Source organism: Felis catus, chromosome C1, assembly GCF_018350175.1.
Source record: "Felis catus isolate Fca126 chromosome C1, F.catus_Fca126_mat1.0, whole genome shotgun sequence".
NCBI classification, from domain to species: domain Eukaryota; kingdom Metazoa; phylum Chordata; class Mammalia; order Carnivora; family Felidae; genus Felis; species Felis catus.
The window spans coordinates 115,115,620-115,259,798 of record NC_058375.1 but is presented as its reverse complement, the minus strand read 5'-3'; positions in this window follow the sequence as shown (position 1 = coordinate 115,259,798).

Sequence of the window (144,179 nt, the reverse complement as noted above, 5' to 3'; positions counted from 1 at the left end):
ACCATCCAGAATCAATTAATATTGGATATCATGTTCAATTTTATGGAAATCCAGAACTCAGTAAAACATGTATTCAAGCTACCCAGAGGATAAAGCTAGTTGTAGTAACAGGCAATATTTTCTTCCTTGCTTATATTTATGGTTAAAGGGTAGAAAGTCTGTAAAGATTTGAAGATTGCTCATAGAATATTGGTAGCATAGAATTTAAATATAACTGCCTGTGTGTGTGTGTGTGTGTGTGTATGTGTGTGTCATAGTAATGGCTACACAAGGCATGTGTACTTTGAGAGATCCAAACAGAAACACTGACAAAACAAGAAAGAACTTTTCCTTGGTAACATACACACAAATACCCTGTAAAAATTTTACATTATTTTAACAATATCAAATAAAAGATATGGCATAACATTTCTCCAACGAGAAAGTAGTAACAGTCCCAAAGGCCAATTTCAAACGTATATACCGTGTGTGTGCATGTGTGTGAGAATTAATTAAGGTACAGAAGAGCCTAAACTTTATTCTAGGGCTTCCAGTTTACTCATTAGCAAATTTAGGCAAAGTTTCCAATATTCTAATTCTTTGCTACTTATTGTAACTTGGCAATAACTTGTTCCTATTCATATTTTGAATAGTTACACCTACACTATAAACTCTAATCCTCTGTGTCCAATCTTCTGCATCTTAAACTACATCTGTTTCTACACATTTGAAAGTTATATATTCTGAACGTAAATAGTAAACTGTTAAAATCTGATTAACAAGTGTGGTTTCTATTTTATGCTCTCAGATTCTCTAAACGGAATTTTAGAATGTTGAGATTTGTTTTGTTCAGTTCTTTGGGTTTCTTTCTCACAAGATTTCTTATAACATTATTATAGGTATAATATTATTTAACTGGGTATATTCAAGAGAACAAAACATGATATGCATATAATACATAAATCTCCACTCCCTTTTTCTGAGTTTTAAAAGTCACAGAGGATCCACTATTATAATTCTATTTCCACTGCCTTTTACTTATCACATATTCCTGTCTCCAGTCTCCTACAATTTCTGGTCATATTATACAAAGTCACAGGAATCATCTTCCTTAAACCCTGTCTTCATATTGACAGTTTCATGCCCAAGGGCCTCTAGTATTTTCACAGCCTCAGACGTAGACATCAGTGTTATTCTTGTGCGATTCAATTAGCTAATGTGGAGGAAATTTTGATTAACCCATAGATTCATATTGTTTTGTTGAATATTCTTAATGCTGAAATTGAAAGTAGATAATTTTTCTTATATTTCTGCTGATCTGTCCTGTTTGAAGAGGAATTCAAATTTAGTTGAAATGAGAAATCGTCCTCGAGTTTTGTCTCAGTTTTAGATAACCTTTGCCATACCATACCCATTCTGTTATTTCTCTTTCTGTCTTTACTGTAATTGTTGTTAAAACCCACCTCAGGGTATATTTATCATATATACCATTGTCTTCCTCTTTTATGGTATTAGAGTCTGGCAAGCAGCGGTTATGTACGAGCTATTGAAATAACCTTTTTGAATGTCAGATAGACAAGGGCTAATAGCGTATTTGTTTCTGGCTCACCCGGTTCAGCCCCAAAGCCTGAAGTGTAACAAGGAGAGATTCCAGATCATTTGTGCGTGCTCCTTTGCAAAGAGAGTGAAGAAATTCTTATTTGGAAGAGAGTTTATTATGTTAGCTGTAGTGATAGAAAACAAATCTCAGAAGTAGGTTGAAAAGAGAGTAAGAAAAGTCAGCTGCGATAACTTGTGGCTGATAGGACAACACTGACTTGAAGGGCAGGCATGAGGATATGTATAAAAAGTGGTGGCCAAATGCATTGTCCTCTCTTGTACTTGGTCAAGCAGCTTAGGCTGACTGAAGACCCCATGGCACTTGGAATCAAAGAAAGCCAGCCATTCGTGACTGGCACACATTCAACAGCAATCACCCGATGATTAATTTTCTGTAATCTTTATCGATCATTTGAAATAGTGGTTTGGCTATTACTGTATTGAATAAGGACATGGTCAAGATCTCATGTGTACAGAAGATCTACCTTACAACATCTCACTGAGTAAGGAGTCACAGTCTTTCCAGACAATAGGTTCTCAAAAATATGAAATATAATTAACGTTTGGATTTCCAATATTGCATATCAGCTGTCTCTTTCTATCCCAATTTGCCATTTAGAGAATCTTTGAAAATATAGGCAATTCTACACAAATTTTGTACACAGTAAGACTTTTTCATCTGTTAATTATATGTGCTGAATATTATGTTATCTTTTGCTTTCAAAAGTGTTTTTTATCTCTTTATAATGCACATAGACATTTGAAGCTAATTATTTTGGGAATGTAAGCCATTATTACTTTTTTTTTTTAAATGAAAAAACTGGCCCAGTGTCACGGACTTTGTCTGTTGCTAATAACAAAAATGAGTAGAACTATTTTCTCCTTCTGAGTTCTATTTTCTTTCATATTTGGCTATTTGAAAACAGGGTTTCATTTTTTTTATATAGAAGTGCTTTATATATTTTTTTAAAGTTTACTTATTTATTGAGAGAGAAAGAGAGAGAGAGAGTGAGAGAGAGAGAACAAGCAGGGGAAGAGCAAAGAGAGAGGGAGAGAGAGCGAATCCCAAGCGGGCTCCATGCTGCCAGTGCAGAGCATGACAAAAGGCTTGAACTCACAAGCCCCTTGACTCATGACCTGGTCAAAACCAAGTGTCAGATGCTTAACCTACTGAGCCATCCAGGCACCCCTAAAAAGGGTTTTAGAAGAAACTTTAATAACATTCTTAATATTATACTATCACCTTAAGAATTTGTATTTATTTGAATTTTCTTCTACATGAAAAATTAGAACCAAATGTTATATGAGGATAATGAGCCACTTTTTATTATACTATAATGTAATAATCAGTATTTCTAAGTTTTCAAATAAAAAAATGCCCTGAAAATTCAAATGAAAAACAAGCTAGGAGAAAATGTGCTTGTTTCTAATACATATTACCTCCAACAAAGCCAAATATGTTTACAAGCACCTTGGGAAATGGTGAAGCTTTTATCAAGCAAAGGATAGGAAATAAGAAGTAATCTACACTATTGCTTATTACTAATCCAAGATGTATAATTGTGCTTGAAATTCTCTATATGGTGTTGTCTTCATTGATTTACTACACATTAAACAGAAATGGAATATTCATAATTTCATTACTTACCAGTGACCACCCCCCTCTTATTTAGCTTGTAGCAGTTTAAGTTTCTCATTTGTTGTAGAAACATAATAAATACACCTCAAGCAAGAATAGCTTACTTCCAAAATGGTAGACGTGCCTTTGAGTAAACAAGGAAACCTGCACTCACAATTTGGCCACATATTTGAATTGTCTCGGTCAATAACTATGTAATTCACTAACATCCTCCTGCCAATACGTGCTTGGGAAAAAATGTCAGCTAGTAGTGACCTGCCTTTGAAGTGGTAGATGTGTTGTTTGACCTTGTTATTTTTCTGTATTTTTATCCATGTTTAAAAATAATAAATACAAATTAAGAAAATAATTCCAACAAAGTTATCATAATGTTGATAATGTTCCAATAAACATTATTCCAATTAATGAAAATATACAAACATCGTTCTACTTACCCTTTCTACCCATTTAGCAACTTTTATGATAGTATTTGTTCGGCATTTCTGAATTTATCCTGGCAGCTCAGCATATATGACTTTTTTTCTGAGTAAAGGATCTGATTGTTATGGCCGAGGGCTGAGTATTGGAGCGGCTGACACGAGACAGTTGGAATTGGCTGTGAAAGGTAAATGACTCATGAAAAGAACGAAATAACAAGAGCAATAAACTCTGCCAAAGTTACTTTGACCGCCCATCAGATACAAAATTAGTCTGAGTATACTCATCTTAATTATGTAAAAAGCCTGTTTTTCTCAGTTCATGCCAGCCTGGAGGCAAAAGTAGTGTCACAAGAAGTTTTGTTTTTTTTTAATGTTTTCATAACAAAAATACGTGTTATATAATATTAAAAAAAAAGTCTTATGAAGTAACAGGAAAAAGAATACCTCTAAAACCTGGGCAGAGGATATAAGCAATTCATTCATAGAAGAGTAAGGCAAGTGTCTAATAAATATACTTTATTTTCAATCTGATTGATAATCATACAAATAAAATGAGGCGCACTCATAATGTGACGGTGATATCAGAATGTCGCCGGGAGTTCTGGATACTATCACCATACGTGACTGGTGGCATTCGGAAAACACAAATCAAAAGGCTGACGTTTGCACACCCTGACTTTGTAATTATATTTTTTTATATTTATTATAATCAAGTAATCATAGCTGTACCCAAAGACTTATTTAAATTTATACATATACTTTCTTTTTTTTTTTTAATGTTTATTTATTTTTGAGATAGAGACAGAGCATGAACGGGGGAGGGTTAGAGAGAGGGACACACAGAATCTGAAATAGGCTCCAGGCTCTGAGCTGTCAGCACAGAGCCCGACGCAGGACTCAAACTCACCGACGGCGAGATCACGACCTGAGCTGAAGTCGGACGCTTAACCGACTGAGCCACCCAGGCGCCCCTATACATATACTTTCTTGAGATAATGAGGACATCTCTAAATGTCTGGCAGCAGATAATGGGTTACATAAATTATGGCATATACTTATTAGTAAATTGTTAAACTCCTATGCAAAGAACTATTTACTGGCATGTTGAAATGCTTTCAGTAAATATAGCTAATCTTTTAGAAAGGTCACAGATGTCATATACAATATGGCCTATTAAGTCAGTAGACTTAATTGAGGTTTAAAGAAGTGACTGCAGCAAAAGTCAGTTCTAGATTTGACAAAGGAAAACATATATTATATGTCATATGTCAACAAACATAAGCCGGGGCGCCTGGGTGGCGCAGTCGGTTAAGCGTCCGACTTCAGCCAGGTCACGATCTCGCGGTCTGTGAGTTCGAGCCCCTCGTCTGGCTCTGGGCTGATGGCTCAGAGCCTGGAGCCTGTTTCCGATTCTGTGTCTCCCTCTCTCTCTGCCCCTCCCCCGTTCATGCTCTGTCTCTCTCTGTCCCAAAAATAAATGTTGAAAAAAAAATTAAAAAAAAAACATAAGTCATAAAACACAAACATCATAAAAATTCCAGCAATTTTATTGAAAATTAAATTTTTTTCAGGGACTTTTAAGAAATTCACTTTAGAAAAATTTTAGAATAATTTTAAATTTACACTAAAATTACAAGGACAGTATAGAGAGTCCGAATATCCCCCAAGCCCAGTTTCTCCTATTAACAACTTCCCATAGTAAGATTCATTAGCTACAATTAATGACTCAATAGAGATACATAATTATTGACTCGGGCCCAGAGTTTGTTCAGATTTTGTTATTTTTTACCTGTCTTTTTTTTTTTTCCTTCTGTTCTAAGATCCCATCCTGGATACCAAATTACACTTGGTTGTCATTTCTCTTTAGGCTCCTGTCTGCTCTAATAGTTTCTGAGATTTTCCCTGTTTTTGATGACCGTGACAGTTTTAAGGTGTGCTTATCAGGTATTTTATAGAATGTTTTGAATTGGGATTTGTCTCAGTTTTTTCTCATGATTAGACTGGGGTTATAGGTTTTGAGAGGAAGATCACAGAGGTAAAGGGCCAATTGCATCATATCATATCAAGGGTACACACAATCAGCATGATTAATGACTTGATGCTGACCTTCATCACCTGAGGTGGTGTTTGTCAGGTTCTAAAAAGCACCTACATTTTCTCCCTTTCCATGCTGTGCACTTTGGAATGAAGTCAGTAAGTCCAGCCTTATGCTTGAAGAGGGAGGGTTCTGTCTCTTCCACCTCATTTATTCAATCATTTATATCAGAATGAACTCACGGGTATTTATTTTACACTTTGGATTATAATAAAACAAAACATCGCATATATCACTCAAATTCTTCCAGCTTTGGCCTTGGTTGTCTCCTATGTACTTCAGACACACCCTTCATCAACATCTGCTTTTTTTTTTTTTTTTTTTTTTCCCTTCCCTTTCCTCCCAGCATTTCTTTACTTTCTGGAAGGCACTTTAAGATGCTCCAGGGTCGGGGTGCCTGGGTGGCGCAGTCGGTTAAGCGTCCGACTTCAGCCAGGTCACGATCTTGTGGTCCGTGAGTTCGAGCCCCGCGTCGGGCTCTGGGCTGATGACTCAGAGCCTGGAGCCTGTTTCCGATTCTGTGTCTCCCTCTCTCTCTGCCCCTCGCCCATTCATGCTCTGTCTCTCTCTGTCCCAAAAATAAATAAACGTTGAAAAAAAAATTAAAAAAAAAAAGATGCTCCAGGGTCATCTTACATATTTCCCATCCCAGTCCTAGAATCAGCAATTTCTCTAAGGAGGCTTGGTTCTTGTTATTAGAGAATGAGAAACCACAATCCGGGTACTAGGAGTGCCTGTTGTATTTGAGGCATCATTGTTTCTAGATCCTCCAGCTGGCAGAATAAAGAAATGTGTGTGTGACCTAACTCATCTATATAATCAAATCTAGAAATATCTTTATATTTATATATCTCTATATAATGGAAAATGAGTTCATAATGGTATTTCTAACACTAATCCATTACGATAGATATTCTAGGTAAACTTCTATGTAAACAGTGAGAAACCTGTCTGTCTCCTCCGGCATCCATTTACTTAATTGTTCAATTCCAACATGCAGTGGTATCAGAATTATTAACTTGTAATTTCATGACAAATGTCTTTATTGACTCTATACAATTTTGTTTGTCTTTAGGCTTGCAGACTCTACTCATTTCCAGTTACTTAGGTCTCCATCAATGAGACCTAAGTACGAGAACCCCTTCAATGAGATTGGTTTATACATCTATAATACTATTAGATTCTTTTGTAATACTCTGCTTTCCATCCTGGAATGCTCTGACCTCCTAGGTATATATGATTTAAATTTTCTTACATTAAGATTCATTGTCTTAGCTGTAAAAAGTTCTGTGGATTAAAAAAAAAAAAAACAACATAGTGTCATGGACCTACCATCACAATATTAAATAGACTACTTTCATCCCCCTATAAAATCCCCTGTATTTCAACTATTCGGTCCTCTCTCTTCCACCCAAAGACCTAGAAACTGCTGATGTAGATGATCGATATAGATATATAGATAGGTAGGTAGATAGATAGATAGATAGATTACCATGCCTATAGTTTTTCTTTCCAGAATGTCATAACTCGGTGAGATTTCTGGACGTAAAATCCATGAAATTTTGCCACCCAAATCTGCAGACCTCAGAAGCTTCTTCATCCCAAGGTAGTGCAAGTGGAACCTCCAAAAATTTGCCAAAATTGCCATTAAAGTATTAATATCAGTTTATGGTTCCGGCACCTTGTCTCCAGGTAAGTGGAACGCCACTGTGACTCTCTGGCTTTGCCTAACAGTCCAGATTTGGGGGGCAGAAATTTGCCTTGAAACTTCAGTTTTCTCAAGATTCTAAGAATAGTTATTAATTTCATGTTTGATTGACTTTTTCTTGTTATAAACAGGGGGGTGAAGAGTTCCAAACTCTTTACATGTTGGAATTTAAGCCATAAGTATTAAGGAGTGTTTCAAACATTAAAGGAAAAATATAGGCTTATTAAGATATGTGGATTTGGAACTTTTGGAGAGGTCTGAATTATTGATACATTCGTGTGTCCCTGGTACGTGGGTGGTGATTAAAGATAATGGCGTGGGTAGGATTGTCTTAGGGAGAACTGTAAGAATTGGAACCAGATTCAAGCCTGACCAGTGTCAACATTTAATAGCCAAGTAGAAAATGAACCAGCAGTGGTGCTGGGGTAGGAAGTGTGTTAGAAGGAAATATAGGACATTGTGATAATACAAAGGGCAGTGTTTCTGTACAAATCAAGTGAGGACTAAAAAATTAGCCATTTGATTGGTAACATAGTGATTATTGGTGATATTAGAATTATTCAATAATGTGCAGTGCTGGTTAATTTTTCAGGGTTAATCAATGCACAATAATAAATGACAAAATTGTTGAACTAGACCACATTTTAAAGACTGAAGACCATTTATATATTTGAATTTGTGGGAAAAAGATATAGTTGAGAAATAAAGATTTGATGGAAGAGACACAGAAGAAAAAAAATGTCAATAATTTAGGCAGGTACTGATAAAAGTATTTGTAAAATTAGGCCTATAAAATCACAGATAATAAGGGAGAAATGTATAAATGGGATATAATCCTGTTGGTGAGGTTATACTATTTTTTTCTAGAGTTACCCTCCCCCCAAGATTATCTGGCATTGATCATATTTTATAGAGGGAAAAATTGATAAAACAAGAATAAGGAAAACAAAATATATAACAACAAACAAAAAATCATCTGTAGTTTTCTCTGACTTGAAATTACCTGAATCATAGTTCCAATTCCTACTTTTATGTTGCCTACTTCCTAGAAGAGGAAATAATGACATATATAGAAAATCTTAATATAGGGTGATACAAACAAAGGTTTGCATTGGAGACTATGAAAACAGCCTGATTATTCAAATAAGAGTTTTGGGCATAACTTAAGTGTCCAATCCATGACCAAAGTAGACTGACTTACTTTTGGTAGCTGACATTTTGGTGAAACTTCTGATTTTTATGGATGTCCAGGGAATGAGGCTCTTCTCAATCATTTTGTCTAGTGGTTTGTTCCCAGTCATCTCAAGGTTGGTACTGACTGATAAGAGGGCCAAGGAGTATCCGAATGCTGTGAAGGAACCATTATGTTTATTCCTTATGAATTGAATCAATGGATGCAGAAATGCAGATCTTATTCAAAATGCTTTATTCACATAGTTGTTTGTTCACAAGGTCTGCTTGCAGATGTAAACAATATCCAGTGTTTAGAGCTCACTGAGAGACACAGTTAGTAGGCCACAAGATTAGATTTTCCTTCTACTGACAGAAGAAAAGACAAATAAACACATTTTTTGTCATATATGATGCTTTTAATAAACATGATTTTTGACAACAGAAAACATTGGCTGTCTTTCTTTGATACTTAGTTTGTTTAATTTGTATACTTAGCCAAACAACTGATAGCATCCAGAAATATTATGCTTTCCTTATTTTTTAACTTAGTTATGTCTACATGTATGGCAGTTTTAACTTTCAAATTATTTTCTAACATATTTTTATATGTGTTCCAGCCATACTTTAACTGGTAGTAGTGAGTATTGGAACGTAGACAAATATTTTTCAAACATGAGTATCTTCCATTGGCAACTAAAAACTGGTACATCCAACATGGTGTTGTTCACAGATTTTTATTATGAATATTTGAAAAGACAGATGATTTGATAAAAATCTTGTGAATATGACCTCTCCTTTCCAAACTAAGCCAATTCCTTGGCCTGTAACTAGAGATATGTTGTAATTTGGAGAGAAATTTCCACCCCAGCGTTGTTTATCCGTTTCCCTTCATGTGGTAGTTACACCAAATAGAACTCAGTCCCAGTCCCTATGGGAGTTATCACACATAGTGCGATAATAAGTTACAGTTGATGCAATTTTACTGCATGGTCAAAGAAGACTTGAATCTCAAGATTCAAACCATGGCAGTATCATAGAAATGAATCACATGTAAATAGAATGACAGTGCAGTGCGAAGCTCAAACAACTTTATCGATCAGTAGCGTCTCTGTTTAAGTCACTGTTAAGTGTCCCTGTTAACTAACATTGCTTCTCTGGTGCTGCTCATTATCTTAGATGATTAAAAAGCCTTTGGGTAATATCTGTACTAAAATTAAGCTCACCGGGCAATGTATACCTCTGAGTTCTGGGGACCAAAGGAGACAAAGTTTCCGACTGTCAAATTAAGTAGAGTTAAGTTATAGGAAATTAGGAATGTGCTTCCCCAGGGATACAATAGATACATTCTATTGTCACTGGCTTTTTCTTATTTCCTTTCTGAAGACAGATACTGTCAGCTGTCTGTGAACAAGCACTGAAAGGGGTCTTTGGAGTAGAAGAGTAGAAAACAAATACAGATAGAATATGTATTCCTTTTTGTCTTATATATTTCATTAAATATCAATTGCCAACCCACTAAGCTAGAGTTAACAATATATTTCTTTGTGTATTTTTCTTGGCTTCAGAAAAGGGAATTTTACCATGTGAGCATTCACATTATTGAAATAAAAGTGTTGAACAATGTTTGATATGTTATATCCTGTTTTTCAAAAGGGTAGGCATTAATTTCACTGGACTGTGCCCAGAAAGCAACAAGCTTATTTAGACTCAAAATTTACAAAATTTGTCCTCTGGGACTTCATTGGTGGGGCCAGACTTTAAACCAATCAAGTATTTTGTTTCTTTTTAGTGATGCAAGAATAAAATGCCATCTAAATTATAAATATGTAATAATAATAATAATAATATCACGTATTTAAAGAGATCCCACTTTTTTTATTACTTTGTAATGCCCTACTGTCCTAGAAGCTGGAAGTTTGGCAAAAGCAACCCTGAAGCCAAAGATCTCAAGGTTCATGAAGAGATTTCATGGTAGAATCATTTGCTTAGAGACTGGTCATGTGGGTCTGTCATATAGGAAACACACCTAATGTCATCAGAAGAGCACAGTCCTTAAGTCAGACCTGTGCCTGTGTCTAATGCATTACATATTAATTTTGAAGGCATTTAAAGGGATATCCAAATCCCAACATGACCATAGACTATCTTTCTGCATGTGACACTAGACAAGATGCCTAAACTCTCAAAGCTTCCTATTTTTCCTTTATTAAAAATAAGTGGGGAAACAATCCTGCCCCATGGAGTTATTGTGAGGAGTAATGAGCTAATGATCTTAACACATCTAGCATAATACCTGATTAGGCTCCCAATAGATACCATTTTCTCTTTCTGTCCTCTTCAGTTTTTTCTTTCATTCTTTGCAATCTTTCCCACGATCGGGTGCCTGGCTAGCTCAGGGGGTAGAACATGCAACGGTTGATCACAGGGCTATGAGTTCAAGCCCCATGTTGAGGGTGGAGACTAATTAATAAAAAATAAAATTTAAATAAATAAATAAAACTCTTCCCATGATGGTTCAAATCGAGATGAAATCATTGTTGTCACAAAACTGCTATAATTATCAAAGCATGTCAAAGGTTATATGTGATACTGTTTAATAGTGTAATAGGGTTACGTTATCCAGAATTGTGAAGAAACTCTATTACTCAACAGTCAGTGCAGGTAGAGAAAAGATCTAAATCAACTCCAATATATTTCCAGCTTTGGTACATATTTGTTTAGGGCGCATAATGATTGCGTGTTTGGTAAATATCTGCCTATTTCATTGTTTTTTATCTGCACTCAATCTCCTGTCACCAAATCCACAGCCCATCTGCCCCCAACTGTTGTGGCGCCTAAAGCAACAGCTTTTTGAAATTACCTCCGGCCTCATTATTGTCTTCTACAACTTGGCTTGGGAGACAGATTTCAGTTTGGCATTAGCAAAATAGACATTTGCTTACCAGGGATTCCCCAAATATCTTCCCCGATGGCATTCCTAAGTATCAATGTTTTCATTTTTGTCATTTTTAAAAGTTCCAGTATTTCTGGGGAAAATAGGAAGAAGCAAAGTGATTATATTTTTTTCTTGGCATTAATTCAGTTGTTCAAAATAAGCACGTTCATTTGAAATAGATGGTTTTAGTGTAGAGAAGAGAGATTTGAAACATGAGCTCTGACATATGCATTTATATATATATATATATACACATATATATGCACAATTCATATTTATATGTATGATGTATGTGTCTATATACATATCTATGTAGGTCTATATATATTATGTAATATCTACCTATATAATCTCTCTATGTCTCAATGAATATGTAGGGAGATAACTTGTCCATAGTCACATAAGTGATTAGCAAACAGAGGATAAACTCCCTCTCAATGCTATTTGGCCACAAAACCTGAACTTGGTATGGAAACTTCTTTTTTTTTTTTAAAGAAAGTCTCTGCACACTTTTGATACCTGATCTGTTTTTATAAAAGAGAAAGAAAAAGATCAGGCATTTTAAAACCCCCAGATGTGGGAATTCCCTTCAAGCTTTAAAAGACAAGTCAGAAGAAGGAAGCAGGCTGCAGGAATTTACTATTTCCAGATACTGTTTGTAAACTCACCACTCCAAAAGATTTTTGCTTCAGAATGCTTTGGCACAGCATGGCAGGCTCCATAAGACCAGCTAAATAATTTCTATTGACTGTTTCCTTTAAATGAAATTTTAGGTCTATATATCCAAGCTGTCTCTATCTGTGGGTCTTCACAGAGCTGCAGAACATCATTAAAAAATATTTGTTTTCATTAAAAAAGAGAAAAAATTGAAGCAGCACTTAGTGTAATGCACCACTGGACAGATACAACCAAACAGTTTGCAATTACTCCCCAAAAGATACACAATCATTATGTGCACTAAACAAATATGTACCAAAGCTGGAAATATACTGGAGTTGATTTAGATCTTTTTTTCCACCTGCACTGACTGTTAAGTAATAGGGTTTCTTCATAATTCTGTATAACGTAAGCCTATTACACTATTAAACAGTATCACATATAACGTTTGACATGCTTTGATAATTACTAGGTAATACGTGTTGTCCATTCCTCCACCCAGACCTCATTGTCCTGTCCTGAGGCATGTGAGTTCACACCTGGAACCACTCGACATTCCAGGTGCCTTGGAAGGAGATCATTGTCTTAGTTTTCTTTCATAGGGGCATCTTCGAAAGTTAACATGACCGAAAAGTTCAATGACTTGATTATTGTTGTGTGCCTGTACATTTTAGGGCTTGTCTGTATTTACATGCCAGCAGCAATTAGTAAATCAGGGAGTTTAAACCGTTACCATTCTTATCCAAGTATTCATCATGGGAATATATATTTTACTTAATTCTATTGGTACGGTTTCCATCCATTTCAACTTTGAAGAACTGTATTTTTACTTAGTATCTTGAAGTTAAAAGTACGTGTGCTCCTTGAATGATTAAGTTTCTTTTTCATAATGGATTGAGAACGATTGAGTTAACCATCTGCCCACAGTACTTCTCATATTATGTTCAGGATTTTATGTCCATTTTGGCTCTGGGAACTGCACAAATCTTGGCACATGACTCTACCCAAACATCTGCATTAAGAGATGACCAAAATCTAAGCTGTGTTCTAGAAGCATAAAGCTGTTCCCTAGGAAGACCTCAGGTCTGCCTTAACTGTCTGCTTGCGGAAGCTTAGCAAATGGAGGGGAATTGTTTGTTGTAGCCAACGCTAAATGATAGACCCCCCCCCCGGGATGCCTTGTATAGAGCAATTACTGAAAAGAACTTACAACTGTGAATATGTATCTCTGACAATTCAGGAATGTCTTTCCCAAGGACCTAGAACCCACTCCGATGAGCAGACACAGCCGACTTAACTGCATTTACACTGACTAACCTTTTATGATTTTTCACTTCCCTGACTCTTCCTGAGCCCTGCTCACCTCCTCCCAACTCTTGCATTCCTTCAGAGTATCCAGTCACCCTCATGTGATTCAGAATGGAGATCAGTAGTATCCCTTAAGGTTGGTAGTTACCGAATGAAATCTTTTTACAATTTTAATTAATGTCTGTCTGGCATTGTTTATCTGGGACCACTCTTAATACTCAAAAGAATTTCTGATAGAAAGTATCCCCATTTTACAGGTGAAAAAACAGAGGGTTAAAACATTCATTATCTCAAGACCACCACATCTAGACTTTGGAAGAGCCATGGTTTTAACCTAGATTTGTGTTCATCCCAAATTTTGTCTTTTTTTTTTTTTTTAATTCTCCTGTGGCAAACAGCCATTAAGATGCATTTTATTTTTTTTCAATGTTTTTATTTATTTTTGAGATATAGAGAGACAGAGCATAAGCAGGGGAGGGGCAGAGAGAAAGAGAGGGAGACACAGAACCCTAAGCAGGCTCTAGGCTCCAAGCTGTCAGCACAGAGCCCGACGTGGGGTTCGAACTCACGGACTGTGAGATCATGACCTGAGCTGAAGTCAGACTCTTAACCGACTGAGCCACCCAGGCGCCCCTAAGATTCATTTTAAAGTGATAGTAGAAAAGACACACTTCCACTCCATCCATGCATTTAACAACTAGATGGAATACTTCATATAGGTAAGGCCTCATCCCGGACATGATAAATAGAAAACTAAAATAAACAGTCATTGACTTTAAAGAGCTTGTTTCCCATCTAGGATTCAATAAGCCAAAAACTACAAGGAGGCACTTTTAATTATTGCAACAGGGGCAATTGATTTATTAAAATTGACACAACTTTGGACTTGGGAAATGAGAAAAATCCAAAAATAACCCTGAAAAGATTGGATTTGCTTGCTCTAATTAACAAAATATTGTAAGGGTTTACAGTACTCACCATTTCTAGCCCAACTATGACTAGACTGGCTCAAGTCGGACTCTGAGTTTGACCACCTTGAACCAATTTTCACTCCTCTGATCTTGTATCTGTTTAAATACACTTAGCACATTTTCCATCCCTTAAAACTAATCTTAGAAAAAATGTCACTCACTCCTTAAGGTAAAAAAAAATCCCTGAGCTGCTTTTTCCTGTGGAATTATTACCTCAAATGTTTTCTGAAATGTGTAAGGAAAGGTGTGTAACTCCAAGCCACAAAAGAATTTAAGGTATCAGTGAGTGGAGGTCAGAGACAGGAAGTAGGTGTGGAATAAGACAGTGGAGGGAGAGAACAAGCCACAGTCTAGAAATTCTGGAATCATTACGTATGTTACTATGTTACATCCCTTGGAATGAAATCTAGGCCTAGCCTTTCTCTTAAATAAATTATACCTCCTTATCCTATATACCTCTCACTGGTGCAATGTAAGCTAAAATTATAGGGGTAGTTTTATTGGCCATTTCAAAGCAATCTCAAGTCAGAACACCCAGAACACTTCTTAAAGACCTTGCTATTGCTGTCCTGTGATACCAATAAAGTAATCACCCAAATATTAAATAATACAATAAGGACAGTCAACTCTGATGGTTTAACATTCATCACAAATCTGTCACCATGAACTGCCTCAGAGTTAGGAATAAATGGCTCAGTCCCATCTGGCTCTGTTTTCCTCTACTGCAGAAAAAATACAATTAACCTCATTCTTATTGTTTTACCTGTAATGATAAAAGCACTCTACATATTATGATTCCAAAACATGTGTTTAATTACTTAATTAGAGCATGGAGAACTGCAGTAGTTAGTTAACAGCAAGGCAAAGAGAGAAAAAAAGCCGAGGAGCTTGTTCAGTGAAATAGCCCCGCATTTGTGTGAAATCGATTACTGTGAGATCATTTAGTGTCAAGTAATTTACTTCCACGAAGGAAAACCAAAATTTTGATTCTAGCTTAAAAAGTGGATCAAAAGGAGTCCTGGAATTTTAAGCATGGGTTAATGACATACGGATTTTCTGAATTATCAGGGAAAATGTCCGGCCCTCCCACCTCTTAGTAAGGAAGTCTCAAACGTAAATGCAGAGTAAGACTTAAGAAGGCAGTAATAATCCAACACAGAAATACAAGACAATGTTTGCAATTTAGTGAAGAATCAATTTACAGTAATTGCTTTGCATCATTTGTAAAGCTTGTAGATAAAGAAGACTCCCTCCAGAGGTGAGGATACACTTGCTACTCTGAGCATGCCCGGGGCAACAAAAATCATTAGTACTTGGAGTGTGAAGGAGATGTAGGCTTTTAAGCTCCACCTAGAAGTACTCAATCAAGTCTGCATTTTAATAAGACTATTTGGATACATAATTACATTTAGGGAGCACTTGTGTGGACTCCTCCCTTTCCCACTTCTTTTATTTGGGTGAAGTTGCAATACATATTGCAAAATGGTTAAATGATGAACACTTCTGCACTGTGAGGTGAACATATATGTCACATGGCATGACATTCGTGACATTTATTATTCTTCCCAGTGGGAATCTACCATCACCATCAAAACAAAACAAGTTCCTTGTATTTCACGGTAGCAGAGCAGCCAATGCCTTTGCATAAAACCACTAAATTGAACATTCATAAGGAAACTACTGCAGAATGGAAGAAAAGGTGCAACACCAGAAAAAGAAAAAAAAAACATTCATTTAAAGTAACTCATTTTAGGGGCGCCTGGGTGGCTCAGTGGGTTAAGCATCGGACTTCAGCCCGGGTCATGATCTCGCGGTGAGTTCGAGCCCCGCGTCGGACTCTGTGCTTACAGCTCAGAGCCTGGAGCCTGCTTCTGATTCTGTGTCTCCCTCTCTTTCTGCCCCTCCCCTACTCATGCTCTGTCTCTCTCTGTCTCAGAAATAAACGTTAAAAAAATTAAAAAAAAAATAAAGTAACTCATTTTATTTCACATTTTGCCCATAATATTTCTTGGATTTGTCATCATCCCTTTGGATTTATTTTTTTTTCCACTTCATATGGGCCTTTCACTAAATGTTTCACATATAGGTGTGAGTGACAGGGTCTCATACTTTGTTTTTCTGCAGAATCATTCTCATCCTTGAATGATAATTTAGTTGTAATATATTTTCCCATTGTCTATGGAGTACTTTGCAGCTGTTTAAAAAGTAGCTTCTTTATCGCGCATTTTAGGGAAAACATTTTTCCTTTTTTCAAAGATTCTTTTCTTTTTTACTTTCTTTGACATTCTTTATTTGTGTAACAGCATATTTAATTTCAGATTGTGTCTTTAACCAATCCTGAAAAATCTTTAGTCATTATGTTATCAAATATCTATTTAGTGATAGAATATGTTAGGCTTTTTTTTTTCTTCTGGAATTTAGTTTAGACTAAAGTTGAAAATCTCATATTGTCTTCTATACCTCTGAACTTCTTTCCTTTAGTTTGTGAGTTTGTAAGTCTTAGAGTTTCATTTTGGGCTAATTTCTTCATATTTACGTTAAAGTTTACTAATCCTTTTATAGTTACATATATACGCTGTTTATTACATTATTTTTAAAAATATGCCCATTTGGGGGGTATTTTCTTGTGTAAACTCATTGCATACACACTAGTTTAATTCATTTTTTTCAGTTTCTTATATTAGCTTCTATTTCTTACATTCCAATCATCCGCTCTGATATGGTTCTTTGCTCATTCATGATGAATCATTTTTTTCATATTTTTGCTGATTTGAGGCTGAGCGTATCTTCAATTAGGATTCAACCCTTGATACATCAACCACTGGAAAATCACATCCTTGGGTAATGAACATGTGTTTTGCAGCATTTTTAAAGCTTTGTTTTTGCCAAATGAGTCATACAATACCTAGCCTAGAACGATTTTTATGTTAATATGTAATTTTATGATTTTATACTATGTAAGTAAGGTAAATTTGAACTTAAAATTTCTTCAAGTATTGGGGAGCCGGGGTGACTCAGTCGGTTAAACACCCAACTCTTGATCTCGGCACAGGTCATGACTTATGGTTTGTGAGTTGAAGCTCTGTGTTGGGTTATATGCTGACAGCACAGTTCCTGCTTGAGATTTGGTCTCTCCCTGTCTGCCCTGCTCACTCTCTTTCTGTCTCTCTAAAAATAAATAAACTTAAAAAAAAAAAGAAACTTCTTCAAGTATAATTTTCTTGGCCATGAGAAAACATACTCTTTCCTGAAGACAAGGTAAATGGTACACTTCTTTTAGTCTCCATATCAACCATAGCCCTGGCAGAGAATATATGGTGCATTTGTATTGGGATTTTCGAGAAGAATTAATAAAGGATTGTTAGAAGATGTACACAAGCTCTAGGGAAATCAAAACTATAACACCTCAGGGATGGTAATAAGAAGGCTGACTGACTGAGGCTAAGTCTGAAGGAGAAGACAGAGCCCTTTTGTAGAACCTGTAGGAAGATGATAAAACTGCATTTGTTGGCCTCCTGACCTTACATCAAGAAGGGCCTGCATGTGGCAAATGGAAAGTGAGAAGCTAGGCGATAACTAGAATTCAAATGAAATTTTGAATAAAGAAGCTAAGTAAATAAATATCCACACCTCACCTCCATTCCTTCGTTTTCTTGCTGCACTCTCCATTGGCAAACTCTAAGCAAAATCCAGAAGGCAAGTGAGTCAGGTGATATCATTCCCACAGTTCAGGATTACACAGCCCAGCAGGGTAGGGAAGGATGAGGGGCTGGAAACAGTAGGATTCCATAACAGTTACCCTGCTGCTCTTTTAGAGAGATCCTCTCATTATGCAGGTGCATATAAAGGTGCATAACCCTTTAGAGTATCATGATTTTATGGTGTCTTCCAACGATGCTATTAATATTTCTTCTCGAATCATTGTATGCACATTAACATCTGATCCACAGCATGTTGCTACAGAATTGAAAATGTAAGTGTATTTCCCCCCAATATGCACATTTACAAAAATGTAAACAACATAGAGTCCCTATATTTATTTACGTTTGTTTCTGGCATTTCGAGATTTCTCTTTGTCTCTTAGTTGCTTGGCCATACATAAAAGTTACATTTTTATCCAACACGTTTAAGAGGGGTTCTGTTTTCGTTCAGACTGCCTGTTTCTGGAAATTTGAAGTCCAGAAAAACTTGGTTCAGACTTGTATCCTAACTGTTTTACATCCTAAAAGGTACAAGGGATCGACAGCCATGCCATTTAACATTGTGTGTATTAGTGCAGGTTTATTTTCAAATCGGTTGCGTAAGGGCAATGAAGACAGATGATGGGCTCTGTGGTTTTCCAGCTCTGCCTTCATGAATTGTGTAAGAAATTATCCCGATAGAATGTATTTAAAATTTCTTCTCCATGCTGTTCCCCTCCTCCTCAATCCTGAAATGGAAATGGAGCCATCAACATAGGCAAACGCTCAGATCAAAAAGTGGCCCCAGGGATAAAGCCACACATAAATGCTATTTCAGAACAATAACAACAAAACAAAGCTAGGTAACATAATATTAAATTTATTATTGGAAGAAACAAATCTCTCTCAATGTTATGATGAACATGTAGTTCTTATGTTGAGGTTTAATCACTTAAAGATGTAAATCCTTAAAAAAAATAGCAGATAATAATGGAGATCCTAAGAAAACAGAAGTAGTCGATAAATTTGAGGAGGCAATGTACTAAATCTGAACCATAAGAAAAGAATAATAACCTGGAATGGTTCAGAAAACAGAGAACGTTAGGTGGAAGAAAAGATTAATGTAAATTATAAATAGCATATATTACAGATTGAAGTATTATAGATTCCTATATTATTATTTATTGACCAAAAGTTTATAAAAATATACTACATGTCACTTAAACTATTTCCAGAGTTTATCAGTTCTGAAGCTGAATAAATGTCCTCATAATGGTATAGATATAATTGTGGTCTGTCATCCATACGTATTTTAGCACAGACTATGATGATTACAGTGGACAAAAACCAGTTATTATAAAATATTTCAGCAAGTATCTTAGTAGGGTTCATTACTTCTCCTGCAAAGGTATGTGATGTTATGTAGTCGTAATGTTTTTTTTTTAACTCCCATTAGCAATATTTAGCAAATAAGTGTATGCCACAATAATGGAATTCAGAGGACCTATGGGTATCAGATGGTAGGGTGAGGTGTAAAAAGTGGAGAAGATAATTGATTATTCAGATTTAGTTAGAGGAATTTTGAGACACTGGTGAAAATATTAACTGAAAATACATTCTGATTTCCAAAATATTGTCTGGAAAACCTAGCCCCCAGAATGTTGCCCCTTTAAGAACACAGTAAACCCATACGGAGTCTCTCCCTTTCCCTCATAGTAAAATTAAACTTAACTCGGGCTTCTTTACATAAGAAAGAATATTGCTTTAGATCAGAAACTTTATGAGTGTGACTCAAGTAGCGGGTTTTTAGGGGCAGGTCTCTCTGGGCACTGCTCAGGGGTGACCTAACTACGGGAACTCCTTAATTCATAAGATCCGTGGCTCTTTCCTTGCACTTCTAAATCCTTGCTTAGTCGACTTGCTTTGCCCAACCGGACCTTATCCTGGTCCTCCTGTTCCGGCTGCTGCGGCATGACTCACTTCTAGATGAAACTTTTCTCTTCTGGATGTAATAAAATTCAGCAAACACTCATGCTTCACCAGTTATATTATAGACCCTGAGCTAGATGTTGGAGATAAAACAGAGAAAAAAAATAGATTAACACACTTACTTCTGGAACTTATAGTCTAATGGAGACAAAGATTAGGTAGCTAATTAAATTTATGATTCCCAGCATGATAGTTGCAATGAAGGAAACAGTTAACACTCTATAATACAATAACAGGGGATTAGTTGGAGGGAGGCATGGTCATTTAATTAGTCTTACACTGGAACATGTTAGTTAAAATGTTTTCTAGAATGAACTGAAAAATGAAAAAATATGACAAAGAAGAGAGAAAGGAAGGAGGTAAAGATAAATAGGTTATTGCATTTGTGGCTGTAAAGATAAATAGATTATTGCATTTGTGATAATATTAATTAACCTTATGCCCCTGAATGCTTGTGTCTTCTGTATCACACTTGTCTATTTTTTTAATGTTTAAATTTTTACTTCTTTGTAATATATTTTTTTTTATTTTTGATGTATACAATTCTTTCTTAAACGATATATGTTTAATGTTTATTTATTTATTTTGAGAGAGGGAGAGACAGAGAAGGAGGGAGAGAGAGAATCCCAAGCAGGCTCTGCACTGTTAGTGAGATCCCACCGTGTGGCTCAATCTCATGAACTGCCAAACCATGACCTGAGCCGAAATCAAGAGTCGGACACTAACAGACTATAAACATAGGCTATAAAGGCTTGTGCAGTTGCATTACTTGCCTACAAAATAATTCTTCCAGGTGTCACTCTTAAGAGGATTCCATAAAAGTGACTGATTTTTACTACTGCCAGAACACCCTACACTCCAGACTATGAATTGTCACAGACTAAAAAGTTCAGCAGCACCACAAAGAAATAAAAGTGGGATACAGTGGAAGCAATTAAAGAAGGTCCTTCCCTAAGCTTTTGGTACGGCGTATGAAGTTTTTAACTAAGATCCCTGCATGAAGGTTTATACTTAGATTAATGTAAACTGGCAAGTTATTTACCAAAGGAAGGCATAAAACTAAGTGTGATTTACATTTAGAAGTTCCCTTGAGCTGTTAGATGAACATCACCTATGTCATAAGAAGCCTATGGGTTTTCACCTTGATGCTGAAGGAACAAGGAATTTGCAAATATAGGAGGAAAAAAAAAGGTGCAAATTAGAATTGTCAATTTCACTCAACAAAAAACTTACTATTTTTCTAAGCGGCAGCCTTAACTATGTTATTAACTAATGATAGAAAAAGGCCTGGGTATTTTGTTATTGAGGAACTATTGGAAACATGGTTCTTAATTATTCAGCAGCCCTAGGGGCAACCTCCAATGTTAAGATAAAAATAAACTTCTATCAGCTACAAGACTGAAACCGGCAGAATGGGGGAACAAATCATACCTTTATTTCATTTGTCTGTTGCAAAATGTGCCTGGCAAATTATCTAAAGACTATTATAATCAGAACCTTGCTGCAGGGTTACTTTCCACGGAGTGACAAATTATACTTTCATGTTTCACATGACAGTGTGCTAAGGTTTAAAAGTGAGAGATCCACGGAGGACTCGATTCTTTAGTTCTGTCTGTCTTCAGGGGGTTTCTTAGCACAGGTTCTAAATAGGAATCAATGTAAGGAACATATGTGCAGATCCCATCTCCAGAATCCCAAAGATTTTGAACCACATTCCCAATTATTGCTTGCTGTTGTCTTTCATCATGAGGATATGAATTTGTGAAACAATTCAAGGCAGAAAATGATGATTCTACTATAGAAACTCTCAAGACAGAATTTGCAGTCACTTGATTGCCTACAATCTGGTTTCTTCTCAAGCCACAATGTACACACAAAGTTAAAATGGACCAAAACTTAGAGAAATGGAGTTCTAGTCCTCTGTTTTTGAACAGCTACGTGGCTTCAGGCCAGTGTTGTGAAACAGAAATAAAATATGAGTCGGGGCGCCTGGGTGGCGCAGTCGGTTAAGCGTCCGACTTCAGCCAGGTCACGATCTTGCGGTCCGTGAGTTCGAGCCCCGCGTCGGGCTCTGGGCTGATGGCTCAGAGCCTGGAGCTTCTTTCCGATTCTGTGTCTCCCTCTCTCTCTGTCCCTCCCCCGTTCATGCTCTGCCTCTCTGTCCCAAAAATAAATAAACTTTGAAAAAAAAATTAAAAAAAAAAGAAATAAAATATGAGTTGCAAAGGCAAGCGGCATATGTTATATAAAATTGTCTAGTCAATTTATTTAAAAAGTAAATGGTAATAGGTGAAATTAATTTTAATAAAATATTGTATTTAAATCAATATATCTTAGATATTATCATTTTAGCATGGAAGCAATATAAAACTTATTCAGGATAACTGTCACATTTTTTAACTGTTTGAAATTCTGAGTGTATTTTATCATTAACAATACCTCCTGATTCAGATTAGCCACATTTCAAGAGCTGAACAGCCACCTGTGCCTATCAGCTATAGTATTAGACAGTCAGCTTTGAGTAAATCTCCAGTTCTCCAACTTGTCATGTCTTAGTCAGAAATGACATGGAAAGAATTAACATTGTGGATATTTCCCAGAGGTGAATGGTTGAATAATCAAAACAAGAGTAAAAATATAACACTGAGAAAGAGCTATTAATATTTGAATGAACATTGTAACATGAGAGTGGGATAGAAAAATTCAAATTAGTAGTTGGCATAGAAATGTATTAAAAAGAAAATGAAAACAATTGGGACTCAATCAGTAGACAACTGAACTGGGAACACTTAACTTGTAGAGAAAAATACCTCCCAATAATGATTGGAAAGACTGTTGCAGAGGAAGTTTAAGCTTTTCTAAACTAACTGACAAGGCAGATTTACGACCAAAATATGGCCATGTATTTGTGCCTTAACTAATTCAAAAAACATATATTGCAGACCTACTGTATAAACACAATATGCTGACTGCTGAGATGCAAAGATATGAATAATTTTAAAAAGTAGACAGGTTTGGGGCATCTGTGTGAATCAGTTAACACTTAACAGTGTCTGACTCTTGATTTCGGCTCAGGTCATGATCTCATGGTTCTTGAGATCAAACCGCTCATTGGACTCTGCACTGACAGTCAAGATCCTGCTTGGGATTCTCTCTCTCCCTTTCTCTCTGCCCCTCCCCTCCATTCTCTTTCTCTCCTTCTCTCAAAATTGAGTAAGTGAAAGAAAAAATATTTTAATTTTTTAAATATTTATTTATGAGAGAGAGAGAGAGAGAGAGAGAGAGAGAGAGAGAGAGAGATTGCAAGCAGGGGAGGGGCAGAGAGAGAGGGAGACACAGAATTGGAAGCAGGCTCCAGGCGCTGAGCTGTTGGCACAGAGCTGACATGGGGCTTCAACCCACTGACCGAGAGATCATGACCTGAGCCGAAGTTGGAGGTCATGACCTGAGCCACCCAGCTGCCCTGAAAAAAAAAATATATTTGAAAAAAAGTAGGTAGGTTTGAAAAATGGGGAAGTTAACGTAGGTAATTCTTCACTGTAGAATTTGCTCCAAAATGGACTGGAGGGAGACTTGATAAGCATGGGATTGTAGAGTTTTAAGTATCCTATAAAGATATTATACAATATTGCCACGGTTAACAAGGATCAATTGGTGTATTTCAAACCAATTGCATTGCCAAGAAATACATAAAATGCAGGACAATTTCTTTTAAACAATTTTTTTGAAAGTTTGTGACTGAAGCCATCAGAGAAATTCCCAGACTGTAAAGATTTGTGCATCTGGGGCGCCTGGGTGGCGCAGTCGGTTAAGCGTCGGACTTCAGCCAGGTCACGATCTCGCGGTCCGCAAGTTCGAGCCCCGTGTCGGGCTCTGGGCTGATGGCTCAGACCCTGGAGCCTGTTTCCGATTCTGTGTCTCCCTCTCTCTCTGCCCCGCCCCCGTTCATGCTGTCTCTCTCTGTCCCAAAAATAAATAAACGTTGAAAAAAAAAAAAAAAGATTTGTGCATCTGAATCCAGATGAAAGGGGGGTAGTTGAGAATGATAAAGAAGATGTTTGTAGATATTTTTCTCTATGAGGATACTATCAAATGAGAGGCTGAGAAACAAAACAACTTTTTAGACATTTCAGATAATTAATTAGTATCATATAAATATTATTAATTTGTGTAGTTCTGATAACATAAAAATACTACATTCAAAGAAAATTTTTATTATATTTGGTGATAATATTTGATTTAAAAATGTTTTGATTTCATTATTTTATTTTATTTTTTCCAGTTCATTTGAGATATAATTAACATATAGCATTGTATTTAAATGAAAGCATAAAATTTGATAATGTACATATCATAAAAGAATTAACACAATCCTTTTAGTTAACATCAGACACTTCACAGAGTTGCATTTTTTTTTAATTTTAATGAAATAAATATTTACTTTAAGATCTATTCTCTTGCTAAGTTTCAGATATGTAATATAGTATTGTTAAATATGGTCACCATGCTGTACATTACATCCCCAGAACTTACTTTGTGACTTGAGCTTTATATATTTTGATGGCAACCAATTTCCCCCACCATCTACCCCTAACCTTCAACTCTGGCAAGCTCCAACTACTCTCCACTTCTATGAGTTTAATTTTCATTGATTCCACATACAAGCGAGATCATACAGCATCTGTCTTTCTCTTTCTGACTTATTTCACTTCATGTAATGCCCTCAGGTCCCATCCATGTTGTTGCAAATGGAAAGATTACCTTCCCTGTTATGGCTCAATGCTATCCCATTGTATATACAGGCAGGCTTCCTGCATTTTACTGTGCTTTCCCTTAATGAGTTTCAATGATCTTACGTTGCTTACACAATTGAAGGCTTGTGGAAACCCTGGGTCAAGCAGTCCTTGACGTGCATTTATCCAAAAGCACGTGTTTACTTCATGTGTCTCTGTCACATTTTGGCATTTCTTACAATATATTAAATTTTCTCATTTTATTATATTTTTGTGGTGATCAGTGATCTTTGACGTTATTGTCATAATTGTTTTGTGCACCATATTCCTTCCCAGAGAAGATGATGACCTTAATCAGTAAATGTGTGTGTTCTGACTTATCCACCGACCAACCCTCTCCTCAGGCCTCCACGAGGATATGTCCCTGAGACACATCACCATTGAGGCAAGACCCTTCATCAGCAAATATATTACAGCTCACTATAAGCTCAAATGATGATTAGCATTATTTAGCAATAAAGCATTTTTAATTAAGGTACATGCATTGTTTTTAGACATGATATTACGCACTGAATACCCTTCAGTGTCATGTTGACATCACTTGCGTATGCACTGAGAAATCAGAAAAAAAATTATTAATTTGCTTTTTTGAAATATTTGCTTTATTGCAGTGCCTGGAACTTAACCCACAATGTCTCTGAGGTATGCCTGTACACCATGTTTTCTTTGTTCATTCATCCTTTGAAAGTCACTCAACGTGTTTCCATGTCTTAGCTATTATAAAAAATGCCATACATGGGGAGCAGATATCTCTTAGAGATGGTGGTTTCATTTCCTTCAGTATATACTCAGAGGTGGAATTGGTGGATCGCACAGTAATTCTATTTTTAATTTTTAATTTTTAAATGTTTATTTATTTATTTATTTATTTATTTATTTATTAATTATTTTGAGAGAGAGAGAGAGAGAGAGAGAAAGCACAAGCAAGGAAGCAGGGGAAGGTCAGAGACAGAAGGAAAGACAGAATCCCAAGCAGGCTTTGTGCTGTCAGGGCAGAGCCTGATGTGGGGCTTGATCCCATGAATGGTGAGATCATGACCAGAGCTGAAATCAAGAGACGGACACGAAAAAGACTGAGCTACCAAGATGTCCCTATTTTTTAAGAAAATCTCCATACTGTTTCTGACAGTGGCTGCATCAATTTACATTTTCATCAAAGTGCACACAGGCTGCTTTTTCTCCACATCCTCACCCGAACTTATTCTCTCTTCTCTAGTTGATGACAACCATTCTAACAGGTGTGAGTTGATATATCATTGTGCTTTTTATTTGTATTTCCCTGATGATAAGTAATGTTGAATATCTTTACATGTACTTGCTGGCCATTTGCATGTTTTCTTTGGAAAAATGTCTATTTATTTCCTCTACCCTGTTTTTAATCAGGTTTTTGTTGTACGAGTTCTTTATATATATGTGTGTGTATATATATATATATATATATATACACACATACATATATATGTGTGTGTGTATGTGAGTATATATATATGTGTATATATATGTGTATATATATGTGTATGTGTATATATATATTCCTCTTAACTAATTGGAAATATAATTTTCAATTTGTTCTTTTATTTTGTTAGTTATCTTTTCATTTGGTTGAGGCTTTTCTTAACTGTGTGGAAGCTTTTTAGTTTGATGTAGTCCCACTTGCTAATTTTTGCTTTTGTTGCCTTTGCTCTTCATGTCAAATGGAAAAAATTACTGGTGAGACTTTTGTCAAGGATCACACCCTCTATACTTTCTTCTAGTTATTTAAAATTTCCAGTTTTATATTCAAGTCTTTAATCAGTTTTGAGTTGATTTTTTTTATTAATATATTGTGTAAGACAGAGGTCTGGGGTTATTATTTTTGCATGTGGCTATCCAGTCTTCCCAACATTTATTAAAGAGGCTATCCTTTTCCCATTGTATATTCTTGGTTCCATTGTCAGGAATTAATTGGTCATATATGTGTAGGTTTCCCCCCCTCCCGGGCTTTCTATTCAATTTCATTAATCTGTGTCTGTTTTTATGTTTTCATTACTACAGCTTTGTCATATACTTTGAAATCTGGAATTGTGATGCCTCCAACTTTATTCTTGCTTCTTAAGATTAACTACTTGACTATTTGGGGTCTTTTATGGTGCCACACAAATTTTAGGATTGTTTGTTCTATTTCTATGAAAAATACCATTGGAATTTTGATAGGGATTACAGTGAATCTATAGGTTGCTTTGAGTAGCATGGACATTTTAATATGATTAATTCTTCTATTCCATGAGCATTGGATATCTTTCCATTTATTTGTGTCTTCAATTTCTTTCATTAATATATTGCAGTTTTTAGTGTACAGGTCTTTCACTTCCTTTGTTACATTTATTTCTAGGCATTTAATTATTTTCAATGCAATTGTTTTTTGTTTTTGTTTTGTTGTTGTTTGTTGTTGTTTGAGAGAGAGAGAGAGTGAGAGAGAACGAGCACAAGAAGGGCAGAGAGAAAGGGAGAGAGATAATCTTAAGCAAGCTCCATAATCAGCCTGGAGCCGGACATGGGGCTCTATTCCCATGACCCTGGAACCATAATCTGAGCCAAAATGGAGAGACGGACACTTAACCAACTGAGCCACCCAGGCATCCCTTAATGCAATTGTAAATCAGATTGTTTTCTTAATTTCTCTTTCTTCTAGTTTGTTATTAGTGTGTAGAAATGGGTTTTTGTGTATTGATTTTGTATCCTGCAACATTATTGAATTTATTTGAATAGTTTTGAAAGTTTTTTTGATAGAATCTTTATGATTTTCTATATCTATATCATGTCATCTGAAAATAGTTATAGTTTTATTTCTTCCTTTCTAAACTGGATGATTTTTATTTGTTTTTCTTGCTTAATTACTCTGGTTGGAACATCCACTATGATGTTGACTAAAAAGGGCACAACTGGGCATCCTTTCCTTTTTCCCTGGTCTTACTGGAAAAGCTTTCAGCTCTCCACCATTGAGTATAATGTAATCTGTGGGGTTATCATATAGCTTTTATTATGTTAAAGCATATTCCCTCTGTACCCATTTGTTGAGTTTTTATCATAAATGTAAAATCTTTTGACAAATCCGTGGATATTATTAATGCTGTTCTGTATAAATAAGTTTTAATTTTAATTTCTGGTTACATTTAGGATTACTTATTTATTTTTGGTTTTAGAAATTTTACAATCATATGTCTATTTTTTTAAATACTCCAAGAGTATTTACTCATGGAAATGGTTGAGCTTCTTGTTTCTGTGGTTTTCAAATTTTATTACATTTAGGGATAAAAAAAAACCACAACTATTACTGACTTGTGCATATTGTGTCCCAATTTCTGTATCTCCTCTCCTTTTGTTAGTTCATGTACTCTTTTTTTTCAACTGTTTAATATTGACCCAGAGGGCAGTGATTTTTTGTTTATTATTTTTTATCTTTTTTCTCTATGTTTAAAAGTGGATTTCTATCGCTTTGCTCCTCTTTTTCTACAATTTCCATCTGTTATTAATACCATTCAGTGAATTTTTAATTGTAGGCATTTTATTTTTAAATCCATAAATTTTGGTTGCTTATAATTTCCATTTTCTGCTAGAAGCTCCCCATCTATTCATTCATGGTGTACATCCTTTTCTTTATATTCTCAAACATTTACATTCACAATAACTGTTTTCAAGATTTTGTTTGTTAGTTCCAGTTATTGTGCCATTTCCATTTGTTGGTACTGAATTTTTCTTCCTATTGTTATTTTTTAAATTGTCCTTACATGGGGCGCCTGGGTGGCTCAGTCAGTTGAGCGTCCTACTTCAGTTCAGGTCACAATCTCAAAGTTCGTGAATTCGAGCCCCACATTGGCCTCTGTGCTGACAGCTCAGGGCCTGGAGCCTGCTTCCATTTCTGTGTCTCCTGCTCTCTCTGTCCCTCTCGCCCTCATGGTCTACCTCCTTCTCTCAAAATTAAATAAATATTAAAAAAAATTTAAAAAAATGAACATTAGCCTCGTGTCAAGGTTAACAGTGCTAAAATGTCTTTACATATCTAGTTTGTTTTGTTTTGTTTTGTTTTAATTTTTATGGTGGGCATTATTATATCATATATTAAACATTTGAATTTTGTTGCCTCTCTTTATACTTAGCTTGATTTGGCTGGCAATTATTTATTGTATAATGAACCTTAGTATGTCAAGGCTTGTTTTTTGGCTCTATTCAGAGGGATATTCTTAAAGTGAGATTTTTGTGGGATCTCACATTAAATACTTAAGATGACTGGTGAGACCTCTCTACTCTTACAGAATGTAACACCAGTGACTTTCAGCAGTATTCTCCAGAATATCGACACATATCAGAACATTTTACCAGCTCTTCTACACCAGGCCTCAATAAAACTTGACCTTGACATTCACATGTTTGTATTTACGCAAAGGTTAAGGTTACCCAATACAGAATTCTGGACTTCTTTCTCTATCCAATAAATGATACCTGTGTCAATACACCTAAACTTCAATCTTTATTTCTTTTATACTGCAAAGGTATTGATTTTTCTTTGTGTTCTATTTCTCCATGTTATAAAAAGTGTCCCTGGGCATATACTCTGAAGGAATATGGTACTTATCTTGTGTAATTCTTCTGTCTCAGAACACCCTCCTGCATGGTCTTATAATCAATGCCTGAAAACTTATTCATACATTATATAAAATATTAGGGTTGTGTATAACGGGCATAAATCTAATATCTCTTAATTTGTCATGATCATGCAACCATAAATCATATATATATATATATGTACATATATGTATATGTATATATGTATATATATATATACATATCTATCTATCTCATATGCCTTTTTATAATCTCTAGCCTATTCTCTTTCACTCTATAAAATTTTTTCTTCCAATCCATAGGTTCTATTACTTTACAATAAATGCAAAAGATACATAAGACCTTCCCTCCAAGTATATGAAATGAAGAGAACTGGAAACAAGGTCAAAGGAAAGAAAGTCACTTCACAGATAGTAATTTTAAAAATCAGTTATATTTGTCACTAAACAATACAAATTTCCCATATTTGTCAGAAAGATAAAGAAAAATTATGAGTCTTGTGTAGAACTCAACTGACTAGATATTAATTGTATTTCCTGCCCTGTTGTGGTACTATTCTGTTACTTACACAAGTTTATTTAGTTGACATTTCCTAGCTCTGGATATCTACATATTCATATCTACATCCATATCCATACTCTATTATTACTCCTTTTATCATTCATTTTGTAGCCAGAGATGTACTTTATTTCTTGGTAACTCTGATCATGTAATGATCTGCAACAATCTCACTCAATTATTTTCTCTCTTCTCTTCCTCTCTAACCTTATACTTTACTGTGAATTTTCTTTTAATTGGTTTAGAAATCTCATGAGGGATTTACTAAGTTTTACCAGTTTCCTAATGTTAAGAAAATAATTCTTGAGTCTGCATGAGTTATAAGAGGAGCATGGAGAGTCACACTGGGGCTCACTTCACTTTCTGCCCAGATAATTTCTATCAAAAGGAAAAAAAAACAGTAAGAAGAATAAATAAAATGAACTGAAATAAAATTATTAATGCCATCTGTCTATGGATGTTATGATACTAGTTTCATCAAGCAAAATTGTTACGTTGAGTAGACTCAAAATCTTTCTGTAGGCAAAAAGATTGTTATTTCTCCCATTGCTACATTGTTTAACCTTCTGTCATAAAAGAAAATTAAAATTGCTTATGAAATACACTTATCAGAGATCTATGATGACTGTTCTTTAGGATGTTATACTTTACTACAAGGTTGTGCATTGATGTATATTTTCAAGAGGTATTCCCCAAAATATGGATATCAGAGAGATTGAATTGTAAATTTTATTGTTACCTGACATTTCTAGTGTAAGAATCTCACCTTCAAAAGGTTGTAATAAACTGTTATATGAATAGATCCTCAAGAGGGGCTTCATACACTTTGGGCAGTGGAAGAGATATGGTAGACAAAGTTGTAGAATGGATTTTTCTCAGTTTATGGTCTCACATCTGCTAGAAAGTTTTAGAGGTTATTTCATTAAATTGTTCAATTTCAGCAACATAGTATAATATGAAATACACTACACTGGAAGACAAGAAGCTATACTGGACATTCCTTTCCCAATAGTTATGGATTAGTATCATTTTTATCCTTGTAAAGTATGACTAAGTTTACAGCCCATGATATCCCTTCATGATCTTTGTATTCTGGACAATTTATTTACAAAAGATCAAATTTCTAATGCAGTTTTATAAAGCAGACTTTAAAAAATATTTTATTTAAACAGACTTACTCTTTAATTTATCCTGGATAATCTTGTTGCACTAGAATATGCTTTTTCACAGTTCTAATAAAATCTTTCTCAGATTCAATATTCCTGGACAAATGATTTTAAACAATAGTGTTAGTACATATCAACCTGAAAAACCATCCCAACTTGACTACAAACAACATTTTCATTTCACCTACCCATGTCTAGGTAAGTGTATTAGTAGCATTCAATTTTACACTGCAAATTATGTTTTTTTTTATTTGATTGTTTTTTTTTTATTTTTTTGAGAGAGAGAGAGAGATAGAGAGAGAGAGAGAGAGAGTGCAAGCAGGGGAGAGGCAGAGAGAGAGAGAGAATATTAAGCAGTCTTCATGCTCAGGGTTGAGCCCCACACTGGACTTGATCTCATTATGATCTTAAAATCATGATCTAAGATTAAATCAAGATTTGGATGCTCAACTGATTTAGGTGCCCCTAGATTTTTTTCAGTAAGCATTTTTTGAGATACTTGTAGATGCACATGCAATTGTAAGAAACAATACAGAGATCCCAGAATCTATTACTAACTTTCCCTACTATTAATACTCCTAATGTAAAACCATAGCACAACTAGAATATTGGTAATGACAGTGAATATGTACAATAGTTCCGCCACCAAAACAATCTCTTGTGCTGCCCATTTATAGCTATAACTGTCATAATTATCAGGCCCACTTTCAATCTCCATTCCTAAATGGAGACAAGTATATATATATATATATATATATATATATATATATATATATACACACACACACACAAGAATGTTTTAAATATATTCAAGAATATATATATGTGTGTATATATATATATATATATGTTTCAAGAATATTAGGTAAATTAAATGATAAAGTAAGCAATCTTTTGAAATTGTTTTTCATTCAACATGATTCTCAGGATATTTGTTCAAGTCAGGGTGTGCATCAATATTCCATTATTTTTTTTTTAATTACTACATAGGATGTATCAGAGTTTGTTTATCATTCCCTCATTTGAAAGGGATCTGGGTTGTAACCAGTTTCTGGCTATTACAAATAAAGCTGATGTAAACATTCAAGTAGAAATTCTGTGTGAACAGAGGTTTTCATGTCTGTGGAATAAATACCCTAGAGTAAAATTCCTGGGACGTGACATGTTGTAGTTGCACGTTTCATTTTAAAACCACCTGGAAAAAAAAAAAAGAGGAAAAATAAGAGAACCTGGAAAAACATTTCCCAGTGTGACTATACCATTTGTATTCCCACCAGTATTGCATGTATAATCCAGTTTTTCCACATCATCCAATGTTGTCACTACATCTTTATTTTAGTCATTCTGATGGGTATATACTAATATCTCATTGTGGTTTTAATTTGCATTTTCCTAGTGGCTAATAATATTGAACATCTTTTCATGAGCTCATTTGCCATCTGTATATTCTACTTAGCGAAATGTGTCTTCGTGCCTTTTATCCACTTTTTAATTGGATTGTTTGAATTTTTTACTGTGGAATTTTGAGACTAACATATATTCTTTATTCTTTTTTTTTTAATTTTTTTTCAACGTTTATTTAATTTTGGGACAGAGAGAGACAGAGCATGAACGGGGAAGGGGCAGAGAGAGAGGGAGACACAGAATCGGAAACAGGCTCCAGGCTCTGAGCCATCAGCCCAGAGCCTGACGCGGGGCTCAAATTCATGGACCGCGAGATCGTGACCTGGCTGAAGTCTGACGCTTAACCAACTGCGCCACCCAGGCTCCCCCTAACTTATATATTCTACATGAGGCTTCATTACCAGGTATGTGGTTTTGTAACTATTTCCTCCCAGTGTATATTTTGTATTTTCATCTCTTAACAGTGTCTGTGGCAGAGAAAAATATTTTATTTTTCATGAGGGCAAATTTATCAATTTTTCTTTCTTACAGACTATGCTTTTGGTTTCAAGTCTAAGAATTCTTTGCCTAGCCTTAGATACCAAAGATTATATTACTTTTTTCTAAAAGTTTTCTAGTTTTATGTATTACATTTAACTGTGATTTCTTTATATTAATTTTTCCATAAGCTATGAAGTTTAGATTGAGTTTCATTATTTTCCTCATGGATGTTCAATTACTTTAGCACTGTTTTTGAAAAAACGATTTTTCCTCCATTGAATTGCTTTTTCAACCTTGTAAAAATTTATTTGAGCATATTTGTGTGGATTTATTTTGGGACACTCTATTTCGTTTATTTTTATCTATGTGTCTATACCTCTATAAACACTATGCTGTCTTGATTACTGTAGGTGTATAATAAGTGTTAATATTTGGTTCAGTGATTTACTTTATTCTTCTTTTTAAAGATAGTTTTAAGTCTTCTAAGATGTGTGCCTTTTCATATTAATTTTAGAATAAGCCTGTTTATGACTACAAAAAAAACAACAACTCCTTGCTTCTATTTTGATAGAAATATCATTAAACCTGTACGTCAGTTTAAGGAGAACTGATATCTTTACTATATTTTTTCAGTTCATGTATCCCCATTTGCTTAAGTTTTATTTCATTTTTTTCTTAAATCAGCATTTTGTAGTTTTTACCAACGGACTCTATACATATTTTCTAAAGTGCGTATGAAAGTGTTTCATATTCTTTGGTGTGACCGTGCCTTTAATTTTTATTTCCTCAAGGTCATTGTTAGTCTATGGAAATGTAATTAACTTTTGCATCTTGATCGTCTATGCTGTGACTTTACTGAGCTCATTTATTAGGGCTAGATTTTTTAAAAATAAATTCCTTGGAATTTTCTTTAAAGAGTGTGAGGGTTTCCGCAAACAAAAATGCCTTTATTCTGTTCCACGATGCCTTTCTCTTATTTTTCTTGCTTTATTGCATGATTAGAAATTACAGTACTAGATCAAGTGTAAGTGAAGTTGTGAGAGTGGACATCTCCCTTGTTTGTAATCGAGGAGGCCAGCATTCAGTCTTTCACTATTAAGTATAATATAAGCTGGATCCTTTTTGTGTGTATGCACCTTACTAAGCTGTTTTATTTCCCTCTATTTCTATTTTTATGAGAGACTTTTTTTGAGAGAGAGAGTGAAAGTGGGGGAGAGGAAAAGAAACTGTTAAGTAGGCTCCACACTCAGTCGGCAGCCTGATGTGGGACTTGCGCTCACAATGATCAGGACCTGCGACCTGAGCTGAAATCAAGAGTTGGGCACTCAATCAGCTGGGCCACACACGTGCTCTTATGAGAGATGTTATAATGAACTTGCTGGGTTTTGATAAATGTATTTATGGATCAATTGGTATAATCATATGATTTTTCTTTTCTAACATATTGTTGTGCATTATCTTCATTGGCTTTCAATTGTTGAACCAGACTTGCATACCTTGAGTTAATCCCACTTAGTTTTGCTATACAAATTTATTCATTGTTAGGTTAATTTTTAAAATATTTTATTTTTCCATCTAAATTCATGATATTTACAATTTCCTTTGTCTTTTATTTTCTATTTCTTATTGTTTTTGTACTATCTTTATTTGATTTTGTTGTCAGGATAACTATAGCTTCATAACATATTTTGGGAAGAACTCTCTTCTAATTTCTGGAAGAGATTGTGTAAATTGGGTATTAATTCTACTTTAAATCTTTAGTAACAGTCTTTAGTAAAATCATGTCAGGCTGGGGTATTTATGAATTCAATTGTGTTATTACATCTTGGTTGGATTTTGTTAATGTGTTTTTTGAAGAATTTGTCTATTTTTTGCAGTTATCAAGGTCATGAAAATAAACATATTTTTAGTATTCCCTTATTACCTTTTAACAATAACTGTATAATCTACACTGATATTTCTTGTTTCATTCGTGATACTGGTAATTTGTGTCTCTTTTTATTCTTGTCAGTATTATGAAGGGTTTATAGATTTATTGAGTTTTTTTAAGTACCTGGTTTTGTTTTATTGACTTGTTTTCTTTTTTTCCTAATTTTGTTTGTATTGATTTATTCTTCCTTCTATTTGCCTTAAGTGTGTTTTGCTAAAGATTTCTGCTGTTGTTTTATCTATGTAGGTATTTAGATTATTGATTTAAGACATTTCTTGTAGTTTACCTCTAATAACATACATGACCATAAGTTTTCTCTTTATTACTGTTTTAGTTATGTCTCACATAGATTGATACACTGGATTTTCTTTGTGTATATATTTGGCTATATAGATATGCTATGCATTTTATATTTAGTAAGTATGGGTGTAATATTATTATTTTGTATTTTTTATATTTGATACTTTTTTTTGATATCTGATTGGAAAAGATGTCCCAAGCCCTGATTCCTTTTAATGAGATATAGTATTTAGAGCCTGCAAGCTGGATTCAGTCAGTTCTCATTGTAAACAGAATTAGTCATTGTTTTTATGCCATTCAGTAAAGAGAATTGGGAAATATGTATTGTAGGTTTCATTTTTTTTAACGTTTTGAACCCATTCATCCATTTGTTCCACCCCCTAACCCCCACTTCTGGCAGCCACCAATATGTTCTCTGTATCTATGAGTTTGAATTTTTTAAAAAAATTATACATATAAGAGAGATCATACAGTATTCATCTTTGTCTATGTTACTTATTTCACTTAGCTTAATGCTCTCTAACTCCATCCATGTCGTCGCAAATGGCAAGATTTCATTCTTTTTATGGCTGAATAATAGTCTGTTTTATATATATATATATATATATATATATATATATGTATATATATATTCCACTTTGAGTTAAGTTTTGTGTATGATATGATATAAGGGTCTAAAATCACTTTTGCATATGGCAGTCCAATTGTCCCAAAACCATTTACTGAAAAGAATGTACTTTAACCATTTCATATTTCTGGATCCTTCATTGCAAATTAGTTGACATATATGTGTGGGTTTATTCCTAGGCCTTCTATTTTGTTCCAATGACCTATGTGTCTGGTTTTTATGCCAACACCATACTGCTTTGATTACAATTGACTTTTTTTTATTTTTTTAAATTTATATCCAAATTAGTTAGCATATAGTGAAACAATGATTTCAGCGGTAGATTCCTTAGTGCTCCTTACCCATTTAGCCCATCCCCCCTCCCACAAGTCCTCCAGTAACCCTCAGTTTGTTCTCCATTTTTATGAGTCTCTTCTGTTTTGTCCCCCTTCCTGTTTTTATATTATTTTTGTTTCTCTTCACTTATGTTCATCTGTTTTGTCTCTTAAAGTCCTCATATAAGTGAAGTTATATGATTCTTGCCATTTGCAACTAGGTGGATGGAACTGGAGGGTATTATTCTAAGTGAAATTAGTCAGTCAGAGATTACAATAGACTTTTAATGGAGTTTGAAATCAGGGAACATAATTCCTCCACCCTTGTTCTTCTTTCTCAAAATTACTTTGGTTATTACTTTTGTGGTTACATACAAATGTTATGATTGTTCTATTTCTGTGAAAAATATCACTGTGAAAAATATCAAATGCGATTTGATAGAGATCACATTGAATCTAAATATTCCTTTGAGTAATATGGATATTTTAATGATATTAATACTTCTAATCCATGAGCATAGAATATTTTTCCATTTATTTGTATCTCTTTCAATCTATTTCCGTAACTTATACTTTTCAGTATACAGTACTTTCACCTTATTGGTTAAATTTATTCTCAGATATTTTATTCTTCCTTGATACAATATTAAATGGGAGTGTTTTCTTAACTTCTTTCTGACGGTTTATTTTCAGTGTATAAAAACACAACAGATACTTCTCTCTTGATTTTTGTACCCTGAAACTTGACAGATTTTGTATATTACTTCTTTTATATATATATATATATATATATATATATGAAATTTATTGACAAATTGGTTTTCATACAACACCCAGTGCTCATCCCAAAAGGTGCCCTCCTCAATACCCATCACCCACCCTCTCCTCCCTCCCACCCCCCATCAACCCTCAGTTTGTTCTCAGTTTTTAACAGTCTCTTATGCTTTGGCTCTCTCCCACTCTAACCTCTTTTTTTTTTTTTCCTTCCCCTCCCCCATGGGTTCCTGTTAAGTTTCTCAGGATCCACATAAGAGTGAAACCATATGGTATCTGTCTTGCTCTGTATGGCTTATTTCACTTAGCATCACACTCTCCAGTTTCATCCATGTTGCTACAAAGGGCCATATTTCATTCTTTCTCATTGCCACATAGTATTCCATTGTGATATAAACCACAATTTCTTTATCCATTCATCAGTTGATGGACATTTAGGCTCTTTCCATAATTTGGCTATTGTTGAGAGTGCTGCTATTAACATTGGGGTACAAGTGGCCCTATGCATCAGTACTCCTGTATCCCTTGGATAAATTCCTAGCAGTGCTATATTACTTCTAACGATGTTGTGGTAGAGATTTTAGGATTTTTTATGAAATCATGTTGTTTATAAGTAGTGAAATTTTACATCTTCCTACCTGACTTGGATGTCTTTATTTCTTTTTCCTACCTAATTGCTCTGGCTAAGACTTCCAATGCTAAGTGGAATAAAATTGAGAAGAGTGGGGCATCCTTGTTTTGTTTCTGATCTTAAAAAAAAATTATTTCAGCTTTTCACTATTGTGATGTTTACTTTGACTTTCTCAAAAATGGTCTTTATTATTTTGAGGTATGTTTCATCTATACCCATTTTGTTGAAAGTTTCTATCATAATTGGATGTTGAATTTTGTCAAATTTGTTTTTGCTTGTATTCAAATCGTATGATGGTTTACCCTTCATTTATTTAATGTGGTGTATCATGTTGATTTATATGCAAATGTTGGAACCATAATCGCATCATTGGAATAAATTCCAGTTCATCATGGTGTATGATACTTTCAGTGTATTGCTGAATTTTATTTTCTACTATTTGTTGAGGATTTTTGCATCTATGTTCATCAGAGATATTGGCCTATAATTTTCTTTTGACGTGGTGACCTTGTCTGGTTTTGGGTTCAGGGTAATGCTGGTCTTGTAAAATAAATTTGGAGGCATTTTCTGCTCCTCAATTTCTTGAACACATTTGAGAAAGAGAGGTCTTAAATCTTCTTTGAATATTTGGTAGAATTCACTGGTGAAACTACCTGGTCTTGGAATTTATTGTTTTGGGGGAGGTTTTTTCATTACTAATTCAGTCTCTTGCTAGTAATAAATCTATTCAGATTTTCTAGTTTTTCATGATTCATTTTTGGTAGATGGTATATTTCTAAGAATTTGTCCATTTCTTCTAGGTTGTCCAATTTGTTGGCATTAGTCACAGTAATTTCTTCTTTGTATTTCTGTGGTAGCAATTGTAATATTTTCTCATTATGATTTTATTTCTTTGATCCCTCCTCTTAGTACGTCTAGCTAAAAATTTGCCAATTTTATTTATCTTTTCAAGTAACTACATCCTCCTTTCATTGATACTTTCTTTTTTCTTTCTTTTTTTTTTTTTTTTGGTCTGTATTACATTAATGTCTGCTATAATCTTTATTATTTACTTCCTTCTACAAACTGTGGGCTTAATTTGTACTTTCTCTGGTTCCTTGAGTTGTAAAGTTAAATTGTTTATTTGAGACTTTTCTTTGTTTCTTGAGGTAGACATTTGTTTTTTTTTAATGCTTATTTATTTTGAGAGAGAGAGAGAGAGGCAGAGAGGGAGGGAGAGAGAGAGAATTGAAATTAGGCTCCATGCTGTCAGCACAGAGCCCAATCTGGGGTTTGAATTCACAAACCATGAGATCATGATCTGAGCTGAAATCAAGAGTTGGATACAACTGATTGAGATCCCCAGGCACACCTGAGGTAGGCATTTATCAATATTAAATTACCTCATAACTACTTTTGCTGCATTCCATATGTTTTGGTATATTATATTTGCATTTTTGTTTGTCTCAATGTATTTTTTTTATCTCTTTTGATCTCTTCTTTAACCTATTGGTTATTAAGCAGCACGTTTTAAAATCTCCACATATTTGCTAATTTTCCAGTTATCTTCTTATAATTGATTTCTAGTTTAATACCATTGTGGTCATAAAAAAATGGCTCATACAATTTCAATTATTTTAAATTTATTAAGACTTGTTTTGTGTCCTATTATATGATCTACCATGCAGAGTGTTTCATGCACACTTGAGAATAATGTATATTGTGTTGCTGTTGGATTAAATGCTTTGCATATATCTGTTAAGTCCCTCTGATCTAATATGTTATTTAAAGCCCATGTTTTTCTTATTGATTTTTGTTCTGGATAATCTATCCATTGATGTGGGTGGGGTATTAATGTCCCCTACTACTTTTGCATTGTTATCTATTTCTCCCTTTATGCCTGTTAATAGTTACTTTATATAGTTAGGAGCTCTTATGTTGGGTGCATAAATATTTAAAAATGTTAAATCCTGTTGTTGGAATGACCTCTTAATCAATATGTAATATCCATCTTTATATCTTTTTGCAGTATTTGTTTTAAATTAGATTTTGTCTGATATAAGTATAGCTACTCCAGCTTTCTTTTGGTTTCCATTTGCATGGGATATCTTTCTCCATCATCTCACTTTCACTCTATGAGTTTTCTTACATCTAAAATGAGTCTTTTGTAGGCAGCATATAGATATGTCTTATTTTTTTAACCCACTCAGTCATGTGATGCTTTTGATAGGATAATTTAGTCCATTTACATTTAAAGTAATTATTAATAGATATGTATTATTGCCATTTGTTCATTGTTTTATGGATGTTTTTGTAATTCCCTATTGTTCTTTCCTCTTTTCTTGCTTTATTTTTTTGTGGTTTGATGACTTTCTTTAGTACTATGCTTATATTTGTGTATTTATAATAGGTTTTCACTTTGTGGTTACCAAGTGGCTTATGTATAACAACTAATATCTGTAACAGTCTACTTTAAGCTTATAATGACTGAATTTGACCACATTCTAAAGTTCAAAATTTTTACTCACCCCGTATTCTATATTTTCCATCATCTTTTCATCTTGTGTAACCTTTAATTAATCATTATAATCATAGTTATTTTTACTACTTTTGTCTAACCTTCATACTGGATTTATAAGTGATTTATCCACTATTTATGGTATATATTTACAGTTTTTTTCTAATGTTCATTTATTTATTTTGAGTGAGAGATATATATAGAGAGAGAACTGGGGAGGGGCAAAGGGAGAGGGAGATAAAAAGAATCCCAAGCTATCTCTGCACTGTCAGTACAGGGCCTGATGTGGGACTCGGTTTCATAAATCGTGAGATCATGACCTGAGCTGAAATCGAGAGTCAGCAGCTTAACCAACTGAGCCACCCAGGGGCCCCATATATTTACTGTTTTAATTAGATTTGTTTTTTTCATGTGTTTTCTTATTACTAATGAGTGACCTTTTATTTCATGTTAAAGAATTCCTTTTAATATTTCATGTAAGTGGTTAGGCACTCCTTTAGTTTTTGCTTGCCTGGAGAACTTTATTAATTCAATATCTGAATGATAACTTTGCCAGGTAGAATATTCTTAGTTGAAAGCTTTTTCTTTTGGTACTTTGAATATATTGTGCCACTCCTTTCTGGCTTCAACAGTTTCTGCTGAAAAATCTGCTCTTACTTTTATGGGATTATTTTGTACATATGAAGGGTTTTTTTTTTTCCTTTTGGTCTTTTTAATATTTCTTTATCTTTCACTTTTCACATTTTCATTGTAATGAATGTTGGTGTGTGTCTCTTTGGTTTCATCTTCTTTGGAAGCTTCTGGGCTTTTTGAAATTGAGTGTCTATTTTCTTTTTCAGATTAGGGAAGATTTCAGCCATTATTTCACCAAAGAAGTTTTCTGCCCCCTTCTCTCTTTTTCTTTGGAAAGTCCTGTCATGTGAATGTTAGTCCATTTGTTGTTGTCTCATAAGTTACTTAAGTTATCCTCTCTTTTATTCATTCTTTTTTTCTATTTACTGGTGTGATTAAATTCACTGCTTTGTCTTGGGTTCACTAATCCTTTCTTCAGCATCATTCATTGGCTGTTGAATTCCTCTAGCATATGTTTTACTTTAGGTATTTTTCTTTTAGCTCTGTGATTTCTGTTTGGTACTTTCTTATATTTTCCATCCTTTGTTGAAGTTCTCTCTGTACTTATTCATTCTTCTTCCCCTTTCCCTGAGCATCTTTATGGCAATGACATTGAAATTATTATCAGACATATTGCTTATCTCTTTAATTAAGTTTTTTTCTGAGGTTTTCTCTTGTTCTTTCATTTGGAACATAGTCTTCTGATTTTTTTTTCCATTTTGCTTGACTTTTTTGGTTTCTATACCAACTAGATGAATATGAGACAACTACTTCTCCCAGTTTGAAAGAGTGACCCCATGTGAATGAACATTGCCATTCAACCCTTTCCCTAGTTCATGTCTCTCACACTTTTGTGCTTCTCTAAGCAGCCTATTATATTTTAATAGCTCTCAGTAGTTAACTGAGTGCCATGATCTATCAGTGTCTTAAAAGTGAGATTTTAGCACCCTCGTTTAGGCTGATGGAAGTCAGACCTTTAGTCAGCAGCTTTTAGAAATATGCAAATATATACAGTCCTGTAGAACCACAAATGTAATCTCCCTTGGCCATCAGATCCAGGTGATCTGAATATGTCTCCCTGGAAACAGTGGCAAAAGTCCGGGCTGTAGTTATGTATATAAGCACTTTTCTGGGAGATAGCAGTGAGCTGGAGCAAGGCAGAGAGAGAGAGTGCCCAGATGGTATCCATTCCCTACATTACTTGAGAACAGCTCTATGGACTACTAAGTGTATGCCAAACCTGAAGCCTTCTCCTCAGCTTAAGCTCCAAGACAAGTGAAGAGATCTCCTTCACAGAAAAATTGGGTGGTATACCCTAGGCTGATCTCTGTGCAGTACTCAGGGGGTGGTAGCCTGACAAGAGCTATCTCTGTGATCATGATTGTCCCATGGAACCCAGGAATGCAAGTCCCCTGAACTCTGGATCATGAGGCATCCACTGGTCTGCAACTATGGAAACTGGGACACTAGATATAAAAATTTGGGCACCAGCTGCTTGTAGAGCTCTCTACTGGGCAACACTGATCCTCTGGAGCATGGCAGTGGGAAAACACTGGACAACAAAAAATTGTTCCAGCCCTTTGAGATCTGGAAAGGATTAGCTAATCCCTAGGTGCATGTTTAATTAGAAACCTATCCCAAAAGGAAGGAAGGAAAAAGAAAAAAGAAAGAAGGAAATAAAGAAAGAAAGAGAGAGAGAGAGAAAGAGAGAGAGAAAGAAAGAGAGAGGGAGGAAAGAATGAAAGAGGAAGGAAGGATGGAAGGATGGATGGAAGGAAGGAAGGAAGGAACAAAGGAAGGAAGGAAGGAAGGAAGAAACAGATCCCTTTGGCCACAGGCATGGCAATTAGTTAATAGGTTTCCTTCATAAGAAGTCCAAGACCCTTGGTTTGTTTCCTCTAGGGTTTTTTTTTGTTTGTTTGGTTTTGGTTTTTGTTGTTGTTCATTTTTGATTTTGTTTTTGTTTTTGTTTTGTTTTTGTTTCTGTTTTCGTTTTCAGAGGAAAATTTTCCATATGTAGCTGTAGAGTCTTTTCAAGGAGGTGAATTCAGGATCTTTATACATCACTATTTTGAACCTGTATTTTCATTTGATTCAGTTCTAATTACTATGTCTTATTCCCTTTAAGATTTAGTGTCTGAATGATGGATTTCTATGAGTGCATTATTTAATTTCTGAGTATTCAGAGATTTTCTTGTTGTTTTTCTGTCATTTATTCCTAGTTTCATTCCATCCTGAAGAGAAAATGTAGTCTTTATTAGTTCAATTATTTTTAAACATACTGAGGTTTATTTTATGTCCCTGGATATGGTCTACCTTGATAAATGTTCCGTATGTACTTTTGTTGGATGGAGTGTGTGATATATGTTAATTAGATACTATTGTTTGATTTTGTTGTTCAGATCTTTTATAGTTCTTCTGTCTAATAATTTCATCAAGAAGATATTGATGTCTTCAGTTATAATTGTATAGCTTTTTATTTCTCCTTCCACTTTTTACCTTTTTTTTTCTCTACTATATTTTTAGACTATGTTGTTTGGGTCATACACATTTAGAATCATTATATCTTCTGGATGAAATAATGTTTTCATCATCCTATTATTGGTTTTTGGGTCTAGAAATTTCTTGTTGTAACTTTTACATCATTACATGTCAATACAGACATTCCTGAATTTTTGAAAATTAATTGTCATCTGATATAACTTTTCTTATCCTTTTACCTTCAATCTACCTATTTAGTTGAATTTAAAGTGAGTTTCTGGTCATCTGGGTGGCTTGGTCAGTTGAGTGACCAACTCAATTTCCGCTCAGCTCATGATCTCATGGTTTCATGAGTTGGAACCCCACATTGGACTGTGTGCCGAGTGTGTGCAGAGCCTGACTGCAATTGCCCCTCTCTCCCTTTCTCTCTGCTCCTCCCCCCTCATCCTCTCTCAGTCTCTCTCAAAATAAATATCTTTAAAAAAACAAAAAGTAAAGTGAGTTTCTCGTAAACAACATATATTTGAGGCTATTGAAAAAATTACTCTACCAGTCTCTCCCTTTTAAATTCTGTATTTAGATAATTTAATTTTAAGGTAATTATTGGTATTCTTAAGGATTTTTTCTGACTACATTAATTTTCTGTTCTTCCTCTTTTCTCTCTTCCTTGTTTTTTTTAAAATCTTTTTATTGATTACATAACGTTTACAATTTCATCTTGATTTATATATACTATTTATGAATATGTCAATTTTTTATTTCCTGATATCAATATACCTGTGTGACATCCAAGTCCACTTTGTATTGTGGAAATTTTTCTTCTCTCTAGGTCTGTTTACAATTCACAATTTTATTTTTTTTTTATGTTTATTTTTGAAGGAGAGAGACAGAGCATGAGTGGGGGAGGGGCAGAGAGAGGGAGACACAGAATCTGAGGCAGGGTCCAGGCTCTGAGCCATCAGCACAGAGCCCGATGCAGGGCTCAAACCCACGAACTGTGAGATCATGACCTGAGCCTAAGTCCAACATTTAAACGACTAAGCCACCCAGGCACCCTTACAATTCACAATTTTAAATATCGTCTTGGATATCAGATTGTTTTATCAATTTTGTGTCAATCATCACATATGATTTACCAAACTCATTAAGAGAAGGTTGGTCTAATACGATTCTCCATACTTCTGTATCTTGTTCTCACTCTTCCTCCAATATTTCTTCTTTTATCGTTTCTTATGTTTTTGAAGAACTTCTTTTAGTAATTCTCTTTTAGTGACATATTATTTTAGTTATACTTTACTGGGTACAGTCTTTATTTCTTCTTCTTTCCTGAAGGAAAGTCTTGTCAGATGTAGTTAATGTCGTTGCCATTTCTTCACTTTCAGCACCTAAAAGACATGCTGCTGCCTTCTGAGCTCCATGGTTTCAGAGGAGAACACTATAATAAATTGAATTGATGTTCCTTAACAGGTTATACATTATTTATCTCTGGCTGCTTTTGTGACTTCTTTTGTGTGTACAGCTTTCAGAATTTTAATTTTGACATGTCTTGGCATAGACTTTTTGTTTTGATTTCTATTTGACATTGCTCAGTTTGTTGTTCTGTGATTTTTGCATTTTTTTTTACAGAATGTAGTGTTTTTTTATTTATATTTCTTCAAACACTTTTCAATCTTACTGTATTCCTCTTCTTATGAGTCTCCAATCATAAGAATTTTGAAAATTTTATATTTGTACCTTCGGTCCTTAACCCTCTATTGATTTTTAGTTTCAGTGTATTTTCAGTCTGTTGTTCAAATTGAATAAATTATTTTGATTCATCCTTAATTTCACTGCTTCTATTATCCACTCTACTATTGAGCACATCTGGCTTTTAATTATTTTTATTTTATTTTTCAGTTGTATAATTTCCACTGAGTTCTTTTTTTTAAATAGTTTTCATGTTTTGCTAACATTTTCATTTGTTTCAAGAGAATTTGTAATTGTTTTTTGAATCCTCTCTTATAATGTTTCCTTAAAATCCTTGTTAAAACATCTGATCCATCTTGGTTTTTTTATGTATTTTTTCATTTGTGTTGTTAATTTTCAAATTCTTTGTATGGTGGATAGTTGTTTATTTTATACTGGGCATTTTGACTTTTATATTAGTAAGTTCCAGAACCTATTTACATAGTGTATTTTAGGATGTAAACACTCTGTTTAGGTTTAGAACACGAGTTCTGGCTTTTTTTTTTTTTTTTTTTGGTGGGCTGTTTCATGTGACATTCTAATTTTCAGAGAAATTTTCATGTAGTTTGGTGTGCTTAATTTATCTCACGCTGCTAGTGTTCCTACTAGCTTCCACTGATGCTGCTTGAAGAGACACTGCCTGGTGTCCTCTAATGGAAGAGGGGAGTTTCTAGCCCAAAGTGCCAAGGATAGCTTCATGGGTAGTTTTTTTTGTTGTTGTTGTTGTGGTTGTGGTGGTGAAATCTTCATGCTTGGAGCCACCTGGCTGTCTTGTATCTCTTTGTGGGTAGAGGAGTTTTTGTCTACAATGGCAGAGACTCTGTGGACTGGGTGCTTGTAGTGACATCCTCATTGCTCATTATCCTCAAATGTGCAGTTTCCCTAGGTGTGGGAAGAGAGTCTCAGTCCTCTCCATGAAAGACAGCCCTTTCCGCTTGTTTTCAGTTATTGTTAGTGTGGCTTCCAATGGATCATCCTTGCTCTTTTTGTGGGACTCACTTTGTGTTGATGGTACTCCTATTCGAATTGCAGTTAGAATAATTCTATCTGGATTGCCTTGGATGCTCAATTGGGAGGCACCAAACCCCAAGCCTGGGTCAACTTTGTTGGGTGTGCGGGTTGTAAGACACATGAACACTATGTTGTTCCTTCAGTTGAAGGGCCTTCTTTTTTCATCTTTTATATTTCCCCTTTGGTTGTCTCCTGCATTATTTCCAGGGTTTATAATTGGGGAGAAGCAGGAATAGATCAGTCTATTCCATCTTGGCTGTGATGGAAGTCCCTGTGACATATATATTTGAGGTTCCTTTCTCATGGATTTAGTAAAAAGTAATTTAAGAAGTAATCGCTTTTTTCCTCTAGACATTTGACATGCATTTTAACCATGTTCTCAAAGGATCGAATAGCTTTATATTCATAGTCCTGTTTCCCTGTGTGAGGACTGACGGGATATTTAATTTTTCTAAGAAAACGTCATCACTTTTTAAAATTCACCAGTTTATTCATTCTTATCTTGAATTCACACACATTCCAATTACCTGAACACATTCTGATGTATTTTCTAAATCTCAGGATGTGTATTTCTTCCACTTTCATGAAGCTTTTTAGAGATGATAAAAAAAAAGGAAAACATTTCTGTTTTCAAAAGAGATATTGTTTTGATTTTATTATTTGGCTTCCTTTTTCTATCTGAAAGGAATAATTCAGATGTATGGCTGCATACTATGAATCATTCGGTAGTTACCTGCATACATTTTGGCAGTGTAATAATAAATATAATACTAGTATATTTATTTGTTTAATCTAACAGAATACTAAAATAAAAATTGAGCAGAGGAAAATCTCTTTCTTCAGAAATAGAAGAAAAGGAGATATAAATTGGTGATTACATTGAATTAGTAATATTGAGCACTACAGTTATTCTGTCTTTATATTGTTAATTAGTAGGGAGAGGAGAATTAATGATAGGAAGATTAATGAAAATGACAAATTTTAAATAGTCCATATATTATTGACAAGTGAAATCTAGAAAAAGTAGAAAGAAGATTCATGTTATAATGGTAGGAATTGAAGAATTGAAACCAAATAATACTGATTTTTTATCTGAATGTCAAACTCACTGAAGGACTTTAGGCCTATCTCTGATATTTAAAAAGAAAACAAAAGCTGGAATAGTATTTACCCCTCATATCTTTAAGATTGATATATTTAATAAAACGACATTGAAAGACACTATACACAAAGAGAGAGTGAGACAGGGAGAGAGAATTAGTACAAGAAAATAATGTCCCGAGAAGTTGAATAGACCAAATAATATACACCGTGAACAACAACAGCTGTGATAAATCATCAAGATCAAGACAATGACCCAAAATGAGAAAAAAAAAAAAAGAAATAGTATATATATTTAAAAAAATGTTTAGAGACTAATTCATGGCTTATAAAACTTAATTCTACTTAAGGAGTGAAGAATTATGTTCCACCACCTTGAGAAACAAGTATATATATATATATATATATATATATATATATATATATACATTTATATATATATGCATATATATATATATATATATAAATTATTTGAAATTCTTCATTAGGGAAGGCTTGTATATTTTTACCCATTTTATGTATGTATCCAATATTTATGCATCCAGCCTCATGGATATTTATTTTATAATTTGATTTACGTATTTTATTGCTCAAATAGGCCAAGATTTGGTCCTGTTGCACCCTCCCTCTATAGTCTGGGGAGTAACCGTCTCCATATAACACAACTCCCTTTTGGCTTAAGCTGGCTTCATGTTCTGTTGTTAGTGACCAGATGCCCTTCCTGCTTTATTTACCCTGTGTACTAGCTAGCAAGTATTTACCCTCTTGTGCCGTCAATGTTCCCAAATAGCATCAGTGGAGGAACAAGAATCCACCCCAGAGTGGGGCATCCCAACAATGCTGATGTGTAAAAAGTTCCTTAATCATAATTACACTAAGAATTTTAGTTTTGACTATTTCCATTCTGCTCCTAAAATAGTTAGACGACAAATATGTAATATAATTCCTAGTCAGTGGGCTTTTAAGACTTCTTCCTTCTCAATTTGAGCAGACTAGACTAACAACCAAGGGACCTAATTATTCACAGCAAATGTTAGATGTATAATCTATACTCTCCCTCAGGACATAGGTTTTAAAAGAGAAAACACAAATACATCTTTGACCCTTGATATTATTGAAATAGAATACTAAGATCAGCAACATATGATGATGTCAGGAAATTTTCCCAAATTATGTAAGACTTGTTAATTCTGCCATAAATCTCAGGCTGTCAACACCAGTGAGTTTATGAGATCCTTCCAGTTTATAGGGTGTATTCAAATTCTTCTTGCAAAATTAATTTCTTCAAACTCATTTCTTTGTTAGGCAGCCACAGATGGCCTAGTTGTAAAAATGTATATGATACAAAGGTGCCCCCAGTCAGAAACTGTTCTCTGGCATTTTCCCTACAAGATGCTGCTGCCTTCTTCCCCCTAAGATTTTAAGTGTCTTCTCTTCCACCCCTTGAGATACAGTTCCAAAAGATTTCTAGAATGTATGTATCAGAAAGCATAAATTTATTTCAACCTTAAAGAAATGCAATTCTTCCAAGCATTGGTGAATGATTAAAGACTGACTTAGATCTGAATGCTGGGATTTTCTCCCACCTGCCCAACATAGAAATCTACAGTAGCACTTGAGGGAGATAGCCCTTAAGCATGGGAGTGCTTCTTTTTGTATTCTGATTTTTATTTCTGTCTGTATTTATGATGAGGTTTTAAAATCTGTTTCCAAACAAGTAGATTAATGGGGCTTTAAGGGTCTTTATACCTGATAGGAATTTTTGCTTAACATTTCTGCTTGCTTTTCCCCCTAAAATGTAAAGGCTTTTACATCTCACTCAGCCTTAAGCAACTAAGCAAGGAGAATTGCAATCTTACCCTTAGGAAAAGAGGTATCATTGAATAAATGTATTTTCAGGAGTTCTGGGAGAGACATGAAATAAATCTACTCTAATAACTTTCTTTGACACCTGAACTACCTAACTACATATTTATTTTCTTAAGGTCAATAGTTTGAGGCATTCTTTATTCAAATAAAAAATATAGTATCTCCTTAGGCAGACATCATGTAATATCTCAACAGAGATTAGTAGCTAATCACCAAAAGCAAAGTACTTAGGGAGGAAAAAAAGCACAGTATCTGAAGAAAAATCATGCATGACCTAAAGGAAGCTAGCAGAGCACCAAAGGCAAGCTCTTTCCACCCCATATCCTTGCTGGCAATTATTATAGGTGCAAGCCAGCCAAATGATGTAACATATCCATCTATGAAGAGAAGGCTTTTGTCTAAACTCTCCTGATTCTGTGTCTGCATGCTAATCCCTTGGTCATTTCCTTAATTCAACACATAATTGTTTTTTTTAGCTCCAAATATATTGAAGAAATTCAAAGTGTGTCACCCCCAAATATGCCACGTTGGCATATTGATTATCTTGAGTTAAGGGCACTTGAGAAACAGTAGGTGCAAAATGGGCATTCTGCCCCTCTTTTATATTTCCCAAAGTACAAGATAAAATTCTTCTATGAAAGATGTTCCTCCTCTACCAAGAGGGAAGTAACATTTTTATTGATGATGCAAAGTTGAGACATAGAGAATTCTATATAAGATGACCGTGTTAAAATATTCTCATCTTCCTTTAGCTTTCTCATATCATTTCCTTACTTTTCCACAAAAGCTCCCATGGAAGCTCCCATGGAAGGTTAAACTTACACACTTCTGTGTGCTTTTCTCTTGTGAGCTTAATTCTGAATCGCAGACAAAAAACTCTAAGAAGGTAAAGGTAACATTCTCCTACAGGGTGAATGCATTTAATTTGAATAAGTGGAGTCACCTATATTACTTTAAAAAAATGCATTCCAAAATAAATACAACAAATATGGTTATATAACCATTAAATGAAATTTAACATATAAAATAGATCAAAGAAGTTCGTTTTCAAATTCAACTATAATCCGGGGCGCCTGGGTGGCGCAGTTGGTTAAGCGTCCGACTTCAGCCAGGTCACGATCTCGCGGTCCATGAGTTCGAGCCCCGCGTCGGGCTCTGGGCTGATGGCTCAGAGCCTGGAGCCTGTTTCTGATTCTGTGTCTCCCTCTCTCTCTGCCCCTCCCCTGTTCATGCTCTGTCTCTCTCTGTCCCAAAAATAAATAAATGTTGAAAAAAAAATTTAAAAAAAAAAAATAAAAAAAAATAAAAAAAAAAAATTCAACTATAATACCATCATTTAAAATCAGTATAGAACAGTTCCTTCTGTTCTGTTTCTACTCTAATATCATACTGTGTTAATAAGAAGTGTCCTGATTTTTCATATGCTATTATATTTCAAGTGATGTCCAATGATTATATAGTAGTGTGGATAACATTTCTAATACATGCCTCCTGTTCTATTACGTGAAAGTACCACAGTTTTCTTATCAACCTCTTGCTAAAATTTTAGCTTGTTTCCAATCACCCTGTCTTAAAGAACCACAAGACATTGACTTTAAATGAATATTATACTTTTCATGGCAATTTCAGCTTGACATATATATTCCTTCAAATGCAACCATTGTATTAAAACAAACAAACAAACAAACAAACAAACAAACAAAAAACATATATAGAGACACTGGGATGGCTCAGTCAGTTAAGCATCAGACTCTTGATATCAGCTCAGGTCATGATCCCAGGGTCATGAAATTAAGCCCTGTTTGGGATTTGTGCTGAGCACAGAGCCTTCTTAGGATTCTCTCTCTTTCACTGCCCCTCTCCCACTTACCCTCTCTCAAATAAGCAGACAAAAGAAAAACAATGTATTTGCTAAACCCACATAGTGTTTGCTAAGTTTTTTGTAATTCTTTCCAAATTGTTTACAATTTTGTCCTCTACCCTCTGTGAACATATATAACAATTTAATTATGCCTAAGAAAATTTAGTGAAATATAATTGTTTGAGAATCTTTTAAAAGTATGCATGGACAAAATTTAGTTTTATTTTGAATTTTATTTTTTCTCTTATTATATCCTGTATATTTTTGAATCATCTATTCCTCTCCCTGTCTCTGCTTCTTTGGAATATCATCAGCTAGAATTTAGAGGGTTTTTTTTTTTTTTTAGCATCCCAGACATTGATACTAAAGTATCTGCTATGCAAAATGATGAGACCATTACTGAGGAACACGGTCACTGGGACCAAAGAGAATAGAATATACTGGAAAAAACTTACGAATGAAAGAATAATGACATGTATGATGGCCCCCTTGCCCATCACATCCTAGGGCATTGCTGAGAATTCTAGCAGTAATTTGGGGCAGACTGCAAGGGAGAAACTACAATCATGGGACTATGAAGCTTCTAATCTATATAATTATGACAATTCCTGTCCTTTCCATGCTGTGATCAGGGGCTAGTGTGCCATGACAGCATAAGGTGATACTGACAAGACTACTGCCTTTTCTTTTCAGCTCAGCTTTATTATGGTCTTAAGCAATAGGTCATAACTGGTTTCCATGCACTTTTGTTCAAAGCTAACTCCTTTGTGGGGCATATATCTTGCAGTATATAATGAAGAGTTGACAATTATCTCTCCATAGTCCAATTTTAACTGTATTATCAATTGATTGAATTACTCATGTAGGTAGCTATCCTCTGTTCTTTAGTTTCTTTATCTCAGTGATGTTGATATGAAAACTTCCTACATACAGAGCACACAGGAATGATTTTGTGCAGTTTAATTAGAAAATATTTGTGAAGTTTAATCACGGTTTTTTTAATATGGTGTCTCTCTTAAATCATGATGCAATGCATTCTAAAGTTATTGTATTTTGATATTTTAATGAATTTATCACCTCTTACAATGGGCCCAGTATACGAAAATGGGCACCCAGTGATCATGCCATCAGTTAAAGGTTATCACGCTGGATATGGGTGACTGATCCAAGTTAGGCCAATTATATTTTTTCATCCTAGAATTTGGAACTGCATTCTAAATTCCAGTGCAGTGAATGCCGAGGGAATCTGGGAATCACTCTGCTTAATCTAAACAGAGGGCCGCATGCTCACTCCTGCTGCTGATGTCTCCTAGGTTCATTTATGCCTTTTTTTCCTGACTCTTGTTCTTCTCCCCTCTTTAAGAACAGCAATCGAACTCCTTGTTGTCCATTATATTTTCATTTTCTAATGAAGCCAGTATGAGTCTGACCCAGAGTCAGAGTCATTTGCATATAAAAGGAAAATAACTATTGTGGTGCATATGGTCACCCATTATATTAGTAATATTGAGCCCATAAGGGGCATACAGGAGCACACAAGTCAACATTACTCACTTTGTCTTGATGTTTCCTTTTAAAAGTCTGCTTGATTTATTAAACACATACTAATTATAAGACCGTGTGCTAAATACTTTGCGGTATATGCTTTTTTCTATTTTCATTTTTACAACCTTTTTTTTATCTAATAATATATCCTTCACTTTCACTTTTCAGGCTTCAACATAAATAAAAATAAATAATTCATGACTCTGTAAAAAGCTCATGGGTTATGAAAAATTTATTTTGGATTCCCAAGGAACAGACACTGAGATAGAAAATAGTGTGAACAAATTTTCTTAAGAATTGCCCTCAGAAAATACACCTGTGTAAATTAAAGAACATAGAACGGAACATAGGAGTAGAATAGCATAGAAAGAATAAAATGAGCAGTCTGGCACCTGAGTGGCTCAGTCGGTTGAGCACCTGGGTCCTGATTTCCACTCAGAGCCCAGGTCATGATCTTATGGGCATGGAGGCAAAGCCAGATGAAGATTCTCACTCTTTCTCTCTTCCCCTCCGCACACACATGCTCTCTCTCTACCTCAAAAAAAAACAAACCAAAAACGAAACACCACCACAACAAAACCTTAAAACATAATAAACAAACAAACAAATAAATAAACCAGTGGATTCCACTAGGAGTCTAGGATGTGGAATGATTCTCTATATTTGTCTCACTTTGGGGCAAAAGAAGATGTCTTCTAACCCCACGTGAACCAGACATCAGGTGAGGCTGCAAACAGCTAGAAGGAATGATCTTAGGTGAAGTACTTTTTCCTTTCTTTCTTTTATTTATTTATTTATTTTTTGAACTGAGGACAATTCTCTCTCTAAGCGGGATGCCATGGTATCCACTACAAGTTACCACTTGTGCTATTTAGATTTGCTCCTTCGCATAATAAAATTGAAGGACATCTGCAGGATTCTGGCTGCGGCCTTTTCACGGGGGAAGTATAAAAAGACAAAATCAGTGGGACTAGGTGTATACTTTGTCATGGGCTGAATTATGTCCCACAAAAGTCATATGTTGACGTGTCAGCTCCCAGTACTTGGCAATGTAAACTTGTTAGGAGATACAGACTTTAAAGATGTCAATAAGTTAAAATAAGGTCCTTCAGGGGGGGCCTAATACAACATGAGTAGTATCCTTCTGCGAAAAGGAAGAAACGTTAGAAAAGTATGCAATCATAGGGAAACGAAAAATAGTGAGGACACAGAGAGAAGGTTCCCATCTGCAAGTCAAAGAGAAAAGCTCCAGGAGAAACCCAACCTGCTGACTCCTTGATCCTGCACTTCTTGCTTCCATAAGTGTAAGAAAATAACTTTATGTTGTTTAAACCACTTAGTCTGTGATATTTGTTATGGTGGTCCATGCAAACTACTGCAGACCACGTGACTGCAGCTGATGTCAAAGCTGTACTTGATAAATCACTGTGTCTTTACTACAGATCTAGACATCCTTTATCTTTGGCTACCAGCAACATTCATGGAGGTGGCTTACTCCATAGGGTAATTGGCTCACCCTAACTAATCTAGATTCTTCTACCACTAAACCTTGACTTAGAGCAGTGACAAAATTGCAAAAGTTTGGGATATGATGTTAAGGATATAGTTGAAACAATAACTGAGTTTCATCACAGGTATCTTTGATAAGGGTTATCAAAAGCAGAAGTAGAAAACCACAATATAACTATTCATTCACATTAATTAATCCAGAGGAAAAATATGGTTTGTTTTTTTCTTAAAGAAACAACAGAACTAAGAAATGTAATATATTGGCTTCCATTTTGACTAGTGTTTCACCTATTAACCAGTGAGTTGACAGAATTGAATAAGAAGGGTAGAGAGATGTCTGGAACATTTTCTAATTTTATCAAAAGATGACTAATGGATAAGACATAACTATATGATTGTCCTCTCAATACAATATCCTAAAAACAACTTTCTATTTTAAGTTCTGTGACTGTGAATAACTCTGCTTAGCTTTGTTTAACATTAAGGGTTGCATTATTGCATTTTGTTACAAATAGAAGTGTAAATAGTCTGTATCCTTGAAGAAGAAAGAACTTTTATTCATATAAAAGGAATTATCCTTTTGGAGTTAAAATGGCCAGGAGATATTGAAGTGCTTCCTATAAAATTCCAATTAAAATGAGGGGGAAGAAAAAAAGAGTAAACCCTAGAATAGTTTTATTTATTTTTTATTTTTTTTTTAACATTTATTTATTTTTGAGACAGAGAGAGAGAGAGAGCATGAACAGGGGAGGGTCAGAGAAAGAGGGAGACGCAGGATCTGAAACAGGCTCCAGGCTCTGAGATGTCAGCACAGAGCCCGATGCGGGGCTCGAACCCACGGACCGCGAGATCATGACCTGAGCCGAAGTCGGAGGCTTAACTGACTGAGCCACCCAGGCGCCCCCCTAGAATAGTTTTGACAAAGATCCATTACAAGGAATAGTAATGTCCATACACCGAGAGAACGCTCCTCAGGTGCATAGGCATGAGGAACACTTAAGATGGGGTCTTCAGGGAAAATTCAAAATGTGTGGATTAGAGACTTCTCCAGGGCTCAAATGTCTTTATTTTAAATAGTAGCTAAATGCTGGTTAATTCAGACAGATTCATTAAAATTAATGAATACATTTTATTGATGCATTGATTCATTAAATATTTGTTTTATGTATCCAAATGTATTCCAAGAACTAAGCACTTGGAGTGCTGCATGAATAAAGGCAAAATCACTATATTCAGTGCAATTATAATGTAGAGTTGGATTCCGACAAGTACATTTTAAAAGTATAAAAAATTTAAAAAGTATAGTGTTGGATTCCAATGAATACATTTTAAAAGTACGTGCTGTTGGATCCTAGCCAATGCATGGGTGACTTAGGCTAGCCTCTACGAAGAGGACGTATTTGGAATACAGAATAAAGTAACACTTGTCACAGTCTGCTGACGAATATATTTAAGTTTTTTCTTTTTAATTAAATACTAACTCTAATTGGAATATTTAACAGTTTACAAAAGTGAATTTCATTAAACATGCTGCTGTCTAAATAAACCTTTTTATGTGCATATTTGTGAGATTCTGAGACACAAACCTACTTTGTCAGATACTCCTATCTTAAGAAATTTAAACAACTTTCTACACTGTATAAATTAGTCTCTGGAGTCTAGAAATATAGAATGTCTGCTCCATTACCCCCAATATGGGAATAATAATACTCTCCTTGCTCGCCTGATTAAAATATTAAGCATGCGTGGGCAAGCCTTTTCCAGGTTCTTCTTCATTTGCCTGCCCCTTAAAGTTTGGTATTTCTCAGACTTACATTCTTTTTTTTAACTTTATTTGTTTTGAGAGACAGATAAGAAAGGGAGTGCAAGAATGTGTGTGGAGGGGGGCGGGCAGAGAGAGGGAGAGAGAGAGAGAGAAATCTGACAGCGCGGAGCCTGATGCAGGGCTCCATCTCACTAACTGCGAAATCATGACCTGAGCCCAATCAAGAGTCTGGCACTTAACCAAGCCACCCAGACGCCCCTCTCCTAGTTACATTCTTAACCTCATCCTCAATATTTGCTCACTTCCTCAGGTTATACTACCCACTATATGTACATTTCTTGATGGTCAAAAATGTCTGCTCCAGGTCTTTTTTCCGAGCTCCAGGCACATCTCAAGATACATATTCCTGAGTTTCCTCTGTGTGTTCAAAACTGGTAGGTTAAAAAATTTAGCTTTTCATTCTCCACCCCACCTCCCCAAATTTGGTCTTCCTTTTAGAACCCTTAGTGACTCTAAATCTGTGGAAGACGTGTAAGAATCATCCTTGACCCTAGACTTCCATGTGACACATTCACAAGATGTACAATGACTCAAATTGAAAAACAATACGATTTCCTTGTCACAAAATAGAAACCAGTATCCCTGGACAAAATGCAACTTAACTCTCAATCGTTATTTAAGGATTCAGGTTCCATTCAACAATTAGGATGACCCTTTTGCATGATCTGCATCCAGCTAGTAATGGGGAGAAGATTTAGAGGAAGCACAGACTATAGGAGGGGCCCCATATTAATCTGTTCACATGTCACTGTCAAGAATTAGACACATGGAGGCTCCCAGGTGGCTCAGTTGGTTGAATGTTGGACTCTTGATTTCATCTCAGGTCATCATTCCAAGGTCCTGGGATCAAGCCCATGTTGGGCTCTGTACTGCCTGCTTCAGATTCTCTCTCCCTCTCTCTCTGCCCCTCCCCTACTTGACCTCTCACTCTCTTCCTCTCTCTCTCTCTCTAAAATAATTTTAAAAAATAGACACATCTTCTGTTCCATTACAGCTTCAGCTTGAACCACAGGTTTCTCGTAATTGTTTTATGCACTCTCAATCTCCCCATCTGACAGCAAGCTCAGGTTAAAAGCTGTAGTGCATTTTATTGCATGCATATTACTAGTAAAATATCTAAAATATGAAATTAAAGTGCCCTTGTATACAAATATGCAGCTATTTTCCATTCTTTTATTGGTTCTATAACTATAATTTGAGTATTCTATCCAAACAATGCCTCAGAAGCTAGGGACATATTCATGCATAAAGACAAACTGTTCCCTGCTGGAGCTTACTCATTAAAGGATGGGGAGGAGAAATATACAAAGAAGTAAATTTATGTCACAAGATAATGCTATGGATAAGGGTAAAGAAGATAGAGCATGGCAATGCTGTTCTGTATAAGGTTTTCTGGGTAGATCTCATTGAATGGTCGCATTTGAATAAAGATTGCCTAAATGTTGGGAGGCCATGAACAAAGCAGATACCCCAGGTAAGAGGATTGTCTTTAGAGACAACAGCAAGTGCAAACATCCTGAGGAGGAAATGCACATTCTGAATTCATGCTCTAGTTGGGCCGGCCCATTGGTGCAGAACGAAAGAGGAGAAAATTGAGTACAAATGAGATCCAAGAAGTAGCTAGTGTCCTGGTCTCATAGCTTTTGTGGGCCAGAGTAAAAGCATTTCAGTCTGAACGAGTTGAGAAGACATTAGAGAGTTTGAGAGATGAGTATGGTAATCAGACTGGTTTTAAAGTACCAGTACAGTGTTGTGTGGAGAACAGATTATAGATGCATAAAGGCAGAAGGAGGAAGCCCGATTATGAAGCCATTAATAGCCAGTAATAGAGGCTGGAGGTCATGGTGGCTTAAACCAGGGTGGTGGGTGGGAGCACATATGGTCAGATTCTCAATATATTTTGAAAGTAGAGCCAAGGAACTTTACTGGAGGACTGGAAACAAATTGTATCAGTGATATGAAAGAGCGAAAGAACTCAACGACGCCTCTAATACTTTAGGTCTGGTAATATAGTCAGTAATGCTTACCAAATGCTTCTGTTCATCCTTGAACCAGCATTATATCTTTTCTATTCTTAGTATACAAGAAGAATGTCCTCTATGACCTCTTGCATTTGGATATGGCCCGCAGGATTTTTTTGGCCACGAAAATATGCCATGTGACTCTTTTTGGTGGCATCTCTAACTGCCAACATGTTGGTTCACAAATACTTCTCATCTCCTTGCTAGCACTGGCAATGCTATGGCTATTGGCTACTTCACACCAGCTGAGATTCTGGAGTGTGAACAACAAAAGGCAGGGCTCTCAGCCTACCCCAAAGTTGATGTAGCATGAAAAAGGAAAAAAAAAAGTTTTAAGTCATTGAAATTCTGGAAGATACTTGTTACTACAGCATTTCCTAGACCGTTTGTAACTAATAGAAGGATGGGATCTCAATTCACTAAGATTAGTATGAACAGGGTAGGAGGGACAATCAGAAATTTGGCCAGCTTAAGTCCCAGTTAAGTCTCTCAGAAATTCAAGTCTAAATGTCCCATAAATAATCTGATATGAGTGTAGAGCTCTGGGTAGAGATATTTCCTGGGACTAGAAACTTGGAATCTATCAGGACTGAGTATTTAAAGCCACACGATTGTGTGAGATCACTAAATAATTAAGTGCAGGGAGGTTGGAATGGACTTGTAAGGATGAAGCCTGAGACATGTAGACATTTAGAAGTCAGAGAGAGAGATCAGGAGGAAGCAGAAGTGAAGACTGGAAAAAGTTACCAAGAATGAAGAATAGATAAGGTCTTAGAACTTAAATATTAAAAAATATTAAAATGGAGGAAATTATCAACTATGCCAAATTCAGCTGAAACATGAAATGTGATGAAATTTAAAAATTTACCATTGGATTTAGTGAAGTGAATATCATCAAAGACATTAAAAGGACTCTGTCCATGGATGGTCAAGCAAAACCCTGGTGGAAGTGTTTTCCCAGGAGAAGGGGGAAGAGGGATTGAAGGTAGAAAGGTTAGACACTTTTGGGGAACAATTTTGTCCTAAGTGTTACCTTAAAAATGGGAGTGGGTACCTGGGTGACTCAGCTAGTTAAGTGTGGGGCTCCTGATTCAGTTCAGGTCATGATCCCAGGACCATGGGATAGAGCCCCACATTAGGCTCTGCACAGAGCATGGAGCCTGCTTAAGTTTCTCTCTCTCCCTCTGTCCCTCTTCCCTGCTTGCTAAATAAATAAATAAATGAATAGGAACAATATCTGGAATGGAATATAGATAGACTATTTTTTAACATGAAAGATGTTTGTATAGTGTTTGAAGCAGCTGGGAATTATCTAGCATAAAGGCAAATATTGACAGTGGTGCTAGGAGACAGTCGTGTGAACAATGGCATCCAGTACACAAAAATGGCACCAACGCTTGGCTTATTTTAGTCCATGAATTCTTCATTTATAATAAGTCAAGGAAATTCAGAGGAAAAGAGTACAGATGTAGCTATGGGTTCTTAGAGGGGATGTAAAACGTACAGGGACAGATGCAAGAGGGTGGATACATGTAATGGGGAGTGTATGGAGGCATTGTTTTCTGACTGCTTCTCTTCCTTCATTAAAATACGAAGCAGACAATCAGCTTAGCTTGAGGGTGCTGGAAGATTGAGTGAGAAGATGTGAAAGGTATCCAGCAATATGAGACACGAATGCATGAAGGAAACAAAATCAGAATGTCAGGCAGAATTTAACGGAAGTGATCATGAATTAAAGTCGGAATGGTCGTCCTAGTCGTATCCTTTTTTCTAACCCAAACTTAGCTGAATGGTATAGATGCGGAGTAGAGATGGAGAGATAGATGTTGCCAGGGATGGTGTATTAGCATGTATTATGAAGAGCAAAAGGGGACAGCAGGTACGAGACAGTGGTGGATTCCTATGTGGGTAAATAGGAAAGAGACATCCAAGGCTGAAAAAGACAAAGAAAATCAGTGGGATCAATGGGTTGTTAGTTCAAGATGGGTGAATGCATTGTTTACTCCATGTTAGTGGAGGCAGTAAGAAAAACAAATTAGTGGTTAATAGTCTGGAAGTTGGAGGAGGGATAGTAGTCACTGCATTTGACAATTTTTCTTATCATTATTACTACTGATAATGAAAAGGCAGAGGATTTGGGTGCTAGTGCTACTTGGCTGCAGACTTGCTCAGCAATCCCAGACCTTGCTAACGAGGGAAATAGTACAAGTGTTAAATAGGTCATGATGATTCGATCTTTGTGGTTAAATGTGCTTATGGACGATTTCCCTTCATAATTCCTCAATTCAGTTCTCATTTTGTACAAAAGTGATTGCTGTTGGTAACAGAAAAGAAAGCCCTAGAGGAAGAAAATAATCTTTTTCATGCCTATTTAATTCCGAGCTATCTATATTTTAAGGAGGAATAAACCAACACACAAAACAGCTATTTAAATTAATGAGCCCTGCCAACTATGGTCTAAATACTTGTAACTAAATACATATTCTTTTATTCATAAAAACTCAGAAATAATTATCCTAGAAACCTTAAGAATACATTGCTAATTTCCAACATGGATGCGATTTCCTTTTGAATCTTATCATTTAAATTGTAAAATGTTTCCCTATTTATACAAGTGTGTATGCATATTTTTACGGGAAAATATTTCAATAGAAAACACATTCTGATATGGCAAGTGTTTTTTGTATGCAACAAGAACCCCGAACACAAACTGAAATATAAAGCTGCGTGAAATGTAAGGTAATGAATTTATGTCATGTGTGGACAATTAGGCTCACTGTTTTCTGTCTCTCACAAAAAATAATTCAAGTGAACGTAAAAATGGAAGCCATATTAATACAATTGAAAGAATGACATGGACCTGGGATTAAATTGTGTCTTCAACCATTTTTACGTGGCAATTCCATAAGCCTATATTTTATTATTTATAAAATAAGAAAACCTGTCTCTCTTTCTCCCCTCTGAAAGTGCCTGAATTTTATAGAGAATTAATCAATGTCCGTAGGTATAATGTTGCTTCATATTTTTTTAAAAATTTTTAATGTTTATTTATTTTTTGAGAGAGACAGAGACAGAATGCAAGTGGGTTAGGGGGGGAGAGAGAGGGAGACAGAGAATCGGAAGCAGGCTCCAGGCTCTGAGCTGTCAGCACAGAGCCGGATGTGGGGCTCTAACCCACAAGAACTGCGAGATCATGACCTGAACCGAAGTCGGCTGCTCAATCGACTGAGCCACCCAGGCGCCCCAATGTTGCTTCATTTCATATTAATTCAGGTTTCAGTAAGAGTAGTGAAATTGTCCATATTTAATTTAGTCTGGACTGACTGTTTACCTTGGGACAACCCTTATTCTACTAAGCCTGCTTGTTCTACTAATTCTGAAACATTTTGCTGCAGTAAATATTTCAATATTCAAATAATCTCAGGAAAGAGCAAAATCGTATTAGATATATCATTTACATATAAAACTACACTAAGCAGCTACTGCCAGATGCATTTTCTTGTCAGGACTTCGACAGATCTGGTACCCCAAATATTATCCTCATGGGGTTGGGAGTCATTATTTGCCCTACCTCTTTTCAGTCAGCATCTGGTGAACTTATCTGTTTATAGTAATCACTAGGCAAGAAACATCAAGAGATCCATTCCTTGATTTTTATATCTGTTCGTCACTGCTTCTGTTCTATAGCAACCTTACCTCCTTAGGTGACTTACAATCAATGACTCCCTCCATATCTTAATTATTTTATTTGCCTTTTAGTTCATTGGCAAATCATATAGCTCAAATGGCTATGCTCGTCATAACTTCAGGTTCAGTAAAGCTCTTATCTGTGCCCCTATGGAGGATGACCCCCTGTGGAAACAATGACTTACAGTTTGGTACAACCTAATTGCCAGTACAAGATGCATAAGTTCTGCAAGAGTTATGGGAAGGACGTCATAAAGTTTGCACCCTTTGCTCACTAGACCCATGTATGTTTACTATTTTGGACACAGTTCCATAAATAAGTTGTTGGTACAGTGCAAATATTACATCTGTTACATCTCAATTTCAGGGAGTGCATCAAATAAATGCTTTAGGCTATTTTTAATAGAACATTCTATCATCCTATTAGCCTAGCTATTTTCATGACATAGTGTATAAGAGGACAAGTGGTCCTTGTGGCCATGTACCTACCCTTGTACCCCTGTGCTAGTAAATAGTTTCTTGGGCTGGAACTATGTCATTGGGGGTTTTGTGTTGTTGTATTGGACAACCTGTAAGCCTTCGAGTGCTTGTACCGATAGACACACTGCAAACAGGATTGACAAATCCACGTTAAGAGTAGATGTCAATTATGATACATAAAAAATACTAACCCCCCCCCAAAAAAATGTCTGGCTGGATTCCTAAGGGGACGGTGAAATAAGGAGTGCTCAGTTTTGGTCCCTGCTGTTGTCACATTGTGCTATCGGCAAACACAGTTAAGTGTATGAGCCTTGGTGAAAAGGAGATTATCTTTGGGGCCAGTACTCCAGGTTGAGAAAAATGGTGCTAGAGGGCTTGTTGGCTTTATGAATGGAAAAGTATCACCAGGTGAACCGTTCCATCAATAAATAATTCCAAAACATTTAAGAGTTTGTGAGGACTAAGTAATTTATGTGCATTAAATTTTATTGCCACATGTATTAAGTAGGATATTGCCATTTCAAATTGAAGAATCTAATCAAGGTTTCACTGAAATAGCAAAGGAGAAAATCTGTTATGAAGGATATGCTGTTAGAATATGTATGTGTGTGTATATACATATATATGTTTCTTATTTACATGAACGAAAGAAAAAAAGTTCAGTGAGAGTGTTATATGAAACTGTTGAAGGAAATTCGTATTTTTAAAAATAGTTTTCACAGCATCAGGACACAAAATATAATGTTGGAAAAGATTATTCTTTTCCAGACATTTAGAGACCATTAGCCTTTAGGATATGTACAAAATGCTGAGAGGCTGATCAAAGCAAACACAGAGAAGCTATTGAACAAGTATGTCCACGGACGTGATGTAAAGAGGAAGTAGTTGTAAATAGGAAAGAAAATGAAAAATAAAATCTTCTGCACTAAATCATGTCCTTCATGTCAAATAAAATACCTTCATGTGTTGACAAAGGGTGACTTTGACTGATGAATTCTGCCGTGGTTTACATGTCGCTACCTAAGTCTGTCAGTCAGCTAATACTCATCAACTATCAGCAAAATTAGAGTTTCAGCACTCTATTGACCCTTCTTTTTCAAATACAGTGGTTTATTTGTATCATTGATGTCTCCTATTTCTGTGAAGGGCAATTGGCTAAGCCCGAGAAAAAATGATAGATTGTGTTTATCTCTCCTCATCTATCTCGAAGTCAATCCTTAATATCTGTTCTCTTTTATTTTTTATCCCTTTCAAAAAGAGCAACCCCAAAATAGATTGCCAAAGTGTGTGAGCTATAAGCTAATTCATGCAGGGATTCTCAACTAAGTATCTACTATGTGCTAGATACTTTGCTTGACATCGGTGAACCAAAGAAACACTACTTTAGATTTTGTGGCACACAACAAGTACCACAAGTACAAGAAAAAAGTGTTTTGAAAAATACAGAGCAGGGCAAAGGATATCTGGAGTTTTAAGAGAATAAAGAGAGTTGCAATTTGACATAATGAAATCAGGAGAAGTCTTATTTAGAACATGAGACTGAGTGAATGTTTGAAAACTTAGAAGGGTTATCCTCTTACAAGCAGAGAGAATGGCTTATAACAAGATTTGGAGGCGGAATCATGTCTGATGTATTTGAGTAACAAGGAGTGTGGGAGATCAAAGGAGAAAGCAGCAGGAGTGAGTGAAGGGAAAGATATTGGAGTAGCAATGCATTAAGAAAAGGCCAAGTTCAATAGGTGAATATATTGGAAAAGAACTACTGTCTTCTCAGAGATGAAAAGTATCATTAGTGAAAGAAAGTACAGATTTGAGATTACCATAGTGAGAAACGTATTGAACATCTTAAAATCTCATTGCTCACAAACATATCTTACCCTATCCCAAGCACTTTTCTATTCCTGTGCATGTGATAAAAATTATTCATTACCTTAAGAGCTTTCCCCATGCTTCCCTATTCTCCATGGTCCATTCCATGAAGAGCTACACTTTTCAGTGTTTCTTAGACAGTGCAGTATTACTTTGGCTCCCAATTTATGGTGGGTGACAAATAAATGAACATGTAGAGTGAAGTTTCATACAACATGGCAGTGAGACAAATAAGTTAGGTCCCTCCTGCACTGGAAATGTAAAATTGGAAGAGATGTGAGAGGCAGTTAACAAAGTGAATTTACCAAGGATCTCTAGAGTTTGGCAATGTGTTTAGTGAGTGGTCCTTAATTCAGAGAGTATATAAGAATAGTCGTTGTATGAGTAATTAAAATGTCCTGAAACCTTCAGCACACAATAGAAGAAATTTGATAGAATTCTTCTCAAATTTTACTGTAATCAGAAGTTTCTTTTTTTTTAGAGAAGTTTTAGGCTTACAGCAAAATTGAGAGAAAGGTACAGAGATTTCTTTCCCATTTACTACCTACCCCTACACATGCATACCCTGCCCTATTATCAACATCCTCCACCAAAGTGGTACATTGTTTACAACTGATGGATCTACACTGACATATTCGTATCACCCAAAGTTCACCATTGTTTAAAAAATATTTTAAAGTTTATTTATTTATTCTGAGGGAGGGAGAGAGAGAGAGAGAGAGAGAGAGAGAGAGAGAGAGAGAGAGCGCCAGGGAGGGGCAGAGAGAGAGGAAGGGAGAGAGAATCCCAATCAGGGGTTCGAACTCAAGGACCATGAGATCATGACCTGAGGTGAAATCAAGAGTTGAAATTAACCCACTGAGACACCAAGGCACCCCCCAAACTCCACAGTTTATATTAGGAATCACTCTGTTATATTTTATGGGTTTGGAAAAGTATATAAAGACATCTATGGACTATTATAGTATCTTATGGAGTAGTTTTACTAACCTAAAAATCCTCTCTGTTCCACTCATTATTTTAGTATCTTCATCGTTTTGCCTTTCCTAGAATGTCCTATGGTTGGAATAATAAAGCATGTAGCCTTTTCAGATTGATTTATTTCACTTAGTAATATTCACTTAAGGTTTTCCCATGTCTTGGTAGCTCATTTCTTTTGACACTGAATAATATTCTATTGTCTGGATGTTACAAAGTTTATTTATTTATTCACTTACTGAAGGACACCTTGGTTTCTTCTGGGTTTTGCAATTATGAAAAAAAGCTATTATAAACATCTCTATGCAGGTTTTGGTGTGGACATAGGTTTCCAACTCATTTGAATAAAACCAGAATGTGATTGCTGGATCTTATAGTAGGAGTTCACTGTTGTAAAGAATCGCCACACTCTCTTCCAGAGTATTTGTACCATTTTGTACTTCCAACAGCAATGGGAAAGAATTCATGATAATTTATATCCTCATCAGCATTTGTTTTCAGGGTTCTGGATTTGGGCCATTCAATAGGTATATAGTGAGAGTTCATTTTAAAAGGCATTTCCCCGGTTGCATACAGTGAGGACCATCTTTTCATGTGCGTGTTTACCATTTGTATACCTTCTTGAATAAGGTGTCTATTAAGGTCTTTGTCCCACTTCTTAATAAGTTTGGTTGGGGGCACCTGGGTGGCTTAGTCGGTTGGGTGTCTGACTTCAGCTCAGGTCATGATCTCACAGTTCGTTAGTTCGAGCCCCACATTGGGCTCTGTGCTGACAGCTCAGAGCCTGGAGCCTGCTTCAGATTCTGTGTCTCCCTCTTTCTCTGCCCCTTCCCTGCTCACAGTCTGTCTCTTTCTCTGTCTCAAAAATATATAAACATTAAAAAAATAAGGTTGTTTTGATTTCTTTTCAATGAGTTTTAAGGGTTCTTTGTATATTTTGGACAAGTGTTTTAATCAAATATGTCTTTTGCAAATATTTCCTCCTAGTCTGTTTTTGGCTTCCCAGTCTCTTGGCTTTCTTTAACAAAGCATTTTTTTTAAATGCAGTACAATCTATCAATTCTTTCTCTCATGGGTCTTGTCTTTGATGTTGTATCTAAAAAGTTATCACCAGATACAGTCATCTAGATGTCCTCCTATGTCATCTTCTAGAAGTTTTATAGCTTGTGTTTTAACTTTTGGTCTGCAACCCATTTCAAGTTAATCTTTGTGAAGGGGTAAAGTCTGTGTCTAGCTTCATTGTTATCTTTTATTTTATTTTTTTGTATGTGGTGTCCAATTGTTCAACACCATTTGTTGAAAAAACTTATTTTTGTTTATTACACAGCCTTTGCTTCTTCATCAAAGATTAGCTGTCTAGATTTATGTGGGTCCATTTCTGGGCTCTCTATTCTGTTCCATTAATATATTTATTTATCTTTACTTCAATACTGCACCCTCTCGAATAGTGTAGCTTTATATTAATTCTTGAATTCAGGTAGTAACAGTCCTCCAATTTTGCTATTCTCCTTCAATATTGTATTGACCATCTGGATTTTTTACCCATCCATATAAACTTGTTTATATGGAATCTGTTTATGAATCGGACCAGCGTCACCTCTCCATGTAAACTTTAGAATCCTTGCAAGTTGTTTTGTGAATATTGGCCATATAACAACTTGCTGGGATTTTATATGGGATGGCTTTGGATCAAGTTGTGAACAATGGACACCTTGACTATGTTAAAGTCCATGAACATGGACTTTCTCTTTATGTATTTAGTTCTTCTTTGATTTCATTCATCAATTTTTTTTTTATTTTCCTTATATGGATGTTTTAATTTAATCTGAAAATTTTTATGGATTTTCAAAACCAAGTTGTCACACTGAAGGAATATTTATTTAAAAGTTAAACTTTGGGGCGCCTGGGTGGCGCAGTCGGTTAAGCGTCCGACTTCAGCCAGGTCACGATCTCGCGGTCCGTGAGTTCGAGCCCCGCGTCAGGCTCTGGGCTGATGGCTCAGAGCCTGGAGCCTGTTTCCGATTCTGTGTCTCCCTCTCTCTCTGCCCCTCCCCCGTTCATGCTCTGTCTCTCTCTGTCCCAAAAATAAATAAAAAACATTGAAAAAAATTTTTTTTAAAAAGTTAACCTTTGTCACAATGCAGGAATATTTATTAAAAAATTAACCTTAAGCAAGGGAGGAAAGAAAAAAAAGATGATAAAATCTTTTTTTCCAGCTATCGAAAATTTTATTTTCAAATTTTTGTCATGTAAAGGACAAAGAATAAAAATCTAAAAGTGTAGGAAGAAAACATATCACAAAGGTGCATAAAGGATTAATTAAAAATAATTATACCATCTGTACATTGCAAACCTTCTTTCTTGTACATTTATAATATTGTGTTTGTGATTTGTATTTTTCCTAAATAAGGATACATTTACATAACTACTTGCATATATTTTTTCCCCGAAAGAAAGATCCTAAAAATGAATTAGGTTCAGGCCTACTAAGATTTAGATCTACCTCTGTTAAACAGACACCATCTATGAGGCTGACTCATTGATTATATACGGAGGGGTCATTGAAAATTCATCAGTGAAATTACAAAATCCAGCTGATAATACGTGTGATACTCCACACCATTTTAGACCAATTATTACATAGTTAACCACAGAGATTCGAGACAGAAAACAGAGATTCTAGACAGAAACTGGACTACTGAAACACAGGCTATTAAAAGTTTATACATGTGATTTGCATTATAAAAGCTGGTCATGCCGTTAGCCAGAGGCCATTCCTTTTTTTGAGTTTACAGGCTCTTCCAAAACCTCAATCTATCTAAAAGTAATGAATCAAAGATTCTTGTTTCAAATCTGTATTTTGCAAAATAAAACCCAAAAGGTAATTATAATTGGAAATCTAAAAGTATCCAAGGCAAGGCTATTTTAATTAAAAAGACTGTATATAATGATAGTCATTATATACCTCTGTTTATTTTCTCATTTCCCCCCAGATTTAAAGAAATTAACTGCTCCATAATGGTACATTAATAGATTCAAATACTTAATTTACTCAATTCACTTTTAATTGCTTCTCTCTTTTTTTGTAACTTATTCATTCTGTGAGAAACCTAATCACTGAAAAGCATTAGGCATAAAAGGTGGTTGGGTTAAATTCTGTATATTATGAACAAAGCATACAAGGGCAGTTAATAGCTATCGCTAGGAACAACTATTTGGAAATTAACTAACTAAAGACTTCTTTTGCACTTCTAGAGGAAAATGTTTCCATTTTAAGTAATCTTATATCCCTGAGTTGGAAATTAATGTAAAGAAACTAAATGGCAAACCCTAATTTGAACAATGAAAATTATCTACATATAAATTAGAAATGATAACATATAAAGTAATCATAATATATAAGGTAATATATGACTGTAATCAGACATGGGTATATAATAAAAATTATTATGCTGTATGTTGAATAAGATAAATTTACCTATAATATAGTATGCTATATAATGATAAATAGCAGCCGTAAATAGTAATCATAAATTGCTAAATTGTTATGAAAAATAACATTAACAGTTCAATCCCTAATATTTCTAAATATTTTAGAAACTGATGAATATAATTCTCATAGGCCATTTATATCTCTTTTCTTTCTAGGTTTCTTCTTTTGTTCAAACAAGTAGACATTTGCTGAGCTTCAACTTTTGCCCAAGATCATCAGCAGGTCATTTTGGCTGAAATATGGCCATGAGCGACAGTGTCTGAGAATTAGACTTGAATCCGGCGCTTAAAGCTTGTAGTACATGATGTGTTAAGTGAGGGGGGAGTGGGTACAAGACTTTTTTTCCTGCAATAATGCATTTATCAAAGTTGTTTCATCTGATACTAAGTTTGCCAACTTTCATTTCTATGCTCTTGAAGGTGTTACCTATCAGTCTCATATATTTATTTACTTTTTATGCAATTAGGAAAAAATGTTACTTTTCTATTGCATCCTATTCGGCTCTACAACTATCGAAACATTGGAATTTATGTAAAACATTGCATATTTTTACTTTCTTGTTGCCCCAACGTTTTCAATAGTTATTTTTACTTATTTTTTGTATTGACAGTGTTTTCTTTCATCCTTCCCTTCTTTACCTTGCTGACTCACTAATAGATTATATGAGTAATAGCATTAATAATAGATCACAGTAGATCATACTATGCACCAAGCACCATCCCAAGGTATTTACACAGATTAAGGAATTTAATTATCAGAATAACTCTATAAAGTAGGTACTGCTGTGATCTCCCCCTTATTCTGCAGATGAGAAAAGAAGCAGTTTTCAGGGCTACATTATTCCTATAAAAAGTCTGTTTATTTACCTGGGCTAACAAAGTTTAAAAACACCTTAAAAGGATCCAACTTCTGTGAATAACATAACTGTCTGCCAGAAGAAAGTCTTCCACGCGTAAGGAAATGAAAACATCAGGCAACATATTATTAACAGTATCCATCACCCAGTCATACATTACTGGCTATACAAAAGAGCTAAACAATTCGACCTAGAACTTGAAATTAAATCAGTCAAAAGAAACAAACGTAAGAATCCCAGATGTGGCAGAGTTAGCAGAAAAGAACTTTAAAAGGGTTGCCTTAAACATGCTTAGATTTCAAGACAAAGCCCACATTTGTCATCCTGGGTAGCTCAGGATGTGCTTAAACAAATCCTATAGACATTACCCATTTTCTAAAGTTCTCATTGATAGACTTGACTTGGATTATTACCATGTCTGCCATTCTTGAAAGTGGAGATCTACATTTAAATGTCAACAGATATGGGATTGTAGAAGTCTTGAAGTTGATTTTTTAGTCACCCACAACCAAAAAAGGAAAGGAACTTAAGATCCTTTATTCTTTTTGTAAAAGGAAAGTATTTATTTATTTATTTATCTAATGTTTCCTTTATTTATTTTCAGAGAGAAACAGAGGGTGTAAACGGAGGAGGGATAGAGAGAGAGGGACACAGTATCCAAAGCAAGTTCTAGGCTCTGAGCCATCAGCACAGAGCCTGATGTGGGACTGGAGCCCAGGAACCACAAGATCGTGACCTGAGCTGAAATTGGACGCTCAACTGACTGAGCCCCCAGGCACCGCAAGACCCTTTAAATCTAATAACCCCTTCCATGCTTTTATCTTGTTGATTCTTTTATTGCTGCATTGTTTGTTTTTACTTCCAAAATCTTTAACTGCTTATATATTGTTTATATTTACCTATATCATTATAAATAAATGTAAGTGATTTGTTTACCATTCTTTCTACCATCTTACTCCTTATTCTGTATTTAATTATTTTTCTCACTTACATGTTTCTTTTTTATTAATAAAGGAGGCATAGAAAATCACTAAAAAGTGCATAAAGTGTGATATCATTAAATTTACTTTAACGATGTTATCATGTGTTTACTTCCGTGTGTCAACTGCTGAGACAACATATAAAACATGTATGAATCTCATAAGGTGCCTTGTATCTTTTCCCAGTCTATAACTCTGTCACATCCACTATTATAACTTTTGTCATTATTAGGTAATCAAATAATTTATGTTAGTTAATACTGTCAATCAAATCACAGTTACTTACTGATTTTTTACCTATTCTGTCAGCTGCAAAGACACGTGCAAAAATCTCCATCTGAGTGTGAATTTGTCTATTTCTTCTTTTAGTTTATTACTTTATGACATATATTTTAAGTTATATCTTTAGATTAATACTTAGCATTATCTTTCTATTTAATGCTTACTATTAGTTTTTTTTTTTCCTGGATGATTTAAAGATTTTTCTTTTTGTTTTGTTTTCAGTAATATGACTGTGGTGTATTTGTTTTTTTGACTATATATCTGATTTGTATATTTGGGTTTTTCTTCCTTTGGGAGTGTTGTATTTAATTTTGCTTGATACTAATCTTGTTCACTAGGCTTTTTCAATGCGTGGTAGATAACGTTCATCCTCTTAAAAAAAAACTTAACTTTTGTCTTTTCAAATATTGCCTCTACTCCATTTTTTTCTCTTCACTTTTTGAGACTCAGTCAACATATTATTTGATATACTGTATTTATTTGTCTTAGTTTTCTTTCTCTCTCTATTTGAATAATCTGTTTTAATATATCTCTGAGGTTACTAACCCATTTTCTGCTGTGTTCAGGCCACTGTGAAACATATCAAGTGAGTATTTAAAAAAATACTACAGGGTCTCAACAGTAAATTTCAACTGACAGAAAAAAGAATAAATAAAATTGAAGATATATTGATAAAGATTATACAAGCTGAAGATAGAGGTTACATGAGCTAAAGAACAGAAAAAAACAAGAATAAAGACAAATAGAGGACCAGAAAAAAAGTAGGTTACCATTAAGTGTACTAATATATATAGAGATATATAGAGATAGATATATAGATATATGTATATATGTATACACGTATATGTTGATATATATATATATCATCAGAGGACATATATATGTTTAATATATATATATGTATATATGTATACATGTATATATGTATATATATGTATATATGTATATGTTGATGTATATATGTATATATATGTATATATGTATATGTTAATATATATATATATGTATATATATGTATATCATTAGAGGACAAGGAGGAGAGAGAAAGGAAAAGAAAATATCTTCAAAGAAATAATGCTGAACACTTCCTGAATTTATTGAAAAACCAGAACCTATAACCAGAAAGCTTGATGAATTCCAAGTACGATAAACATAAAAAGATTGAGAAGCAGACTTATAGTAAAAATGTTGAAATCAAGAACCAGGAGAAAAATCTTGAATAAAACAAAGGAAAAAAAAAAACCCTTTGCTTGCAGGGAAACCAATAAGAGAAACAGTAATTTTCTCAACAGAAACAATGAGTGCCAGAAATCCATGGGATAACAGTCATAATACCCAGAGAAAGAACTGTCAACCTTGCAAGTATCTTATATCCAGAAAGGCTATTTTTCAAAATGAAGATAAAATAAAACCTTTCTCAGATTAAAAAAAAAACAGTAGAAAATGTGTTGCTAACAGATCTGCCTTACAATAAACAGTAAAGGAAGTTCTGCAGGCTAAAAACAAGAGATCCTGGACAGTAATTCAAGTCCAAATAAATAAATAAATAAATAATCACTGGTAAATGTTATCATGTAAGCATAATAGTTTAAATGAACTTTTACCTTTTCTTACTTAAAATTAAATTGCAGAAAATCATACCTATATAATTTATTATTGGGTCCATAATATGAATGTAATATATGTGAATTTTTAATGCGTCTCCTGGGTTGATGGTAATCCCACATTAGATTGTATTTGCTTCTGTCAGCTGCCCCAGAGGTGTGCCAGAGGTATTCAGATCCAGGACCCAACACAAATATTAAAATGCGCTCAAATTAAGTAGCTATCATGGAAATGCTATTTAAAAAGTAAAACTCTGGGACGTCTGGTTCAGTCGGTTAAGCCTCCCTCTGACTTCGGCTCAGGTCATGATCTCATGATTCATGAGTTGGAGCCCCATGTCAGACTCTGTGCTGACAGCTCAGAGCCTGGAGCCTGCTTCGGGTTCTGTGTCTCCCTCTCTCTGTCCCTCCTCTCCCTGCTCATGGTCTGTCTGTCTCTCTCAAGAATAAATAAACATTTAAAAAAATTGACAAGGAAGGATATCCACTTTCAAAGTCATATGACTGCTAAATTCATTTGAGATGAAATAAATTTTTGTAGAGACATATGTGGTTTTAAAAGAATGCTAGAAGTTCATAACAGAATAAAAAGTTGCTTTCAAAGTTGCTTACAATTCCTAGAATTGTAACAATTAAAGAAAACAGAATTCCTTCCAATAATCAAAGCCCAGAATACTCAGTAATTCAAAGTGTCAAGAAAAGTAAAATTCTTTCAAACTTAGACGTATCTATTCAGCAATTAATCCAGGACTTTATTGTATCTTGAGATTTCAGTAGCCTATGAAAAAGGTTAATGAAGAGATGAGCTTTCCTATGTCTCACCTAATTAATTTTAAGTTGTGTTAATTTTCAGTTGTTAAAATATGAAAGTCTAACAAAATATATAGCCTATTTCCTATGAATACTCTATTAGGATAAAATGATCATGATGTTGACAACTGATATTTGCCCCACAGTGCATGGATACCTTTTTGCCTTATTATTGAAATTTCATTAATAATTAGAGTTGTGAAATATACATAGATGTAGGTTGATACTCAAAAAAGCAGTGTGTGTTCAGTCATTTTCACACATCTAAAACCTTGCTAAGTATATTTATATTTCCAAGAATATTAAATGGGTACAGTAAATGGCAAGGTGCTGTATTATATATGGGGAGAAGGGGTCAGAAGGGTCCCTTCTAGCAAATGGAAAAAGTCAGGAATATTTGTTTTGTGCACATGGAAAAGGAAAATACAGATACATTTGACTGTATTAAAGACCAACAAGCTGAAATATAAGCCTTGGAATAGAGGAAAATGTTTGTAGCTCTCTTAAAAACTGGTATCTATTATAATATTTAAATATTTAAATATTTTAAATATTAAAAAAATATTTGTATGTTATGAAAAGTTTTGAGAAAACTAAAATAAAAAGGGAAGTGAATAGCAAAACACATACAAAGAACATGAAAAGTCAGTTTAAAAGAAAAATTTGAATCTCCAATAAATATTGAAAAAGTTTATATCCCTATGAATCAAAGATATTCTATTTCATAGCCAGAAATTCAAATAATAAAAAATCTCTGATAATACCAAACATTATTTAAGGGTATGACAATCTAGGAATACTCATATATGCTAGCTTAAAAACTGTGAAAATCACTTTTCAAGACTAATTGTGTTCTACTATTTTTTAAAGTTTTCTTTTTTGTTTGTTTTGTTTTGTTTTTTGTTTTATTCTGAGACAGAAAAAGAGAGCGGGAGCAGGGGAGGGGCAGAGAGAGAGAGAGATAGAGAGAGGGGGAGAGAGAGAGAGAGAGAGAGAGAGAGAGAGAGAGAGAATCTCAAGTAGGCTCCATGCTGTCAGCCCGAGGTAGGGCTCAGCCTCAGGAACCATTAGATCATGACCTGAGTTGAAATTGAGGATAGAATGCTTAACTAACTGAACCACCCAGGGGCCCTGTGTTTCACTATTTTAATCAACTAGGAAGCATAGACTTGAGAAGCAGCACCTTCATTTGTATTCTTATGAAAGTGGAATTTAATAATGCTCCAAGCATTGTTTGTAATTAAGATCATGGACAAGCAGGAATGTCCATTAAAAGAGGAATAAATGCATTTAAAATTAATAAATTCAAAATAATCAAATATTATTCAGCAGCTGAATTAAATAAAACACATACACACGAATCCTGAAAAGATAATGTTGACAAAAATAAGCAATTTGTTTAAAAATATGTGCAATATGTTCTGGTAATTAAATTGTTAAAATTCTGACATATTTTAATCTTAAATGATACTATAGTTGCTGTTTTAATGCATATATTCAAATATAGTGGGAGTGATACAATTAGCTTTGCTGTTTTTCTTTTGGGGAGAAAAATATTGAGAAAGGATTGAGAGAGATGTTTGCACTTACCTATATTTTCCATGCTTAAAATTAAAAAGGTTTAAATTAAATATGGTAAAATATTAACACTTTTAAACTAGTTATATATTTTGTATATAAGTATATATATATATATATATATATATATATATATATATATATACTGAGTATATATTTTCTTTAATATTAAGTATGAATTAATTCACAATTTAAAACATAAGAAAATCACAATGCCAAGCCTACCTTTTATTCCCTATACAGAAAGCTCCTCTTTTTTCTTTTTATATTCTTTGCAAATATATGGGGGGAAATGCATTGGCAGCTTCACAGAGCCAGAGTTTCTAATGTGTCTAAAATTATTTTCATTATAAACAAATTTCACAGTGGGCCAGGATCATGTTGCTTACATACCATCTTCTGTCTTCAGGGAACTAAACCAAGAAAACGACAGATAAAGTTTTGTGCATAAATATGACATTTGCAAATAAAGATTCCATGTAATCTTTTTAAATAGTGAAAAGATAAAATAAACAACTTACATTTTTTGAAATAAAATGTGTGATTTTTAGAATCCGTGTGGGGAGAAGCTATATTTAATTTCAAGTGATGATTCAAAGCAACAGATCATTTTGTAGCATAATTGAGCTGTCTATAGCTTATCATTCTTTAATCTATATGCTTGATCTAAATTTATAATCAAATTAAATTTATATTTATTATCCTTATTGGAACTTAAGTAAGAATATAAAAATAATTGATAGCCGTAGTGTGTTTAAATGGTTTATTTTCTATGAATAATTTATGATGTCCAAGTAGCTGAAATTTTACCTTATAAAGAGATTTCAAATGAACATACTAGCAGTTTCATACCAGCCTCGGGATAGGGCACAGTTACAAACGGAAGAGCCAGAATCTGAGCTTTTCCACTCACCAATGACCTACATACGCAGGATATCCCATGGTTTACAAACATGAACTTTGGAGTCAGATTGAGCAGGGTTCATTTTTTTAGTATTATCTCACATCATATCTGTCATTTAGTCTTTTAAAGTCATATCTTAATTGTGAATTGAGAATAATAGTATTTTTATAGGTTATTGATGATGAAAAAAAGACAAAGTATAAGGTGGTTAGAGTGTGGGTTCGATGTGGGCCTTGAACTCACAAACCGTGACATCACGTCCTGAGCCGAAGTCAGACCCTTAACTGACTGAGCCACAGGTGCCCCTTTTGATTTTTCATTTAACCTTTCCTGGAATGGGGACAAGGTACTCAAAGGAGCATGGGCTCTCTTGGTTCCATGAGGATGAAAGTTACATACTAAGAGTGGCCCTGTAGAAAGAAACAAATAGCCTGCCTATACCCCAAACAACACCCTCAAGTAACTATTCCTGAGTGATATAAGACCGGCTACTTTTAGGTTGTTAACCATTTATTTGATCAAGCCACTATCATCATATTTTTATACTTACAATGTAGCACAATGCTAACTGATATAATTTCTCCCAATCATGGCATCTTAACTTACTACATGAGGTTAGAAAAATCTCCACAAAAATGAGGGATTGGAGTATACTACTTAAAAGTGTTCCTCTAATTCTAAAATTCCATTAATCACCCTATCTGAATTTAAAATCTTTTGTCATGAGTGACTTTTAAGACATTATTAAACACTATGCTAATGACATATACTTCTAGTTACTTGTTCATGCCTTCTGGAAATTTGCAAAGTTCTTGATATTCTTAAAATAAGAATTTCTCATCTGCTGAGAACTATGTGTGATATCAGAGATATCTGAAACCTAAACATGCATTCAACTTAATTATTCTGTATTTATCATCCTGGTGACCTCATGACGTAATTAACTTCTATTGAATGTGATGGTCTGTTAGAAATCATATAGATAAGTGAGTTCTGCATTTACTGTATCTGCTGAAATTGACTTGAGCGCATTTTTAAATGAAGATAGACTCTCAGACATAAATATAGGCAGGACGTTCCCAATGGATCACATGCCCAGTCAAAGGAAACTGAGAAAACAATATCGCTTCATATATTGACTGATGTGTGTATACGTATTTTCATGCTAATATTTCCTTTCCTTTCCCCTTATCTCAGCACTTACTCTCCCCACCATGGCCTAAGGGGATTTAAATGATTCCAACTTTGGAATAAATTCTTGGAGAATTCTTGTGAAAGAGATTAAGGTACCTCTAGATGAAAGGCAAAGATGGCCTCTCCCAAACCAAGGTGCCAGGCAGAGGGGGAGAAATGCAGGGGACAAAAAGAGAGTAAAGATGAAGTGCAATTTAGAGACAGGGTCCCAGCAATGCTGGATTGAGATTGTTAGTGTTCTCAGCAATTAAATAGTGATGGAGTGTTTTTAGTTTCTGAGGAGCCTCCAGACTGTTCTCCAGAGTGGCTGCAGCAGTTTGCATTCCCACCAAGAGCACAAGAGGTTACCCTTCCTCCACATCCTTACCAATACCTGTTGTTTCTTGTGCTGTTAATTTTAGCACCACATGGGTGTGAGGTGGTATCTCATCATGGTTTTGATTTTTATTTCCCTGGCAATGAGTGATGTTGAGCATCCCTTCATGTCTGGCTAGCCATCCAGGTGTTTTCTTTGGCAAAGTGTCTATTCATGTTTTTTTTCCCATGTCTTTACTGGGTTGTTTGGTTTTTCGGTGTTGAGTTTTATAAATTATGTATATATTTTGGATACTAACCCTTTATAAGATATGTCATTTTCAAATATCCTCCCCATTCTGTATGCTGCCTTTTAATTTTGTTGATTGTTTTCTTCACTATGCAGAAGACTTTTATCTTGATGAGGTCCCGATAATTCATATTTGCTTTTGTTTCCCTTGCCTTCAGCAATGTGTATAGTAAGAAATTGCTCCAGCTTCCTCAGAAAACTAAAAATAAAACTACCCCACATTCAGCAATAGCACTATTATGTATTTACCCAGATTCAAAAATACAGGTTCAAAGGGGTACGTGCACCCCAATGTATAGAAACATTATCGGCAATAGCCAAACTATGGAGATAGCCCGAATGTCCATCAACTTATGAATGGATAAAGAACATGTGGCTTATATATACCATGGAATATTACTCAGCCATCAGAAAGAATGAGAACTTACCATTTGCAATGATGTGGACAGAACTAGAATGTATTATACTAAGTGAAATAAGTGAATCAGAAAAATACAAATTCTATACGATTTCACTCATGTATGAAATTTAAGAAACAAGACAGATGAACATATGGGAAGAGGGAGAAAAAAAGAAGAGAAGGAAGCAAACCACAAAAATCTCTTAGCAATAGAACAACTTAAGGGTTGATGGAGGGAGGTGGGTGAGAGATGGGCTAGATGGGCAATGGGTATTAAGGAGGGCATTTGTGATGAGCACTAGGTGTTGTATGTAAGTGATGAACCACTGACTGTTACTTCTACTCCTGTGTTATATGTTAACCAGAATTTAATTTAAAAAGTGATGGATCATTTTCCTTTATGGAATTGAAGACAATAACAACATAAATCCTAAAATAAAGAAGGAATTTGAATAAAATTTGAATATTCCATGACCACTATATCAAGCTAGTCACTAGTTTGTAATACTAAAATCAAATAATTTTAAATTAGTATTTATGTGTTATGTATTTATTTGTGGTCTTGCTTTACTGTGACCTAAACACTTCCTTACATGCTGATGCTTCTGGGCATAATTCATGGTATTCTACAGATAGAATGGAAGATATTCCATTAGAATGGAAGGTATTCTACAGATGGAATGCTTCTTGGTGGAAGCAAGAAAACATTGAGCCCTGAATTGAGCCTTGAATTGTGGCAGACACAGATAGGGCTTATTTTTGCAAGAACTTGAACTCAGACGCTCCTGATTCTAAGTTCCACATATTTCCATTCTTTTTCTAGCAAAGTAATTGCAACATCAAGGGTCGATAGTAAAGACAATTTAGAAATATAAAATAAATTTGCGGGGGGGGGAGCAAATGGGAAAAGCGGATGTTGGAGTCTCAAGCCTGAAATCAGAAAAGAGGAAAGTTGGGGTTAAAAAATGGAAAAAAAAGTCTTAGTAGATGAGAGAAGAGAAGGAAGAACCAACACAAAAGCCCCAAGCTGTAGTCTTCAGCCAAGAACTTTCTTCGATAGCGTAGTACATCCCTTGAAATACCGAAGCAAAATTTGATTCATCCCCAAATCAAAATCCCCCTCGATCAGCATTTAAACATGCTACAGTGTACACTACCTCCACAAAATACACCATCACACACATGATTGAAAGACACAACACAATGCACAAGCACACAGACCTTATAAATTTCCAGCGGATTGCAGTGTTCTGAGTCAACACATGCCCATCTGTATACTTTGTTTAACTTCCAGTCTTTCAAAGTTATTTGACCATGGAATGCTTCATTCTTTAGAATGGCTATTAATGTAGCACAGAAGTAGTGTATGATGAAACACTATTTGAGAAATACTGCATTAGCTTACTTTTCTCATACAATTTCTAGATCACCATGGGAGGAGTTAATGCTACAAAATACATTTAAAACACAATCAAGCTGAGTAATATATGTTATATAATATAAAGATAGTTCAGAAAACCCAATTAGGATGCAAATGACATAAATGTATTTAAATAAAAATATTAAGTCTAAATCCAAAGGAGAAAGAAAAGCCAAGAATTGGAAATAATAAACTATAATGGCTAAAAGGTAATCTGCTATAATTGGCATTAAAAAAAAATAAAAACCTGCTAGCATTTTGTGTTTAGCACATGCTCTAAAGTAAATTTGCCTTGAGTGAGATAATTAGAATGTTTTGTATGCTAATATTATTTTCCAGTGGTTCAAATTGTTCAGGGTAATTTATATTTCCTTTTCATTTCTACTTATGCAATTGAACTGCTCACTGGTGGTAGATTGCCCTTTTGTTGAATTTGAACATGTAAATCACTAATCAGAGTTGGTCTGCACAGCCACTAGATTGTATTTAGTCAACTCTGTTACCAACATGACTAGTATATAAGTAATTTTTGGTAAATGGAACCATTTCTTGAATATAGTAATATGCCGTCCCAAACTATTAGTTATCTAAGACTCTGGACTGCTGAAAATCAACACAACTGACTTAACACTGATTTAATAACATTAATATTTCCTTTAGGATCCAGAAATTGTTTTGGCACATTTTAGTGGTTTAGAGTTATCTATGAAATTAAGCTTTAAAGCTACATTCCCCGCATACAAATTCAAGAATAAAAATTCTATATGGCAGACTACAAACTAGTCATTCAAAAGTACCATTTTCAGGGCACCTGGGTGGCTCAGTCGGTTAAGTGTCTGACTTAGGCTCAGGTCGTGATCTCACAGTTTGTGAGTTTGAGCCTCGTGTCAGGCTCTGTGCTGACAGCTCAGAGCTTGGAACTTGCTTTGGATTTTGTCTCTCCCTCTCCATCTCTGTCTCTCTCTCTCTCAAAAATAAATAAATTAATATTCTTCGAAAACACAAAAAAGATTTTAAAAAGTACCACTTTCTACCACCATATCCCATAAATACATATTCTTTTAAGTTACTCCTCAAACATAAGTGGCTGTCATTCATCCGATTTCTAATCCATGAGATTTTGTATTTAACACAAAATGTCTGTATAATTATTGGATGCATAAATAACCATCGTTTTGGAAATCTTTTTTATTCTTTTAACAATTTTGATTTAAATTCAAGTTAATTAACACGTGAATTAACATTCAAGTAGCATTGGTTTCAGGAGTAGAAACCAATCACTTACATGCAACACCCAGTGCTCATCGCAAGTGCACTTCTGAAAGCTCATCACCCATTTACCCCACCTCCCACGCACTTTCCACCCAGCAACCCTCAATTTGTTGTGTATAGTTAAGACTCTCTTATGGTTTGACTCCTTGTTTTTTTTTATCATATTTCTTAATGAAAAGAGAAAAGACATAATTTACCAATTATCCAAACAAAAAATAATAATTCTAGGAATACTAGATCCTCATAAGTATCAATAAAATAAGAATATTGAGTTTGTAAATAATCATTTATCAAAAGCTTGTCATATGCCTTATTTAAGTGTGTAGTCTTTAAACTACTTGTCCATTGTCTTACAGATATTGATAAAGACCCTTATGTACAAATCATTGCGGTAGGTAAGTGATCAAAACCTATATGAAGAAATAAAAAGGCCATTATACTACCCTGAAAAAAGTGAACAGTAAATATACACAAATATACACTAAATATACACAAATGTTACCAAAACAAAACAAAAACAACAACAACAACAAAAAACCCAACCAACCAACCGAACAAAAGAATCTGAGGAAAGGAGAATATAATAATAATGATTGTAAAAACAACCTGTATCTCGTCTATATTTGTGAATTTGTTCTCATTCTGAGAAGCTGACACCTACTAATTCTTTTACTCTTTTCACAGCACTGTGATTTCGGCAACATTATTAGCTGATATCACATGGAAAAAGCACTGAGACACAAAGAAATGAAGTAATTTGCCTATGGTAGGTAAAGTGACCAGGTTCAAAACTCGAGAAGCAGAGCTCCAAAGCCCACACGGTTAATGATTTTGTTACATTACATTTGGGAATTTGAATGGAGGAGGATATTAAAAAAAGACAAAAAAAAACTGATTGGCTTTGGAATCTTTTTTTAATGTAAAGATACATACATTTTATACATATAGGATATATGTGACATATGCTTACATATGGTGAATTTACAAAAACCTAGGGCTGTTTGGTAAACCAAGATATTTTTTTGGTTAACCCACCATAACTAATCTATTTTTCAGAGACATTTCACATCCATTTCACATGCTTCTATCCACTTAGTTCATAAACAATGGTATATAAAGCCCAAATGACAATCATTTATATGAGACAACGCATCCAGGAACTAACACATAAAACCATGGATTCCATTTATGTAAGTATATCTAAATTGGAAGATGGATTATAATCACAAAATTGGTGAATACAAATTCAGATTGAGTGAAATTAATTGGTGATGGGAATGGTTGATGTCACTGGGACATGATGTCCAGATTATATATTCATAGTCCAGCATGGAAACTTTATGAGTATAGATGCCATTAATAGGAAAGATAATACATAAATGTGTCGCCTAGTACATCATCTTCCGGAGAGAGATCAGATGTGAAAATCTTCCTGGATACCTTCTTTCTGGGTATATGTATGTATATTAAAAGCAACAAATTTTACTTTTAAGAAGAAAGTCAAGAATGTAGGAAATTTTAAGTAATCTCTACACCCAACATGGGGCTCAAACTCATAACTCTGAGATCAAGAGTTGCATGCTGTACTGAATGTGGCCTCCATGTGCCCCTGAGACTGCAGGAAATTTTAAATAAGAAAATGACAATTATCAATATTCATACAATTGAACAAATTTCTTTCACCATAGGCACACCCTGTTTATGAAAATAAGAAGTCAAAATGAACACTTATCAGGGCAATAAAATAGTCTTCAACATTCTTATTTTATAAAACCACATAATCGTTTATTTAATTTAATTATGTATTTCCTTGTTTTTAGACATTTAGATTGTACCCACTTTTTCACTACTATAAAACATTCTATAGTAAGCATTACTCTAAATAAATTTTAATCTAAATTTATGATTTTCCCTTAGATTATGATCTTAAATATGTAACCAATAGAACAAAATATGTGTATGACCTTATTAATTAAAAATATTTTTTTCAGAAGGAAATTTTATCCAGTGTATATTTCCTTTTGTGTTTCTTTCATTTCTAATAAGGTTAATGTTTTATCTTTATGTGTATATTAGTCATTTGCCATTTTTATTATTTGAAATGCGTTTTCCTTTTTTAATTAATTTTTTAATGTTTATTTATTTTTGAGAGAGAGTGAGACAGAGTGGCAACAGGGGAGGGACAGGGAGAGAGGGAGACACCGAATCTGAAGCAGGCTTCCGGCATGAACTGTCAGCACAAAGCCTGACATGGGGCTCGAACTCACAAACCATGAGACCATGACCTGAGCTGAAGTCAGACGCTCAACTGACAGCCACCCGAAGTGTATTTCTAAAACATTATTTATTGAAGTCAATTTGTATGAACTCCTTATACATTAAAAATTAGCTTTTGCTCAGATTTGCTTTTCCACATATTTCCTCCAGCATATGGTTTTATAACATTTCAGTATGCTTTATGACATAGACTGATATGCTCCCCAAAGAATTTAAAATATCTAAGAAGGTTTAAGTAGCTAAGATTTCACAAAGCTAGATTGCACTTTATTTCACAAAACACTAAACTCTGTGATACGAATGTTAAAGGAAATAGGATAATGGTAAAGGAAAAATCAGTGTAGCTTCAAGACGTTGTGAAGTAAATGAGAAATTTCATTTTTCTATTCAACACCTACTTATAGGCTGGGAACCTTGTGTTAGACACTGACTGGGTCCTAGGAATGTAAGTTGGGGATGGAATAAGAAAATCAATGTCTCTTCCTTTAAGAAGTTTAGTTTATTTCAGGAGGCAAAATTTAAACAAGTGAAGATAAGTATAAGTGCCTTGGATATAATAGGTGCTGTTCTGGTTACTTAGGCTTTTAAGTATGGGAAGAATTTGACACAGTAAAAAAAAAAAAAGAAAAGAAAAGAAAATAAATAAGGTAACTTTTATTTGGTAAATGCAAACCAAGAGGAGATGCAGACATCAGTGTGATAGGACTTGAGCAACGAGAAGTCTTACCTGCAAAAAGAGTAAAAAATACCAGGCAAGTGGCATCAGGTATAGACAGAAAGGGTTAATTTTAGGGGCACCGCATCAAACATCAAGATGAGGATTTTAGGTTTTGTTCTATAAGCATAGGGACCATCGGATATTTTTTAAAACAACACTCGCTTTTAGGCCGCCTGGGTGGTTCAGTTGGTTAAGCATCTGACTTAGGCTCAAGTCATTATCTCACAGCTTGTGGGCTCAAGCCCCATGTAGGGCTCTGTGCTGATGTCTTGGGAGCATGGAGACTGTTTTGGATTCTGTGTCTCCTCTCTCTCTCTTTCTCTCTCCCTTCCCCCACTCACGCTCTCTCTCTCAAACCAATAAACATTAAAAAATTAAAAAAAAAAAACAAAAAAACAACGTTGGCTTTTGAAACTGTGACACTTTTTTTTTTTTTACCGATTTAATCCTAGACAAACTTTCAGCCAAAAAATGTTTTAAATAATGGTTTAATTTTCTCTAAAATATCCAAATACTATTTAATTCTGCTCTTGATTTTGTGTTGTTATAAAAACAGAAAAAAATTCTTTGCGCAAATGAATATATTAGAAAGAAAGAAAAACCTAGAATTAGTTGATATAGGAGGAATCATGTGTTTACAGAATAGAACTTTATGCTTTCAAATGTTGTTCAACCAACAATCCTGTTTATAATTTTTAGAAAATTATTGTCTTTCTTATTATCTATCCTTTATTAATAAATGTAGATAATGATATATAAATCTTGGCATTATTTTGAAAATTAGGTGGAAAATATGATGTTGAGTGTATAGAAGTATTAATATAAATTTATGACTCTTTTTCCTAACAAAGGTTACTTTAGAAAATAGCCGCTGAATCATAAAGTTTGAGTCCGTTTTTCAGTTTGTATTGAATTCAATTCAATATTCAATTTTCAAGGTCATTTTTCATTGTACAGTTGATTTAATTAATTAACAGGTTATATTGGTTTGTTGATTGAAACATTATGTCACAAAATGTAATTATTAATTTATTTTTAATATTGTAGATGCAATTAGTACTTTGGAAATGATACCATGAATTTTTATAAAATAAAACTTTCAATTTTATTAACATCTTATCAGTTAAATCTTTTATTAAAGAATATTCTTTTGGGGCCTATGGGTGGCTCAGTCAGTTAGTCGTCTGAATCTTGATTTTGGCTTAGGTCATGACCTCATATTTTGTGAGATTGAGCCCTACTTTAGCTCTGTGCTGACAGCGTAGAGTCTGCTTGGGATTCTCTCTGTCCCTCTATCTCTTTCCCTCCCTAGCTTATTCTCTCTCTCTCTTTCTCTCAAAAATAAATAAATATTAAAAAAATTAAAACCAAAAAAGAAAAGAATATACTTTTAACAATTTGGTATAGATATTTCCTGATTAGTTTCTATGCAAATAAATATCTATAGGCTGAATATATACATATATTAATTTTCATTATTACAGGCAGAATACATGCATATGAAAACAAAAGTCGTGAGTATGAAATGATATAAAATATCATCACAACTTTTTCTGTCAAAACTCCCAATTTTGTTTCACGTTTAAGCATTATAATTTTAAAATTTTACTACTTAATTAATCCTAATTATTAACTAATAATATGTTATTACAAATATAATTCAAATGCTAATTTCTTCCCTCATCATATGACAAAAAATCACTATTTTTTCACTCTGTCAAAAATTTATTATGTTTTCCTCTTTCCATGTTTGAGATTCATATGTTTTTTGCACCTATTAATAGTCACATTTTATTGTTGCATAAACTCCATTTTTTTTAATAGAACACAGTTTAGATATCCATTCTATGACTGAAGGATATTTAGATTATTTCCATTTTGGAGCTATTATAGAATACAAGTATTTTGGAAACCATTAGCACTTGCTTTTTTTGTTTTGTATATTGCTAAGTATGGAACTGATAGGTCATAAATTATCACATGATTATATTTCATGATATGGCCAAGAATTTGCTAAAGTGATTGGACCAATTCCTATTCACAGCAATTGTTAAAAATCTTTGCGAGATCTGGCATTTTCTGTTTTTTTAACGTAATGTATTCTGATGGTTGTGTAGTATCTTTTTAAGTTTTTATTTCTTATATGATTAATGTTAAACGTTGTTTAGTATGTGTACTTCTCATTTGAACATCTCCTACACAATATAGATTTGTAGTAACTTTTACATATTGTGGATAAAAAGGTATTGTCATATATGTAAAGTGTAAATATCTTTTCCCAGTCAGTCACTTCTGTTTCCACTTAATAAAGCACCAATTATTGATAGGATTTATAATATGAATAAAGTCCAATTTATCCAAATCATTTTAGGGTTTTACTTCATAAAGTTTTGCTTACCTTAAAATCATGAAAATATTAAATTCTCTAAGCTTTCTTTCAGATGCTGTATGTAATAATTGTCAGAATACCATCTATATTCCTAGTATTTTTTTTTTTTGCGTGAAAAACTTCTTTGTCTCCTGTTAAGTAGCTTACTAACTTTCCATAAGTTAAACATTCTAGTGTCTGTATAGTGTATCTAACTATGTTTTATTTTCATTGTCTGATAATTAATTATATTGTTATGCTTACTGACCACTCATTTATCTTCTTTTTCACAGTGAATATTGAAACTGTCCCCAATATGGGTAAAGTTGATTTTTTTTTAAGTTTGAAGCATAAGAATTCTATATATGCTCTAGGTATAAGCCATTTGTTGGTATATGATTTAAGAATTTTTCCCCATCAATGGCTTATCATTTTTATCTTTGTCTTTTTAAGAACAAATGTCTTTGATACTGATTAATTCCATTTCATTTTTTTTTTTTCAAAGACTGCAAAGGACCAGAGAACATTACCAGAAATACCATCTTTACAGGTAAAATAAAGGCACTAAATTCATATCTTTCAGTAATCACTTTGAATGTAAGTGGACTAAATGCTCCAATCAAAAGACACAGGGTATCAGAATGGATAAAGAAACAAGATCCATCTATATATTACCTATAGGACACTCATTTTAGACCTAAAGACACCTGCAGATTGAAAGCATCCATCTATCATGCTAATGGATGTCAAAAGAAAGCCAGAGTAGACATGCTTATATCAGAAAAACTAGATTTTTTTTTTAAATTTTTTTCAACGTTTATTTATTTTTGGGACAGAGAGAGACAGAGCATGAACGGGCGAGGGGCAGAGAGAGAGGGAGACACAGAATCGGAAACAGGCTCCAGGCTCTGAGCCATCAGCCCAGAGCCCGACGCGGGGCTCGAACTCACGGACCGCGAGATCGTGACCTGGCTGAAGTCGGACGCTTAACCGACTGCGCCACCCAGGCGCCCAGAAAAACTAGATTTTAAGGCAAAGACTCTAACAAGAGATAAAGAAGGGCATTATATATATATCATGATTGAAGGGTTTATCCATCAAGAGGATCTAACAATTGTAAATACTTATTCCCCTAACTTGACAAGACCCAAATATATAAATTGATTACTCACAAACATAAAGAAATACATTGATAACAATACAATAGTAGCAGGGGACTTTAATACCCCATTTATAGGATTGGACAGATCACCTAAGCGGAAAATCAATAAGGAAACAATAGCTTTGAATGACATATTGGACGGGATGGACCTAACAAAGATATTCAGAGTGTTTACCCTAAAACAGCAGAATACACATTATTCTCAAGTGTGCATGGCACATTCTCCAGAATAGATCACATGCTGGATCACAAATCACCCCTCAACAGGTACAAAAAGATTGAGGTCATACCGTGCGTATTTTCAGATTACAATGCTATGAAAATTGAGGTCAACCACAAGAAAAAAATTGGAAAGCCCTCAAATACATGGAGGCTCAAAAACATCCTACTAAAGAATGAATGGGTTAACCATGAAATTAAAGAAGAACTTAAAAAAATGAATGGAAGTCAATGAAAATGAAAACACAACAGTGCAAACCGTTTGGGATGCAGCAAAGGAAAGTATATTGTGATTCAGGCCTATCTCAAGAAACAAGAAAGTTCCCCAATACACAATCTAACCTTACACCTAAAGAAGCTAGAAAAAGAACAGTAAATAAAGCCCAAATCCAGCAGGAGAAAGAAAATAATAAAGATTAGAGCAAGAATGAATGATATATAAACAATAGAAAACACAGTAGAACAGATATATAAACAAACAGAAAACACAGTAGAACAAATCCACAAAACTAAGAGCTGGTTAGTTGAAAGAATTAACAAAATTGATAAACCCAAAGCCAGACTTATTAAAAAAGTAAAAGAGAGAGAAACGGAGAGAGAGAGAGAGAGAGAGAGAGAGAGAGAAAGAGAGAGAGAGAATGGACCCAAAGAGATAACATCATGAATGAAAGAGATCTCAACCAACACCGTAGATATATAAACAATTAGAATATGAAAAATTATATGCCAACAAATTCAGCAATCTGGAAGAAATGGATAAACTCCTAGAAACATACAAACTACCAAAACTGAGACAGAAAGAAATTAAAAATTTGAACAGACCCATAACCAGCAAAGAAATTGAATCATCAGTTATCAAAAATCTCCCCACAAGCAAGAGTCCTGGGCCAGATGGCTTTCCAGGGGAATTCTACCAGACATTTAAAGAAGAGTTAATACCTATTCTTCTCAAACTGTTCCAAAATACAGAAATGTAAGTAAGAGTTCCAAACTCATTCCACAAAACCAGCTTTAGCTTGATTCCAAAACCAGACAAAGACCCCACTGAAAAGGAGAATTAAGGTCAATATCCCTGATGAACCTAGGTGAAAAAATCTTCAACAGGATACTAGCAAATCGAATTTAACAGTAAATTAAAAGAATCATTCACCATGATCAAGTGGGATTTATTCCTGTGTTTCAGGGCTGGTTCAATATTCACAAATCAATCAACGTGATACACCACATTAATTATAGAAAGGATAAGAACCATATGATTCTGTCAATAGACACACAAAAAGCATTTGACAAAATACAGCATCCTTTCTTAATAAAAACTCTCAAGAAAGTAAGGACATGGCACAAAAACAGACACATAGACCAATGGAACAGAATAGAAACCCCAGAACTAGACCCACAAACGTATGGCCAACTCATCTTTGACAAAGCAGGAAAGAACATCCAATGGAAAAAAGACAGCCTCTTTAACAAATGGTGCTGGGAGAACTGGACAGCAACATGCAGAAGGTTGAAACTAGACCACTTTCTCACACCATTCACAAAAATAAACTCAAAATGGATAAAGGACCTAAATGTGAGACAGGAAACCATCAAAACCTTAGAGAAGAAAGCAGGAAAAGACCTCTCCGACCTCAGCCGTAGCAATCTCTTACTCGACACATCCCCAAAGGCAAGGGAATTAAAAGCAAAAGTGAATTACTGGGACCTTATGAAGATAAAAAGCTTCTGCACAGCAAAGGAAACAACCAACAAAACTAAAAGGCAACCAACGGAATGGGAAAAGATATTCGCAAACGACATATCGGACAAAAGGCTAGTATCCAAAATCTATAAAGAGCTCACCAAACTCCACACCCGAAAAACAAATAACCCAGTGAAGAAATGGGCAGAAAACATGAATAGACACTTCTCTAAAGAAGACATCTGGATGGCCAACAGGCACATGAAAAGATGTTCAGCGTCGCTCCTTATCAGGGAAATACAAATCAAAACCACACTCAGGTATCACCTCACGCCGGTCAGAGTGGCCAAAATGAACAAATCAGGAGACTATAGATGCTGGAGAGGATGTGGAGAAACGGGAACCCTCTTGCACTGTTGGTGGGAATGCAAATTGGTGCAGCCGCTCTGGAAAGCAGTGTGGAGGTTCCTCAGAAAATTAAAAATAGACCTACCCTATGACCCAGCAATAGCACTGCTAGGAATTTATCCAAGGGATACAGGAGTACTGATGCATAGGGCCACTTGTACCCCAATGTTCATAGCAGCACTCTCAACAATAGCCAAAATATGGAAAGAGCCTAAATGTCCATCAACTGATGAATGGATAAAGAAATTGTGGTTTATATACACAATGGAATATTACGTGGCAATGAGAAAAAATGAAATATGGCCTTTTGTAGCAACGTGGATGGAACTGGAGAGTGTGATGCTAAGTGAAATAAGCCATACAGAGAAAGACAGATACCATATGGTTTCACTCTTATGTGGATCCTGAGAAACTTAACAGGAACCCATGGGGGAAGGGAAGGAAAAAAAAAAAGAGGTTAGAGTGGGAGAGAGCCAAAGCATAAGAGACTGTTAAAAACTGAGAACAAACTGAGGGTTGATGGGGGGTAGAAGGGAGGGTGGGTGATGGGTATTGAGGAGGGCACCTTTTGGGATGAGCACTGGGTGTTGTATGGAAACCAATTTGTCAATAAATTTCATATAAAATAAATAAATTAATTAATTAATTAAATAAAATAAAAAAAAAGAAAGTAAGGACAGAAGGAAAATACTTCAACATCATAAAGGCCATATATGAAAGACCCACAGTTAATATCATCTTCAGTGGGGAAAATCTGAGAGTTTTCCCCTTAAAGTCAAAACTACAAGAGTGCTCACTTTCACCATTGGTGTTCAACTTAGTACTGGATATCCTAGTCTCAGCAATCAGACAACAAAAAGAAACAAAATGTATACAAATTGGCAAAGAAGAAGCAAACTTTCACTCTTTGCAGATGACATGATATTCTATGTAGAAAACCTGAAAGAGTCCATCCCAAAAATTCTAGAATGGATACATGAATTCAGCAAAGTCACATGATATAAAATCAATAAAGAGTAATCTGTTGCATTTCTATACATCAATAATGAAGCAGCAAAAAGAGAAATCAAGGAATCAATCCCATTAACAACTCCATTTGATCTTTCAAAAGTAGGTTTCCTTTCTCTTTTATAGTATTGTTTCTTGCTTAAGAAATCTTTCCTGTGGGGCGCCTGAGTGGCTCAGTCGGTTGGACATCTGACTTCAGCTCAGGTCATGATTTCACAGTCCATGAGTTTGAGCCCTGCGTCAGGTTCTGTGCTGACAGCTCGGAGCCTGGAGCCTGCTTCTGATTCTGTCTCGCTCTCTCTGCTCCTTCCCTGTTTATGGTCTGTCTCTCTCTGTCTCAAAAATAAACAAAAAAATTTTTAAAAAATTAAAAAAGAAAAAAAGAAGTCTTTCCTGAATCCCATGTCACAAAATTTTATCTCTTTTCACAGAAATTTAATAATTTCACATCTTAAATTTATGTCTAAATTCCCATTTTATTTATTTTATGTGTGCATTCCATAAAACAGTGATTTGGCATTTTTTACATTTTTATTCAAATTCTACTTAGTTAACATACAGTATAATTTTAGTTTTATATGTAGAATATAGTGATTCTTTTTCCCCTTATAGCTATGTAATTGTTCCAACATCATTTGTTGAAAAGAATATCTCTTTCCATTGATTACTAAAATACTTTTTGAGATTTAATTGAACATAAATGTGTGTGAGTGTACTTGTTTCTTTTTTTTCAAATTTTTAATGTTTATTTATTTTTGAGAGAGAGACAGAACACAAGTGGGGGAGGGGCAGAGAGAAAGAGAAGGAGACACAGAATCTGAAACAAACTCCAGGCACTGACCTGTCAGCACAGAGCCCAACGTGAGGCTTGAACTTGGGAACAGCAAGATCATGACCTGAGCTGAAATTGGACCTTTAACTGACTGAGCCACCCAGGCCCCCACTTCTTGTTTCTCTATTCCATTCCATTAAACTTGATCTCCATCTTTATGCCCCCACTACAATATATTAACTAGTAAGACTTGAAATTTGGTGAAGAAGCTCAAAAAATTTGGCCTTTATTTCAAATTGTTTCAGATATTCTATTCCCTTTAAATCTCCGTATACACTTTAATACAATCTTGTCAAATTTCCCCCAAAATGCCTGTTACAATTTGAGAATTCATGGGGCTAATAAATTTGAAGACTATTGCCATGTCAATAATATTGAATCTTCTTATGCACAAAAAATATTTATGCCTCTATTTATTTAGATCTTATTTAATACTTTTCAAAGTATTTCATAATTTTCAATATATTTGTCATGCAACTTTTTCTTTAAATGATTGTTTCTTTCTTTAATTGACTATTACGTAAAAATCACAATATGTTTGTATGCATATTGAGCTTATATCATAAAACCTAGCTTTATTGATTTCCTATTTATACTAGCTTTTTATAAATTCAGTAAGGTTTTTCACATATATGATTGTGTTGCCTGCAAAATTAGAACAATTTTACATTTTCTATTCCAATTGAATAGCTTGTTTTTCCTTGCTTTATCACCATGGCTAACACTTCTAATACAACATAAAACACTAAGGCTGTGGATTGCAGTTACCTCTCATGTCAGTTTCTCTGTCTGAAGGACTACCATTAGTATTTGTTATAGGAAAACTTTGATGGGACAGTTCTCTCAATTTTTGTTTAAATAAGAATGTTTTGAGATCATAAATTGGGATCATAAGTCTTTGCCTTGTTCTTGAGCTTGGGTAAAAATAATAATAATAAGCACTTAATTATTGACTATGATGCCAATATCATCATAGCTTTATTAACATTTAGGTTTTTTGATAGACACTGAATCTGGTTGAATCTCTTCTTTGTTTTCTGAGAGGTTTTGTCCTGAAATGGCACTGAACTCTGTCAAACTACATTTTTTTCTCCCATTTATTGAAATGAACATATGATTTATCTTCTTTATTTTATTAATGTAAACAAATTTTCATTCATTTGTGCATGCTAATTTATACTTGTATTGTTCGGATTAATGTCACTTTCCATGATATTTTACATTTCTTATATATTGCTGGATTTAATTTTATAATAGCTTATTACTTATTTTTATGTGCAAACTGTTGAGGGGGAAGACTGTATTTATAGCTCCTTAAAACCCCGTCCTTTGTGCATCGATTTCTCTTATAGCTCCCTGGAGAAGCCCCACCCACAGGCATTGTAGTTACATAATCTGACTCAGGTTTTCTATGTAAGAAATATCCTATGCCAAGAGTTTTTGTTGAAAATAATTAGTGGCAATTGTTAAACATCACAGTTACTTGAGAGTGAAATTATCTGTTTATAAACACACACACACACACACACACACACACACACACACACACATACACACCAAAAAAGAAAACAAAAAACAAAAAAACCCCAGTCTACCTAAAACTGAAAATGGAGAATGAAAAATCTTTGGGTGACTTGGAAAGGCTGTGATTTATTCCTGGGATTTAGAAGATTGCATGCTTGTGGAGAACTGTTGAGATGTCCAAGAAACACCAAAAAGGCCCTAATCTCACAACTGTGGCTGATGTTGAGGCCATGCACAATTCTGAAGTGAATGCTATGGCGTAATTGTAAACTGTTTTGTTAAAATGTGCCCAACACACATGCAGAGCTCCTTGGGAAAGTATGAAAGACTAAATGTTCTAAAACTCAAGGAAATCTATATTCAATCTTTACCTAATCTGTAAGTTAACCAAGCTGAAGTTTTAATTCTAGAATATTACATGGAATGCAGACATCATACAATTAGTTCAAGCACCCAAATCTAAGAAGCAATATCAACAAGTTGTGGGGATTGGCAAAATATGATTTTCAGAGCTACCACATATTATTTTCTGTAATATCCAAAATTTAACAAAACCTTGAGACATGCATATAAACAGAAATTTATGGTCAAACACTTAAGGCCAATTGATAGACACTGTTTCCGTGGGGGCTCAGATATTGAACTTACCAGACAAAAACTTTAAATCATATATTTAAATATATTGAAAGAAGTAAAGAAAACCCAATATGAAGAATTAAAGAAAATAACAAAAACAATGTCTCACCAAATATAGAATATCATGAGGTAGAAAATAAAAAATACCCAAATAAAAAAGTGAAGTAAAGAAAAATTCCTAAGGGACTCAGCAATGGACTATAGAAGAGGGAAGACAGTATCAGCAGAATTGAAGATAGGTTATTTGAGATGATCAAATCTGAGGAACTAAAAGAAGAGAATAAAGAAAAATAAACAGAACCTCAGAGACATTTGGAGCACCATTAAGAGTAATATAGAAGCATTATGGGAATTTTAGAAAAATAGGAGAAAGTAATAGGAGCAGAAATAATTTTTGAATAAATAGTGTTTGTAACTTACCAAGTCGAATGAGATTTTAATTTTTTTTAATATTTATGTTTAATTTTGAGACAGAGACAGAGCATGAGCAGGGGAGGGGCAGAGAGAGAGAGAGAGAGAGAGAGAGAGAGAGAGAAAGCGAAGCAGGGTCCAGGCTCTAAGCTGTCAGTACAGAGCCCAATGTGGGGTTGAACCCAAGAGCCATAAGATCATGACCTGAGCTGAAGTTGGACGCTCAAGGGACTGAGCCACCCAGGCTCCCCAATGAGAGAAACATTAATCTACTTACACAACAAGCTTAACAAAATCCATATAGAATAAAGTCAAGGATATTTACACCTAGACACACCAAAGTCAACCTGTCAGAAACATAAGATAGAATTTTAAAAAGGAGCAAGAGAAAAATGACTCATTGCATACAACGAACCGTCAATAATATTAACAGATGGCTTCTGCACCAAAACCATTGAGGTCAGAAAACACTGGGATGACAATTTGAAAGAAAAGGACAATCAAGAAAAACTTCATTTCCATCAAAACTATCTTTCAAAAATTAAGCAGAAATTAAAACATTCTTATTTAAACAAAAATTGAGAGAACTGTCCCATCAAAGTTTTCCTATGATAAATATTAATGGTAGTCCTTCAGACAGAGAGAAACTGACATGAGAGGTAACTGTAATCCATATCAAAGAATGATTGCTCTGGTAAAGGCAACTACATAAGTAAATATAAGTGACAGTAGAAATGTATTTTTGTAAAATCATTCTTCTCCTACCTCATTTAAAACATAGCTGCACAAAGAGATAATTATAAAATTGATTTTGCTGGCAATACCATTTATAAAAGTATAATTTGCATGGCAAAAAATAGCGCAAGGGAGGAGCAAAGGTATGAAACTATATTGGAGAAAAGTTTCTATATTTTAGCAAAAAAAAAAAAAGGAATAATCTAAACCATAATTAAACTTTAAGACAAAACTTGTTCCTAGAGAAAAATAGGGACATTTGAGAATAAAAGTGTCAATCCATCAAAAAATATAAACATATATGCACATGAGGATATATACACATGATAAAAAATGAAATTCAGAGGAAAAATCGATAATTAAATTGTAATCGCTGCAGATATCAATATTCCACTTTCAATAATGGATACAAGTAGCCAGAATACCAAGAGGGATGAGAAGGTTTTACCAATAATGTAAACAAACTAGATCTAGGTCAAATCTATAGAATGCCTCACACAATAACAAACACTCTTCTCAGATACACCTGAAATGTTCACCAGAATAAACACTAAGCTAGCCCACAAAACCAACCTCCATGTAATGAAGCTGACTGAAATCATGCAAAGGATGTGGTACAATAACAATGGAATTCATTAGACATTTATATGAAAAGTAAAGTTAGGAAATTTAAAAATATGAACTGATGAGGGAAATTAGAAAGTAATTGAGGTGAATGAAAATGAAAACAATAAATAATTTACAAGATGTAACTAAGTAGCACTTAGAGCATTCTTAAAATGTAAATAACTCTTAGGGCACCTGGGTGGCTTAGTCTTGGTAAGCTTCCAACTCTTGATTTCTGCTCAGGTCATGATCTCACAGTTGGTGGTTTCAAGCGCTGAACTGGATTCTGTGCTGACAATGTGGAACCTGCCTGAGATTCTGTCTCTTCCTCTCTCTGCCCCTCCCCTGCCCATGTTCTTTCTCTGTCTTTTCCTCTCTCAAAATAAATAAACTTAAAAAAATAATTCAATAACTTTATTTTAAAATAAAATCTCAAATCAATAACCTAACTTTTTACTTGTGAAACAAATAAGTAAAGAACCAACTAAGAAAGGGAAGAAATATAGAAAGGAAATGAATGCTATAAAAACAATAACGAAGTCAACAAATAAAACCTTATTTCTTTGAAAATATCAGTATAATTGATCTTTAGCTACACTAACCAATAAAAACATTAGACAAGAGTCAAGTTACTGAAATCAAAAATGAAAGGGGACATCACTACTGACCTTACACAAAAGGAAAAGGAGTGTAAGGAACTACTATGAACTACACACATCAACAAATTAGGTAATCCATGGGATGCTTGAGTAGCCCTGTCACTTGAGCATTTGACTCTTGATTTCAGCTCAGGTCATGATCTTAGGGTCATGAGATCAAGTCCCACACCGGGCTCGGCACTGAGCATGGAACCTGCTTGAGATCTCTCTCTCTCTCTCTCTCTCTCTCTCTCTCTCTCTCTCTCTCCTCTCTCTCCCTCCCTCAGCCCCTCTCCCCTGCTTGCACTCTCTCTAAAAACAAACAAACAAGCAGAAAAAAAACCCACAAATTAGATAACCCAGATTAAAAAAAAAAAAAACCTACATATACAATAACTACCAGAACTGATTCAAGGAAAAATATGGTACCTGGATAGAAAACCACAATTAAAATGTTTGATCAGTTATTTTAATCCTCTAACAAAGACCTCACGCCCAGGATTCACTGGTAAATTCTACCAAATGTTTAAAGAAAAATTATTATTGATCCCTCACATGCTCTTCTAAACATAGAAGGTATGCTCCCAACTCATTCTACAAATCCAGAATTAACTCTGATGCTAAAGTGAGCAAAGACATAACAAGACAAACTTCTCTTAAGAATATAGACATAAAATTTCTCAAAATGATTCCAGAAAATGGATCCAAGCAATAAATAAAGTGAATTATGTACCATGACCAAGTGGGATTTACCCTGTGAATGGTAGTTTAGAATTTTAAACTAAAGCAATGTTTGGACGCCTGGGTGGCTCAGTCGGTTGAGCCTCCGACTCTTGGTTTTGGCTCAGATCACAGACTGGTGGTTTCGGGGGATTGGGCCCTGCATTGGGCTCTGCACTGGCAGCACAGAGCCTGCTTGGGATTCTCTCTCCCCTGTCCCTGACTTGTGCTGTCTCTGTCTCTCAAATAAATAAATAAACTTAAAAATTTTTAAATTAATTAAAAAATTTAAAAATAAAAGAAAATAAATTAATGTTAATACCAATCAATAGGACAAAGGGCAGAAACCGCAAGAGTGTCTCAATAGACACAGAAAAATCATGTGACAAAATCTAAAAACTTCTCCCAATACAAACACTTAACAAACCACTAATAGAGGGGAACATCCTCACCTATATAAAGGGCATCAAGTCATAGTTAATGACATTATGGTTTATCATAGTAAAACTTATACTTCATGATGAAAGCCTGAATGCTTTTCCGTTCCCATCGGAATGACAAGGATGCCTGTTTTTGCCACTTCTAGTCAGCATGGTACTTGAAGTCCTAGCCAAGGAAATCAGAAAAGAAGACATTTAAGCAGGGATCCAGTTTGGAAAGGGAGAAATAAACTTATCCTTATTCGCAAGTGGTATGATCTTGTGTATGAAAAATTATAAAGAATCCACAAAAAGTTATTAGAAGTACTAACCAAATTGACGAAGTTCACAGAAAACTTCATAAAAAATCAGTTGTTTTTCTGCATACACGCAATGTATAATCCAAAAATAGAAAATCGCTTTATAATAGTATCAAAGATAATAAAATAATTAGAAATTGTTTTAAAAAATATGCTAGACTTGCACACTAAAATCTACAGAACAAATTGGAAAGAAGTTAAATATCAATATAACTGGAAAGACATCCAATGTCTAAGAGTCAGAATTAATATTATTATTATTAAATATTTACTTATTTATTTTGAGAGAAAGAGAGAGAGCAGGGAGAAGCAGGGAGAGAGGGAGAGAGAGAATTCCAAGTGTCCCAAGCTGACAGAACAGAGCTCGATTCAGAGCTTGAACTCACGAAACGTGAGGTCATGACCTGAGCCAAACTCAAGAATCAGACCCTTAAAACGACAGAGCCACCCAGATGTCCCCAGATTTACTATTATTAAGATAGTTATTCTTCCCAAATTGATCAACAGATTGGACACAATCTCTATCAAAACTCTAGCTGTTTTTTGTTTGTTTGAGGAAATGATGCTAAAATTCACATGCAAGACATCTGGAACAGCAAAAAAATCTTGCAAAAGAAGAACAAATTTGGAGGACTCACCCCACTTGATTTCAAAATTTAACACAAAGCTAAAGTCATGAAGACAATGTGGTAAGATTTTTTTGGTATTTTTTCTGCTCTCTGGTTGATGAGCTTTTCACTAGTGGCTTCTTATCTTTTATTAGCAATGAAAATTTTTGCCATTATTTCTACCAGTATTACCTTTACTCCATCGTGTGCTTTCTCTTTGGGAATCAGGTTACATAGAGGTTACACCTCTGGTTCCCATGTTTCAGTTATACCATGCTTCTTTTCCTCCAATGTGACTTTATATCTAATTTTCTTAGTTTGACTTAATAGAATCTAAATCTGATTCTTTTCACATCCCTATACCCTTTTCAAATTCTCCATTTTTACATATTAAACCTCTATTTTCTGCTCAACCTGGTACCACATCATTTAACTCCAAATCGTACAAAATTAGAAGTTAGTAGTGCCTTTGAAGACACATTATCATTCCTTTTACCGTCCACATTTTGTTAGTTACGTCATGTTATTTACATTATTACATGATATTATGTACATTATGTACGTGATATTTACATTACTATTACATATCGTACTAATTATTTTCATTTTGGATGGTATTTTTAGCTACTTTGGAGAAAGTCTACTCCATTTACTCTTGGAGGAAATGAAAATTAGACTTTCTTTCTCCTTCTGATCTCTGGGTTGGGATTGTGTCTCTCATGTTAGGTCATTTGTTATACATCATGCCCAGGGCAGTAGAAATCACTAAAGGCATGTGCAATAGATTTTGCTGGTTATACACTGTGTTGGAACAACAATGTCTGACTCCACTGGGGTTTTGAAGTTTGGGGACAAAATCTTGGGCTGGTGAAGGCCATCTTTCCTGGTATATTGAGGAAACATAATAGTAGAATTACAGAGGAGATTATAGTCACAGAAGAATAAACTGAAAGAGCTGAAAATGTAATATGGATTCTTACATCCAATAATTCATAAATCCAGGTCAGGTCCTGGACTTCCAAGCTACTTGTGTCAGGAGATACCCTTTTTTCCTGAATGTATTTCGAGTTTTGTTCGTGTTATTTATCAAAGTGGTCCAATCAAAATAAGTATCAAGACTATAAGGAGGGGTGCCTTGGTGGCTCAGTTGGTTACACGTCCAAGTTTGGCTCAGGTCATGATCTCAGGGTTTGTGAGTTCGATCCCTGTGTCAGGCTCTGTGCTGACAGTTCAGAGCCTGGAGCCTGCTTCGGATTCTGTGTCTCCCTCTCTCTCTGTTCCTCCCCTGCTCGCTCACTCTCTCTCTCTCTCTCTCTCTCTCTCTCAAAAATTATTAAAGATTAAAAAAATTTTTAAGATTATAAGGATGTTTCAAACTTATGTTCTTTAAATTGGGTATCCTAATAGGTATTGATTGTTATCATTGTGTAAGTGTTCTTTATCGCAGAACCAAATAGTGAGATAGAATCCTGTAATCCTGACATTCAGTTTGTGCTATCCAAAGATATGACAAGCAACACAAACAGACACGTTAAATTTATTGTCTTGATAAACTGATCAAAATGGTGCCACATATTTGTTTTCCTCACCATTTGGACAATTATTTTTCATTTCTTTCAGTGACAACAAATATTAAGACTCTGCTTTTTTAATCATGCTGTTTTCCATATGGATCTGCTTTGTTTTGTTCTGTTCTGCTTTGCTTTTTGTCTCAGAGCCCTTGACTTTCTTTTTAATATGGTAATTGCTTTTGGTATCTGTCTTTCTGCTCCTAATTTTTTGAGCTCACATCCATTGTTTTCTGAATTTCATACGTAATTTTTTTCAACTTTGTTTTATTTTCAATTTGAATGAAGTAAAATTCCTTTTCACAAAAAAAGTGGGAAAGTAACTGAATTCTTATGTAAACAATTTAATGTACTTGAACATTTCATTTGGTAATATTTTTATTTACATAAATATTTATGTGTGATATTTATTACAGCTATTACTTGACGTTTTCTATTAGTTATAAGAATCTGTGAGGTAAGCCTTGTCACATTTGTTTTTATATGTAAAGAAGCTGTGTATTAAATATGTGATTCTTTATCTAGTTTGCAAGAGTGTCAACACTGATTCTATTCAAGATCTCTGTGACTCTAAACATATAGTAATTTTTATAGTCTAATATGTTGAGTAGAAGTCAACTGGATTTTCAGGTTTTTAACCAGGTTTAAAATTTGAAATTGCTGTTAAGTATTGGGAATTGGTGAATATGTCATCACACTTCCTGCTTTCTGCTTATACCTAGATTAAAACCTGAATCAATTTATTTAATTTTCCCGGATAAATCATATTATTAGCTCTCATATTCATAGGTTAAAATTTAAGCTGAAATATGGTTTAATATGTCCCGTATGACTTGCACCCTTCTATGTCTAGTCTCAGTTCTGTTATGCCCCCATTTGTACTCAAAGGTCCAGCTATATTAAGATTTTCTCTTTCGGGGCGCCTGGGTGGCGCAGTCGGTTAAGCATCGACTTCAACCAGGTCACGATCTCGCAGTCCGTGAGTTCGAGCCCCACATCAGGCTCTGGGCTGATGGCTCAGAGCCTGGAGCCTGTTTCCCATTCTGTGTCTCCAGCTCTCTCTGCCCCTCCCCCGTTCATGCTCTGTCTCTCTCTGTCCCAAAAATAAATAAATAAATAAATAAAAACGTTGAAAAAAAAAAGATTTTCTCTTTCTTCCACTTGCCATGCACCTTACCATTTGCAGGAAATTTTATATGGTGTTATTTTTGCCTGAAACACTCAAGCTAACTCTTTACCAAATGAACTCTTTTTTTTAATTTTAAAGTTTATCTATTTTGAGAGAAAGAGAGAACGAGCAAGCAGCAGAGGGAAAGAGAATCCCAAGCAGGCTCCACACTGACAGTGCAGAGCCAGATGGGGGGCTGGAACCCACACACCCTGAGATCATGACTTGAGCCGAAATCAAGAGTCAGATGCTCAACTGACTGAGCCATCCAGGTGCCACTTTACCAAGTTAACTCTGAACCAACCATTCAGTCTAAGATGAACCATTACTTGTGCCTATATATATATATATTTTTTTTTTGAATTCCTAAGGCTGGAATGTACATTCTCCATACAAGTTTCAGTAGCACACTGCACTTACCTTTTTACTTCACTTATCACACTGCATTGTGATTACTAATTAAGTTTTTGTTTCACCTGCTAAATTCCTTTTTTTGTTGTTGTTAATGTTTATTTTTGATATACAGTGAGAAAGCATGAGTAGGAGAGGAACAGAGAGAGAGTGAGACACAGAATTCAAAATAGGCTCCAGGCTCTGAGCTGTCAGCCAGAGCCCAACATGGGGCTCAAACCCATGAACCATGAGATCATGACCTGAGCCGAAGTCAGACAGACACTTAACTGACTGAGCTGCCCAGGTGCCCCTCACCTGCTTCTTAATTACATGAGGCCAAAACCTCCCACTTTTGTTCAACTTAAGCCCTGAGTCCGGCATCTGGTTTCAATAAACACTTGCAGAACAAATGTTTCCTTTAATAACACCAAATAATTGATTTCAAACAAAACTCAGCTGAGCTTCAAGTTTCTGAATGAAATAGGAAAATAGCAATGATTTCTATTGCAAAAGCATGATCTTTTAGGGAAACTTAATTGTATGATTCTATAAATTTGCTGTGGAATTTATTTTATTATTCAATAATAAACGTGACAGTTCAAATGAATGCTACTTATTTATCTTTCTATACATATTAAAACACCAGGATATTGTGTTGTATAGTATATATTTTAACAGTACAGTATACATCAGTAAGATTTGGAAGAGAGAGTATCAATTCATTTTAGAATAAAAATGTAGATATCTAAATCTCTTTTTATCCTTTTACATTGTGTAGATATGGGGACTTGTTGGCCTAAATGGACACACAAAAATAAATTATAGACAAAGGAAGTAAATTGTATACATTTTACAGAAAAAAATTAAAGTAGGTTTCCTTCTGGTTTAATCAAGGGTTTTCTCATGTCAGTGACTAGAAACTTAGAGAAATCAGATGGCTTATTCAAACTGTACGTGTTGCAATCTCATTAAGAAGAGTCAATTCTAAAATGTGCATGTTTCTGAAAAGATAAAATTATGTCTCTGCTAGGTCAACATATTCAGGAGGCAAGTGAATTTATTTGAAATTTCAATGAGAAGTGGGAATTTTCCTAATTAACAAGATCACGCAAGGAGTAAAAAGAAAAAAAATTCAGTTAATGTAGTCTGCCATTAATCAACTAATTTCACTACAAGTGGCTGAGTCATTGATTCTCATCCCTGCTCGTGCAGGTTTCCAACATTGACAAACTGTAGTGAACTAAACTTCTAATTTATGGCATCCACTCTAGAATTCATGACTTTCAGCTCTACTGAAGCAAGTCTACTTTTCCAATTGAAGAACCTATTTTTAGTTTCCAAAATATAATAATGTTTTTGCCATCACTCTGTGGTACGCATAGAGGATAAATCCAGTATACAAGTAGATTCAAAAGGAAAACATTGTACTCTTTCTTTTTCTTTGTTAAGGATATTTATTTTAACATGATCTTTGAATAATAAATAAAACATAGCTGGTCAAGCAGAATAAGTATTTGGAAATGAATTAAAATATTGTTGATCACTGGGACTATTTACTGAATTTCAGTATCTGTGCTACTTTCTTTTTAAACCGCCTGAATCCTTAATTTCATAATCTGTAGAAGAGGAAATATAATGGTAGTAATTTACTAGATTGTGGCAAGAATTTAATGAGATAATGAAGGTAAATACTTGGCACAATGTTTTGCATATAGTAACTCCCAACACATACTACCTGTAATGATTAATATTAAATATTAAGAATATTATTAATATTATCTTTGTTCTTTTGATAGAATTATTTACTATGTATATGCTTGGTTTTGTGTGACTATATAACTGAAGTTATCAGTCATTAAATGACTAGACAAAACTGAATACCTGGGTGTTGATCTATGATATCTCTTAGTGCCCAAGTGTACAGATAATTCAAATGTCTGCTTCTTTTTGTTTTTTAACCTTCGCTTTTGACCTGTAACCACATCTCCCCGAGTTTAGCAGCAGCTGATTTCATTACAAAAGTGACAACTCAATTTTCATCTATATATATTGCTAATTAACTTAATCTTTTGCTATGCAGGAAACCCCCGAGCCCTTGGTCACATTTGGTGTGACTTCCTTAATGAAAAATTTTATAACCATAGTTGTCATTAGGGATACTAAGATAATAAAGTGTTCTCTCAGAACATGTAACATAGTGAGATATCGAAAAATGAGAACGGGAAAGATTAAAGAACAGGAAATGGAATGAATGGAGCAGGTCAAGGTGCACAACTAAGAATTTTAGAATTTCTTGAAACACTGGGTCTCAAACTACCAGAACATGAAACTCACCTGGGAGATTTCCTAAAATAGTTATGTTTGGTAATTCCTGGCCATTCTTTCCCCATTCCTGCAAATCATAATTTCCCAGAGAATGTCTCTGGAATTTTTCAATTCATGAATTTTTGCATTCTATTTATTTATTTATTGTTTCTGTTTGGAAGGCTCCATCCCTGGCCTCCTCTGGGAGTTCCTTTGTTAAAAGCTGTTCCCAGAAGAGTTAGAGCTACTCTCACTTTTAGAACCTCTTGCCCTGGACCAAAAATGTTACATGGTAATGGTAAATTGTGTCGTAATTGTTTACTTTTTCTTCCCAAAGAACCACGTACATATTCATTAAAGGTCCGTGTCTCATCACCCAGATCCTGCTGTGCTGCTCGACTTTTGGTAGCTACCTCCTAAAATGCTTGTGGACTGAAGAAACTATCTTGCTACCGGAGCATGAACACCCACTCCACCAGCTCCGTGCGTTATAATGTAGGGATTATTGGGAAGAGTTTACAAACATTGCCATAGAAGATGACACACCATTCTTTGAGTTCTCCACCTGGTGGTATAACATGAAATGAACTGGCCAGAGCATAATGACTTCTTAATACTACATGTTTGTTGTTGTTGTTGTTGTTGTTGTTTTAATACTACATGTTTATAACAAAAGAGCAGAGTGAACTCCTAGGCAACTTGGTAGTGCCTGGAGTTTCCTGATTGTGAAAGTAGACCACTTAGAAAACAGAAGTCTCCTGGGTTTAGTTTTTGAATGAGCCCATTCTTGGAGTGACCAGATGAGTACCTGTGTGCTACCTTATAAAATGAGGGGAGAAACTGATTTCCGTAACCAGCCTCTTTCCTCCCCTCATGAACATTTCTTGTTGCAAAAGCACACAACTCCCTGCCCATGTCCCAATCCTTGCTTTCTTCTGAGCATGTTCTCTTGAATTAATTTAGGATAAGCTTCAGGTGAAGTAAGATTTCGAGCATTCTTTTGAATATTCAGTAAAAAATAAAAGTGATGGGGGTGCCTGGATGGATCAGTCAGTTGAAAAACTGACTCTTGATTTCAGGTCAGGTCATGATCTCATGGTTCATGGGTTTGAGCCCCACGTTGGGCTCTGCACTGACAGCATGTAGCCTGCTTAGGATTCTGTCTCCCTCTCTCTCTGCCCTTCCCCCATGTGCATTCTCTCTCTCTCTCAAAAATTAATAAACTTTAAAAAAAATAAAAGTGATAGAAATTTAAGCACTAAGGTTGCCAGTGAGAACTTGTAGGGAACACATCCATGCATTACAAACAATTAGGTTCCTAAGCCGATGCACATGGCAATCCTGTTTGGTTTTGTTTTCTGGGGGAAAAAAAAGTGTGTGTGTGTGTGTGTGTGTGTGTGTGTGTGTGTGTGTGTGTGTATTCATTCTCTTCTGTTCTCTGCAATGTGAAATACTAAATAAATAAATAAATAAATAAATAAATAAATAAGTGTAGTTCTCATAAGAAAAAAATTTGGGTCCTAGATTTGCATCAGAAGAGAAGTAGGCAAGAAAAGCCTTTGATATTTATGAAGGTTACCTTAGTTCCCAAGGTCTCCTGAGTTCTTATTTTGAAATTTTTATTTGCATTAAGTCTGAGAGATAGTTTTCTCCACCGCAATATGCTAGCATTGAAGCTCTTTATTTAATCTCACTAAGCTTCTGTTTACTAGAATTTCAAAAGCAAATAATACTACCCGCTGCTTAGCAATTTCATGGTTATTATATGAAGTAATATTTTAAAACATGTAATACATTTCCTGAATTGATAATGAGCATTGAATAAATGGTGGATGTTATAGTAAAATATTTTTGGCAAATAAAAAGTAGATCAGAGTTTAGAAAGACGTAAGTATGACGTGACACTACACTAAACCAAGAAAAACACATTTCCAAAGACATTAATTAGTACATAAATGTGTAAGCAAGGAATCCTGTAGGATTTCACAAGAATGAAAGCAATTTACATTTATTCAATGTATACTGTGGATAAACTTGGATTGGAACTTAGCCATTTAGATATTAGAAATGTGATAGGTGAAGCTCATGGGAAAAGAGGGAATGAACTGAACTGATGAGAAAAGGTAGGATTTTTATGATGACTCCCATATCCAAAAATAAATCAATATTACTGAATATTAAATTTAAAATATAAGTAATTTTTGACTAAGCATTCTGAAAATTATGGGAAGCCTTTGAAAATGTGGACAGTGCCTCACAGTGTAGAAAATGTTTCCTCTAACCACACGATACTGTAATATAATAAAAAGGCATTATGTATTAAACTGGCAGCTATAGATTCTATATACAAGCTGTACCTCTCTAGGAAATCAAAGGATCTCTCTGAGTTTCAGCTTCTACGTCCATGAAATGAAGATAATAGTTCCTGTTCTGTGGGATGCTTAGTCAGATAAAATAAAATACCACATGGAAAAGACACACACATATTAAATAGTCAACAAAATGGATGAAGACTCCTGACCTGAAGGACTCTTCATATTTCTTGCCTTTGCTACATTGTCATGGTCAACCTTACATTCAAGGGCCAGCCCAAGTTCCTGTTCTTTCACTGACTTACTTTTACAGAAGGCTAGCCAGGTGACCAAATCTAAACCCCTGACGGTGGCTGAAATGTAGCATCACCACTACTTTCTTTTTTTTTTTCTTAAGTTTATTTATTTTTGGGAGAGAGAGAAAACATGAGTAGGGGTGGGACAGAGAGAGAGGGTGGGGGGAAGAGAGAGAGAATCCCAACCAGGCTTCCACACTGTCACCAAGAGTCCGATGTGGGGTTTGAACTCACCAAGCAAAAGGTGAGATCATGGCTTGAGCTAAAGTTGGACGCTTCACTGACAGCCATGCAGGGGCCCCACCACTGCTTACTGAATGTAATGTTGAAAGTCAGGCTGCTCTGAGTATCAGCTACTCATCTTAGGGCAAATTCGGCCTGCTTGAGACAACTTTTCTGGAAAAATGTATATGCTAATGAATTGCTTATATCATAAATATTTTCTAGGGTTTACTACTATGAAAAAAACCTTCCTTCTGTACAATGATTTTTCCCGCCCTCTATCAGTAGCCCTTTGTTTTGTTTATCACCTTGCCACAAATTATGAAACAAAATTGCTGCTTTTAAATTTCTGGCTAAATTATTAGAGGGCTAATCGATATTTATCAGTCAATATATGGTTTCTAGTTTTGGGTTTTTTGTAGAGATTGACTTTCACTACCACTGGTAATGTATTTTTCTTTTGTTGTCCAGCATCGCTTCCATGAACTTGAGTTATTCAGATGAGATCCATGCATTTCAAGTTTTAGTTAAGAAAGGAATAAGAGATTCAAACAATATTGTCTCTAAATTAGAATATGCTTCAAAATTAAGTGAGAATTCATAAAAGTAGATTTTTTTCATTGAGAAATACTATCTATTTATTATTTTTTTAAATGTCTATTTATTTTGAGAGAGAGAGAGAGAGAGTAGGAGCAAGGAGAGGGGCAGAAAAAGAAAGAGAGATAGGATCTCAAGCAGGCTCTGCCCCTTTAGCACAGAGCCCAATGAGGGGCTCAAATCCACAAACCATGAGATCATGGCCTGAGTTGAAACCAAGAGTCCGGTGCTTAACCAACTGAGCCACCCAGGTGCCCCAAGAAATACTATCTAAAGGAGAAATTGTATATAGTTTTTTGGTAGGGAAAGAGAAAGCAAAAGTCTTCGAGTGTTTTCGAGAAAGTAAAGGTCTTTGAGTGCTTTCCACCAACATGAACTTAGAATACTGCTACTTTAATAAATTTGGGGAATAATTTTATACATAATTTGTACCTATTTTACTCACTTAATAATGTATCTTGCACATACTTCCCATGTCAGTAAGCACGTTTCCATAGTATCTCTTTGAATGAATACCTGGTGATAATTATGTAAAATGTTTAATACTTAATTTAACCAATTGGACATCCAGATTGCTACGAAATATTCACTTTAATGTGGAAAAGTCATAGTTTACTTTTAGAAGTATTTATTGGAATCCTAGAAAATAATAAATCTGTATTTTCTAGGATTCCAATAAATAAGAGAGCACGACTACACTTTCACTGGCAATAGATACCTCTCTTCGTATTCCTGGATTTGTGGTCAAAACTGATAGAATCAATGATGCGCAGTTCATGTGGCAAGATTTTAGGATCTGTGACCCCTTTAACATTCTCCACAGCCCACAGAGCATTCTTGAAAGTCACTCTGCTAATATTTCATCATTTGTTCGTGTTAATATTCAAACACCTTATGGGAGAATAGAGCAAAGCTTTTAACGGTTACACATAAATAATAATATCTACAGGACCATATGATTAGGAAAACAAGGGCTTGATTGAGACTCCGTGCAGTGACTCCAAGGGGTAATGTAACCAGGAACATGATTCCTCTGAAAAGAAATTTTGAACAATCAGTGGAGGGCGTTCTTATTAATATCAGCCTTAGTAGAATCCACAATCTATTAGATGACTTTTCCTTTCCCTGCACAGACAGCCCAAATACCCTGTTGGCTCTGGAATTTCGACTTGTGGTCTCACGTTCACTTTATGATTGTGAAGTCTGTACATTGCTTCTGAACAAACTTAGCAAGAGGCTGCAGGAAATATTTCCTTAAGTTATATTATGCTTTAATGATTGCCAAGTGGTATTAAGAAGGAATATGCTCTCCCTTTTCAGAAGAAAAAAAAATAACACAGACACTTCACAAGATTTATCTTTGCATAAAATAATGTAATCTGCTTTTTGGATTAGGAAATGCAATTATTCAGCCAAACTCTGGCACAAGAGATGTTCCCCTGTTGAATCCCCTTCTGTTTCGGGCTGAAAAAGTAAAAGAGTTGGAAAAGGGTTGACATATTTAATGCATGTAAAACAGTAAAGATAATATATTTTTAATAAGTCTCTGTCTTTCCTGTCACTTTTTAGAATGATGGTGCTATATTGCATTCATTTCAAAACAGGAATGAAATGGAACTGATTGTGATATATATATATATATATATATATATATATATATATATATATCTTTTATTTGGCCAAGCACAGTTTTATAGGTATCCAATTCAACAAGCATGAAAACATCACTGAGGGATAAAAAAGGGAAAAAAATGTATAGTTGGGTCATTGAACCAGGTTCCAAAATCATATTCATCTTCAAAAGAGTAGTAAATAAACAGTACTGACCTTTTACTTCAAGAAATTATCTCTCTCAAAATCTAGTCTTCTGAACTCTCTAAACTGTGCCCTCATGAAAGCGTTAAAGAACAAAAAGTCAACTGAGGAAATTTGAAGATCAAATTGGCTTTATTCAACAATTCATGAATTAGGCAGCATCCCTTCTCGACCCTAGACAGGTGCTCCAAGGAGTTGTACAAAACAGCTTTTTATAGGCTATAGGCAGAAGGAGAGTGGAACAGGGAAGTGACTAGCAGAAGAAAAGAAAGAGTTGTTTCAGGCTGGGTCATCGTCTTTTGGGAGACATGGAATGATGGGGTTATATCATGCTGAACACCTCACCAGCCCAGATCAGGAGATTGCAGTTGGACTGCTTAAATGTCACATTTCTGGAAGAATTTGAAACTGCAAATTAGTCTTGGTTTGCTCTCTTGGGGACAATTGAGTCCAGTTTGGGCCTGTTTTTTTTTTTTCTTTTCCAACAATAGGAAAGGCAAAGTCCCTGTGACAAGTTCAGATTCTTCTAGTATGTTTACCCTGCCATACCAAAAAAAAACCAGGACAATTCCAAATAATTGACTTTCAATCATTTATTTGTGAATTTTTGATATGCTTTATCAGAGGATGTGGGTATGTTTATATAAAACAGAAAAATATCAGTTAAGAGAAAAAAATCTGTGAAATAATGAAATGGGATACTAAATCTTTTTTGAAGCTGGTACTAGAAGCCGAACAATGATACCGAGGTTGTAAAGAAATTTACAGCATTTCAAACTGAATCATAAATTTAACTCTGATATCTAGGAGGTCAATGAGAAATGAAAGCAGTGATTACATGATTCATAAGTTCAAAAAAATCCATAACAAACCTCTCAGTAAACAACATATTTTCTTGGCATTTAAATATGACAGTGCAGGGGAGGAAAAATATAATTTTCCCTCTACCCCTCTGAATTCTTGTCTGAAACCTTCTGCACTAAAAGAGATTATCAAGAGAAAAACAAACAGAGGTGTGCCATGCATAATCCATGTACACACAGGAAATAACCAAGACAACTGAAAAATTCTGAAGTTGCCCAAAGTGCCATCTTAAATATCAGCTTCAGCTGAAGGCAAAAAAAAAAAAAAAAAAAAAAGATGTTGGGGAAGGGGGAGAAAGTCATAGGAGTTTATATCTCTTCCATGAATAATACTTTCTTGTGACTTAAAATCATCCTTTTCTTCCTAGTAAGAAGAAGGAGAGATGCCTTTACAAATGGAGATTTCCCCTATAAGTGTAAATGTTCCTTCCAAAAGTGTGTTTTCCACTGTTTTCCTCACTTCAAAATAAAACCTATGCCAAAGGGGTGTATTTTGGAGTGACACATTCTGCTCCCCATCGAGAGTTATTTTTCCCCCTCTTATGGTCTTTCTGTAGAGGATTCAGAGTGCAGAACTTAGTATTTTTGTGACTTGCTGAACAATTGGAATAAAATCTTTCATACAAATCCCTTAACACTCAACATGAGGTAAAGGAAAATTCTCTTATAACTCAGGGTGAGTCATTTATTGAGAGGCCAAATGGCCCCAGTGTAGAGAATTTTGGTTATATTGAGTGATTCAATAACAATACCCGATGATGCAAAGGAGCATCAGTATTCTTATAGAAATGTACGCAAGCCTTACTCTGGAGAGAAAATGTGGTAAGATCTAAAATACATGTTAAATTAATTAAACAAGGAGACCATTGGAACACAGTGGTTCCTGTGCCTTGGCAGCCTATGTAAGCAAACCAAAATCCAAGCCGGTAAATACCTAAGGGACAACCTACCACAGCCAACTATATTCTAACCCGTAGCCAATTAGTAATTACCTTGTTCATCTGTCTATTCTCTATAAAGGTACCTCCAGCACCTATGGTTTGATGCTTCCAAATTCAAATAAAGTTTGGCTTGAATAAACTCAACATGGTTAATAATACCCCAGTGTATCTTTTTTTAAGTTTACTTATTTTAAGGGAGAGAGAGAGAGAGAGAGAGAGAGAGAGAGAGAGAGAGAGAGAGGCAGAGAGAGAGAGAGGGAGAGTGAGAATCCCAAGCAGAATCTGTGCTGTCAGCACAGAGCCTAATGGGGGGTCTGATCCCATGAACCACGAGATCCTGACCTGAGCTGAAACAAGAGTCGGATGCTTAACCGACTGAGCCACCCAGGTGCTCCCAATCAATGTGTCTTTTAACAGAAGCCACGCCATATTCTTACCATAGCCCAGATCTAGTACCAACGACTTAAGTCTCATCGTTTGTATAAACTACAAACAATCCTGTGTCTAGCCCATATGTGTTATATGGTAATTGCAGAATGTTGATTAAGCCATGATCTTAGAAGATAATGCATAGAAAGTTAAGTTTTAAATGGAGGAGTGTTCTAAACAAATAGTATGGATTAGTCCCTGCCTGGTATCTTGCTGGTGAAGTTATAGAATAAGTTATAGAATAAGTATTGATTATAAACAGTAGTTGTATGAATGAGAGGGAGCTATATTTGTTTAGATATAGATGTATACCAACTATTTACTGAAGATGTAACTAACCATTTACTGAACCATATACTTTACCTTTATGGAATAATCAAAGTTAGAGTTATTTACAGCATATTATTATATTATTCCTTATACACTTTTCACATATTGGTGTTATTTGCCCAATTATTTGGTGAGCTACCTGAGGTCTGGACTTTTGTTTTATATACCTCAAAATTCCTTTTTTATCTTCTTTTCTAAAATTTATCTCTGTGTTTTTAAGTTTTCTTTTTTCGAGTTTTTATTCAAACTCCAGTTGGTTAACATACAGTGTAATATTAGTGTCAGGTGTAGAATTTAGTGATTCGTCCACTTACATACAACACCCAGGGCTCATCATAAGTGCCCTCCTTAATACCCATCACCCACATGCACCTCAAAATTCTTAGCATATATTAGATATTTAATACTGTTAAAAAGAGTTTGAGCAAGTTGACTGCTTGATCTAACCTAGCATGGATTTTCTCATTTTTCTTAAAGATTCTCTTGTATTTGGTTGTGCCATAAGAAATCGCCTTAGTCTTAGTCACAGGAGAATTTGTATGTGAAATTTAGCCATATGGAACACTAAAAAGAAAATTAGTCCTCCTGCCCTTACAGAATGGGTTCATATTTAACTTCAGTGCTGCAGATAGAAATTCAGTTTTATGAACCAGTTAAAGAAGAAAGTGCATGGTGTGCTTTTTGCAGCACTTAGATATTGATATATGATTTTTTTTTCTTTTCCCAAGGCTAACAGAGGAAGCCACAGCAATTCGACCTTTTAAATGTGAGTGAAACTCTCATTTGAAAGCTTTCCACTACATAACTCCACTCAATTGGCTTGATGACTCAAATAGACACAGGCTTTAGGTTAAAATAGGAACACAGCACTGAAAAGTCTTATAATAACACTAAAGTTGAGGCAGAATATTACATACACAACCTTCTATCTTAGAGTTCTCCTTACGCAACCTTCACACTGGTTAGTCCTACAATGCCTCCGTTATAATTGGACCAGAGAGCTCGGGGAATGAGAAGGAATCAAGAATCTTCTTGGTCGACACTCATGTGCATAGTTCACATAGTTGAGACAGCAGTATCTTGCCTGGGATGTACATTGTCCAATTCCTATAGCCCCACAGACAGTAAATGTGATTTATCAGATGTTTGGCTCAGTATTTATTATAAAGTTATTCAATTTTCACTACTTACAATCAAAAGCCACCTGATTTCAGTACAGTTACATAAATATACTAGTCTACACATACTTTTTTTTCCTCTTCTTACTATGTGAAAATTGAATAAAAATAATAATTTACCTACTATATTCCATGTACTATGTTATATGCTAGAGACTAAGGGGTCAAATACACATATTTATTTATATATTATAAATTGATTATACTTGGTTATTTAAGTATTAGACAATAATATGCACTTCATTGGACATTACACTTTACCAGGCATTGAGGAAGGTAGTCAGGATAGAGCTATAAACAATAGATAGGTGTGTGTCTTGCCTTCAGTGGCCAAGCAGGTCATAGTCTAATGGAAAACAGAAAAGTAAAGAGATGATGCTATCCAGTATGATAACTGGCTCATGAACATATGAGCAATAACCAGTCACACAAGCTTTGAAGAGTAGAGTAGAAGAATATGAATTTAGAGAGCAAGATGTATTCTATTTCTCTGAAGGTCTAAAATCCTCTATTTTTATTATCCTTTCCTTCATAAGCTATAATTTATTATATAAATATTTCTTTTCTTATCTACCATGTTTCTTATGTTTCTAGGAAGTTTCCTCCTTCTAAGCCCCTTTCCCTGTATAACCTCCACAAAAAGTTGAACTATATGAGATTTTCTTTTGAAAATAATGCTTATATGAATATGGTACCTCACTTCTTCTAGGAATTATATTCCCTATTCTTCTATATTTATATTCCTCTATAATTCTTCTATTCAACTATAATTATATTCACTATTCACTATGATTATTTGATGCCCATTTTCTTATATGACATCCTGAAACTATTAAATCAAAGCTTGACAAATAGGCTAACATAGACCCACTAGAGCCCTTCTCTAAGTCTTTTTAGCAGAAACAGAGACAGTCAATGTCTCTCTAATTATGCAAACATTGGAGATAAAGATAATGAACTTCTCAGAGCAACAAGATGTAACTTCTTGAAAAGGTAGACACAGCATGGAGAAAGAAGCAAAAATGAAAGCTAATTAAATAGGTCTGAAAAATTCCGGACCTGAGACAACTTATTCTTAAGGTCAAGCAAGGTACATTCTTTCCTTTTCAATATTTGATTGTTCAAATTCTCCTTGAAATTTATGAAACAAAAACTCTACTTGAATGGCAAGCTAATTCACATTGGATTTCTTTCACTTGTCAACAAAGAGTTCTAGGTAATACATCTACACCATGTTTTATTTTCTTCTTTCTTCTTCACAACACAGTCCTCAAGGTAAATTCCTGAATAACCCTCTATATTTGAAATTTTTGTTTATGCTATTGATGTTACAGTATCATGTTATGATAAGAAAAACTGGATAATTCCCACACTGTATTGAAATTATTCTTGGAAAAAAACTATACAGCTCATTATACTTTGTCACTTAATCTCCTGGTATTTTACAAACACAAATTATTTTATGTCTTTATTATCATAAAAGATCACTTTTTCTTCATTATCACTCCAGATGGATCTAACTTCATTATCAAGAAATTGGTATTCAAGTAAATACTTCTAGGTTCCCTTTTTACTTACTTATGTCCTCCTTCTTCAAGAAGGGAAACTGATAATTAGTTCGTTAGGATCATACATCCACTGAGACATACAAAAATCTTCAGTGAATTCACTGCTTTAAAAGAGCAATGCATGTCCATTCTTTTCACTTGATTCTGTTGGGATATGCTGTTGTTCTCACAGTAGCCCACAGTTTAGTAACACCCAAGTAAAATGTAAGGAGATACTAAGGAACTGGTTTTCCCTCAGACTTAGAGACTAAACTATCTACTGCAGGCTGTTTCTTCTGGATTCCACACTAGTACCTGTATTTCTTCAAAAATGTTTGGTGAGGGACGGCCTGGGTGGCTCAGTCAGTTGAGAATGTAACTTTAGCTCAGCTCATGATCTCACGGCTCATGGACAGCACTGCATTGGGCTCTCTGTTGTCAACACAGATGGCTTCACATTGTCTCTCTCCCTCTCTCTGTGCTCCTCCCCCACTCACATTCTGTCTCTCTCTCTCTCTCTCTCTCTCTCTCTCTCTGTCTCTCAAAAATAAATAAACATTAAAAAATTTGATGAGAAAAAGTGGGGAGATAATCAGTTTCTAAGCACCCCTTTTATATTTGTAAGCCATATGGATGCCAAAGTATACTAAGAAAAAATAAAGAAACTAGACTCCTTGAACCAAATCATGGGATGAGCATTATTTTTTTAATTTAATTTAATAATAATTTAATTATTATTTATTTTTATTGATTTAAATCCAAGCTAGTTAGTATACAGTGCAATAATGATTTCAGGAGTGGAATCCAGTGATGAGAAAATGACAGTTTTGATGAGAAAATGGGGAAATTAGAACCATACATATATTCCTAAAATAATTGAAACTAGGGACTGAAAGAGATATTTGCACACTGTTTCATACTAGATTACAGGCATAGACAAAAGAAACACTAGGCCATGTGATTGATAGTAGCACATTAACCACATTGCTTCTCCAATTAAGTGTTTGGAATCCTAGCTCCTGGACCATCCATACTTTAAAAAGGATTGAAGTATGGAAAGATGAATTTTGGGATTAACCTAACAATTTGTGAGTTTTGCAGTCAATGGAATTTTAATAGACATAATAAACCTTGCATAAAGAGAGTGTATTGGTTTCTTATTGTTCCTGCAATAAATTAATAAATTAACAAAGAAACAACACATTTGTACATAATCTTGGTCAAAGAAAAATCATAAATATACTGGAAAAGTTGAATTGAATGTTATTGAGCATATGAGGTTTGAAATATTTAACTCAATATCAGTAATCATTAAGAAAATGAAAATCAATGAACATAAAAAAAAGGGGGTGGTGCCTGGGTGGCTCAGTCAGTTGAGTGTCCGACTTTGGCTCAGGTCATGATCTCACAGTTCATGAGTTCTGGTCCCCCATCGGGCTCTGTACTGGCAGCTCAGAGCCTTGAGCCTGCTTCAGATTCTATGTCTCCCTCTCTCTCTGCCCCTCCCCCGTTTGCACTTTGTCTCTCTCTCAAAACTAAATAAACATTTAAAAAAGTGAAAATCAAGAGGTTCCTGGGTGATTCATTCTGATTCTTGCTTTCAGCCCAGGTCATGATTTCATGGTTCATGGGAGTCAGGCCCTGCATGGGCTCCATGCTGAGAGCGTGGAGCCTGCTTGGGATCTTCTTTCTCCCTTTCTCTCTGTCCCTCTCCCCCATCATGTGTTCTCTCTCTCTTTCTCTCTCTCTCTCTCAAAATAAATTAACTTAAAAAAATAAAATGCAAATCAAAATTGCAATGAGATACCCTGTACACGTAGTGCAATGAGAGTTATTTTTAAAAATTTATTATTATTATATTTTTTTACTTAAATCTAAGTTAGTTAGCATGCAGCGCAATAATGATTTCAGGAGTGGAATCCAGTGATGAGCAAATAACAGTATTGATGAGAAAATATGGAAATTAGAACCATAGGTATATTCCTAAAATAATTGAAAACAGAGCCTGAAAGAGATATTTTCACACTGTTTGATAGTAGATTACAGGTATAGACAAAGGAAACACTAGATACAATTGATCACTTAAATACCCGTATTACTAAAGAAAAAAGTGTTAAGGTCAATGACTTATGTTACCACATTAAAAATCTCTAAAAAGAAAAAAAATATATAAACCTAAGGTAGGTAGAAAAAGAAGAAATAAATTAAGAACAATAAAAAAATTACCAAGTCAAAGGTTTGGGTTTCTTTTTCAAAAGAATAGCAAAACTAAAATAAACTCTAGTGAGGCATCTGGGTATCTCAGTTGGTTAAGCATCTGACTCTTGATCTCATGGTTTGTGAGTTTGAGCCCCACATTGGCCTAGAACTGACAGTGTGGAGCCTGCTTGGGATTCTCTGTCTCCCTCTTTCTCTGCACTTCGCTGCTTACTCTCTCTCTCTCTCAAAATAAATAAACATTTTTTAATAAGTTTAAAATAAAATCTAGAAAATCTAATTAAAAGAAACACAAAAAGCACAAGTCTTCAATATCTAAAACAGAGGCCTTTCAACAAATTATACAGACATTAAAAATAAATACAATAGATATTACAAACTCATTCATGTAAAGATGAAATGGACAAATGCCTTGAAATTGACATGCAAGAAATGGAACATATGTATCTTTACATTCACTAAATACATAGATATTATCTTATTAAATGCATACACATACACAAACACATACTGACCACATAGATCAAATGTCTTTATTGGTTAGTGCTATCAAATACATAAGTGTAAAATAATATCAATATTGTACCAATTCTTTCTGGAAAATGGAGAAGGAGACAGCTTTTCTCAATTCATTTTATGGGGTTGACCCAATCTTCCTTTAAAATCCAGAAAACGGGAGTCATATAATGGAAGATGGTAGACCGAGTAGGAAGCTTCAGGGATTGGTTCTTCTGCTAAAACAACTATTGAGTTGTCAAGAAATGTCTGAAGGTACTTTGAAACCCTAGAGTCTTTTGGAATACTTGTAACATCCATTTCTTACTTAGATGAAGAAAGGCTGTATATTTTACTGAACTTTACTGTTTTGCAGAGTGCCTATCATCTTCTATTCCAACTTCTATGGCAGACAGTTATAGGAGTCATGGTCCTCAAACCTCCGTAGCTTGCTGGCACCATGTTGGATAGTAGAGACTTTGTATCACATAAATTGAGGTTGTGGGTTTTTGTCACTGACTTTGACTATTGAGAGCCTGGAACAGGGACTAGCCTTGTTCCAACAATCCACCTCCACCCCAAACACACACAAACTGGTTGAATTGTCTTTCCTAGTGGCATTAGTCAAGGGAGATTTTTTTTTCTTTCCTTAGTGGATCCAAGTAATTAAGGACATCACTGTCAAGACACTGGTGACCATGGAATAACATAACATCATTGATCATATACAATGAGGGATAAACCCTTTGTGAAATAGTTCAGAAATGTCACTAAATAAAAGATAGGAACCAAGCCATTATTTTACACCATGCACAAAAATCAACCCAAAATAGATTAAAAACTTGAATGTAAGCCCCAAAATTACAAAACTCCTAGAAGAAAATATAAGGGTAAAGGTAAACTCCTAGACATCTGTCTTGACGGTAATTTTGGGGGGGTTTGACTCCAAAATCATATATATTTAAAAAAAAGTTAAAATCAACAAATTGGACTACATAAAACAAAAAAGCTACTATACAGCAAAGAAACCCTCAAAAAAATGAAAAGGGAGTCTACTGAAAGGAGAAAATATTTGCAAAACATACATTTAATAAGGGGCTAATGTCCAAAACACATTAAAAAATTTGTACTACTCAATAATGAAAAAGCAACAACACAAACAATCCAATTAAAAAGTGGGCAAGGTCTGAATAGACAATTTTCCAAAGAAGCCATGCAAGTGGTCAACACGTACATGAAAAATCTCTCAACATCACTAACCACGTGGGAAATGTAAATCAAAATTACAATGAAATGTCATTTAACACCTGATAGAATGGCTATTATCAAAAACAAAAAATAACAAATGTTGGCAAGCATGTGGAGAAAAGGGAACATTTATGCACTACTGTTGAGAATGTAAACTGGTACAGTCACTACAGAACACAATATGAAGGTTTCTCAAAAAATTAAAACTATAACTAGCATATAATTCAGCAATTCCACTTCTGGGCTTATCCAAACAAAGCAAAATCACCATCTTAAAAATATATCTACACCCTTATGTTTATTATAGCATTATTTACAATAGCCAAGACATATAAAACAATATAAATATCATAGATAGATAAATGGATAAACATGGACAAACATGTGATGTTTGTGTGTTTGTATAGTATTCCATGGTATATACACAGACACACACATACACATACATACAATGGATTCCATGGTATACATACATGGAATACATGTATACATACATACATACATACATATATATATATACATACATATATACCATGGAATATTTTTCAGTCACAAAAAGAGAATACTGCCAATGGATGAAACTTGAAGCATAATGCTAAGAGCAGTAAGTTATCCAGAAACAAGAAATACTGCATGATGTCACTTCACATGAAATCTGAAAACATCGCACTTATAGAAATAATACAGACTGATGGCTGTTAGGAACTAGAGGGGTGGGGAGGGAAATGGAGAATTTGTTGGTCAAAGATACAAATCCGCATTATAAAATGAACAAGTTCTGGAAACCTAATGCACAGCATGGTGACTATAGGTAACAATACTATATTGTGTAGTTGAAATTTTTTATGAGATTTAATCTTAAATATTCTTTCCATAGCAACTACAACAAAATGGTAATTACGTGAGGTGAAGGATGTGCTATACCTTACTGAGATATATTTCAATAATTTGCATCAAATTATCACATTGTACATTGTAATTTTACACAATGCTGTATGTCAGACATATTTCAATAAGCCTGGGGGTGGGGGAAGCCCAAATTAAACCTTAAAAAAATCCAAGGAAGATTTTTTTGGAATACATTGTTGAATTGATTTTAAAGTTGCTTTGGATATGCAAATGATGTAGGACAGCCACACTATCCTGAAAAAGAACAAGAGAAAGTGGGTGGAATAAAATTAAGAAAGACCAATGGCAATACTTTTGGCCAAGACAGTTGGAGGGTCTTCACAAATTTTGCCAATTCAGTTTATGGTGCTATTGGTTTGCCCAACTGGTTCTGACGACTGAGGATAATAAGCACACCAAAAATTCTATACAACTGACCAAACAGCACATACACGCCATCATATTTGGCCAGTTGAATGGGCTCCCTCGTTGCTATGAAGCTCATGAAGTGGCAGGTAGGGATAATTTTTTTCCAATAGGATTTTAGCTATTGAAGAGATAGTAGCTTATCTCCATGGGAAAGCTTCAACCTATTGGGAAAATATATAAATTATTACCGAGACATATTTGTATCTATGAGATAGGGGTAGCTAAATAAAGTCAATTTGTTAAACCTCAAATGGCCATTAAGCTATTTAATGTGACCAGGAGCAGTGCAGACAGGTTTCCTTAGATTGTATTTTAGGCATACGAGGCAAGCAAAGTAGGCACTTTTTGCAGCCTTGTTAATATTTCCCCACCAGTGATGATTCACAATCATTATCATTTTATTAATAGACTGATGGATTAATAAATGTGTAGTAGTCTATAGTGAGAAGTTTCAAAGTTCTGCTGGACCGGTCCAACCAAACTAGGTTTTTGTTTGGTCCAAATCAGAGGTTTCTCTTTTTATCATACCAGCAATCATTTGATTGCCAATATTGTTTTTCCTGTTCTGGTGCTGATTGTTGGGTGTGTAGTTAATTTCTCCAGATTATCGTATGGAGGTAAGTTCCTTTGGACAAGGACAGAGGTTTGACTTTGGATCTTTTGAGGGCAGCATTTTTGCAGAAATTTGAGCAAGATGATTTCCTTTATCTTCCCAAGAGTCAAGCTTAGAATGTCCCAGGGATATTAATAACTGCTGAACAGTAGGTCAGAATATGGCATCTAATAATTCTTGAATGTAAGAATCATTTATAATTTTATCTTCACTGGAAGTAGGGAGCCACATTGTTTCCATAACATCCCAAATTTGTGAGCCATTCCAAAGGCATATAGTAATTTTGGCCTTGACAAGAACACAGACCTGTGTGTATATAATTTGACTTGTTGGACCTAAGTAGCCAAAGGCAAATGTGCCACTTCACTGATTTCAAAAGAAGTTGATATTGCAGATACAACACAATATTTACCATTTTCATCTTTAAAATAAGAACCATCAGTGAAACATGAAAAGTCCACATTTTCCAAAGGATTTTCTATAAGTCATCACAGGGGGTCAGAAGGTAATCTGTCAGTATTAAGTAATCATGGGGGATTTCATCAGTAGATGGGGGTGGGGGTGAAGATTGCAGGGTTAAGGTTATTACCATGAGCAAGAATAACATAAGGGGTAGTTAATAGGAGAAATGCATAGGAAATGAGGTTGCTTACTGAAAGATATGGAGTGTAATGATAGATAAGAGCTACAACAGCATATGACACAAACTTAAATGGGATTCCATGATTATTTCCTATTGGGTATGTGCAAGGTGGTTTGATAATTAACTAAGTCTATAGTGGACATAGTTTCCCACTTCATCTTGAGACTTATAATTTGATGAGAAAGATCCCAGTTCATCCTTAATGAATATAGATTTAAAAGCTTCCCAAGTGAGAGGAAGGCAAACCATAAGAGACTCTTAAATACAGAGACAAACAAGGGTTTCTGGAAAGGTATTGGGTGGGGATTGGGCTACATGGATGATAGGCAATAAGGAGGGCAGTGTTTGTAATGAGCACTGGGTGTTATATGTAAGTGATAAATCACTAAATTCTACTCCTGAAATCATTATTACACTACATGTTAATTAACTTTGTATTCAAATAAAATAAAAATAGAAACCAGAAAAATTAATTAATTAATTAATTAATTAATGCTACCTGAGTGATTCAATATCCAAAAAACAAAACAAAACAAAAACAAAAACAAAAAACCCAGAATATTCTTTAAAGACAATTTTGAGCCAGCTGTAATAGTAATTCATGGGCTCATTTAGTTTCTGGTTACAGGCCTGCATCTTATTCCAATCTACTGGCTCTGGGAAAGTCCAAGGAATTACCAAATGTGATCACTGGGCAAACTATCCAAACCTGATCATATAATAATGCAGTAGATATTTCTTTGTCCCCGGCTTGTAATTCTGAAGACTTCTCTAGATCAATCCAATTGGCAGTTTCATTCAATATTGGGCCTAACCTTTACCAATAAGCATGAGGACTAGCTGATATAAGTCAGAGAAGTCAGGTTGATAAATTTGAATGACTTTAATAAAATCCTTAGGGAATATGTGGGGACCCTCAGTTATTCCAGAGAGCACAAGGGGCCAAAGTGGGTTCTGCACACAGTTTCAGGGGTTATTAGTTCCTCAGGAAGTTGTCACCATAAGATCCCACTTATGACACCATGAAATATCAACATTTAAATTAAAAGGTAAATTATTCGGCCAGCAAAATTGAGTTTATTCAGAAATAGCAAATAAATTGCAATTCAGGTCAAGAAAACTATCTCAAAATATAGGCAAGTCCAGAGAACAAAGGAGGAGAGTCTTCTTATACAGGAAAGGAGGAAGATGGAAAGGGTTGTCTTGAGAGTTCAATGAGAGTTCAATAAGAGTTCAAAGTGGTGGTGGATTCTAACTGGCAGTAGATAATCAAAGTGATGGTGAGCTCTTATTGGTTGCAGCAAGTGAAGTTTGCTTTTGCTTGGTTTTTGCAGTTTACTATTGTGGGGCCAAGAAAAAAAATCCTTTTTCCTGCTGGTCTTATGGAAGCTGCAATAAAAGGTACATGAATCAGAGCCCTTTATGGATTCTAAATTTCAATATTGAGTTAGGTTTTCTTAATACATTTTCTCACACATACGGCAATACATAAAAACCTGAAAAACATTCTCTTTAGTGAAAGAAACATCTTAAAATATGTACATACTATTTAATTACATCACGTTTTTGAACAGATAAAGATCATGTATGGTGATTTTCATCAGAATAGTAGTTGCTTGAGTAGAGGCTAAAGGACTGTGAGGGGGAACAAGGGAATCTTTTGGATTATGGAAATGTTCTATATCTTAAAATGGGTATGAGTTCCAGTAGTGTATATATTTATCAAAATGATAAAACTCTAGGCATACTTGTGCATTTTACTATATAGAAAACATACTAAAAAAAGTCTCTCCTTTGCCAGTTTCATTTATTCCTAAAAGATTATGATGTTTATCTAACATATGAAACAGGATAAAATTAGCATGAGGAGGTTGAGATTAAAAGTATACAAAATGTATAAAAGAACAGAAGGTGAGATTTACATTGCTATCCTGTAAACTATTATTGTAAATAAAATAATGTGCTAGAGATGGACTGTGAATTTGGAATTAGATATCCTTTTTTCCCCATTTTTCTTCTTGTAGGCATTAATGAACTATTAATAAAGATTTTTGGTGATTCAGACCCAAAGGGGCAGTCCATATGGCAGCCTTTCATAAGCATTCTTTTTAAAGTTATTTATTTATTTATTTGTTTGTTTGTTTGTTTGTTTGTTTGTTTATAGTGCAAGCAGGAGTGGGGTGGGGCAGAGAGAGAGAGGGAAAGAGGGAGAATCTCAAGCAGGCTCTGTACTGTCAGCGTAGAGCCTGACACTGGGCTTGAACTCGCAAACTGTGAGATCATGATCTGAGCCAAAATCAAGAGTGGGACAGTAAACCAAGTGAACAACCAGGGTCCCAGCCTTTGCTATTCTTAACATCAGTAAGTGTCCCTAAGGTCTTCTCAGCCATTTACATTAGGAATCTTCCTAAATTTTCCTTCTTCTTCATTTCTCACATTTAATCTGTAGCCTGTTTTTTTTCCTACATCTAAAACATACCCTTCTTATTTCTGTAACTCCATATGTTGCTAAACCTCTCATTTTTTTATGCCTTCACTAATGCCCTAAGTTCTGACTTGACCTTGCAGCTTTAAGACTTGATTATATCAAATTCATCTACTGTGGCCACCAGAGTAATTGATAAACTTACTAATAATGTGATTATAGCAAGCAATATTGCTTGGGTTAAAAGTGAGGGTTTTTGAGCTTTATGTGAATCATGACTCCACCGTTTACTAACCTTGTGAAACAAGTCAAATTAAATAACCTCATATTTTCTCAACTCAAAATGATATATTTAATTAGTTATGATATGAAAGCACGTAGAAGACACCCATTTTGTGTCTTTTGGAACAGCAAAAGGGATAACAATTATTAGCTATTATTATTTTTGTCAGAAAGAACTAGTTTCCCTGAATATCTGAATATCTGTGTAACATATTATACAAGACCTTCCATGATCTATGGTCTTACTCTCAAGTGTTTGGTTTTTTGTTTTTTAATTTTTTTAACATTTATTTATTTTTGAAAGATAGAGATAGAACATGAGCTGGGAGAGAGAGGGAGACACAGTATCCAAAGCAGGCTCCAGGTTCTTAGTCATCAGCACAGAGCCTGACCTGTGGCTTGAATTCACGAATCACGAGATCATGACCTGAGCTAAAGTTGGATGCTTAACCAACTGAGCCACCCAGATGCCCCCCTAACTCTCCAGTTTTATCTCTGCCACACTTTGACTACCACAATTTATATATTTAAATATATTACAGTTTTTTATATAGATTTTATTTTAGGCATTTCTTTGCTCATGCTTTATCTCTTACCCTATCACGATTTATAAATAGCTTTTCGTGTATCTATTTTCTTCATAGATAAACAAGGGCAGAATACATGAATAATTCTTTATATCTCACAATTTTTTAGCATGTGTTACACACTCAGGAGTTGCTTAATTGAAAAAACAACTTTAAAAATCCAGGATCACACACACACACACACACACACACAAAGGTAAATTAAATGAAGTAATCAAAACCATTATCTAGGGGAATTACATACCAAGTATAAAATAATTTTCTTTTTTTTTTTAATTTTTTTCAACGTTTTTATTTATTTTTGGGACAGAGAGAGACAGAGCATGAACGGGGGAGGGGCAGAGAGAGAGGGAGACACAGAATCGGAAACAGGCTCCAGGCTCTGAGCTGTCAGCACAGAGCCCGATGTGGGGCTCGAACTCACGGACCGTGAGATCGTGACCTGGCTGAAGTCGGATGCTTAACCGACTGCGCCACCCAGGCGACCCTAAAATAATTTTCTAAAATTATATCCAAAAGGAAAATTATAACCTGGATATTGGAAAAAAATGTAAACCATCTGAAAAATAATACAAGATATAATTTTGTTCAAATTGAGTTTATGAAAAACAGCAAATGTGTTACTCAAAGTATTGGGGAACATGAAGATTTTCCAATTGTAGACAAAACAAATGGTTTTCTTAGATAAAGGATTTGTGTGTACTATGATATTAACAATCAGATAACAAAGGTTTCTTGCTACATAGCATCACGATGAGGAGTGAAGACTTTGGAGCTAAACAGCAGAAGTTTGGAACTGGATATTGTGTTCACTAGTTATACAACCTTGAACAATTTATCTGAAGACTTGGGAACACCCCTTTTCCATCTGGAAAATGAAGATAATAATAATTCCTATCACTTGGAAAAGATAGCAATTAAAATAATTAAAATGTAAATCATTGGTCTTTTGCATCTTTTATCATAGTAAAATATACATAATGTAAAATTTACCATTTTAACCACTTTAAATGTACAATTCAGTGGCATTAACTCTCTTTACAAAATTATACAATTACCACTATCCATTTCCCAAAGGGTTTTCATCATCCCCAACAAAGACTTGTTTTTTTTAATTTTTTTTAACGTTTATTTATTTTTGAGGAAGAGAGAGAGACACGGCACAAGGGGGAAGAAGGCAGAGAGAGAAGGAGACACAGAATCTGAAACAGGCTCCACGTTCCAGGCTGTCAGCACAGAGCCAGACACGGGGCTTGAACCCACGAACTGTAAGATCTTGACCTGAGCCGAAGTTGGATGCTTAACCGACCAAGCCACCCAGGCACCCCGTCAACAGAAACTCTTTACCAATTAAATAATATTGTCTCATTTTCCTAACCCAAATTCCAGACTCTATCATACTTACAGTTTCTATGTATTTGCCTTTTTGAGGTACCTCATATAAGTGGAATATTGAAACATGTGTTTCTTTGTGTCTGGCTTATTTCAACAAGTATAATGTTTTCAAAGTTCATCAAGTTTTAGAATATATCAATTTTCCTTCTTTTTAAGGCTAAAGAATATTCCATTATATGTATATATTGCACTTTCTTCATGCATTCTGTTGATGGGCTTTTGCACTGTTTCCAATATCTGTTGTTATAAATAATGTTAATATAAACATCAATGCACAATTTTCCGTTTGAGCCCTGCTTTCAATTTTTTTTTTTGCATATGTAACTAGAAATCCACAGAGACTGCACCATTTTACATTCCTGACTGCAATACACCAGGGTTTTAGTTCTTCCACATCTTCCTCAACACTTGTTATTTCCTGGTTTTTATTTTGTTTTGTAGTATAATAACCATCCTAATAGTATGATGTTTGTGTTTACCATTCTTTTTTTTTTAATCTTTTTTAAGATTTATTTATTTTTGAGACAGGGAGAGACAGAGCATGAACAGGGGAGGGTCAGAGAGAGGGAGGCACAGAATCTGAAACAGGCTCCAGGCTCTGAGCTGTCAGCACAGAGCCCGACGCGGGGCTCAAACTCACAGACCGTGAGATAATGACCTGAGCCTAAGTTGGACGCTTAACCAACTGAGCCATCCAGGCGCCCTGAGGGTTTACCATTCTTAAGGGTTATGATGTTGAACATTTTTTTTTATGTGCTTCTTGGCTATTTGTATTCCTTTTGGGGATAGACTCTCTATTCAAATTCTTTCCATTTTTTAAAAACTGGGTTGTTTGGAGTTTTTTGTCATTCTTGAGTGGTAAGAGATCTTTAAATATTCTGTATATTAAACTCTTATCAGATATGTCATTTGTAAATATTTGCTTCCATTCTGTGAATTGTCCTTTTATTTACCTGATGTGCTTTGATTTGAAAAAGCTTTTAATTTTGATGAAATAAAATTTATCAATTTTTGTTGTTGCTTGTACTTCTAGGTGTCATGTACAATAAATCCCAGCTGAATGTAGTGTCATGAACATATTCTTTTATGATTTCTTCTAATAGTTTTTATTTGGTTCTAACATTTAAGTCTTTGACAATTTTGAATTTATTATTGTAGTTTTGTGGTAAATTATGAAATCAGGAAGTGTGAGTCCTCTTCATTTGTTCTCCTTTCAAGATTATTTGGGCTATCTGGTTTTCCTTGGGATTCCATATAAATTTTAGGATGGATTTTTTATACCTGAAAAAGATAATTCCTTGGATTTTGATAGGGAGTACACTAAATCTGTGATCTCTTTGAATAACATTGTTATCTAGGCAATATTATGTCTTCTAATCCATGAACATGAGATGATTTTCAATTCATCTGTCTTATGTTATTTGTTTCAGCAATGTTTATTAGTTTTCAATGTAGAAGTCTTTCACCTTCTTGTTTAACTTTATCCCTAATTATTTATTCTGTTTGATGCTATTGTGAATGAAATTTTCTCATTAAGTTTTCTTTTCAGATGATTTATTGTTAGTATGTAAGAAACGCTACTAATATTTTTGTGTTGATTTTATATCCTGAAACTTTGCTGCGTTAGTTTGTTAGATATAATGATTCTTTTGTATCCAGAATATTTAGGAATCAATATATATATATTATATTCTCTGTGAACAAGTACCATGTTGAGTAGAAGTGATGAAAGCTGGCATTCTTGTTTTCTGATATTATGGGTAAAAATAGCAATTTTTCACCTTTAAGTATGTTACTTATGGGTTTTCCATATATAGTTTTTACCATGGTTGGGAAGTTTCTTTATATTTCTAGTTTATTGAGTGTCAAGAAAAAGTGTTGAAATTTACCAAGTAAATTTATGCGTTAATGGACATAATTACAACTTTGTTCTTTTATTCAATTAATGTGGTATTTTACATGGTTTTTCACATGTTGAATAATCCTTATATTCAAGAAATAAATCCTTCTTGGTCGTACTGTATAGGCCTCTCAATATACTGATGAATTTGATTTGCTAGTATTTACTTGAGGATTTTTGCATCAATATAATAATTCTTGGTCAGTGGTTTTATTTTTTTCTCGTGTCTTTGGTTTGGTATAAGTCTAATGCTGATGTTATAGAATGAGTTAGAAAGTTTTCCTTCTTTTTCAATTTTTTTGAAACATTTGGGGAGGATTGGTGTTAATTCTATTTTAAACGTTTGGCAGAATTCACCAGTAAAATCTTACCTGGATGATTTTTGAATACCAATTAAATTGTATTACTAAATATAAGACTATTCAGATTTTCTTTTTCTTCAAGATTCACCTATTGTAAACTATGTTTCCCACCCCCCTCCAAGGAACTTGTCTATTTCATCTAGTAATCCAATTTGTTGGCATACAAATATTCTCTTACAATATATTTTATTATAATACATTCCATTTCTGTAAAACCAGTAATAAAGCCCACTTTCACTTATGTTTCCAGTAATCTCAATTTTTGTGGGCTTTTTTGTCTTAGTCACTGTAGCCAAATATTTGTTAATTCTATTGACTTTTTTGAAGAACCAGCTTTTGGTTACCTTGATTTCTCTAATAATTCGATATTATCTAATTTATTTATCTCTGCTTTTATCTTTATTATTTCCTTCTTCAAGTTTTACATCTATACATCTCTCATTAAATATTGCTTTCACTGCCTCAAATGTTTTGATATGTTGCTTTTCTTTCTTTCTTTCTTTCTTTCTTTCTTTCTTTCTTTCTTTCTTTCTTATCTGATATCACATTTTCTAACTTTTTTGTGATATCCTCTGACACATTGAGTGCTTAGGAATATATTGTTTAATTTACACATACTTTTAAATTTTCCAATTTTCCTTCTTACATTAATTTCTAGCTTCATTCCATTGTGATCAGAAAAGATACTATGTAGTATTTCAATTAAAAAATAATCAAGGTATGTTTGTAACCTAAAATATTATTTATCATAGAAAATGTTCCATGTGCACTTGAAAAAAATGCATATTCTCTATTCTTGGATATATTGTTTTAGGGATGTCTGTTATGTCTAATTGGGATATAGTATTCAGTTTCTCTACTTCTTTATTGATTTCTGTCTAATTGTCTATCAATGATTGACAGTGTTGTAGTAATATCTCCAATTATTGTATTTTTCTTCAATTTTCTATTTAAATTCTAGTTAGTTAATATATAGAGTAATATTGGTTTCAGGTATATAATTTAGTGATTCATCTCTTACATATAACATCCAGCACTCAACGAAACGAGTGCCCTCCTGAGTACTCATTACCCATTTGATCTATCCCCCACCCACCTCCCCTCCATCAACCCTCCCATTGTTCCCTATAGTTAAGAGTCTCTTATTGTTTGCTTCCCTGTTTTTACCCTGTTCCCCTATGTTCATCTGTTTTGTTTCTTAAATTCTACATATGAGTGAAATCCTATGGTATTTGTTTTTCTCTATCTTTCTGCTTAGTATGATACACTGTAGATCCATCCATGTTGCTGCAAATGGCAAGATTTCATTTTTTCTGATGGCTGAGTAATATTCCATATACACCATATATATATATATACATATATATATATATGCCACATATATATGACATATATATGTATACCACATCTTCTTTATCCATACATCAGTTGATGGACATTTGGGTTCTTTTCATAAGTTGGTTATTGTTGATAATGCTGCTATAAACTTTAGGGTGCCTTTCCCCCTTCAAATAAGCATTTCTGTAACATCTTTTGAGTACATACCTAGTAGAGCAATTGCCAGGTTGTAGGGTAGTTCTATTTGTAACTTCTTGAGGAACCTCCATACTGTTTTCCACAGTGGCTGCACCACTTTTCATTCCCACCAAAAGTACAAAAGATTTCCCCTTTCTCTGCATCCTTGCCAATATCTGTTGTTTTGTGAGTTGTTAATTTTAGCCATTCTGACAGATGTGAGGTGTTATCTCATCATGATTTTGATTTGTATTTCCCTGATGATGAGTGATGTTGAGCATCTTTTCCTGTGTCTGTTGGCCAACTAGACGTCTTCTTTGGAAAAATATCTATTCGTGTCTTCTCCCCATTGTTTTGTGTGTGTGTGTGTGTTAAGTTCTTTATAGATTTTGGATATTAACCCTTTATCCAATATGTCATTTGTAAATGTCTTCTCCCAGTCCATAGGCTGCCTTTTAGTTTTGTTGATTGTTTCCTTCACTGAACAGAAGCTTCTTATCTTGATGAAATCCCAATAGTTCATTTTTGCTTTTGTTTCCCATGCCTCCAGAGATGTGTCTAGTGAGAAGTTGCTATGGCCAAGGCCAAAGAGGTGGCTGTCTGTGTTCTTGTGTGGGATTTTCATGGTTTTCTGTTTCACATTTAGATCTTTCATCTATTTTGAATTTATTTCTGTGTATGGTGTAAGAAAGTGGTCCAGTTTTACCCTTCTGTATGTTGCTGTCCAGTTTTCCCAACACCATTTGCTGAAGAGAGTTTTTCCATTGGCTATTCGTTCCTGCTTTGCTGAAGATTAGTTGACGATACAGTTCTGGGTCCATTTCTGTGTCTTCTCTTCTGTTCATTGATCTATATGTCTGTTTTTGTGGCAGTACCATACTGTCTTGATGACTACAGCTTTACAATATAGCTTGAAATCCTGAATTGTGATGCCATCAGCTTTGTTTTTCTTTTCCAAGATTGCTTTATCTATTGGGGACTTTCGAGTTTCCATACAAATTTTAGGATTGTTTGTTTTAGCTCTGTGAAAAATGCAGGTGGTATTTTGATAGAGATTGCATTAAATGTGTAAATTGCTGTAAAACTATCTATTTTTCTCTTCAGTTCTGTCAATATTTGCTTCATAGATTTTTGTCTCTGATGTTGGTGAGTGTAAGTTTATAATTGTTGCATCTTCTTGAAGAATCAACTCTTTAACAATATAAAATGTCCTCTTGTGTTCCTTATATTAATTTTTAGCCTAAAATATATTTTGTCTGATATGGGCATAATCATCTTGTCTTTTGGTAACTATTTTCATTCACTATCTTTTTCTATCCTTTCATTTTCAACCTGTGTGTGTTCTTAAAACTAAAGGGAATTTCCTGTAGACAGAAAATAGCATATACTTGTGTCCCATATATATTTTAACATTCCTCCAATGTATACTTTTTGATTGAAGAATCTAATTCATTTACACATAAAGTCATTAAGTCATTACTTATAAATAAGGGCTTAGTTGTGCCATTTTGCTATTTATTTTCTGTTTATTTTATAGCTATTTTGTCCTTTATCTTCTATGCCACCGCTTTTTGTTATATTTAGTGATTTCCTCTAGTGATATATTTTGATTCTCTTCTTAATTTCTTTTGTATATATCTTGTTAATATTTTATTTGGAATTTCCATTGGGATTACTTATAGCATCCTAAATTTATAACAATCTATCTTAAATTGATGTCACTTTGACTTCAGTGTCACTAACTAGTCTTTCATAGATCTTCCCTTCCCCTTTATGTTACTTATGTCATGAATTACATCTTAATACATTGTGTACCCATTAACATTAGTATACAATTATTTTTATGCATTTTTTTTCTTGTTTTGCATATATACATTGCATTTTTCTTGTTTCCCATATATATATATATATATATATATATATATATATATATATATTTGCTTTTCTTTAGTTATTTGTGTTTCCCCTAGTTGAGCATGTTTACAACAGTTTTTTAAGGCTTTGTCTAGTAAGGACAGTTTCAATATAAATTGTTCCTTTGAATCAGCTATGTATTTTGTTTATATGTACAGCTTGGGATTTTTTTTGAAAAGTGGGTATCTGATTGTTACAATGTGGTATCTATGGAAATCATAGTCTGCCCCTTTTCCAGAGTTTGCTGCTTTTATTAATTGTTCACTCTGTAGTAGTCTATTTGAGACTTTTTCAAAGTATCTATACAAGACTCTTCCTTACTATGTGTGTGTTCCCTGAAGTCTCTAGTCCTTTAGCTGATGCATGACTAATGATTAGACAGAGGTTTTCTTGAATTCTGGGAGCTGAAATGAACAAACAAGCACAGATGGAAACAGACAGACAAACAGCCAAACAAATACAGAAGTCATTCACCACTTTCAGTCTTTGTAGTCTGGCTGGGGGCTGGGGAGTCCTTCAATGATTGGCTAAGTTTGTTCTGGGTTTATGGAGCTGCCTGCGATGAAAATTCAAGGCCGTCTCCGAACTTTTTTTCAATATGCGTCATCTTTAAGCATACACATGGCTTTATAAACTCCTGCTTTATATATGGCTGCCTTGAATGTCCTAACTTTCCAATGAGCCTCGACTCAGCTTCTCCGTCAGACCTCATACGGTATGTTGCGTATCTCTGCTCACACTTTCTTTCTCAGGTGTATCTGTAGGTTTGTAGTTCTCTTGTGGGTTTTACAAGAAGTTTGCAGTGCTTTTATAGCCTAGGTTTCAAATTTTGCAAAAGAGAAACAAGTGATTCCATCCTGCAGGTAGCCCCCAGGATGGTTAGTACAGAATATACAATATTTTGCAAATTAAGATTGTTATTTTCTCCCCATTTTGAGGGAGAGATTTAAGAACCTGGTTGCCACTGCTCAAGACTGACTGCTGCTCCTCCTTGGAAGTGGCGGGACAAAATTGATTGTAATTCCATATAGATTTGTTATCATTTTAAGGATTGTTGGTTTTTTTTTTCCGTCACTAGGCTTTTTCTTGGCTACTGCAATCTTTTATTGCTTTCTAGAACCTCTACAGAGTTGGTTCAGACGGCTTCTGGTTGTTTCTCGATGTTTCTGTGAGGGTATGAGAGCTTGGAGCTTTTCTACTGTACCATTTCACTTCAGTTAGTCAAAAACATAAAACAAAAACAAACCACAAGAAGGATTAAGAGAAAGGAGAAGAAAAGAATGAGAGGAGAGGAGGAGGCTGAGGAAGAGGGGGAGGAGGAAAACTAACAAACAAAAACCAGGCTATTCAAAATAAAAGGGTGGCTTTTTAGTTTATTTCTCATGTGTCTATTTAAATTGGTGAATCCCAAATTTCTCAGACTAAACTATTAAGCACCAATTATTAACAAAGTAAATAAAATATAATCCAAACATGTCTAGTCCCTCAGTTCTGTCTCCATTTTATGTAAAAATCACTTTTGCCACTTTTATTGAAATTTTTCAGAAGGAATAAAACAAGCAGCTTTGATCTCTCTCCAAATTTTATGGTTTGACCAATGGGGCTGATAGAGGAAACACTAATACAGTTATAAACTAACTCACCTCACATTAACAAATTAATCAAATGCTAAAAATGTCTATGAAAAAGCTCGTGGTAGTAAGTGATGCTGAGAAGCAATGTTTTTCCTAGAAAAGTGCCAGCCCGTTCATGTTTCAAGCTCCCAAGAATTTAAGAGCAAAAGCTAACAATAAAAATTAACATTTCTGTTTCACGTATACAAATAAGAGGCCTGGCAGACGTGAAATCTTATGATTTGGCGATATTGATTTCTGTCCATCTCTTAATATCAATTCAAATTCTGACCCTGTATATTCCTTTCTGCTGCTTTAAACCTTTTCGGCCACAATTTCATAACCCATTCCCAAGTGCCTTCTACTTTCCGCATTGCACTTGAGTTCTGAATTAGATTTTATATTTATGACAGACATTGGGTTGAAAGGGGTCAATCAGAATTCCTTATTGTAGAAAAATTATGGGCTAGAGTCGACATTAAGTTAGCCACCTCTGACATTTTGGATTGTTTTCTTATATCAAACTTGAGAAAAGGGGCTGCAGACTTTATTTCACCAAGCTTCACATTACCTCTTATGGACCATAAGATTAGGATTCTGTGAAGAAGGCGTCTAAAGATGGCATTAAGTTTGTCTATGATAAATGGGTTTGTGTGTGGCTTTGGTTGTTTCCTGTTGTAAAAGTCAATGCAATTCAAGTTCTCATATAGCTTTGTTTTGGTCTCTCTCTAAGGTCCTTCACATAATGTATTTTGATCAATTCAATCTACCATTTAACAGACCAAACTTGCTTAGGTTCCCAGCAATTCTCTGCCAAGCTGACTTAGAGATACCATGACCAGATGATAAGCCAAGATAGAGGCTATTCCTTACCCTTTCTCCTTAGTAACAACAATTTCTATATGAACCCTTATGCTCCATGGAGAGGCAGCATTCATAACATGGTCTTAAATAAATACCAAGTATACTTTTACTGTCCTTTACAAACAGGCTAAATGGTTTTGCGTGTGGCTTTAGTTGTTTCCTGTTGTAAAAGTCAATGCAATTCTAGTTTCCATATAGTTTTGCATTTGTATCTCAAAAACAAAGTGTGCATATACAAAAAAGTACACATATATATATATATATACTCGATACTTCTTAAAAGCTATGTATAAATATATGCATATATATGCATATAGTGTGTGTATGTGTTTATGTGTGTATCAATCATTGCGAGAAACCTCTATTACAATGTAGTGCCCAGGAAAACATGCTCCACAAATTCAACTTGTATCTTTAGCAGATGAAATTTGACACACAAATTCAACTTGTATCTTTAGCAGATGAAATTTGACATTATTGTAAAAAAAAGAAAAAATAATGTGTGTGTGTGTGTATATACATATATATACACACACGCACATGCACGCACACACACACACATATATATATATATATATGTGCGTGCGTGCGTGTGTGTGTATGCGCTCACTCAAAATATACATACATATGTGCATTTACACATACGTATACAAAATTTTTATTTTGGTGTAGCAGATCCTGCTATGAGGTTTTATTAACATTCATGAAGTACTGTGTTTTTTATTCATACTGTAATCCAATTGTGACTCAGGTACAGCAATTGCATTATAGTATGATAAAAGAAACACAATACTTCATGAATGATATATGACCAAATCAACGGGCATTCAACAGGGAGGTGCTGCCCATGAATCCAAGGTAAGTTCTCTGCTTGAGATGGAATATGAGTAGTAATGAAAGAAAAAGGTGAGGCTTAGTCAAACCTTAAGAGAAGGGTTGTAGGTAAGGGAATGCATAGTATAAAGGCAGAATGTTTGCAATGTGTTCAGAGATCAATGAATGAGCAATTCCTCTGCAGTGGATGGCTGATGGACGAAAGAGACAAATATAATCATGAAGGTGTTTAGAAACCTAATACTGAGAACTTTTAGAAAAATTCAAGTTACTTTTTATTTAGAGCCATAGTTAGACCGACAGAAGGTAGGAGTTGACACAAATTGAAGTTATCACTTGCAAAGAAAAATGTTGTAAAATATTATATCTCTAATTTATGTAAATAAATCTATCAATAAGCAGGTATGTGTACGTGTATGTATGCCTTTGAAACTTTACTGTATCTTTATGACTTCAAGACATTATTGGGACAAGCTTAAAGTTGTAAAACTAGCACAAAATGATTTTTTTCTAGGTGAAATATTGTGTTTTGATTACAGGTTATGTTTCAAGTCATCTGGCGTTTACACAAATTTAAAAATGAACTTGCAGAGCAAAAATCATGCTGCGGTTCTTACTTCAAACAAAATCATACAGTAATGAGCAAACATTTATTTTACAAATGGATATCCTATGTAATTCACTTCACCGTTTGGTGCAATAAGTGGAAAACATTCAAGACCTCAGTCTGGATTTTATGGACAATGAATCAGCAGGGACTAGATTCCCTTTTCCCACAGTAAAGGGCTTCCTCCAAGAGGAGGATACTTCAAAACTCAACGGACTATAAGGTACTTAGTCTCAGGTAACTTATATATCTGGTACCCTATCCCAGAGTACAAGAGCCAAACAGCACATATAATCTCCCTGCTTGCTTTTTAAGAAAGTAATGCTTCAGAGAGAAGGGGTCCCTCCACTGGAATGAAATCCACACCATGTCCAGGGGATGTCTCTGGATTCTGCTCAGCTCTTTATGAATGGATACAAGAATGGGTAACAGCCACTGCATTTAGGCAAGAAAAAGAAATAAAAAGTACCCATTTACAAAGGAAAATCTAAAATTATCTCTATTTGCAGGTGGCATGATTTTGTATAGAGAAAATCCTATAAATCTACTAAAAATCTAAAGTTAGTCAATGAATTCAATAAAGTTACCAGATAGAAACTACATATTTAAAAACTAGTTGTATTTCTTTACAATTACAATAAAAGGTTTCAAATGAAGTTAATAAAACAATTCCACCTACTATATCTATCAAAAGAATAAAATATTCAGGAGTAAATTTAACAAAATAAATGCAGATATGTACTGTGAAAGCTACAAAACATTATTGAAGAAATTGAAATTATCTAAATAAGTGGAAAAAAACATCCTATGTTTATAGTTGAGGAGATTTAATATGTTTAAGATAGCAATACTCTCCAAACTGATCTACCTATTTAGTGTAATCTCTATCTGAATCCCAGGTGACCTCTTTGTAGAAATGGTCAGCTGATTCTAAAATTCATATCAAAATGGGGCGCCTGGGTGGTTTAGTCTGTTGAGTGTCTGACTTCAGCTCAGGTCATGATCTCACAGTTCGTTGGTTTGAGCCCCACATCGGGCTCTTTGCTAACAACTCAGAGCCTGGAGCTTGCTTCAGATTCTATGTCTCCCTCTGCCCCTCCCCCACTCACGCTCTGTCTCTCAAAAATAAATAAACGTTAAAAAAATAAAAAATAATAATAAAATTGATATCAAATTGCAAGAGCCTCAGAAGAGACATAATGATCTCATAAAACCAAAGCAGGTAAATTCACACTTCTCAATTTCAAAACTTAGTACAAAGCAATGGTAATCAAGATAATGTGATAATGGCATAAGGATGCATATACAGATAAAAGAAATAGAATTGATAGTTGAAAAACACATCTATGTGTCTGTGGTCAACTGATTTTTAATAAAGATGCCAATGGCCATTCAATGGGGGAAAGACAAGTCTTTTCAACAAATGGTGTTGAAACTACTGGATAGCCACATACAAAAGAATGAAGTTTACCCTTATCTCACACTATACAAAGTAGCCACTAGAATACCTAAAATTAAATAAAAAAGAAAGTATTGGAGAGGATATAAAGAAATTGGAGCACTCCTACACTGCTGATAGGAATGTGAAATGGCGCAGCTACTTTGGAAAACAGTCAGCTCATTTAAATGATTAAATATAGAATCACCATAAGATCCAAACGATCTCCTGTCTAGGTATATATCAAAAAAATAAATATATGTTCCCATAAATTTTTACATGAATATCAATAGCATCATTATTCACACTACTCACAAAGTAAAAACACCCAAATATCCATTAACTGATGAAAGACATACAAAACATGGTATATCCATTTAATGGAATATTACATAGTAAAAAAATGAATAAAGTAATGATACATAATTCATGTCAAAACATGGGTGAACCTCAAAGCAATATGCTTAGTGTAAGAAGCCAGTAGCAAAAGGACCAGATATTACATGATTACATTTATATTACATGTCCAGAATAGGGAATCTATAGAGACAGAAAATAAATTAGTGGTGACTTAAGGGCTGTGGTGGGTGAGCAACTAGGGGTTGATAAGTAAAAGATACATCACTTCTTGAGGTGATGCAAACTGACTTAATGATGGCTATATATATGCATATATATACACACACACACACACACACACACACACATATATATGTGTATATATATACATTCACACACACATATATATTTGTGTGTGTGTATATATATATATATATATATCATTATATGGATTAATTTTACATCTGACTGTATGATATGTAAATTTTTTTAAATAAATCTTGAGGATCATGTGACTCTGTTTTGCCAACTTGGCTTTCTGAATTTCTACATTTCTCAATAAAGCCCAATTATTAACCAACTCTTCGTGAAGGTGTAAAATCTATTTTGACCCCTTGGAGACCAGGTCCTAGAATTGTCAAGATAGAGACTTAGGTTGTTCCTGACTTCAGTCCCCAGAAAAACAAAAATACTCAACTACTATTGATAGACAATCAACTTTGAGGAAACATCCGAACCTGGGAGTGAGGCTGAAGTAATGTCCTGAGTCACAGAAACCAAGAAAGACTATGTATTAGAAGGGTAAGAAGAGTAGTTTCACTTTGACCACATCACTCCCTTTCTAGGGTAGCACAATGCAACAGTTTATCTAGTGGGAAAAAGAAAGCCCAGGGTAGACATCCAGCTTCCCCAGTATTACTTGATGCTCTTAGGAGGCCCACTTAGGTCACACCTCACACAGATCACTGGGAGAACCCATGAGGCTGACGACTAGGTATCAGATAGAGATGGAAAAGTAGGATGGGTCTTAAAGCCACCTATGCTCAGATCTTGGCAAACCTCATTCTTCCTTGCAGAGGCACCCAAGCAGAGATCCCATCTAGTGGCTCTCCTCTCTGAAGAGCCCATACAATCACTCTATCTTCCCAGGAATCTCAGCGTCAGTTTTACCTGATGTTGATCCCCAGTCAATGAACCATACTGGCCATGGAACATAATCTCACCTAAGAAAGGAGGCAAATCTGAAGCCCCACCAAACTCCTGAGTACAGGCCCCAGTTCTGCCAATCAGAAACCCTGCCCAGAGAACATGAGCAGATGTATAACCCCTTTGACAGTCATGATTACAGCAGTGCCTGAGCAGAGATCTGAGCCAGTGACTCTGCCCATCTGCAGAGTCTTGCTACTGGCCCTGCCTGGTCAGAGCATGGAAAGAAATTTGCCTGATTCAGGTTTCAGCTAATGAGCTGTACTTCACTTGGAACCTACTCTATGACTCTGCCTGAACAAGGAAGCATATTCAGTGTCCTTCTTAATGGCTGAGGAGAGCCTTCAGCCCCCTCCTTTCCCCAACCCGGAAGACTAGCCAGTAAACACAGGCATCCATGGAGTCCTTTATAAAGCCTCACTTGCAGTGGTACCAAATCAGGGATTCCCAACTAGTGGCTCTGCCCATCTACAAAGCAGAGTTTGTAGCCCTGTTTGGTCAAGTATTTGCTTGACAGTTCTACCTAATTTGAGTCCTCAGCCAATAAGTGGAACTGGCTATGGAGCCTGTCCTATAGCTCTGCCTGGTTAGGAAAGCAAATTTGCAACCTCGCCAAACTTCTGAGAATAGTCTCCACTCTTGTCCATCCAAGAAGCCAGGCCAGAAAATCTGGGAAGTTATAGAGACCATCCAACATCTTCACTTGTGCAGGGAGCCAGGCCAGAAGTCCTGCCCCACTGTCTGTCTTTGCCAAAGCAAGGATCCTGGCCACTGGTCTGGCCTAATCATACATGGAGAGGAAGTCCAGACAGTGACTTTGCCCAAACACAGAGGAGTCTGTACGAAATATGAAATAAAGCTTAAAGTTCCTGCTAACCAGAGCCCAGCCAGTGACTTTGCCCAATGACAGAACACAGATAGTGCCTTATCTGATTGTAAAGCCCAATCTGAGACCCCACTCAACTTTGGGGTAGAGTCTGAATTCTTGCCTGATTACAGAGCACAGACTTGTCTGAACTCAAAGACCCACCTGATTGAACAAAAAGTCCAGCTAGATGCACCATCTGATTAAGGAGCATTGCCTGAGACCTGAGCAGGAGCAGTTGTGGATCCCAGCCAATAGCCCTTTCCAGTCAGGGAGTCCAACCCATGGGACCACACTGTCAGGGAACAAACCCTGCAATCTGGCTTGACCTAAGGCAATTACAGAAAACAGCTAGTGGACCCACCTGATTGTAGTGTCAGTTACCAGGCCTGCAAAATCAGGGTGTCCACCCACAGCCCTATTAAAATGTGGAGGCCTGCCAACAACACCCCACTATAACATCAAAACATGCCAAATAAACACTCAATGGCAAGTTACCTGCCCATGGTTATTATCAGTTGACTCATTCATATTCCCAAACAGAGCTGACTGGTAAATGTCTATCCCTGTTGAAGTAAGCCTGCAATGTCTGGAAGAGGAGACTACATACTCAAATGCACAGATAACAATGCAATGAATAAAAAATCATAAGGCATAAGGCAAAGATGACACCACCAATGGAAACTGATACAGATCTAATAAGTCACCCTAAGAAAAGAGAGATCTATGAAGTGTCTAAACAAGAATTCAAGACAATTCTCTTAAACAAGTGTAGTGATTTACAAGAAAACTCAAAGGGTGATTAAACAAAATAGGAAAAAAACACATTAAAATCACGAGAAATTCAATTAAAAAAATGAAAACCATAAAAAGCAAATAGAAATCCTAGAGATAAAGAATATGACTGAACAAAGAATTCAACAGAGAACTTCAACAGCGGATCCAACAAAGTAGAAGGAAGAATCAGTAAACTAAAAGGGAGGTCATTTGAAATTATTCAGTCAGAGAAACAAAGTTAGAAAAAAAAAATGAGGAATGAAGAAAGCCTATAGGACTTAGGGGAAACTATCAAGTAAAACAACATACAAATGATGGGAAACCCAGAAAGAGAAGTGAAAGAAAAAGGGACAGAAAGTCAATTTAAAGTAACAATGGTTACTGGTACCTAGGTGGCTCAGAAGCTTAAGCACCCGACTTTGGCTCAGGTCAGGATCTCCTCATTCATGAGTTTGAGCCGTTGTTGGGCTCTGGGCTAACAGATGACAATCTGGAGCCTGCTTTGCATTCTGTGTTTCTTTCCCTCTGCCCCTCCCACATGCACATTCTCTCTCTCTCTCTCTCTCTCTCTCTCTCTGTCTCAAAAATAAATAAACATTGAAAAATGTTTAGGGGCACCTGGGTGGCTCAGTCTACTTCAGCTCAGGTAATATCTCATAGTTGGTGGGTTCAAGCCCCAAGTCAGACTCTGTGCTGAGAACTCAGCGCCTGGAGTCTGCTTTGTATTCTATCTCCCTCTCTCTCTACCCTTCCCCTGCTCACACTCTGTCTCTCTGTTGCAAAAAAATAAACATTATTTTTTTTAATTTAAATTAACAATGGCTAAAATCTTCCCAAACTTGAAGAGACAAATGGATATCCAGATTCAAGAGATCTACAGTACCTCAAAAGGTGGAACACTAAGGGAGCTACATGGAGACACATTATAATTAAATTGCTGCAAGTGAAAAACAGAGAGTGATTTTGAAAACAGCAAAAGAAAATAATACTTATCACAGACAATGGAACCCCCTAAGATTAGAAGCTGATTTTTCAACAGAGACTTTTCAGGGCAATATTGAGTGAAAGATATATTTGAATTATTGAAAGAAAAAAATACTGCTTACTAAGAATACAGTACCCAGAAAAACTCTTCTTCAGAAATGAAGGAGAAATAAAAAGCCGAGGGAGTTCATTATCAGTAGACCTACCTTAAAAGAAATTCTGAAGTGTGTTATTCAAATGGAAATTAAAGGATGCAAATTGACATAAATATATATGAATGTGTAAAACTCAGAGTTTTACTCAAATTCATACTCAATATAGAAAGGATTTAAAAGTCATAAGACAAACATATTAAAAATACCTCTAAACAATTTGTTACTAGATCCACAATATTTAAAAGATGTAAATTGGGGACACCTGGGTGGCTCAGTCAATTGAGTGTCTGACTCTGGCTTAGGTCATGATCTTGTGATTTGTAAGTTCAAGCCCCATATCAGGGTTGCTGCTGTCAGCATGGAGACTGTGTCAGATCCTCTGTCCCTCTTTCTCTGTCCCTACCCCACCTGCACTCTGTCAAAAATAAATAGAACACTAGGATGTCTGGGTGACTCAGTCAATTGAGCCTCCAACTCTTGGCTCTGGCTCAGGTCATGATCACAGTTCGTGAGTTTGAGCTTTGCTGATAGCAGTGAGCCTGCTTGGGATTTCTCTCTCCCTCTCTCTCTGCCCCTCTGTAGCTTGCTCTCTGTCTGTCTGTCTCTCTCAAAAAATAAATAAATAAACATATAAACAAACAAACAAATAAGAAAGTAAATAAAACATTAAAAATACTTACAAAATGAAAAATGTATTACCAATAACCTAAGATATGAGGGGAGGTGAAGAAAACTAAAGTTTCAGATGTTACTGACTTGCTATCAGCTTAAAATAGGATGTTATAAACAAAATATTTATGTAAACTTCATGATAACACAGAAGAAAAACCTTTAGTAGGTATACAAAATATTATGATAAAGGAATCAAAGCATACTGTCACAAAAATTATCAAATCACAAAGGAAATTAGCACAAAGCAAAAGATACAGAAAACATTCAGAAAACAATTAAGAAAGATGGCAATAGTGTCTTTACCTATCATAATTACTTTAAATATAAATGGATGAAATTCTCTAATGAAAATTACATGGAATACTTGAAAGAAAAGAAAATAAGATCCAATGATAATCTGCCTACAAGAGACTCACTTTTGCTTTAAGGACACACATAGTACAAGAATGAAGGGATAGAAAAAGATATGTCAAGCAAGTGGTAATCAAAAGAAAGCAGAGTTATATATACTTACATCACATAAAATAGACTTTAAGCCAAAAATGCAAAAAAAAGGACACAAAAGAGGTCATTATATAATAATAAAGGGAAACTATCAAAAATATATAACAACTATAAATATGTATGCATCTATCATTGGAGAATTTAATATATTAAGCAAGTAACAACATACCTAAAAAACTAACAGCGGTACATTAACTAGAGACTCATACCTCCCTCTCAACAACAGATAGCTCAACCAGACAGAGAATCAATAGAAGACACTACATCTCAACAACAGTATAGACCAAGCAGCATTAACAGATGTTTATAGAACATGTCATTCAACAGCATCAGAATATGCATTTTTCTCAAATGCACATGGAACATTTTCCAAGGTATATCTTATGGTAGGCCATGTAATAAGTCTCAACAAAATCAAGAAGATATAATATATATTTTCTGAATGCAATGGTGAAAAAATAGAAATCAATAACAAGGTAAATTTGGAAAATACACAAATACATGGAAATTAAATGACACATTCTTGAACAACCAGTGGGTCAAAGAAGAAATTATTGTGAAATCAAAAAAAATATATATTAAGACAAAAGAAAATGGAAACACAACACACCAAAACTTACTATATGCACCAGAAGCATTTCTAAGAAGGAAGTTCACAGCAATAAATGCATACATCAAGCAAAGGAAAGATCTCAAATAAACAACCAACTTTACACTTCAAAAAACTAGAAAAAGAAATATAAATTAAGCACAAAGCAGACTAATAATAAATATTAAGTCAGAAATAAAAGATAAGGAATAGGAAAATAATAGAAAAGATTACCAAAACTAGAGATAATTCTTTGAAAAACCTATTAAATTCACAAAGCTTCAACTAAACTAACCAAGAAACAAAGATAGAGGACCCAAATAAATAACACTATCAATGAAAGAAGAGACAATATAACTGATGCCACAGAAACACAATTGATCATAAGCCACTATTATGAACACACATATGTCAACAAATTGGATTACCTAGAGGAAATGGTTAATTTCTTAGTAACATACAAATAACTATGGTTGAATGATGAAGAAACAAATTATGTGAACAGATCAATCATAAGGAGATTGAATCAGCAATCAAAACATTCCTAACAGAGAAAAGCCTAGGACCAGAAGAATTACTGGTAAATTCTACCAAACACTTAAAGAATTAACACATATCTTTCTCAAACTCCTCTAAAAAATTAAAAAGGGGACACCCCTAAAATCACTTTACATGGCTAAAATCACTTTACATTACCCCGATTCCAAAGTCAGACAAAGACACTGTATAAAAAGAAAACCACAGGCCAATATCTTTGATGAATTTACAAATAAAAATTCTCAATAAAATACTAGTAAATTGAATTCAATGATATGTTAAAACGATCAAATGATCCTTTGATTATGACACTATAATCAAGTAGGATTTATTCCTGGGATGTGAGGATGATTCAAAATACAAAAATCAATAAATATGATATATCACATGAATAGAATTAAAGATATAAATGAAAAGATCATCATAAAAGATGCACAAAAATATATTTGACAAAATTCTACTTTCATGACAAAGCTCTCAAAAAATTGGGTATGCAGAGAACATAACTCACCTTAATAAAAGTCATATATGACAAAGTCCATAGCTAACATCATTCTCAATGGTGAAAGTTGGAAAAGTTTTTCTTTCAGATCAGGAAAAAGACAAGAGGATTACCTTTACCACTCCTATTCAACATAATACCAATGATATTATGATACTAATAGCCAGAGCAATCACGTTTCTGTCTGCATTTGGCAGGGGTTTTTTGTATAGAAATTCTTAATGGTCTACTATAAAACCTGCTCTAACTAATAAAGAGTGAAGACACAAAATCAACATGCAAAGTAAGTTGTGTTTCTATACACCAACAACAAATTACCTGGAAAAGAATTAAAGAAAATCTCATAATAGCATCAAAGCAGTAAAATAATTAGAAATTTATTTAATTCGGGAGTTGAAAGTTCTGCACACCGAAAACTAGGAGACATTGATGAAAAAACAAATTAAAGTAGTCACAAATAAAAGGAAAACCATCTTATGTTCTTTGATAGGAAGAATTAATATTGTTAAAATGTCACACTATCCAAAGCCATTAATGAAGGCAACACAATCCCAGTTAAAATTCCAATGGCATTTTTTACAGAAATAGAAAAAAAAATACTTCTAAAACTGTTATTAAATCACAAGACCCTGAGAAGCTAAAACAATCCTGAGAAAGAAAGCTGGAGGCATCACAACATGCGAACTTCAAGCCATATCATAAAGCTAATCAAAGCAATGTGGTATTAACATGAAAACAATAACATATACCAATGAAACACAATTAAGAGCCTAGAGGTAAGCCTAAGCATATAATGTCAACAAATACTTGATCTGGAAACCAACATGGCTCAATGGATATAAGATAGTGTCTATAAGAAATGAGTTAGGGAAAATGAATATTCACACGTAAAAGACAAAACCTGGATCCCTAGTTTATACCACTCGCAGAAAACCCAAAGGTACTACAGACCTAAATGTTAAAACCTGAAACCATAAGACTTCCAGAAGAAAATCTAGAGAAAGAGATCCTTGACATTGGCCTTAACAATCATTCTCTCAGTATCACCCTGAAAACACAAGCCACAAAAGCACTAACAAGTATGTTTCCATCCAACTAAAAAGCTTCTGTACAGAAAAAGAAACAATCTGCAGAATTCAAAGATAACCTGAGAAACTGGACAAAACATTTGCAAGCCATATGTATGATAAGGCATAAATGTCCAAAATATTATAAAGTTGAATAGAAAAATAATAATAATAGCAATCCAATTTATGAAATGGGCAAAGAACCTGAATAGACATTTTTTCCGGAAAAAAAAATTTCAAATGAATGACAAGTACATGAA